The following is a 115130-nucleotide window of genomic DNA, read 5'->3' as shown; positions in this document are numbered from 1 at the left end:
TTTTTTTAAAAAGAAGATATTGGAAGTATGATGGAACAAGAGAATGTAAAACTGACCAGGCAGATTTGGAAGGAAAAAAAGCACAAATAGAAATTCTACAAATGTAAAATATAAAAATTGAAATGAAAGAGTAAATGGATAAGTTAAACAGCAAATTAAATACAGCTGGAGATAAAATTAGTGGGTTGGCTTAAGAGAGCTTCATTGTCAGAATGCAGCCTGGATGCACAGAGAGGGACAATATGACAGAAAAAAAAAGTCAAATATAAAAGACAGAGTAAAAAAGTCTGACATGTCTAATAATATGACTTCACAGATAGAAACTAGAGAAACTGGGAAATAAGCAGTGTTGGACGAGACAATGAATTTTCCAGTATTGACTCAGGAAGCCCAATAAATTCCAAGCATAATAAATAAAAGGAAGTCCACAACCAGAAATATTTTAGTCTAACTGTAAAATGCCAAAGAGAAAGAGATGTTAAGAGCAGGCAAAATTTTTTTAAAAAACAGTATCTACAGAAGAACCACAGATAGACAGCTAACTTCTCACTGGAACCCAAAAGACAGGACAATGTTATATTTGAAGTGTTGGAAAAAAAACAAAACAAACAAAAACCACACCCAAAATTATGTCAATCTAGAACTATGTACCCAGATAAATTATTTTCAAGAACATTAGCAAAATAAAGACATTTCCAGACAAAATAAAAGTAACGGTAAGAAGTAAGGTCTGGGGACTTCCCTGGTGGTCCAGTGGCTAAGACTCTGCGCTCCCACTGCAGGGGACCCAGGTTCAATCCCTAATCAGAGAGCTAGATCCCACATGCCGCAACTAAAAGATCCCACACGAGGCAACGAAGATCCCGCATGCTGCAACTAAGAGCCGGCGCAGCCAAATAAAAAAATAAATATTAGGGAAAAAAAAGTAAGGTCTGAAAGAATGGTGAAAAAAAAGAAGCAAGCATGCAGGTAAATCAAAAGTAATACTGAGCTTATAAAACAGTAAGAACGATGCCTAATTCATGGAATTGAAAATATCAAGGTAGGAGTCCCAGGTCTGGTAAAGATGAGTAAACACTCTCCACTCAATCTCTCCCCCACTGATTACAACTAGCACCCTGGACAGAATACATGAACCTACTACTGGAGGACCCTGAAAAAGTAAGAAATGGCAGACAGATTGGAGACGGAAATTAAAACTCATGGAAAGGTAATGGCAATGAGTTTATGGTTTGGTTTGGTTTGGTTTGGTTTGGTTTGGTTTGGTTTTCTCCCATGTCTCTCAGCCCATCTCAGATCATCCTGAATCCCAGAACTGCATCGCAGGCACAGGAAGAAAATGCTCCAACAAAATCCCTCCTTTTCTGATCAGAGGACTACTGTAGAGAGAGTAGGAGGAAAACTCTGGTTTTATTTGTAATACAACCCAACCCTGCCCTGAGGTAAGACCCAAAGAGGCACTCTCACTGCAGTAGTGACAACCCAGCCGCAGCAGCAGCCATGCCTACCCTGACAGAAACTAGGAGACAGAGAAAAAGTCCTTCTCCCTGACCACAGAAACTAGGAAAGGGAGCCCTTGTGGTTGAAAGAGCCTGGGAGGCACCCCCCTTGCTTTCCTCTCTCCCCTTCCTCTCACTGCATCCCCAAAAGGCAGATACAGTCACAGGAAGTGCATGCAAGAAGCAATGAGAACACTAATCCGAGCTTTCTATTTTTAAGAGGAGGAAGCTTGAAAGAGGGGTTCCATCAGCTGCATACAGAGCCCACATCCAAGATACACATACATGGAACTGATCCTAAAAACATACTAAAGGCTTTGAGAACTAAACTGAGATGTACATACCCACTCCATCCCAGGGAGGCCCATGGGCAGTGGAGGGCAGGGGGCGAAGCAGAGGAAGGAGGTGGGATGCACACACAGGACAGATCCAAACTCCGCAGCTGAGTTTTTGAAAATGGAAATGGCTTTGGAACCACAGCCCACAGAAGGCATGTTGGGACTTGTGCTCTGAAGTTAGCTCCACTCACTACCAAAACAGAGAAATCAACACTCTCCAAAAGATTTTAACAGGACCCAGCACCTCATAGAAGAATAGTTAAAATGTCCAGGATGTAATTCAAAATAGCTTGACATAGAAAGAAAGAGGAAAATCTCAACAACCCACAAGGCAAAAGAAACCAACCTCTGGGGCTTCCCTGGTGGTCCAGTGGGTAAGACTCCGTGCTCCCAATGCAGGGGGCCCTAGTTAGGTAACTAGATCCCACATGCATGCCGCAACTAAGAGTTTACATGCCACAACTAAGAAGCCTGCATGCCACAACTAAAAGTCTGTATGCTGCAGCTAAAAGATCCCACATGCCACAACTGAGACCCAGTGCAGCTAGGTCTCAGTTTTTGTTTTTTTAAACTGCTGAACGAAAAGCACTATCAACCCAGATTCTACATCCAGCAAAAACATCTTTTATTAATGAAGACAAAATAGATACTCTCAAATGAATGGACTCACAGCCAGCAAACTTGATCGAAAAGAGATGCTAAAGGAAGTTCTTCCCAGGGAAGAGAAATGGTACCACAGAGAAACTTGGAACTTCAGGGGTGCAGGATGAGCAACAGAAATGGCAATTATTCAGGTGAAGAGAAGAGGTTACTTTCTCCTCTTATTTCTTTCAAATATATGACTACGGAAAGCAAAAATTATAACATTATTGGTGGGATTTTAGGTGATTTTAGTTTTAATACATATGATAATTACAGCATAAAATGAAGGGTAAAGAGAACTCTACAGTTGAAAAGTTTCTTCATGTCACTTGAAGTGGTAAAATACTAATTTCAACTTGATTGAAAAATTAAGTGCATATATTATAATTCCTAGAGAAACCACAAAAAAAACTACACAAGTTTTCTTCAGTAAATGGTGCTGGGAGAGCTGGATATCTACATGCAAAAGAAAGACGTTTTTGTCTGGGGTAATGGAAAAGTTTTGTCAATAGATAGTGGTGATGGTTGTACAACATTGTTAAGTGTAGGTAATGCCACTAAAAAAAAAGCTAAAATGGAAAATTTCACATTGTGTATATATTACCACGTTTTAAAAATTAAAAATGTAGTATACCAAAACCATAGACTTATACACTTTGAGTGAACTCACACTACTATATATAAAATAGATAACTAATAAGGACCTACTGTATACCACAGGGAACTCTACTCAATGCTCTATAATGACCTATATGGGAATAGAATCCAAAAAAGAGTGGATATATGTACATGTATAACTGATTCACTTTGCGGTACACCTGAAACTAACACAACATTGTAAATCAACTACACTCTAATAAAAATTAAGAAAAAATAAAGACAGCAGGCATACTTGAATGACAAAAAAATTTTTTTTTACATAAGTAAAAAATAAATGAGTGAACTGCATGGCATGTGACTCATAGCTCAATGAGGCTGATTTTTTTAATGGGGCCAAAAAATCTTAGCTACACATACTGGGAAATGAAGAGACACACTCTTTAACTCTTGGATCAAAAGGAAATTAAAAGGGAAATAACATACCTCTTAGGAAGCAGTAAGAAGGGAAACACGTCATCAAAACCTTGGACACAGCGAGAGTGCATGCAGAAGAAAGTGTCCTGTCTTAAAGGCATCTGTGATTAAAGAAGAACGATGAAAAATGACATAAGTAAAGGAGAAGAATAAAATGTGAGGATGTGGCAGAGACTCAAGGTCTAGATCCCTTTCCTACCAGACACACAGAAGTGTTTTCATGTATGTACATGCTTTCATGTATTTTTAATGGATAATTTTTAACAGAATGCTAAAGAGTTGAAAAAAATATTGACAAATTGAAAAAGAGGTCTATTAAAACATGCAACACTATTTTAAGTTTAAAGATTTTATTTATACCAAAACCAGAATTTATTATAATTTTACCTTCCAGGCTTTAATGGAAGCAAACATCAACAAGACACTCAAACCCACTGAGTTTTTTTGGTTTTTTTCTAATATTATTATTTATTTATTTATTGGCTGTGTTGGGTCTTCGTTGCTGCACATGGGCCCTCTGTAGTTGCCGCGAGGCAAGGGTGGTTGCTACTTTTCATTGCGGTCTGCAGGCTCCTCATTGCGGTGGCTTCTCTTGCTGCAGCGTGCGGGCTTCAGTAGTTGTGGCACACAGGCTCAATAGTTGCGGTGCCTGGGCTTAGTTGCTCCGTAGCATTTGGGATCCTCCTGGGGCAGGGATTGAACCCATGTCCTCTGCATTGGCAGGCAGATTCTTAACCACTGTGTGACCTAGGAAGTCCCCACAATGAGATTTTTGGCATCCCCTGAAACCTTCAATCTGAGGTGAGTGCCTCACTTGCCTCACCCGAATCCTGTTCCACATTGAGACACGTGTCCTAGCCTCTCATACAGACAGGTGGGGGTCAGCCAACTGATTTCTGGCCAATACAGTGTGGAAGGAAGTGAAGTATGTAATCTCCACAGGAAGTGCTGTAAAACCTCTTGTGCAATCCTCCAAGCTCTGTCTCTAAGCAACCAGAGGAGGTGAAGCTGTGAGATAGAAGGAGTCCGTCCCTGAATCACCCATTGGAGGCGAGATGCCAAGGGAGCCTCTGACGAGGAACATCTGCACTGGGATGTTATAGGATCCAGGGCGGAACTTTCATTGGGCTCAACCACCAGCATCTTGGGCTGTTTGTTGCACAGTCGTACAAATTTACTTTACCCCCTGCACTTCAGGTCCAAGAATAAAGAAATACAGTTGCCATTTCTTTGGTTGGCTGTAGAACCCTTTCCTTCCAGTCCACATTTTCCAATCTACACTGTGGGTCTGCTCTCGCACAGCGGGGGGTTTCAGCAAAAAATAGGACAAAAATCTGCTGATCACATCTCCCTTTCTAACTAGCACACATTTGCCAACAGTGAATTCAGACTCGGGCATGAAGTGGGGCGGGTCCTGGCTGGAAACAGGTGGCTCTCTCCGATAAAGGCAGTTGGAAGAGAGCTGAAGAAAGGGATGTTCAGAGAGGAAGGGATGGGCAGGGTGTAGGAACACACTAATAGACAGGATGATAGCCCAGGGCCAGTTCAGCAAGTCAGCCCTTATACCTGCAGTCCTGGGGGGCGCCGCAGGGGCAGGGGAAGAGAATGTGTGAATGTGCGTGCCGTGTGTGAGGGCTGCTTCATTCCAGCAAGAGGGATCCTACCCTGGCCCCAGGCTCTAGAACGTCTTGAACATAAACACACAAGTGAAGGACTTCCCTGGTGGTCCAGTGCTCCCAATGCAGGGGGCCCGGGTTCGATCCCTGCTCAGGGAACTAGATTCTGCATACCGCAACTAAGGTTCCATGTGCCATGACTAAAGATCCCATGGGCCACAACTAAGACTCCACATGGCCAAATAAATAATTTTTTAAAAAAATAAACAAACACACGAGTGAATTCATAGAAGACACGTGAACATCTGGGTCGCCCAGAATCCAGCCCCCACTGCTGGCCCAGGCCAACCTGTGAGCTGTGAAGAGGGAACTCATGACTAACACTCTTCTCCCCACAGCTCGCCCATGTCCTGCCGCGAAGGGGACAGGTAACTAGAAGGAAATTGATTTTTGCATAACAAGTAATTGGCCTCCCAGTTGTGCTAAACACCCACTTCCCACCTTCTTCTTTTCATGCTCCAATTCATGCTTCCAGAGATGCTCACAGGCTAGCATAACAGTTGTACATGGCACTGAAGAACTTAAAACAATTGCTATTATATATCTGTATACATGTCTGGGTGTGAATATAGATACAGTATGAATATATATATATACAGTATATGCATATATTCTAGGGGTTTAACACATCATGCATGAAACAAGCTACCAAAGTTGCTTTTAAAAGTGACTAAAATCATGGCATAATTGATAACAATTTAGATCATGAAATAAAAACATATTGTAATATTTTCTATAACAGAAAAAGTAATAACTTCTGATATGTGACTGTACCGCACCACATGAACATGTTGTGTAAAATGCGTGACATTTCCAAATCTAAGTGTTCCTTTAAGAAAAGTATTGATGGGCTTCCCTGGTGGCACAGTTTAAGAATCCGCCTGCCAATGCAGGGGACACGGGTTCGATCCCTGAGCTGGGAAGATCCCACATACCTCAGAGCAACTAGGCCTGTGCGCCACAACAACTGAGCCTGCGCTCTAGAGCCTGCGAGCCACAACTACTGAGCCCACGTGCCACAACTACGGAAGCCTGAATGCCTAGAGCCCGTCTCCTCAACAAAAGAAGCCACTGCAATGAGAAACCCACACACCGCAACGAAGAGTAGCCCCTGCGTGACACAACTACAGAAAGCCTGTGTGCAGCAACAAAGACCCAACACAGCCAAAAAAATAAAATAAATAAATAACAAAATAAATCTTAAAAAACAAAAAAGAAATAGAAAAGTATTGATGATCCTAGTTGGGGCTGCCTCAACAGAGAGAAGTTTCTCTAAACAGAAATGAATAAAACAAAACTACCTTCAAACTACAATGGTTCAAGAAAGGTTGTCTAATTTGGCATTATTGTCAATAGAAAACAAAGTATGTGAAAATATCGATTGTAACAACATACTTAGTGATTTTACTGGGAAAAGGAAAAATACAAATTTCACAAAGTAAATAACGTAATAATTTAAGAATTCCGTATGTCTTTAAAAGTCTTGCAAATATCACCAGCCCACTAATAGAACCTCCAGGCTTGTGCAATAATAATTAAATACAGTTGTGTCTGTTTTGCTAACTTTCATTGGTATAAAGACATATTTCTCAGTTTTGTATTAAGAAGGTCTACTTCTCGAAGCGAGAGAGTAGCACAGACATATATATACTACCAACTGTAAAATAGATAGTCAGTGGGAAGTTGTTGTATAACAAAGGGAATCCAACTCGAGGATGGAAGATGCCTTAGAGGACTGAGGCGGGGAGGGTGGGGGGGGGACTTGAGGCGGGGGGAGTCAAGGAAGGGAGGGAATATGAGGATATGTGTATAAAAATGTAATAAATGGACCGCACTAATGCGAGATGTTAATAAAAGGGAGTTGAGGGGGTGTGTTGGAACTCTATATTTTCTGGATAATTTTTCTATAAACCTAAAACTGCTCTAAAAAGTAAAGTCTGTTAAAATTTAATTAGTTGATAGCACAGGGAACTATATTCAATATCCTGTGATAATGGAAAAGAATATTAAAAAAGAATGTATATGTATGTATAACATGTATATGTATAACTGAATCACTTTGCTGTACAGCAGAAATCAATACAATACTGCAAATCAACTATATTTCAATAAAATATTAGTTGAAATTAAAAAAAAAAAAAACAGATGATTGAACTTGCTGTACCCCCCCAAAAATAATAAATAAATAAATTAATTAAAAAAAAAAAAAAAAAAGAAGGTCTACTTCTCAGGGCAGAGATAGAACGCATCTCTCACTAAGCAGATTATGAGCAGATTCTTAAATATTTTGACATAAGGCATGTGAGCCTCCGACTGTGCTTGGCCCAGGGACCCACAACTGGTAGGAACAAGCCTACAGTCCACAAGGAAGATGACCAGCCCACAGTGAACCTGACCACACCCTGGGGGCCACGCCCACAAAGGGCCAGGAGACACCCCCTCCACAACCTCACTGTCCTCCCTCCCTCTGATCAGGATCCTGTGATTGTTCCCATTGTCTGAGAACAACGGGGCAACAGTCCATCAACCCCTGAGTAAGGGCAAGGGTGGCAAGTACGCCGGGTGGGTGCAAGAGGGAAAAGGGGAGACATCTGGTACATCGCTGCAGCCCTATCATCCGAGGCCCAACAGGGAGACTTTACCCTATTTGGCTACAGGAAGCACAGCTGAGTAATGCCTCGAGATTTGGTAACTTCTCCACCTTTAGAAACAAAATTCACCAATTTGTACTGAAGAACATTGCTTTCTGTTTGTACCTAATTAATTTTCTACAGAGATCACAGTTTAATAATGTCCTGTGACAGATTGGTCTGGGGACAAGCAATGCGGGTGTAGTCAGATATCATCCCCGGACTTCAGAGAAGCCTTTCTCTCCTCTGATCCTTGGTGTCGCCACCCTCACTCACTAGAGCCACTGATCCAGTTTTGTGAACCAGGAATGTAATGAAGCCTAATCGTAACACCAAAAAATAGACGTGGGAGGTAGAGATTGAAGCCACGCATCTACAAGCCAAGGAATGCTGAGGGCTGCAGGGAGCACCAGCAGCTGAAAGAGGCAGGGAAGCATCCTCCCCGGAGCCTCCAGAGGGCATATGACCCTGCTGATATCGTGATTGTGGATTCTGGCCTCCAGAATTGTGACAGAATAAATTTCTGTTGTCTTAAACCAAGAACAGATAAGTACCAGGGGCCAGTGACATGCAATGACATGAAGTTTTGTGGGCTGAGATGAACTGCATCCAGTGTTCAGAATCTTGTCAGAGATCCATTTGCCAATTCAGGCCTTGTAAGCAAATGCTCAGCTTTTCAGAGTGAGAGTTTACTGAAAATATATCATAAAGAAACGGGGGTGGGGGGGAGAGAAAGAAAAAGGAGGATTTATATATCAATCATAATTCATCATAAATTTGAATTCTGTGAAATGCACATAAATAAAATCATTCCGTGGCTTTTTATCCTAAATTTGCTGAGAAACCTGAGGATCGCTGGGGGGACCCCCATAGAAAGGCATGTGTTGGAGCTGATTGTTAAATTTGGGGGAATGTTGCAAGCCAGTTGTTAAACACAGCCATTATTAAACAATTAAATAATAGGTGTATAACAGTGTGCGTGTACTTAATGCCAGTGAACTGTACACTTAAATGGTTAAAATGCTAAATTTTATGTTATGTATATTTTACCACAATAAAAACATCTTAATCAAGAAAAATTAAATAATATAAACTTGCAATTAAATTATATTAAAAATGAGGGAAGCTCATCACTTCCTACTTACTTCACCACGTTTCACTACTATCTATGCTCTCAAGGTTATTGCATATTCACAAGGGAAGATAGAGTAGGAAGACTCTACAATGACACACACTGCACATTTCCTCCTGACTCACAATCAGTGATTTCACATCGGTAGTCGTATTATCTCCTCAGGCTGCCAGCGCAAAATACCACAGACAGGGTGGCTGAAAAACAGAAATGTATCTCTCACAGTTCTGGAGGGTGCAAAGCCCAAGATCCAGGTGCTGACATGGTAGGTTTCACTCTGAGGCCTCTTCCCCTTGCTTTCTAGGCGGCCGCCTTCTTGCCATGTGCTCACATGGCCTTTGAGCTCAGACACATGGAGGAGGCAGAGGGGGGTGCTCTGGGGTCACTTTTTTTTTTTTAATTTTTTTTTCTGGCCCTGCTGCGTGGCATGTGGGATCTTAGTTCCCCAAACAGGGATCAAACCCTTGCCTCCTGCAGGGGAAGCACAGAGCCCTAACCACTGGGATGCCAGGAAGACCTCTGACGAGGACATTAATCCTATTGGGCCAGGGCCCCCTCCTCATGGCCTCATTCAACCTTAGGTATTTCCTTAGGGGACCCATCTCCAAATACAGCCACATTGTGGGGGGGGAGGGGTTGGCATGGGGGGAGGGGTTAGGGCTTCAAAGTATGAATTTGGGGTGAGGGGGGAACATAAACATTCAGTCCATACAACAGTTAACTTGACGTTGTGGGAGTATTTACACATGGAAACTGGAAAAGCCTACAAACCAGGACCCCTTTCCTGGAGACTGTTGGGTGAACAATCACCAGCACGCTGCTCTGAGGGGAAGTGCAGACAACCATCTCCTGGCCCCATTCTTCTGAGCATCTTTTACTTCTCCTAGCCTGGGAGCTCAGCAAGGTCAGGGGTCAGCCTTTGCTCCCCAGCTCTCAGCCCTCTGCTCTCATCTCCTGGAAGCCAAATCAGCATTTGTAGGATTGATCAGGAGCTGAAATGCAACCTCATGGCATGAAAAGGAGGCTGACAAGTGAGGAAGTCTCAGTCCCAAAGATGAAGCTTGTGAATATGACAGAGGCAGGAACTACAGATGCAGGCTCTGGAGTCACCTGTGGGGTGGATGACTTCCTTTCCCTGAGCCTTGGGTTTCTCATCTGTACAGTGTGGGTAGTAACAGTACCTCCCTTGGAAGGTCCCAGTGAGGACAGGATGAGGCCACGCAGAGGACTCTGCACATGGCCTGGAAAACTGCAGGCATCATCACACTGATACCCAGACTTTAAAGATCTCTCCTTCTTCCATAAACATTCGGTCAGCACTGACTGCCCTGTACATTATGCCAGGTGACAAGGACCCAAAGCTCCATGAGCCAGTGTCCCAGTCAGTCTTCAAGCATCTCCCTGTGTAGCAGGAAGACAACACAGAAAAGGGAAGTGTTGGTTGTTAATGTGGCCAGAGGGCTGGTGACCTTTGTCACTGCATGAAGAAGTGGTTGGGACCATGGGCTCTGGGCTCAGATCCAAGGCCACAGCAGACATTTACATGCAATGTGACTTCAGTTGAATCTCATAATCTCACTTGGGACCTGAGTTTCTTCCTGCATAAAAATGAGGATCAAAATAGACCCTGCCTAGCCCCTGAAGTTGTTGGGACAGTTAAGAGCTATTTTAAAATATCACCCGGATTTGTTATAATCAGGTTTGGTAAGACACGTACACAAACGACTGTTATGAAGGAAGCAGTTTCTACTCACAGACCCATAAAAACAAGACTCCCAGCACTCCACGCAGGGTCATGCAGGGAGGCACCAGGGTCAGACAGGAGGCAAAGGGAGCGAGAGGGAAACGTGGGCAGGAGCCTTTCTTGCAGGTTCTGTGAGAAAGACAAGGCAAGGGAGAGCAGGCTGGTTTAGGATCGGCTGCAGGCCCTGGGGATTAGGAGCTCTCCCTAGTCGCCTGGTACCTGGCCTTGGAGTGAATACGGCAGAAGAACATGGGCCTCCTGGAGCATAAGAGTCAGATGGAGGCGGTGGTGGGGAGTGTGGGCTCTGGACTGGTTGGTTTGCATGTAACAGGCAAGCTCCTGGACATGTCCATTCTCTTCTAAGGACTGGCTGCCCTGGGAGGGACCGTCTCTCCCTGGTCAGTGAGGCCCCAGATGTCAGAGCATCCAATATATGGCAAATAAGAAAACATAGTCAACATGAGTACAAAGCACCCGGCACACAGGAAGTGGGAGATGTCATCCCCACCTGTTTCAACATCAGCTTTGTGGGGCCTGGTTCTCCCTCTACTTGCTTGACATGGTGAGTCTTCCCTTCCCAGCAGGACTCTAGTTCTGGAGGGCTCACTGCACACCTGCACCCAACCAGGGCAGGACAAGCCTTCTCTGGGCCCCTCCCCATCTGGAAAACAAGAGGAAGTAAACAGAGTGCTGATGTCAGCAGAGCCCCGCGGACAGTCCATGGGAAAGAGCGGAGACCAAGACCTTGCCCCTCGTCTCTCCTCCTTCCCTGTCCTTCAGAGAACCCCCTGTCATCGTTCTGTGCCTTGTGTGTCCTGCCTCGCCTGGGGGGCCACGCTCACATCCCTCCTGCCTTTGTTTCCCCAGACCCTGAGAAGTGGCCAGCTGAATGTAGCACAATGAATGACCCCTTAGAGGAGGGGCTGTGGGAGGAAGGGGAAGTGAGGGAGGTTAAAGGGTGTGGTTGGTGGGGGAGGGGCAATCTTGGGTAAACTCCGAGCTCACAAGGCAGGCAGACCTGAGTGTGGTCCAAATCCAGACCTGGAGGGAACTAGAGTTAAGTGAGGTGACCTCTCTGAGCCTCAGTGTCGTCCTCTGTCAGGTGGGAATCAAATTCCTTTATCTCACAGGATTGCTGTGAAAAGATAAGGTAGCACACAAGGCAGGTTCCCACAGTCAGTGTCCTTGCCCCAGGGCAGTGGTTCTCAAACTTCAGCAGGTGGGGCTGGGGCCTGAGAATTGGCATTTCCCTCAAGTCCCAGGTTGATGCTGCTGGTCAACTCTGTGATACCTGTGAGTGGTATGACTAGGTCACATGGTAGGGCTATGTTCAACTTTCTAAGGAACGGCCAGAGTAGTTGTACCGTTTCACATTCCCACCAGCTGAGTATGAGAGCTCTGGTTGCTCCGTGCCCTTGCCAAAGGTTAGCAGGGTCGGTCTATTAATTTTAGCCATTTAACAGATGTTTGATGGTATCTCATTGCAGTTTTCATTTGCATTTCCCTAATGACTGATGATGTCACACATCTTTTCATGTGCTTATTTGTTACCTATATATCTTCCTTGATGAAGTATCTCTTCACATCTTCAGCTCATGTTTTTAATTGGAATTTTGTTCTCTTATTAAACTTTGAGAGTTCATTGTATATTCTGGATACAGTCCGTTGTCAGTTACATGATTTGCAAATATTTTCTCCCTGTCTATATCTTGTCTTTCATTTCCTTGGTAGTGTTTTTTGAAGAACAGAAGTTGTTAATTTTGATGAACTCCAATTTTTCAATATTTTCTTTTATGGGTCATGCTTTTGGTGCTGAATCTAAGAAATCTTTGCCTAACCCAAGGTCACAAAGGCTTTTTCCTATGATTTTTTCTTGAGTTATATAATTTGAGGACTTATTTTTAGGCCTATGATTCATTTTGAGTTCATTTTTTAATATAGCACAAGTTCTGGGGGAGGGGTTTGTATGTAAATGTCAAATTGTTCTAGTACCATTTGTTTACAAGACTATCATTTCTTCACTGAATTGCCTTTGCATCTTTGTTGGAAATTAATTGATCATAAATGTGTGGGTCTATTTACGTACCCTCTGTTCTGTTCCATTGACCTATTTGTCTTCCTTGATGCCAATATATCTTGATTATAGTAGCTTTGTAATAATAAGTCTAGAAGTCAGGTAGTATAAATCCTCCCAATTTGTTCTTCAATTGCAAAGTTTTTTTGGCTGTTCTAGGTACTTAATTTTCTATAGGAATTTTAGAATTGGCTTGTCAATTTCTACAAAAAAAAAAAAAAAAAAAAAAAAACCCGAAAACCTACTGAGATTTTGACTGAGATTGTGTTAAATCTACATGGTATCTGGGGAGAACTGATGTATAACAGTATCGAGCCCTCTCATGTGTGAAATCTTCATTTATTTGTCTTCTTTAATTTCTCTCAGCAATACTTTGTAGTTTTCACTGTCCAGATTTTACACATTTTCTGTCGTATTTATTCCTAAATATTTTATATTGTTGATAATATTGTGTATAGCATCGTTTTCATTTCAATTTCCTATTCTTTGTTGTTAGTATATAGAAATAAAATTGATTTCTGTCTATTGATCTTGTACCCTGCAACCTTGCTTAACTCACTAATGGTTCTGGTAGCTTTTTTGTAGATTCCATTGGATCTTCTACATAAACAACCAAGTCATCTGTGAATAAAGACAGTTTTTACTTCTTCCTTTTCAATCTGGATGCCTTTTGTCTCAGTTATTATACCTTGCAGGATTTTAATTTATAGAGGTGATTGACGACTCCGAGAGATTAATGCCATGGAAAGAAGATTTTTATTACTTATATTTCCCAAGGGGAGGAGGTACACCACCCCTTATAGGTGGGAAAGCACCGGAGTCATTCAGGAGGCAGAAACAAGAATGAGGATAAAGACAACACGGTCTTTATTATGTTTTCTGCAGGAAAAACAATGCAGGACAAGAAAACGGTTTAGGATTGGGTAGTTTGAATAATTTTGGCGGGTGTTGGGCTATAGGTGCTGTCCTTAGTTGTCTGGCACCTTGCCCTTGGTTGATTTAGGGCAGGGGAAATATTGGGTTGCTGTGTGAGAGTTAGATAAAGGAGGTGGTTTAGAGTATGGGGCTGGGAGTGGATAGTTTGTATATAAAAGGCATGCTCCCAAGAAAGGCCTTTGCTATCTATCTCTAAGGATTAGCTAGACCTAGAAGGAGCAGTCACTCCCTGGTCCGTGAGGCCCCAGATGTCAGAGAATCAAGAATACAGAAAATAAGAAAACAGACTTAGTACAATTGGCCCTGTGGTGAATGCATGCCAAACAGATCAATACAGAATCTAAGAAAATATAGCTAGAGGAACTTCCTAGGTGGCGCAGTGGGTAAGAATCTGTCTGCCAATGCAAGGGACATGGGTTCGACCCCTGCCCCAGGAAGATACCACATGCTGCGGAGCAACTAAGCCTGTGCACCACAACTATTGAGCCTGCACTCTAGAGCCCGTGAGCCACAACTATTGAGCCCATGTGCCGCAACTACTGAAGCCCACGCGCCTAGAGCCTGTGCTCTGCAACAAGAGGCCACCACAATGAGAAGCCTGCGCACCACAACAAAGAGTAACCCCCGCTCGCCACAACTAGAGAAAGCCCGTGGGCAGCAACGAAGACCCAACACAGTCAATAAAGTAAATAAATTAATAATAATAATAATAATAATTTTAAAAAAAGAAAATACAGCTAGAAAAATTTTACTTCTCCTTCTTGCCTTCATGTATGGGCTAGAACCTTCCAGCCCAATGAATGGAGGTAGTTAGAACGCACATCTCTGCCTTATCCCTAATCTTGGGGGGTAAGCAGGAGCAGGGTGAGCTGCCATGGAAGGGGAAAAGGCTGGGGCAGTGACGGACATCGCCAATGTGGAAGAGAGGATGGACGCTTGGGAGGAAGTGGGGAAGGTCTAAGGCAGTGGTTCTCACCATGTGGTCCATGGCTCACAGCCCTCATCTGTCCCTGCTGCTGGTCACACAGCTTCTGACCTCTCCCGCATGGCCTCCCGCTGGGCTAAAGGGCTGCATTTAGGCTCTGCCCATCTTTGAATCACAGAACTCCAGGCCCCCCTCCTCCCACAAGCCTCCTCTGTGAGTAGAGCCACAGCACCAGGCTGATTCCCAGGCCCTCTCAGGCCTGTTGGGGGAAGGGAGGATGAACAACCCAGGAGATCACAAGCCATCCCTGAGCAGGAATCACACCTCACAGATCCTAGCCTCACGGGGACCAAGCTGGGTCCAAGGACCTGAACTTGACGTGAAATGTGCAACACGCATCTAAGGAGACCTTATGTGGAAGCAGTGGGGCCGAAGGGCACCTGGACAACAGGTGCTCTGTGAAAGTTCCCCAGAGGCTGTTTTGTAAAAGTTCTGTGCTGCCCGAAAGAATGGGCAGTGGTGCCCCTGGTGGGGTCCAGCCCCCTCCTCTGGAGGCCAGGTAAGGAAGAGAGATTCTAGGTTCCAAGCTAGTGGGCTGAGGCAGAAATGGAACCCAAGTGTCTCCCCAAACACAGGGAAGGTACCCTCCGAAGGCACTGCCAAGAAGCCAGTGGATCCCTTTTCCTCTCGTCTGCCCTCCTTTCCAGCTGTTACCAATTCAGCCCAAGCAGCTTGCACAGCCCAGAGGACTCCATGATACTAAGACTCTGTGCCTCAGTTTCCCCCTGGGTAAAACGGAGATAGGAATATATCCATCACAGAATGCTGTAAAACTGAAAAAGAGAAAATGTATGTTCAAGGTCTGACTCAGAAAGAGGGTTCCATGAAAATGCAGAAACACTCTTCTCGGGCCTGGGAGGAGGGGTAAGAAAAATAGATACAGAGAGAGGGTGGAGGCTGCTTGGCTGGCCATGGGAAAATTATGGAAAAAACTATTAGAATTGGGGAAAAACTGAGAAAAGGAGAAAGGAAATTGGTCTGCTCCTTTCCACCTCCAGAGAACTAAGGCCACTTCCTAATGAAATCATGTCTTGCCCCACCCTCTGTTTACCCAGTACCAATGCCAGCCTCAGCCTAGGGAGGGGGTGAGCAGAGCCGCCTGCCCAGGCAGCCCTGGGGGTCACCCCTGGGAGTCCCAGCCCCCAATCTCTCACCCCATCCACCACCAGTCACAGGCGGGCAGCGCCTCCAACAGAGACGGTCCCAGGGACTGTCACTAGGATGGCTCCTGACTGCTCTGACCTTCACCCCCTCTTGTCCAGGGAAGGCTCTGGTTGAGCCGGGACCTCACAGCTGTGGCTGGAACCCCCTGAGCAGTGTTATTAAATACAGCCTCCTGGGGGTCACCCCCCCCCAGCCCAGAGCTCTGCATCCAGAGGGCGAGGCCCAGAGACTCTGAGGTGCAGCCAGGAGGAAGCTTCCAGAGGAGCAGAAGGCTCTGTGGGCTCAGCAGGACTGGAGCTCAAGTCCTGGACCCACCACCTCAGAGTCCTGGACGTGCGGCAGGGCGTGTCTGAGACCCCGGTGTCCTCCCTGGAGAGTGTGAGGACAGAGGGCCCTGCAGATCCAGGCTTGCATCTGCGGGTGGGGGCGTGACCTCCTGAAGGCCCACCCTCTGGGTAGGTGGGAACCTGAGCCCACCCTCACCTCCTCACCTCAGGGAGGGTGTGAGACTGCACACCCAGAGCAGAGCAGGGCGGGAGGGGCCTGGTGGGCCTCAGTTCTGCCTGGGGACTGTGGGGGGCAGAGGGGGTGGGGGACTGCAGGGGAGCCCCTGCCTGGAGGGAGAGGGACCAAGAGCAGGCCGGGTGGCCCTGGTGCCCGGGCTGGGGGCTGAGGCTTGACCACCAGTGGCTCCCTCCTCCTCCTCTCTAAGGGGCTGTGGCTGGGCAGGGACTCAGGGCCGCCAACCTCTCCCCAAAAGAGCCTGAGCTGGTCCTGCTGCCGCCCCTTCCCCTGGGAGGAGAGAGACACTCAGAGAAACAGAGAAAAAGAGAGACACAGACACTGACTCCCAAGGAGACGCCGAAGGGGTGGCAGAGGCAGGGAGCTGAGAGAGAGAAGAGGGGCCCCAGCTGGCCCAGGTCGGGACCAGCCCCTCCGCATGCAGATGGGGGTGGGGAGCCCCGATCACAGCTCCCTGTACACTGACCACAGGGAGGCCCTTTTGCAATATGGGAAGCGAAGAAGCCAGACTGATAAAGGAAGTGCCTGTCACTGCAGGGTGGATGGGTCTGGGGAAGGCCCCCGCCCTCCTCAGTCCTCTGAAGGAGCCTGGTCCTCGCTCTCCTGCTGCTGAGACTCCCCCAGCAGCCCCTCCACGGGCCCCCCCTCCGGCCTTGAGGGCTCTGCTTGTCTTCTCCTCCCGGGACAAGGGCAAGGCCATGGGTCTGCCCCTGCTGCTGCCCCTGCTGCCCCTGCTGCTGCCGCCGGCGTCTCCGCAGCCTGGTGAGTGGCTGGGTCTGTCCTGCTCTGCCCCGGGCCCCAGGGAGCCCCTGGGGAGGGGCTGTGCCGGGTGTCTGTAGGAGGGTCCCCTGGGGAGGGGCTGTGGCGGGTGTCTGTAGGAGGGTCCCCTGGGGAGGGGCTGTGCCCGGTGTCTGTAGGAGGGTCCCCTGGGGTGGCTGGCCAGGCCTCCTACCCCCAAAAAACAAAGAGCTGGTCCCACAGTGCTGGGTCCCCCGACCCCTCACCCTCCGCCCTGCCCCAAGCCCGGAGAGGGGCTCTCCCAGGCCAGAGGGCCAGTCCTACCACCTATCACACATCCCCCCGTAGGTGAGGGTGCCCGATGGTCTGGGGTCACCTTCAAAGTCTCTCCCTCTCCCTCCCTTCCTCCTCTAGGTTACTGGGCAGAACCCAGTCCAAACTATGGCTATGGGATGAAACAGCCAAGCCACCTCTCAGCCCCCGAGGGTGGCTCCATCCACATCCCCTTCTCCTTCTATCATCCCTGGAAATTAGCCAAGAATCCCAATGTGAGAATATCCTGGAGATGGAAACAGTTCCATGGGGAGTTCATCTACAAAACAGCCCCGCGCTTCATCCATAAGGATTTCAAGGACCGGCTCTTCCTGAACTGGACAGAGGGTAGGAAGAATGGTTACCTCCAGATCTCAAACCTGCGGAGGGAGGATGAGTCCACATACTTCTGCCTGGTGAGGCTGAACACAGCGACAGGCAAAGAGGAAACGTGGCAGTCCATTGAGGGGACCAAACTCACCATCACCCACAGTAAGTCCAGCTGTCCTGCCTGCCTGAGGCTCTCGAAGGCCACCGGTGCCTTGTCCCCCAGGCCTGGCTCAGGCCCCTTCTTCCGGATTCTTCTCTCAAACTCCTCTCCCTGATCCCCTCCACTCCTCCCCAGGGCTCTGGCAACCCCTTTTCACCTTTATCTTCCCCAAACCTGGGCTGCCTCCCTTGCCCATCCTCCTCTGCCCTTCAGACCCAGCCCCTCCCCCATCCCCAGGCCTCAGGCAGCCCATTCCAGGCTCCCAGCTGTGCTCCCTTCCTGCTCCAAGCTGAGGCTCCACCCTGCCTCTGCCTCTGCCCCTGCCCTCGCCCATGTCCTCCAGGTGACCTGACATCTTTAGGATGTGGCTGCCTTCCCTTTGTCATGTGGCTATGTGTGGAGGCTCAGCTACCCCATATCTCTCTCCCCACAGCCATGAGCTCAGCCCGCACACACCGTAGGTACCAAGGGTGGCCCGAGGGGCCCTGTGTCCCCGTCACCTGTTTTCCCATCTCCCCCTCCTTTCTCCTGCTCTGCTCCCCAGAACATGGCCCTCAACGCTCCCACCCCCATCCCATCTCTTTCCTCTCTTTCCCATCTCCTCTTCCCCCGCCTCCATCCTCTTTGCCTCCTTGCCTCCCCACCCCCAACCTCTCTCTGTGTGGTTCTAGTCACCCTGTCCCCGTTGTCCACCCTGATCTTGCTCCTCTGTCCTGCTCATGACGAGACAGCAGCAGCAGCAGTAACCGCAGCTCCCACTGACTGGGCCCTGCATCCCTGCTGGACATCTTGGCAGCATCACCCCAGCTAACCTTCCCCATGACCCCAGTAACAGTCGGTCCTGCTGTCACCCTCCTGTTACAGGAAGGGAAACCGAGGCTCACACGGCAAACACCTGCCCAAAGTCATTCCTCGTACAGGTGGGGTTTGACCCCAGTTTAACCCCAGAGCCTCCCTTCTTTTTTTTTTTTTTTTTTTTAATTTTATTTATTTATTTATTATTTTTTGGGGGATACACCAAGTTCAATCAACTGTTTTTATACACATATCACCGGAGAGCCTCCCTTCTTAACCATGAGCTCCTTGGCCTCAGCTACTGGCCTGATCATCTTGTTGTTCTATTTTTCAACTAATAATGGACATGTAGCATCAACAGATCTCCCTCTGTCACTCAGTGGAGCTTTGGAACTTGAACCTCAGTGTATCTGTCTCCAGGGCAGAGGGGAGGGGTTCTCTCACAGGCACAGGCAATAACAGGGGGTGTTGTTTGTAGGTTATTTTTTTGAAAACTGAAAATTATCTAAGTTCATTTGCTTTTTATAATCACTTGAGCTGTCAGTTCTAAGCAGTGTCAGTGATGAATTTCTGCTCCTGGCTGGGATGGACACGCCCCATGTTTTCCCCCTGGAAAACCACTGCCCGTCTTGACCACTCTGCTGGTTTTAAAGCAAAGAGTGAATCACAACCTGAGTTAAGCAAGACAGCCTTGGTTTGATATTTCCTGACCCTCCTCCGTATTCCCTTAAATGGCCTTTCTTAAGGGACTTTGGCTCTCCTTAAATCCCTCTTCTCTCTTTCCTAATTCTTCCTTCTTTTTCTCATTTCTCTGTTTCAGTCACATTTACTATGAGTTTTTTCATCAATAAATTAATTTTTTCAATTAATTCAATTAATTGGATGGTCATGCTCATTACTTTTTAAAAGACACAGGAAAGTAATAAAAAGAAATGTTTTTAATCCAAGTGACGTACCACCATGCAAACACATCACGCCAAAGGAACAGCTGTAGCAAACATAACTCATAAGTTTGAGATTGGCTTATTAATTTTTTTTACAAACAGTTCTTTTATTTTTTGTAGCCAAATCTGATTATATTCTCATTTGTAGTTTTTCTCTTTTATTTCTAAGCCCCAAACTGCACATCTCACTAGGGGTGAAAATGTTTCTTTCCTAACTTTTGTAAGATTTGCATACTTTTCACAATAAAACTCTTCAACATAGTGAGAATTTATTTTCATATATGGTATGAGATAAAGAACTAAGTTGATCTTTATACCAAGAAACAAATCAGTTGTCCTTACTTCATTTACTGAATATTTTTTCTTTTTTCCATTGACTCATAGGCCTAGCTTTTAAGTTCTTCAGTAGAATAGCATCCATTCCTGGTCTGTCTATTCTGTTTCACTAGCCTGAATTTTCTTATATCAATACCACACTGTTTTAGTTAATATAACTTTATCATGTTTCAATGACTGTTAAGACTTTTTCCATCACAACCACATGACTTCTTCCTCAAAAACTTTATTATTATTGCCTGCCTATTCTTCAACATAAATGTTAGAATAAGTTTGCCAAGTTCCTAGAAAAACACTTATGTTGATTTTTTAAATCAGAATTGCATTAAACCTATAAAGCAATTGACAGAAACTGAAATCAGTATAATGCACAGTCTTCTCACTGAAGGACGGGTCCTATTTTATATCCCTCAGGAAACCTTTGTAGTGTTCTTCCAAAGATCATGTAAGTGTCTCACAAGACTTTTTCATATTCTTTATTTTTATAATTAATGTGCAATATTTTAAAGAATGTGTACTTGCTATAATTTTCATTCTAAAAGTAATGCATAAATTCTAGCCAAGATGCTGGGTTATATGCATGTTTACCTCCACTCCCTCCCAAAATCTACTAAAATGGCAGCAAAGGGAATTTTTTAAGACAAAAACCCACAAGGAAGAAATATTTGCAAGCTAGGTGAACAAAAACAAAATGTGGGACGCTGGAAACAGAAAGACTAATTTAACTAGTTCAGGAGACCAGAAGAGTTAAACCTTAAGGCAGCAGTGCAGACACGCAGAAGGAAGGCGATTTACACTGCAAACCCCCTTAAAGGGTCAGGAATGGCAACTCCTAGTACATTACCTATGAAACTGGGCATGGAAGGTGGTCTGAAAACTAGAGGACTAGCTGAAATGTATTTAAGAAGCAGAAAAATCCCCGTCCCCCCACCACCCCCCACTCCAGCAAAAGAGTAGAGATTTGCTTTCTAGAAACGATAATCCACAAGGAGTCTGGAGGGAGAACCCCGGAGCATAGCTGGGGACAAGGGTTCAGTTCTTAAAGCTGGAGACTTGGTGAACTGATGAGACCTTAAATACCTTGACCCCTGTAGAGGTCTCCCAGGATGCAGGCAGCCAGGCTGGTACCTTACCCATCCACCAAGGACAGAAAAATATCAAGAGACTCTTCTCCGGGATATCTATCTGATGTGCCTGAAAAGATCTAGAAAGCTAACAGATCACTCTACAGCCCACTAACTGGCACACAATATCTGCTATAACACACAAACAGCTTCCTGCATGCTGGCAGCCAAGGGGTCAATGTGACTGGGGTCTCAGCCTTGCACCAGATCCCCTGCACTGAGGGCTCTGCCCTCACCTCAGCTGTGCCCAGGATGCCTGAGGCTAGAGATGCTGTTTTAAAAATGATTGAACTAAACATTTAAGGGACGCTTCTCCCATGGAATGCAGAGAGCAGAACAATTCGGGGGGTGGGGGAAGGGAACCTGGAAGAATCCAAAACAATGGAAGGAGATTAAAATTTTCAAATAACTACCATCCTCAGAAAGTTAAGGAATTTCAGGTATATAACACAAAAGGGTGCTTTACAAAAGAGCTTTCGAAACAAAAAAAAAGAGGTCCTAGAAATTAGAGGTATACTAGCGAAGATGGGAAACTCAATAAATGATGGAAAGATGAAGTTTGTGGAAATATCTCAGAAGGTAGGATAAAATTCAAAGATTTGGATATTGTAGTGGATTGAACAGCGGCCCCCCTAAAGAGTCATGTCTGCATCCCAATCCCCAGAACCTGTGAGTAATACCTTATATGTTTGCAGCTGTGATTTGGTTGAGGAATTTGAGATGAGGAGGTTATCTGGGATTATCTGGGTGGGCTCTCAATACTAATAAAAGCGTCCTTATAAGAGAGGGGCAGTGGGGATTTGACACAGACGGAAGAGAAGGCAGTGTGACCACAGAGGCAGAGACTGCAGTGAAGCAGCCACCAGAAGCTGGAAGAAGGAAGGAACAGATTCTCCCCCAGAGCCTCCTAAGTGAGTGCGGCCTGGCTGACACCTTGATTTCTGACTTCTGGCCTCCAGAACTGTAAGAGAGTAAACTCCTGCTGTTTAGAGTCACCCAGTTTGTGGCAATGTCATAGCAGCCATAGGAACATGATATAGAAATTATAAGGAAGGATAAGAAATATTGAGTATTGGTCCAAGAGTTCCAACCCCTGAATAACAGGAGTTTTAAAGACAGAGAAAAAAAAAGGCCATGGGGAAGAAAACATCAACAAAATCACTCTAGACATTTTTCAGAATGAAAGAACCCTGCAAAATGGGTAAAAAGACCAACCCTGGGGCACTGCAACATGAAATTTCAAAACACCGGGGATAAAGGAAGATCCAACACATTTCCAAGGAGGAAAGAAACTGGCTGCGTAAAGAGATTCAGGAATCAGATTGGTTTGGCTATCTCAACAGCAACAGAAGAAGCTGGAAGACAATGGTTGAATGTCGTGAAATTCCAAGGGAAAATTATTTTGTTTATTTATTTAACAAATGAAATAACAAATACTGATTGAGTGCCTGCTGTATGTCAGGTCCTAACCTGGGCACTGGGATAAAGCAGTTAAGACAAAACAAAAATGTGTTTAACATTGGAACTTACACTTGAGTGTGGAAAGAATACCACAAAAAAAGCAAACAAATTAATTCTGTCTGTGTGTCAGGTGGTGGTGAAAAGAGAAAAGGGGGGAAAAAGGAAGCAGAATCTGTGGACAGAGGTGCTGGGGTGCTGCTTTATGCAGACGGGACCGGGAAGGCTGCTGGGACATTAGTCAGAGTCCCAGCAGGAGGCAGCTGCTCAAACAAGGTAACTGAGGAGAGTTTTGAGGAAGGTACAGGGTAGCGAAACCAGCCAGGGACAGTGAGACACCTGAGACCAGCCACAGGCCTAAGAAGCAGGGGAGGAAGTGGGTGCTGGGACCCAGAGAGGAGCTGTGGCCTCTGGCGAGAGAGAGTCCACATGCCCGTGATGGTTAGATTTGTACCTACTGGACTGGGCTAAGGGACACCCGATAGCTGCTAAGACATTATTTCTGAGTGTGCCTGTGAAAGTGTGTCTGGAAGAGATTAGCAGTGAGTGGGCACCACCCAATCCCTTGATGGCCTGAGTGGAACAAAAAAGTAGAGGAAGGACAAACTTGCTCCCCACTTGAGCTGGGACATCCATGTCCTCCTGTCCCCAGACATCAGAACTCTTGGTTCTCAGGCTTTTGGAATCAGACTGGGTCTTACAACACTGACCCCGTAGTTCTCAGGCCTTTGGGTTTGGACTGAAATGACACCACCAGCTTTCTGCATCTTGCCCCTTGCTGATGGCACATCATGGGATTTCTCAGCCACCATAATTAAGAGCCAATCCCTCATATGAAAACTCTCTCTATATATATAGCCTATTGGTTCTTGTTTCTCTGGGGAATCCTGACTGAGGCAATGCCCATCAGGGAGGGATCCAAGGGCTATGCCCTGACTCACTCCCCTCTCTCCCTGCACCTCCTGCTGGTGACTCCCACTGGCCACTGAATAGGAACCAGTGGGCAAGAGAGCCCACAGCTGGAGTCCACCAAGACCAGCCTCCAAAGGCACCAAGTAGGGTGGAGAAGAGCTGGGGAGGGATCTGGAGGAGCCAGCATAAAAATCCAGCCTAGGCACAGATGTGCAGGAAGTGAGGGAGAGGTCTGGAGAAGAAGGTTCCGGTCAAGGGGGAGCAGCAAGGGCACAGGCCGTGAGGTGGGACAAGTGTGCTTGCAGCAGAGGAAGAGGCTGAGGGTGGCAGGAGGGGAGGGCAGAGCAGGCAGGTCCTGTGTGGCTTTGAAAGTCAAGGAGAGAGCTCTGCCTCCAAGAGCGATGGGAGCAAGTGAGGGCTTCCTGCAGAGCAGCCCTGTGACCAGATTTACATTGTAAATGTGTCCCTCTGGCTGTCGTGTGGAGAATAAGACTACACAGATGACCAAGGTCAAAGAGGGGAGACCAGAGAGATACGGTGCGGCTTGATTAGGGTGACGGCCATGGTGGGTGAGAAGTTGCCAGATGCTGGTTATATTCTGAAGACAGGGCAGACAGGATTTGCACATGATGGGAGAAGAGAAAGAAAGAAGCAAGGATGACTCTAAGGCCTTTGGCCTGAGCATCCTGAAAGATGAGGTTTCATTTACTGAGTGGGGAAATTGGGAGAGGGACAGGTTTGGGAAGAAATGAAGAGCTCTGTTTTGAACATCCTAAACTTGAGATGTTACCAGACAAACAAGAGGAGGTGTGACGAGGCAGTGAGATATGTGAGTCTGTGTGCAGGGGCAGGGTTAGCTGGATGTGTAAGTAGAGGAGTTTTCTTCTCATGGCTTTTGGTTAATCCCATAGGGCGGGATGAGATTATCTGGGAAGTGAGGGTAGAGAGAGGAGGTCCCAGGACTGAACCTTGATGGTTAGTGGGAAGACAAGGAGGAATCAATAAAGAAAACTGAGACGGAGCTGCTGGTGAGGCAGGAGAAGAACCAAGAGAGGCGGTGTCCCAGCTGCCACGTGAAGAAACCCTTTCATGAATGTCAAACGCTGAGACGTTGAGTAAGATGAAGAAAAGGAGCTAAAAGAGATCTAAATCCTCGATTTCAATAGTAGGATGTGATCAGATACTATCGAAAACAACAAAATCAAGGAACAGTATTAAACGCCTGTGATATAGAAGTATGAGATTAGGGACTTCCCTGATGGTCCAGTGGTTGGGAATCTGTCTTGCAATGCAGGGGATGCTGGTCCCATCCCTGTTTGGGGAACTGGGATCCCACATGCCACAGGGCAACTAAACCCGTGAGCCACAACTACCAAGCATGTGGGCCAAAACTAGAGAGCCTGCATGCCACAGCTAAGACCCAATGCAGGCAAAAACTAAATAAATAAATAAATATTTTTAAAAAGAAGAAGAAAAAAAAAGAAATAGGAGGTTAATGCAAAAGAAATCACTACAGGGGCTAAAATTAGTCTCCTCTGAGGAGAGTGAGGAGGCTTATGCAGGGGGTGCTGTTTTTATAACCTGTAGGGAATTTGTTGATTTTTTTACATTATGTGTTCATACAATTTATGTGAAAGTAAATGTTAAATTTAAACAATAACAAAGGTACTGGTAATACTTGCACAATATAAAATGATCAAATGTAGAAAAGAGTCAAATGAAAAACACATTCCTCTCTCCACTTTACTGCTAACCCAGTACCTCTTTCCACAGAAATGTCCTCTCTACAGATATAGATATAGATACAGATATATAGATATAGAACACAACAGAATCAAAATGCATATTATTCTGCTCTTCAAATTGCTATTTTTACTTCATGGACCTCAAGTATCTTTCCATTTTTACGCCTTTCTTTTTAAATGCCTGCATGGTCTCCCACTACAGCAATGGATCATAACTTACTTAATGAGTGTCCTATTTAAAGACATTGAGGTTGTTGTCACACCACAAACAAAGCTGCAGAGAGCATCCTTAAACACAGGCCTTTGAATACTGGGGACAGCATTTCCATAGAATAAATTCCTAGCACACAAATCACTGGGTCAGAGGGCATGCGTGAAAATTTTACATTTTGATAGATATTCCCAAATGCATTCCCAAAGATTGTGCCAACCCATTGTGCCAAAACTGAGTATTTTCCTTCACTCAGATCAGTAAATATAAACAGCCTCTTGTTCTTTTAATCTGCATTTCTAAAAATTATGAATGCAGGTTAGCATCAGGGTTATGTTAATTTATGAAATGAATTAGAACTGCATCATCTTCCATATTTCTTTCTGTTCTGGAATCTTTATCTGGGAATTATCTGTTCCTTACATTTTTATAAGAATTTGTCTATATAACCTCCTGAGCTTGAAATCTTTTATTTCAAAGGTAGTTCTCTAATAGTATTCTCAATTACTTCTTTGTCTACCTATTAGTTCAAGTTTACTATTTCTTAAATTCATTCCTTTAAAATTAGTTTGCCTAAGGTAATCATCCATTTCACAGATGTTTTTAGGTTTATCAACCTGTAATTTGCACACACTCACTTAGTGATTTCAACAGACTCTTTGTCATTGTTAGGTTTGCAAGGGTCTTGTCTGTTTTCTTGTTTGTTTCTTCCCTGAATATCCACTTGCTGTATTTATTATTCTCTCTGGTGTTCTGTTTCCTAAAAATCTCATTCCTACATAGGTTTTCATTACTTTAAAACTATGAGTTTCCTTAGAGCTGGCTACTCTTCATTTGGGTACGTTTTCTTTGCAAATGTAATATTTCACTCATCTAAATTTTTTAATATAATTAAAGTGTTTAATAACATGAATTTAACTTTGAGTGTAGCTTTAGTTTGGTTTTATTTTCAGTAGGCTTTACTATCATTTTTAATCTGGCATGTTAGTATATATTTTTTCTTTGATTAAGTAATATTTAAATTTTTTAATTCTCAATTGAGTCATATTTACACTTTTATTATTAATTTCTAATGAAAGTGGGCAATGAATTTGGTCCACATTTACTGAAGATTTTATTGGAATTGGGTTTTTTTTTCCTATGATGACTATTTGGTAAATTTTTCTAATAGTCCACTAAAAGAAGGTTCAGTCTGTTTACAGAACTTAAATATGAATTTAACCTTAAAAACAAATTCCAATATACATTAGGTGTTTTACGGATGTTTTTCCCTTATTAAAACTTTCATGTACAAGGACAATTACTGTTTGATTTCACCTATACGAGGTCCCTAGAGTTGTCAAATTCAGAGACAGAAAGTAATTAATGGCTGCCCCAGGCCTGGGGGACGGGGGAAGGGTGCCTGAGGGTTTAATGGGAACAACTCAGGAAGGTAACAAGTTTGATGGTGGTGAGAGTTGCACAATAATGTAAATGTACTTAATGCCATTGATCTGTACACTTAATTACGGTTAAACAGCAAATTTTATGGTATGTGTCTTTTACCACAATAAAAAAAAATTTTTAATCCTGTGATTCAGGTATTTCTATTTGTAGGTGATGAAATGAGGTTCTGAGATCACAGCACTGATAGGGGGTAGAGTCAGAATTTAAAGGGAGTGATGAGGGTTCAGAGCTTCCAGCGTCTCCCCTTGTTACTCGCCTCCCTGTGGGAGAACTTCAGAGACTTGCTCCCCACCCCCCACATTCCCCAAACTGGGGAACAAGATGTGACAGCTTCACCCAGACACCCAGTCCTTTAGCAGGGAATCTGCATATTTCTCATGTCTTCTCAGCTACCAAGACAACCACCCTGAACCCCACCAACACCGCTGCCACTACTGTTGCCAGCAACACAGCCACTGCCACAGCCGTCTTCCCAGAGGACATAAGGCTCCCAAGTAAGGAAGCTGTGGTCAGGGTGGCAGTGCCCAGCGCTGTGCTCAAAATCATAATTTTGGTGCTGACTGTGTATCTCAGGTGGAAGAGAAGCAAAGGTAAGTGGTCCGGAACCCCCAACCTCTCCCCAAGATTCCCAGCTGGGTGTTTCTCAGAACCTTCCTGCATCAGAATGACCATGGGTGCTCAGTAAAAATACAGATCCCTGCTGGGCCTGAGGTCTGGGCTTGGGAATCTGCATTTTTAATGGTCTCCTCAGGTGGTATTTGTGTGTCATCAAGTTTGGGACCCACTGTTCCAGAACAATCCAATCCCTCTCCACAAATCTGATCATTTCCAGTTCTTGTCTCTTGACGTAATCATTTCTCATCAGTCCTTACCTTTTGTTTATGGGGAGGGAGGGTCTGCTCTGGGAAATGTAAGGAGAAAGCAGAAGGGACAGGAAGGTGGCTCCACTCAACAAGCACTGGTTAGACACTCACTTTCCAGGGCCTGGCTTGTAACTGGAGATGCAAAAGTGAATAAAGCATAGGCCCTGCTTTCAAGGAACTGGTGGGGGGGCGGGGGGGTGGGGACAGTTGCCTCAAAAGCTGTCAAAGATTGGGAGGAAGACGAGGCAATCAAGGCAGACTTCCCAGAGGAAGTGACACCTGCAGAAACTCTGAAAGAATGAAAAAGAACTAGCTAGGTGGTGAGAGTGGTGTAGAGGTCACTGTCCTTCCAGGGGAAGGAAACCATTCTGGGAACTGTAAGTAGCTCAGGGCTGTGGAGGAGGCAGGAGATGAGAGAAGAAGACCTTCACACCCCAGAGCCTCTGATCTGAGAGGCAACGTGAAGCAGCAAAGTGACAGCCTCAGCTTGGCCTTGCAGATATGCAGTCTGTGGCAGAGGGGCGAGGCTGGGGTCAGTCTATTGCCATGGCAGCATGGATGGAGGGAGAGGGCCAGATCCTGGAAAAGTTTAAGAGGGGAAACCAGCAGGAATTGGTGATTGGATTGGTAGAGGGATGAGGGAGCAGGAATAAGTCCCATGTTTCCAACTTGGGTGAGTGAGACCACGGTGAGAACAAGTAAATTAGAGGGCACAGGAGGTCAAGGACCATGAGTGGGAGAGAAGGGTGATTCTTGAGTTTGGGATAGTTTATATTTGTGTGGCATCTGCGTAGAGATGTCCATCAGAAATTTAGATGTATGCATTTACAACTGAAAGAGGGGACAGGGCTAGAGGCATTAATTATTTATGCCACAATGCCCTCCAAAATTGATCTGAAAGTCTGTTAAGAAAATGTGCAACAAGAGATTAGCTCTATCTGGTTAATTAAAGCACAGAGGGCAGCCAAGTCTTGCTTCATACTGAAGCTGGGTAAACTCTGAAACAATGATACTGTTGCCTCAACTTCCTTATCAGTAAAATCAGTATAATAATAGTACTTTCTCAGAGGTTTATATAACAATTAAACATAAGGCATTTAAAATAGATCCTAGCTACAAGATTAACATGCAGAAATTGGTTGTGTTTCTTTACACTAATAATGAAATATCAGTAAGAGGATGTAAACAAACAATCTCTTTTAAAATCACCTCCAAAAAATAAAATAAAATACACAGGACTTCCCTGGTGGTCCAGTGGTTAAGACTCCGGGCTCCCAATGCAGGGGGCAGGGAGTTGATCCCTGGTCAAGGAACTAAGATCCCACATGCTGCGTGGCACGGCCAGAAATAAATAAATAAAATAAAATAAAATAGTTAGGAATAAACCTCACAATGGAGATGAAAGACATATGCCAAGGACTACAAAATTTTAATAAAGGAAACTGAAGATGACTCAAAGAAATGGAAAAATATCCAACGCTCTTGTATTGGAAGGATTACTGTTGTTAAAATGGCCATAATACCCAAAGCAATCTACAGATTTAATGTGATCCCTATCAAATTCACCATGAAATTTTTCACAGAACAAGAACAAATAATCCTAAAGTTTATGTGGAACTATAAAAGACTCAGAATTGCCAAAGCAATCCTGAGGAAAAAGAACAAAGCAGGAGGCATAACCCTCCAGACTTCAGACAATACTTCAAAGCTACAGTAATCAAAACAGCATGGTATTGGCACAAAAACAGACATAGGGATCAATGGAACAGACTAGAGAACCAAGAAATAAACCCAGATGCCTATGGACAATTAATGTTTGACAAAGGAGGCAATAATATAAAATGGGAAAAAGACAGTCTCTTCAGCAACTGGTGTTGGGAAAGTTGGAGAGCCACATGTAAATCAATGAAGTTAGAACACAGCCTCACACCATACACAAAAATAAACTCAAAATGGCTTAAAGACTTAAATATAAGATAAGATATCATAAAACTACTAGAAGAGACATAGGCAAAACATTCTCTGATAGAAATTGTACCAATGTTTTCTTAGGCCAGTCTCCCAAGGCAATAGAAATAAAAGCAAAAATAAACACATGGGACTTAATCAAACTTAGAAGCTTTTGCACAGCAAAGGAAACCATCGACAAAATGAAAAGACAAGCTACGGAATGGGAGAAAATATCTGCAAATGATGCAAGCAACAAAGGCTTATTTTCCAAAATATGCAAACAGCTCAATAACAAAAAAACAAACAACCCAATCAAAAAAATGAGCAGGAGACCTAAACAGACATTTCTCCAAAGAAGACATACAGGTGGCCAATAGGCACATGAAAATATGCTCAGCATTGCTAATCATTAGAGAAATGCAAATCAAAACTACAATGAGGTACCACCTCACACCAGTCAGAATGGCCATCATTAAAAAGTCTCAGGCTTCCCTGGTGGCACAGTGGTTAAGAATCGATCTGCCAATGCAGGGGACACGAGTTCAAGCCCTGGTCCAGGAAGATCCCACATGCCGCGGAGCAACTAAGCCTGTGTGCCACAACCACTGAACCTGCGCTCTAGAGCCCTCGAGCCACAGCTATTGAGCTCATGTGCCACAACTACTGAAGCCCACACACCTAGAGCCCATGCTCCTCAACAAGAGATGCCGCCGCAGTGAGAAGCTCACACACCACAATGAAGAGTAGCCCCCACTCTCCACAACTAGAGAAATCCCGTGCACAGCCAATAAATAAATAAATAAAATAAAAATAAATTTAAAGAAGAGGAAAAAAGGTCTATAAATAATAAATGCTGGAAAGGGTGTGGAGAAAAGGGAATGCCCTTACACTGTTGGTGGGGATGTAAATTGGTGCAGCCGCTGTGGAGAACACTATGGAGATTCCTCTAAAAGCTAAAAACAATGTTGCCATATGATCCAGCACTCCCACTCCTGAGCATATACCCAGAAAAAACTATAATTTGAAAAGATGCATGCACCCCTATGTTCATACCAGCACTATTTACAGTAGCCAAGACATGGAAACAACCTAAATGTCCACTGACAGATGAATGGATAAAGAAGATGTGGTACATACACACGAGTGTGGGTCAAAAATTATCCGCACTTCGGTTATACTAAAACTTCTGTAAATTCTACAGCCAGAGTGTGGATAATTTTTGACTCACCCTCATTCAATGAAATATTACTCAGCCATTAAAAAGAATGAAATAATGCCATTTGCAGCAATATGGATGGAACTAGAGATTATCATACTAAGTGAAAGTAAGTCAGAAAGAGAAAGACAAATGCCATATGATATCACTTATATGTGGAATCTAAAATGTGGCACAGATGAATATATCTATGAAACACAAAAAGACTCACAGACACAGAACAGATTTATGGTTGCCAAGGGGAAGGGGGTTGAGGAGGGAAGGATTGGAAGTTTGGGATTAGCAGATGCAAACTATTATACATAGGATAGATAAACAACAAGGTCCTACTGTAGAGCACAGGGAAGTATATTCAACATCCTGTGATAAACCATAATGGAAAAGAATATGCAAAGAATATATGTGTGTGTGTGTGAGTAACTTTGCTGTACAGCAGAAATTAACACAACATTGTAAATCAACTATACTTCAATTAAAAAAAAACACCTAGGAACAGCAACCAAAAAAGAGAAAAAATTTAAAAATTAAAAAAAATAAAATAGATCCTGGCACAGAGTAAGTACTATATGAAATGAACATAGCATGTATAATGATTAAGTTACAAAAATTCAAATGATGCAACACTGGCATATGCTAAACATATAACACATAACAGATAAAGCAATGGAAGAAAAAAGAAAAACCCAGATACAGGTAGGATGAAAACAGACCTAAATATATGTGGGAATTTAGTAGGTTAAGAGGAAGCATTTCTAATCAATTGGAAAGGATGAGTAAGAAAAGACATGGTGCTGGAACAACGGAGTAGCATCTGAGAAAAATAACATTATCTCCTTACCTCATAATCTGCACTAAAATTAATCCTATGGAGATCAAAGATCCAAATAAGGAAAGAAAAAAAAACTAGTACTAGAAGAAAGCATGTGAGACTATTTATAACCGTGGAGTGAGGAGGACCACCCTAAGTATGGCATAAAACCCAAAGCCATGAATAAAAATATTGACAAATGCATACAAATTGTTTTTTTAGATCTGTGGAGCAGCCACAGTGGTTGTGTCCTGAGAATGAGGATAACGGTGGGAGGTGAAGAGAAAATGTGACAGTCACTGAGGACATGCAAGATGATATTTGAGGATCAGCTCAGATGAGAAGTCATAAATCTATACAAGCATCACTGCACCTGTTATGTTTTCCCCCAGAGGGATTCAACCAGGCAGGTTTAGAAACCTCTAGGAACTGTTGGTTACACATTGTGTTCAGGTGCCAGCACCAGAGAACAGAAGTAACAGTGGGTTAAATAACACAGAGGGTTTTCTTTTTTCCTCATCGAAAAGGATCTGGAGGCAGACTACAGGGGCCACTGTCCTTAGGCACTCAGGCGTCTACCTTCTGCTCACTATCCTGGATACTGGTTTCTACCCAAAGGCTGCCTCATGGTCCAAGATGGCTGCTGGAACTCCAGGCATTATTTGTGAATCTAAACAGGAAACAGGATGTAGGAGGAAAGGACAAAAAGACTATGACCCAGGACTTCCTAGGTGGCACAGTGGTTAAGAATCTGCCTGCCAATGCAGGGGACACAGGTTTGATCCCTGCGCCAGGAAGATCCCACATGCTGCGGAGCAACTAAGCCCGTGCGCCACAACTGTTGAGCCTGTGCTCTAGAGCCCGTGAGCCACAACTATTGAGCCCATGTGCCGCAGCTACTGAAGCCCACGTGCCTAGAGCCCGTGCTCTGCAACAAGAGAAGCCACCACAATGAGGAGCCTGTGCACTGCAATGAAGAGCAGCCCCTGCTCTCTGCAACTAGAGAAAGCCCGTGTGCAGCAACGAAGACCCAACACAGCCAATAAAAATAAATAAATAAATAAATAAATAAATCCAATAAATAAATTTATCAAAAAAAAAAAAAAAAGACTATGACCCAGCGGTCTGTCCTCCTTTTAAAGATCCTTCATGAAAGTCCTACCCACAACTTACCCTTATGCCTTATTGGCTAGAATATGGTCATATATTCCACAACTGTCTGCAGGCAGGCGCACTGCCACTCCAAATAAAATCAAGGTTCTGTGAATGGATATGGGGTACACAAACAGCATTCCCTGCCTTAGGACACATCCAGGCTTGGAGATGTGTCAGCAAGTGTGGCAGAGGGACAGGGGAACCCAGGAGTCAAGGAGCCAGTGAGAGGGCACAGATGGAGAGTAGAGGGCTCAGCAGGGAGCTCGGATAACCTGAAAGAAAGTGGATCATCTCTAAAAAACGAGCTACTACAACCTGCAGGGACAAGACTGAGGTGCCCCGGGATGGATCCCTCCATCTTCTCCGGGGCAGACGTCACAATGGCACTGGGCCAAGGGGAGGAAGGGGGAGGCACTGCCTGGAACTTAATAAACTTTAATCTCTTGAGCAGAAAAGGAAAAAAAAAAGAAAGTGGATCATCAAGGGACGAGAGTTCAGTGAGGTCACGCACAGGTACAGAGGGCTGATGACTAAAGAGACCCGAAAGGAAAGACAGCTGAAGCCTAAAAATGATACTAGCACGAATTCCCTGGTAGTCCAGTGGTTAGGACTCCAAGCTTTCACTGCCAAGGGGGTGGGTTCGATCCTTGTTGGGGGAACTAAGATCACACAAGCCAAGTGGCAAGTCCGGGGGAAAAAAAAGATACGAGCATTTACTATGTCAGAGTTCTCAGTTCAAGTGATTTTTAAAAAGCTCAGGGTGTGGCTGAGTGGAGCAGAGGTCACTGGAGTTGGAGGAAGTGGGCAGGTCCAGTGTGTTCAGAGGGTGACAGGGCACAGGGTGCAGGGAAGAGCTGCTCTCCTGATGGGTGTTGAGGACAAGGCAGGACAGGTGTGGACAGCCTCAGGCTGCCAGCTGGGGCCCGGCTCTAAGTCCCAGGTCCCTCCCAGGCAGGTTTCAGCCAAGCTGTGTTGCTGCTCTAGTCTCTCCAAGGCTGGATTCACAGTGAGACAGGGCAGAGAAGGCAGGGAGGAGACAGGCCTCTGTGGATGTGGACGGCACACTGACACACTGTTGGTCCCCCTACAGGTCTGCAGACTAAAGCCAGAACCCCAGCTAGGTGAGCGCTTCTCCTCAAAGGGGGATGTGGGGGGGGGCTGGTTTTGGAAACAGGAAGTTTCCTTCTGAGAACAGCCGCTCCCCTCCTGGACTCTCTGTCCACATTCTCCCAAGTCCCCTAAGAGGCCAGGCTCTTCACGTCCTGAGGCTCCAGCTCCTTAAAAAATTGGCAGCAGTGCACCAGCAGCACTTTGATTCTTTCCAAGAACATCTCCCTTTGTGTTTCTCTGGCTCCCCCTTTCCTCCTTCAATCCCGTTTCTAAGCTTTTCCTCTGTTCATCCTGGTTTCTCTCCACCTTGAACATCATCCTTCCTGAACACACCGACCTCCTCCACATTCTGTCCCCTTTCTTGCTCCTCATCCAATCTGTCCTTTTTCCCCTGTGATGCTGGGCCTCCTGCTGCTCTGCCCTCTCTCTTTTCTCAGAGCAACTTCCCTCCAGGCTCCCAGCCTGGCTCCCTCTCCTCTGGCCCCAGCTCCTCTTCTTTTCCTGAGCTCGCTCCCTCCTCACCGCCCACCTCTTTCCTTTCTCCATCCTTTCCTTCCACTTCCAGGCTTTTCCTTCTCACAGCCCCTCCCTCCTCTCTCCCCCTCCTGACTCTTGACGGCTGCCCTCCTTGGACCACCCCCCCCCCCCCCCCCGCCACTGCCATGGCGTCTCCTCTGGGACCAAGGTCTGAGCACTGCCCAGGGGATCTGAGATTAGCTTCCTGGTTCTTGTGCTCCAGTTTTAACCCAGGCGCTGCAGCAGAGCGGACAGGAGTTCCCCCTCCTGCTTCTCCTCCCTGTGCCCCCACAGTAAAGGCACTTCTCTAGAACAATCCACCTCAGTCAGCACTCAAGGACCGGGCTACACTGCAAATGACCCCTCAACCCCATTCAGGCAGCCTCCTTCTGAGAGCCTCAAACCTCTGCCTTCATCTTCCAAGTGTGGCCAGGCAGGTCACAGAGCCTCCACCAAGAGAATCAGCCCATGCAGGTGTAACTCTTTTCTGCCCAGCCTCTGACACATGGCCCCCCTCCTGTTCCCACGCAGGGGATCCTTCCAAAACCCAGAGGAGAAATACGAGAACTCTTGGAATAAAGGTAAGTCCTGCCGCCATCATCCCTGCTCTCCACCTGGGCCTTCCTTCTTCCCCACACACACCCTCCCCACACATGTGCCCTCAGCATCCTCCTCTCTCCCCTGCCTCACCCACCCTCCCCCGAGACCCTGGTCCTGACCTAGAGATGACCTCACTACTGGGGCCCCTGCACACTTCTCTACTCTGGCTGCCAGACCACCTGACCCCAGCACATCCTGATTTTTTTCTAGGACAACATACAGAACCTGAGCAGGACCATAAAAATAGCAGCTCAGCTTAGGGCCTGAAAGGATTAAAGGGAAGTTTGGAGAAGGTGGGGTGGAAGAACAGAGGGATGTGGTTGGCGGGGCATCAGCTGTGGGTTCACAGCTCTGAGATGGGACAGCTCCCCCTCTGCTGTCTAAGCCCCTCCCCTTTCCATTCTCCCCCAGGATGATGGCATCTTCTATGCCTCCCTCGCCCTCTCCAGCTTGACCTCACCAGCAGCGCCTCCTTGCCCCCCTCCCAACAGGAACACCCAGGAAGAGACCCTATACTCTGTCTTAAAGGCCTAAGAAGTGGGACTGAGTGAGGACCTCCTTAGAGTCAGCTGTGCACAGGGTTCTCAGTTTCCCACAATCATCCCAACCAGACACAGACGACTCAGAAGCCAGAAGGTGCTGAGGGCACCAAGGACCTGAGAGAGACACAGCCACCTGATCCAGTTCCCTCTTCAACTTCCTAGCCCTTGACCACAAAAATAGAAGTACCTGTACAATTTGCCTGAATGCATCAGAGGAGAAAGCTGATGTCACCTTCGACTTCTGTCCTTTTGTCCAAAAGTTAACCATAATACACAGCTCACACCAAGATCCCTCCCCTAGTACTTTGTTCAGTAACTGCCTCAGGCCAGGGACCAATAAATCCCCAAAGGCTGGTAGCCAGTCCAGAACCGAAGGTCTGTCCCCTAATGTAACCCTTCTCCTCTCCTTAGGATAATAACTGGCACGTATTGTATCAGTGCTTCACATGCATGACCTCATTTCAGCATCATCAACCACCCTATATGGCACTGGAGGTACCACTTGAGGCAGGATAACAAGACCCGGAATGGTTACAGTGCTTTTCCCAAGACCGTGTTGCTAGTAAGTGGCTGAGGCAGGATTTGAACCCAGACCTGCCCTTCTTGATGTCCTTCTCCCAGGACTCAGGTGTCATCACCTTCCCAGATCCGTATACCGACAGGGCTCCCACCAGAAAGCACGATGTGCCGCAGTGACACAGAGGAGGAGAGAAAGAAGCCAAAAGAAAATATGTGGTTGAGGGACTTCCTAGGTGGCACAGTGGTCAAGAATCTGCCTGCCAATGCAGGAGACACAGGTTCGATCCCTGCTCCAGGAAGATAGCACATGCCGTGGAGCAACTAAGCCCGTGTGCCACAACTACTGAGCCTGTGCTCTGGAGCCCATGAGCCACAACTATTGAGCCCGTGTGTTGCAACTCCTGAAGCCCACACTCCTAGAGCCGGTGCTCAACAATAAGAGAAGCCACTGCAACGAGGAGCCCGTGCACCACAATGAGCCCCTGCTCTCCTCAACTAGAGAAAGCCCCTGTGTAGCAATGAAGACTCAATGCAGCCAATAAATAAATAAATAAATTTATTACAAAAAAAAAAAAAGGAAAACGTTGTTGAGATGAACCAAACCAACTAAACCAGTAACCTCGTTTGTTACCATAAGCTGTACAACTCTGACTTTAGCTAACTAACCTCACAGCCAGTGAACAACGCCATCAATAGACTACTTCATCCAACAAATGTAGAATACACATTTTTCCCAAGCTCACATAGAACATTCACCAAAATAGACCATGTTCTGGGCCACAAAAGCCACCCAAACAAATTTAAAAGGATAAAAATCACACAATGTCTGCTCTCAGACCACAATGGAGATAAACTAGAAGTCAATAACAGAAAGATAACTGAAAAATCCCAAATACATGTAGATTAAACAACATACTTATAAATACACATAAAAAATAAAATCAATACACAGATCAAAGAAGAAATCTCCAGATAAATTTTAAGATATTTTGGATTAAATGAAAATGAAAATACAATTGGTCAAAATTGTAGGATAAAGCAAAAACAGTGCTTAGAAGGAAGCTTATGGCATTAAATATGTTTATTAAAAAAGAAGAAAGATCTAAAATCAATAATCTAAGATTCAATCTTAGGAAATTAGAAAAAGAAGTAATTTAAGGGACTTCCCTGGTAGTCTAGCAGTTAAGACTCTGAGTTCCCAATGCAGGGGGCATGGGTTTGATCCCTGATCTGGCAACTAGATCCCAGATGCCGCAACTAAGACCTGGTGCAGCTAAATATATAAATAAATAATTTAATCCAAAGTAAACAGAAGAATAGTAAGAATTAGAGCAGAAATGAATAAAATCAAAAATAGGAAACCAATAGAGAAAATAAACAAACCAAAAGATCAGTAAAATTGGCAATACTCTAGCCAGGCTACTAAGCAAAAAAAAAAAGAAGAAGAAAGAATGCAATGAGAACCTACTGTATAGCACAGGGAACTCTACTCAGTGCTCTGTGGTGACCTAAATGGGAGGGAAATCCAAAAAAGAGGAGATATATGTATACATATAGTTGATTCATTTTGCTGTATAGAAACTAACACAATATTGTAAAGCAACTATGCTCCAATAAAATTAATTAAAAAAAGGAAATGCAAATTACTAAAAATTACTAATATCAGAAATAAAAGAGGGGATATGATTACAGATCCCATGGACGTTAAAAGGATAGTAAAGCAAATGTGTGAACAACTCTATCCCCGCAAATTTTTTTTGGGCCACACTTCACAGCATGTGGGATCTTAGTTCCCCGACCAGGGATCGAACACGCACTCCCTGCATTGGAAATGTGGAGTCTTACACACTAGACTGCCAGGGAAGTCCCACAGATTTGTTAACCTAGATGAAATGGACCAATTCCTTGAAATATACAATCTGCCAAAACTCCAACAAGAAAAAAACAATCTATATAGGCCCGTATCTATTAAAGAAATTGAATCAATTAGTAATCTTTCAAAACAGAAAACACCAAGCCCAGATGGGTCCACTGGTGAAATCTACCAAACATTTAAGGAAGAAATTATGTCAGCTTTCTACAATCTTCTTCAGAGGACAGAAGCACAGAGAATATTTCCTAACTCATTCTATGAGGCCAGCATTACCTAAATACCAAAACAGACAAAGATATTACAAGAAAACTACAGACCAATATCACTCATAAACAAAGATGTAAAATTCTTCAACCAAATATTAACAAATTAAATCCAACACATATTAAAAAGAATTATACACAAGTGGAAGTTATCCAAGGCTTGCAAGGCTGGCTCAACTGCTGAAAATCAGTTAATGTAATCCACCACCTTAAGAGGCTATAAAGAAAAAATTACATGATTATATCAATAGATGCAGAAGAACAGGGGTCCCCAACCTTGGGATCTAATGCCTGATGATCTGAGGTGGAGCTGATGTAATATAAAGTACACAGTAAATGTAATGCACTTGAATCATCCCAAAACCATCCCCTCAACTCCCAGTCTGTGGAAAAACTGTCTTCCACGAAACTGGTCCCTGGTGCCAAAAAGGTTTGGAACCTCTGCAGAAGTAGCATTTGATCAAATCTCTACATATTTATGATTCAAAAACAAACAAACCTCTCAGTAAACTAGGAATAGAGTGGAACTTTCTCAATTTGATAAAGAATATCTACAAAAAACCAGAAGCTAACATCATACTTAATGGAGAGAAACTTGAACCTTTTCCACTAAAATCAGGTACAAGGCAAGGATGTCCCCTCTCACTACTCTCTTCCAACACTGGACTGGAAGTCCTTGATAATGAACATGGCAAGAAAAGGAAATAAAAGGTACACAGATTGGGAAGGATGACATAAAACTGTCTTTGTTTGCAGATGACATGATTATCTATGTAGAAAATCTGAAAGATTTGATAAAACAAACAAAAAATCCTAGAACTAATAAATGATTATAGCAAGTTTACACGATATACGTTTAATATAAAAGTCAATTGCTTTCCTATATACCAACAATGAAAAAGCAGAATTTGGAAAAAACAAAACAAAAATTATATCACTGACATTAGCAACCCCCAAAATGAAATACTTAGGTATAAATCTAACAAAATAGATACAAGATCTTTTTGAGAAAAATTACAAAACTCTGATGAATGAAATTAAAGAAATGAATAAATGGAGAAATATTTCATGTTCACGGATAGGAAGAATCAATGTTGTCAATATGTCAGTTCTTCCCAACTTGTCCTGCAGATTCAGTGCAATCCCAGTCAAAATCCAAAGAAGTTATTTTATGGACCTTGACACTTATTCTAAAGTTTATATGGAGAAGCAAAAGACCCAGAATAACAAACATAATATTGAAGGAGAAGAACAAAGTTGGAGGACTGACCCTAGCCATCTTCAGGATTTATAGTAATGGGACTTCCCTCATGGTCCAGTGGTTGAGACTCCACGCTTCCAAGGCAGGGGGCATGAGCTCAATTCCTGGTTGGGAACGAAGATCCCACATGCTATGCAGCGCAGCCAAAAAATAAAAATCCAATTTAAAAAATGGGCCAAATACCTGAACTGACACCTCACCAAAGAAGATATATAGATGGCAAATAAGTATATGAAATGATATTTCATATCATATGTCATCAAGGAAATGCAAATTAAAACAACACTTGATACCACTACACATCTATTAGAATGGTCAAAATTCATAACACTGACAGCACCAGATGCTGGCAAGGATGTGAAGCAACAGGAACTTGGTCTCACATTGCTGGTGGGAATGCAAAATAGTACAGCCACTTGGGAAGACAGTTTGGCAGGTCTTACAAATCTAAACACACTCTTATCCTCAGATCCAGTTATTGAGCTCCTTGGTATTTACCCAAAGGAGTTGAAAACTTAAGGCAACACAAAAACTTGCACACTGATATTTATAGCAGTTTTATTTATAATTGGCAAAACTTGGAAGTAAACAAGAGGTCTTTCAGAAGGTAAATGGGTAAATAAGCTGTGGTACATCCAGACAAAGGAATAGTATTCAGCAGTTAAAAAAAAAAGTTATCAAGCCATGAAAAGAGATGAGAGAACTGCAAAGGTGTATTGCTAAGTGAAGGAAGCCCATCTGAGGCTGCTGTATACTGTTGATTCCAACTATATGACATTCTGGAAAAGGCAAAAACTATCAAGATGATAAAAAGATCAGAGGTTGCTGGGGGCAGGGGGTCGTGGTGGGCAGAGATGAATAAGGAGAGCACAGAGGATTATTAGGGCAGTTCAAATACTCTATATGATGTTATAATGACAGGTATGGATCATAACCTATTTGTCCAAACCCACAGAATGCACAATACTAAGGCTGACCCTTAGGGTAAACTATATAGTTCACCCTTGGTGAAAAAAAGTACCATCCTGGTGAGCGACGTTGTTAAAGAGCGAGGCTATGCATGTGTGGGTGCAGGGGGTATACGGGGAATCTCTGTACTTCTCTCTCAATATTATTGTCAACCTAACACTGCTGTAAAAAAATAGTCTTTAAAGAAACTATCATAGAAATTTATTTTTTTTAAGAGCTTAGCTTTTGTACTTCCTTTACTTTTTTTTTTTTTTTTTTTTGGCCTGCATTGGGTCTTTGTTGCTTCACAAGTGCTTTTTCTCTAGCTGTGGAGAGCAGGGGCTACTCTTTGCCGAGGTACTCGGGCTTCAAGTGCGGTGGCTTCTCTTGCTGAGGAGCATGGGCTCTAGGCGCGTGAGCTCAGTACTTGCAGCACCCAGGCTTAGTTGCTCCCCGGCATGTGGGATCTTCCTGGACCAGGGATCAAAAACGTGTCCCCTACATTGGCAGGCAGATTCCTAACCACTGCACCACCAGGGAAGTCCAGAAATTTAAATGGTGAGTAATATTTGATGATATAAAATTATTTTAAAAGACAAGTAAGGGAATTCCCTGGTAGTCCAGTGGTCAGGATTCCATGCTTCCACTGCAGGGGGCATGGATGGAGGAGCTAAGATCCTGAAGGCGGCCAAAAAAAAAAAAAGATTGGTAAAACATTTAAGTCTGATAACTGGTATTGTGGTTTTTTTTTTAAGACAAGTGTGTACTGAAGTATACACTACATATGCTAAGTACACTAAATACACTAAGTGCAGTGTATATGTAAGTACATACAGTGTATGTGTACTGAAATGCTTCTAGATAAAATCTATAATATTATATGTTTCCGGATAAAACAATCTGCTGTCTGGGAATTGCTTTAAAATATTATGGAGGGAGGATAAACTAGGAGTTTGGGATTAACATATACATACTTCTATGTATAAAATAGATAACCAGCAAGGACCTACTGTATAGCACAGGGAATTATACTCAATATTTTGTAATAACCTATAAAAGATGGGACTTCCCTGGTGGCGCAGTGGCTAAGAATCGCCTCCCAATGCAGGGGACACGTGTTCGATCCCTGGGCCGGGAAGATCCCACATGCCGCGGAGCAACTAAGCCTGTGTGCCACAACTACAGAGCCCACATGCTGCAACTACTGCAGCCTGCGAGCCTAGAGCCCATGCTCCACAACAAGAGAAGCTACCGCACTGAGAAGCCTGTGCACCGCAATGAAGAGTAGCCCCTGCTCGCCACAACTAGAAAAATCCTGCAAGCAGCAACTAAGACCTAACACAGCCACAAAAAAAATAATAAAATAAAATAAAATAATAACCTATAAGGGAAAAGAATCTGAAAAAGAATATATATACGAGGGTAAGTCAAAAATTATCTGCACTCTGGCTGTAGAATTTACAGAAGTTTTAATATAACTGGAATGCAGATAATTTTTGACTTACCCTTGTGTGTGTGTGTGTGTATAAAACAATCACTTTGCTATACACTTTAACACAATATTGTAAATCAACTATACTTCAATTAAAATTTTTAAAAAAATAGTAAATAAAATCATATAGGGAAGAGGGAAGGGAAGAGGGTAGAGTATAAATGAAATGAGATTGGTCATGGGTTGATAATTACTGAAACTGGTTGATGGTGGCTCATTACATTATTCTTGCTTCTTTTATGTATTATGAAACTTTCCATAATAAAATGTGTTGAAAAGAACCCAGTTATGTTTAGTTTACAAGAGACCCACATGAAGCATAAGAATATGGAAAGGCTTGAGTAAGAGAAAGAAATATGCGAGGCAAATTATAGTCAAAGAAATCTGGCTTAACTACAGTAATATAAGAAAAAAAATCAACTTTAAAACAAAGGGAATCTCTAAGAATCATGGGGACCATTGTGTAAGAGTAAAAATTAATTCACTGAGGATGTATTAAAATTCTAAACAAGAACGCATTTAATAAAACAGCATCCACATTTAAAAAGCAAATTTAAAAAGTTGTTAGAACTACAGGGAAATTTTTACAAGTCCACTACCATAGTGGTTATTTTCCATATCCTTGTCTTAATTAATAATTAAACTGGCCCCCAAATCCACATAAATACAGAAGATATGAGCAGCACAAACTATTTCTCTAATGTAAGAGCAAGCTTGCTTATTGAGATAATCCTAACCTAGTTGAGACTTAACCTTTCTTAGACATTGCTACATTTGGTTTATTACTATTTTGTCTAGAATTTGTACATCTAGGGAATTCCCTGGCTGTCCAGTGGTTATGACTCGGTGTTTTCACTGCCACGGGCCTGGGTTCGATCCCTGGTCAAGGAACTAAGATCCCGCAAGCCACACCATGTGGCAAGGTTGAAATTTTTAATAAGTAAATAAATAAATAAAACACTCCAAAAAAAAATTTTTGTACATCTATGTCCATAGGTAAAGTTGGCCTGTAATTTTCCTTTCTCGCTGTATCCCTGTAAGATTTTACCAGGGTGATGCTAGCCTTATAATAGGAACTGAGGAGTTCCCTCCTTTTTTTCTTCTCTCTGGAAGATGTTTGCAGGATTGGAATTATTTTTTTCCTAAATTTCAGAGAGCACTTACTGGTGAAGTCAACTGAGCCTGCAGGTTTCTCTGCGAGAAAATATTTGACTACTGGTTCATTTTTTTAAATGATTATAATAATGAGGTTCTCTAGCTCCTTGTGACAGTTTTGACATAGCTGTCTAGAAGTACGTCTATTCTGTTTAAATACTGAAACGTATTGCCAAAGATAACTTTTCATATCTGCACCAGCTCTAATTATGTCTCCTTTTTCGTTTCTGATATCAGCCCACTCATGCTTTCTCTCTCTCTTCCTTAATAAACCTTGTTAGAAGTTCGTTGAGTCTTTTCTCTTTTTTTAATATTTATTTATTTGGCTGCATCAGGTCTTAGTTGTGGGATCTTTCATTGTGGCTCTCGAGCTCTAGAATGCCAGGGCTTAGTTGCCCCTGGCATGTGGGATCTTAATTAGTTTCTTCCCCCACCAGGGATCGAATCTGCATCCCCTGCATTGGAAGGTGGATTATTAACCACTGGACCACCAGGGAAGTTCCCTGAGTCTTTTCAAAGAGTCAGAATTTGGCTTTTTCTATCCTTTCTGCTTTGTTTTCTATGAAATTGCTCATTTTATCTTTATTATTGACTTCTTTCTACTTTGTTCAGATTTTTCTAGCTTTTTTAAATAGATATATAGCTCAGTCCATGTCAACCTTTTTTTCTTTTCAAACAGAAGCATTAAGGCTATAAAATTTCCTACATCTTGCTCTAATTGCATTCCCCAAGTATCTATGTGGTCGGAATGTTATGTCCATTTTTATTTATTCTTTGATCCATACATTTTTAGAATTGTTTCTTCATTTCCCTAAATGACTTTTTCTTATTTATCTTTTCATTATTGTTTTCTGCAGGGGAGGTGGAGGTATTTGAAAGCAAGAAGGCCATTCTTGTAAGAAGGCAGAGGTGATATCATTGTTATTTTTTTCCTTTTATTTGAAGACATAAATTTTTCCTTCATAAAGAACAGCTTGCTACCTTCAAATAAATATGGTGGTAACTCAGACACGAGGCTGGTGAGTGACAGCCTGGTACAGGCAGGACAGGACTCCTGGGTCCTACATTGATGACTGGAAATCTCCTTCCCATTAGAAAGTGAGGAAAACACAAACCACTGATAGATTCTTCTTTCACTACCCACAGATCCTCTATTTTGAGATGTCCTGGTCTGAGAGCAACATCCCTCACCCCGGGGACCCTGCTCTGCCTCTTAATCTGCCTTCAAGTTCTCAGAATCTCCCTCCATCTTGGACTTTCTCCTCCAGGAGCTCTCAGACCTGACCCATCTTCTGTACTAGCCTCCAACCCTGGGAGGTAGGGAGGGATTTTTGGCCTCCATGAGCCCCCAGACCTCCACCCACCACCTAAGAGGTCCTGCCTAGGCCATTTGAGATCTGGGAGGCTACCTGGAAGCATCCTTGTGACCAAAGACCACCAAGAGGACAGACCCATGACCCACAGTGGGGATCTGTTTTGGGTGCTGCCCTGAAGACCAGGGTCCCTGGGGATGTCCAGGATCTGGAAATGGCACATACCTGCTAGCCTTCTCCCTGCTCTGGTGCAAATGCATCTGGTCGACTCCAACAAAGTAGCTGGGTTTTTTGGAGAATATGAAGAAAGCAAAGGACCACAGTAGATTTCACAGGGTATTTCCATGGAATTTGAAAACAAGTTAAATAGAAAACAACCAAACTGATACACAAGAGGAGAGAAAGAACAGAGCATACAAGAGTTGTTGTTCAACATCCAAGGTCTAACATACGGGTAACTAACTGGAATTTCAGAAGCAGAGATAGCAAAAAAGAATGCAGAAGAAATATTTGAAGAGGCTGTAGTGGTAACTCTAGGAACTTGAGGACCCAGAGGCCATAATTCAACAGGAGAGAAACAAAGCTGGGTCCATTTGTTATCTGCTTACTCTGCAATTCCCCTTGCATGTTTTCTGCATATCTCTGTTACTATGTAGCCTTTGTAACTCTGAAGCTGCCCCAGAGGCCATGAAAGAAGAGTATCCAATCAAGTCACATGCTACCTTCCGTGTTACCTTATTTGGGGGACAAAGAAAGCCTAATGTATAGAAAGTTAACAAAAAAGTATAAGAGATTGCCCTGCTTTGTTTAGGGCTCAGCCTCTGGATACAAATCCACTGGGCCTATGCCAGCATAAATAAATGCTGCTTCCTGCATATAGCCTCGGTGTCTTGCTTCACTCTGTAAAATCCTACAAGACAATGTCTAAAATTTTCCAAAAACAATTAAAAAAACATCAACCTACAGATCCAAGAAGGTCAGAAAATTCCAAGAACACACACACACAAACACACACACACACACACCCCTAAACACATCACATTTAAACCAATGAAAACCGAAGAAAAAATTCAAGGCAGTCAAAGGGAAAATATGAGATCTCACACAAAGAGGAACAAGGATAAGAATTACAACAGGCTTCAGGTCATAAATTAGAGGAGAATAAAATGACATCTTTGAAGTACTTTTTATTTCTTTTATAGTATTTTCCAGAATACTATACCCAGTAAAAGTAACTTTCAAAAATGGTGACAGGACTTCCCTGGTGGTGCAGTGGTTAAGAATCTTCCTGCCAATGCAGGGGACATGGATTCAATCCCTGGGCTGGTAAGGTCCCACATGCTGCGAAGCAACTAAGCCTGTGCACCACAACTACTGAGCTTGTGCTCTAGAGCCCTCGAGCCACAACTACTGAGCCCTCATGCTACAACTATTGAAGCCTGCATGCCTAGAGCCTGTTCTCCGCAACAAGAGAAGCCGCTGCAATGAGAAGCTCATGCTCCACAACGAAGAGTAGCCCCTGCTCGCCACAACTAGAGAAAGCCCACACAGAGCAATAAAGACCCAAGGTAACCAATAAATTAATTAATTAAAAATTAAAATTAAAAAACAGTGACAAATGACTTTTCTGACAAACCAATGCTGGTGAGGATGACTGAGCCACACACAGCAACAAAGACCCAATGTAGCCAAAAAAAAAAGAAATTAATATACCAAATATTCTTCAAATACAACAAGCCCAGTATAAACAAAGTGGTACATCCTTACAATGGAATACTATTCAGCAATAAAAAGGAACAAATTACTTTTACATTTAACAATATGGATGAATCTTAAATACATTATGCTAAGTGAGAGAAGCCAAACTCAGAAGGCTACGTACTCTATGATGTACTTTTATATGACATTCTGGAAAAGGCTAAGCTATTTTAAAAGGAAACATTAATGCTTGCCAGGGGCAGGTGACTACAAAGGATAATGAGAGAAGTTTTTAGGGTCATGAAAACATTTTATATCTTGATTGCATTTGTGGTTATGCAACTACATATCTGTCAAAATGTATAGCTATGGACTTTCTAGGTGGCACAGTGGTTAAGAATCCACCTGCCAATGTAGGGGACATGGGTTTGAGCCCTGCTCTGGGAAGATTCCACATGCCACGGAGCAACTAAGCTCGTGCGCCACAACTATTGAGCCTGTGCCCTAGAGCCCGTGAGCCACAACCATTGAAGCCCATGCGCCTAAAGCCTGTGCTCCACAACAAGAGAAGCCACTGCAGTGAGGAACCCGTGCACCACAATGAAGAGTAGCCCCCCTCTCCGCAACTAGAGAAAGCCTGTGTGCAGCAACGAGGACCCAACGCAGCCAACAAAGTAAATAAATTAAAAAAAAAAAAAAGTATAGTTATGACACAAAAAAGTAAATTTTGCTGTATGTAAATTATACCTCAATAAATCCAAATTTTTTAAATGACAAAAATAATTTTAATATCTTTAAATGCATTGATAATCTGTCAAATTTTAAAGGACTTCTCAGAGGGCAAAATCTAAATGAAACTGGGAATTCAGAGAGTAATACACTGAAGACTGCTTTCCCCTTGAGGGCATTTGCCAAGCTCAAGAAACTTGAGATTTGGTGCTCAGGAAGCCAAGAGCAGGATACAAACCCCAAGGTCTTTGACAATGTGGTGAGTCTAATAGGAAATTGCCCACTTGACATAAAGTCAGGATCTCAAAGTACTACACCCTCATATCGTGTGCACAGGAGTCCACCACCCCACACTCAAGCAGAGAATTTCAAAGAATTTGACTGTCTTGGACCTTGGTCCAGAGCGGAGAGAGAAAACTCTTTCTGGAGAATTTATACCCACAAGCCAGCCCTCAGGTAGATGTGCAGCCCAAATTCACAGAACCAGAGTGGTCTGAAAAATCTCAAGCTGTGTTAATTTAACACACTCTAGGAAGTTATTAGCCTAGATTTTTGGCAGAAGCAAAAATTTTCTTTGGAGAAGCCCACTATAGGGTGGGATTTGTCTATGCCAATTTGGTAACCTCTAAATTCAATACCAAATTAATAGAAAATTCAATACCAGGTTAATGAGCAAAGGATCTTATTTCGGTCACATTTAAATTAACCATAAGGTGTTGCTATTTTTTTTTAAGGTTTTGCTATTAATAGGGGTAACTAACACAGAGCCAAACATGCTTATGACTTAGATCCATTATCTGTTCCTTACATTCTCTGTGGCCTTCCAACCAGCTTTCCCATTTGTTACTTTTTGGCCATCTTTCCAATTTCTTCTTCTTTTTCTTTTTAATATTTATTTATTGACTGTATTGGGTCTTCGTTGCTGCACACGGGTTTTCTCTAGCTGCGGTGAGTGGGGGCTGTTCTTCGTTGTGTTGCGTAGACTTCTCACTGTGGTGGCCTCTCCCGTTGCGGAGCACAGGCTCTAGGTTCACGGGCTTCAGCAATTGTGGCACATAGGCTCAACAGTTGTGGCTTGCAGGCTCAATAGTTATGACTTGTGGGCTCTAGAGCGAAGGCTCAGTAGTTGTGGTTGCATGGGTCTAGTTGCTCCGTGGCATGTGGGATCCTCCTGGACCGGGGATCAAACCCATGTCCCCTGCACTGGCAGGCAGATTCTTAACCACTGCACCACCAGGGAAGTCCCCCAATTTTTTCTTTTAGTTTTTTGCTCTTGTTGGCAACTTTGACTTGAATTTGTCATTCCAATATCTAATGTTAAATTAACTGCTTTTAAAATTCTTTTTCCCCAGCTTTATTGAGGTATATTTGACTAATAAAAATTGTATATATTTATATAGCGTGATTTTTTAAGGGGTACAACACAATGGTTTAATGTATGTATACACTGTGAAATGATTACCACAATCAACCTAATTAACACATTCATCACCTCACAGTCACCTTTTCTTGTGTGTGTTGCAAGAACACCTAAGATCTACTCACTTAGCAAACTTCAAGTATACAATACAGTGTTGACTATAATCACCATGCTGTACATTAGGTCCTCAGAACTTACTTATAACTGAACGTTTAAACCCTTTGACCAACATCTCCTCATTTCTCCACTTTGCAGCCCTTGGCAACCACCATTTTACTCTCTGGTTCTATGAATTCAACTTTTTAGATTCCACATACAAGTGAGATCATACAGTACTTGCCTTTCTGTGTCTGGCTTATTTCCCTTAGAAAATGTGAAAGAAAGAAAGAAAGAGAGAGAGAGAGAGAGAGAGGGAGGGAGGGAGGGAGGAAGAAAGAAAGAAAGAGAAAGAAAGGAAGGAAGGAACGAAGGGAGAGAGAGAGAGAAAGAAAGAAAGGAAGAAAGAAAGGAAGGTGGGAAGGAGGGAGGGAGGGAAGGAAGGTGGGAAGGAGGGAGGGAGGGAAGGAAGGAAGGAAGGAAGGAAGAAAGAAAATGTCCTCCAGGTTCACCCACGCTGCCAAAATGGCAGGATTTTCTATTTTAGGGCTGAATAATATTCCTCTGTGTGTGTGTGTACACATGTGTACCTCACATTTTCTTTATCCGTTCATGCATTAATGAACACAGGTTGTCTGCATATCTTGGCTATTGTGGATAATGCTACAGGGAACATGGGAGCACAGATATCTCTTTGACATACTGAGTTCATTTCATCTGGAAACCCAGAAGTGGGATTAGGATCATATTATAATTCTATTTTTAATTTTTTGAGGAACCTCCATACTGTTTTCTATAACGACTGTAATGATTTACATTCCCACTAACAGTCAATACACACAGGTTCCCTTTTCTCTACAATCTTGCCATCACCTGTTATCTCCTATCTTTTCGATAACAGCCATCCTAACAGGTGTGAAGTGGTATCTCATTGTGGATCTGACTTGTATTTCTCTGAGGATTAGTGATGCTGAGCACATTTTCATATACCTGTTGGCCAGCTGTACATCTTCTTTGGAAAAATGTCTATCCATGTCCTTTGCCAATATTTAAATTGGGTTGCTTCTTTGCTGTTGAGTTTTATGAATTCCTTATATATTTTAGATATTAACCAATTATCAGATATATAGTTTGCAAATATTTTCTCCCATTCTGTCAGTTACCTTCTCATTTAGTTTCCTTTGCTGTGAAGAAGCTTTTTAGTTTGAGGCAGTCCCACTTGTTTTTGCTTTATTGCCTTTGCTTTTGGTGTCATATACAAAAAATCACAACCAAGATCAATGTCAAAGAGCTTTTTCCCTATGTTTTCTTCTAGGAGTCTACTGCTTCTGGTTTTACACTTAAGTCTTCAATCTGCTCCAAGTTAATTTTTGTATATGATATAAGGGTCTAATTTTATTCTTTTGCATGTGGATATCTAGTTTTCCCCAACACTAGATGGTAATTCACAAAACTGAATACTACACATGTGAAAATGAATGAATTACAGCTACCCACAGTAAATGAACAATTCTCTGCATAAGAATATTGAGTGAAAAAAGCAAATGTAGAATATTTACAATATGATTTTATTTATATAAAGTTTAAAAACATACAAAAACAATCCACGTGTGTAAATGCAAATCTATATGGTTAAGCCTACCAAAAAAAATCAACTAAATGATAAACACTCCTTTCAAAGTTGTGGTTTCCTCTGAGGGGCCAGGAAAGGGATGGGATTAGAGAAAAACATAAAGGAGACTTCAAAGTAATGACAATGTATATATTTTTCTTAAACTGGGGAGTGAGGACACACGTGTTTGTTGCATTACTGTTCTTTGTACCTTTTATTAGAGATGTTCTTCTAACTACTTAATTTTTACCCAAGAAAACCCTTTTCTAGACTATTAAGGTGTATGAGGAGAAAGAGGAGCCCCGAGAGGAGACTGAGGATTGGGCAGTGAGGTAAGTGGGAAACAGTGCTGTGCGGTCCAGGAAGCCAAAGGGGCATGCAAGTTTCAAGAAGTAACGTCAAGTGCTGCTGGTGGTCAAGTAAAACGAGCACTAAGTGTCCTCTGGATTTGGCAATTACAACGTTCATGAGCAGCACTGCCCAGAGCCCTTTCAGTGGAGAGGTCAGGGTAGGAGCCAGTCTGAACAGGGCAATAAATAGAAGGTGATGAAGAGGAATCAGCAAGGATATAAAGAAAATGTCTGGTGGGGGTGGAGAGGGATCACCCCTCTTCTGGAGGTGAGCCCAGGTGCAGACGCAGAGTTTTTTGGTAAGCTGGCTTGAAGCAGAGGTAGCAAGGACAATGGTCTTTGCTTTCTCTGTTAAATAAGTGCTGCCCCCTTCTGGAAGTGAGGAGGGAATGATGTGGTGTGATTGACAGCTGCTTTGGGGAATGGGAGAAGGCATCAAGGATTGCATTTAAGAAAACACAGGAATTCCCTGGCTATCCAATGGTTAGGACTTGGCAATTTCACTGTCAGGGCCCGGGTTTGATCCCTGGTCCGGGAACTAAGATCCCACAAGACAGGAGGTGCAGCCAAAGGGGGAAAGAAAAGAATGTATACAACAAAACAGAAACAGACTCACAGATAGAGAACAAAGTAGCAGTTATCAGTGTGGGAAGGAAGGGGGAAGGGGCAAAACAGGGGTAGGGGGTTTAAGAGATACAAACTACTATGTATAAAATAAATAAGCAACAAGGATGTATTGTACAGCACAGAGAAATACAGCCATTTGTAATAACTTTAAATGGAGTATAATCTATAAAAATATTGAATCACTGTGGTGTATACCTGAAACTAATAATTATAAATCAACTATACTTCAATTAAAAAAATCAAAAAATAAAAATACAACGTAGGATAACCACCACTCCCCCCCAAAAAAAGAAGGGGAATTTTAGCATCACCAACTCGTGCACTAACCCACTGTGGTATGCTGCAACAGAAAAAAATGGCCACAAATTCTTTGCAGCTCCTTGTATCAAGATGGAGAGACTATTTCCTTATCCCTGAATCTAGGCTGGGCTTACCACATGCTTTGGTCAACAGAATGTAAGTGATATTGTGCAATTTCTGAGCTTAGACTTCAAGTGGCCTTGCAGCTTTTGCTCTCAAGAGGCACAGTGGGGAGAGGATATTTCCAGAAATAATGACCAACAGCAGGCATTACCTAATGCTAAGTGAGTGATATAGAGAATGCATTGCTAGAGTTTAAAATAAGGTTGGCCAATTCAGGGGAGGTTTTCTGTAGGAGATGAGAGAGCTGAGCCTGGGTGTTTGAGATGGTGGAGAAGAGTGAGAGGAAGGGGGTGGGGGGGAGAGGGATCAAAGGCCTGCAGGAGAGGAGGATGTGGGTGTCTGGAAGGCAGCAGGCAGTCAGCCAAACCGGAGCAGAGAGTTGTTCTCGGAGAGAACTGGGTTATTCTGCAGCCAATGTCTGCCAATGATTTGTGAGTAGAGGAAGCTAATCACACAGGTCCAGTTTTCCTAAGTGTCGTCACAAAAAAGAAGTTTGAAAGAAACAACCACTCTGGGCCCAACCTCCTAATATCTTAAGCACTTTTTCCCTCTGTTGTCAGCCCTCTCCCCGCAACATCCTCATCACCTGTCTCTAAGGAATCATTTCCACTAGTGTCTGCATCCATTCAAGACTCATCTTGTAAATGACTGAAAACAGAGGCAGAATGGCTTAGGCAGGAAAGGAGGTGACCGATGAGTTAAGCCGTGGACCTGGCTTCCAGTGCTCACACCTGTCATCTAGGCTGTCTCTCTTCACTGCCCACTTCCGCCTTCTACCGTTCAGCCTCATTCTCAGTCCCTCTTTGGTGGCCCCAGCAGCAGCGGGCTCTTCCAACAAGGGCGCAAGATGACCCATCCTCCCAAATCAGTCTTGTAGGAAAAAAGAAGACTTTTTTCTCCTAGCTCCAGCAAAACCCCTAAGATTACTAAGACTGGACTAGCACCCATCCTGGAGACAATCAGCGTGGCCAAAAAGATGTGTTGTTCTGGGTGACCAGCCTTGAGTCAAGGGCAGGATACCTATGTTCTAGAAAATAAGTCAAGACTGGAACCTTATCTGTACAACTTGAGAGTGTACAGCTCTAAATAACCCGTCCCCTCCTCTCTCGTCCTCCACGCAGCCCTGCAGCCAGTGGGGATCCACATGCCACATATTAGACGAGTCCTCTGATGGCTGTGGACACCACCCGGGGCATAGTGCTGCACTGGCGCGTACAGCTGGCCCCTGCATTCCCTCCACACACCAGTGGCCTCATTATAATTGGTGGCCCATGAAGCGGGTGGCCTGGCTGGGGACCTCCACACCGTGGTGGTGCTGAGCCTGGGCACCCACTTCACCTCCTTCCCTCCATCCATCTTCGTGCAACGACTACCAAGGATCCAGGCCACTGTGGCTGCGCTGGTGGCCCAGGAGCCCGCACGCTGCTGGCCATCAAACTGGCCAACACAAGCTACAAGTCCGTGTACAGCAGCAACTGGTTCACCCTCTAGATGAACCGGTTCCTCTGAGCTGCCTTTGCTGACCACGTGGCCTTTGTGGACGTCTGGGAAATGACCTCCAGCCTGGCCCTGACCGACAGCATCCGCCCAGGAAGGTGCATTGTCCACGACAAGGTGGACTTCTTTCCTTCCTCTGCCCCTCTGAAGTGCTTCTGCCCTGTGGACAGAAGGGCTGTGTGGACGGAGGGCCCAGGCACTGGGACACAGTTGTGAAGAGAACCACAGCCACAACAGGACTTCTGGGATAAGGGCGGGTGCCATCAAGCTCTCTCACCTGGAAGACCACAATGCTTCTGATCTAGTCCACCCTGTTCTATTGTTGCACCACTCCAACCCCTTCTCCACTCAGAACAAGAGAGATTATTTTAAAACATGAGGCCAGGTCAACAGCCTGGTCTTCTGTATCACTGTAAAGCCAAAACCAAAGCCAAAGCCTTTTATCTCAGTACAAATCCAACCCCCTCACCAGGGTCACCAAGGCCCTGCAAGATGGCGCTGCCTAATTCTGCAGTCTCATTTACTGCCGCTCCTCCCTGGCACTCTGCAACCCAACCCCAAGGTCTCCCTGCTGCTCAAGTAGGTCAAGCCTGCCCCAGGGCCTTCATACCTGCTGCTCCAGCACCTGGAATGCCCCTCTCCCAGACCGCACCCCCCCCACCACCACCGAGAGGCTGGCTTTTTCTCATTCAGTTCTCTCATCAAACGTCACCTCAGAGGCTTTTCCTGACCACTCTCCCACCCCAGCACTCTATCACCTTCTCACCCTGCTTTTTCTTCATATCACTAACTAGAACCTGTAATTATTAGGTTTCCTACTATTATTATTTACCTGTCTCCTTGAGTTTGTCTGGCTTGCTCACTGCTGTATCCCCGTGACCTAGAGCTGTGCTTGCGACACTGCAGGTGTGCTAACAAGCATTCACTAACTAAAATGACATCTCTCTGCCCTGCACCTTCTCTCAGCAACCTGCCTCCTCTGAGAAACAAACAGCCGATGTTTCACCAAGGTGTCCCCATGTTGCAGGTGCTGGGTTATATCTGCATGATAATCACTAGGAATGCTTCAGGTTTACATTAGGGCAGTATGACTTTTTTTTCTTTTTTAATTGGAGTATAATTGAAGGGCAGTATGATTTTCAATGCAGTTTTCACTTTTATTTTGGAACTCTCCCAAGAACATTCTCCCATTTTACTAATGAAGCCCAAGATGTGGCGCACAGCTGAGCCAAGTCCTTGGTCCTAGTGGTATTGGTGACAGCAGTGACCAAAGCACTCTGTCCTCGCTGTAGAACTGGCCTCCTGGGAAGGCTGGAAGTGACTACCCAGGAGTCCTCTCTAACACGTTCTCTCATGTCCTAGACGCCAGTTCCTTGTCTGGGGGGTTGGGGCCTGGGGTCCCTGAAAGGAATCAAGTCAAGGCTGGGTTTTATCGATGCACCATGGGCTCCTTGTCGCCGATCATGAGTTCTGGTCGGCTGTTCCCCAGACCCTCTGTCTCTGGCGCCAAGGCTTCCCTGATCACCCTAAAGGGGGCTCCGTGACCAGGCACGACCACGTCGGCAGTGCCTAGGACCCTCTTCCGGCTGTGCTTCTGGGCCACCGGGTCTTCGCTCAGCGCCTGCCACGAGTCCTCGTCCTTCTCGCGTTCAAACACATCGCCCACTATCATGACGGTACCCAGGGCCGTGCCAGCCACCACCACGCTCACGTCTCGCTGGCCACCATGGCCCGGCGTGGCCCACACCTCGAGTCCCGGCCCCAATCGCAGTGGCTGCTCCTCACCCAGCCCGTGGGGGAGGTAGAGGCCCCCGGGGAGGCAGAAGTCGTGCGAGACCAACAGGGCCGCCCCGGGAAACAGCCCCAAGTTCCCGATGTGGTCCGAGTGTCCGTGGGTCCCCACCACTAGAGTCACGTCTCCCGGGGCCACGCCCTGCCCCGCCAGGGCCCCCAGGAGCGCCTCTCGAGCCCAGGGGCCCGCGGTGTCCACGAGGATGGGGCCACGGGCCGCCTCTTCCAGGGCGGTCTTCGCCTCGTGGCCCTCGGGCGGGGGCTCTCGGTGGCTGGAGGCCGGGCCCCAGGCCTGGGGCAGGACAAGGGTCACAGAGCCGTCGGCGCGCACGGCGTCGCCGACCCCCTCGGGCTCCGCGAAGCCCTGCAGCAAAACCACCACAGAGTAGCGGTCGCCGGGCACCAGCAGAGGAGGCTCCCCGCGCAGCGGCTCGGTGCGCACTAGCCCGCTCATGGCCGGAGACGGACGCGCTGGGGAAAGGAAGTGGGGCTGTGGGCGACTGTCCGCTCCCTTCGGGTTCCCACTCTCCCGGCCTCCGCCGAGTAGTTCCTTCCAAATCTCAGTTCCTTGCCACCCCGCTCACACCCTTAAGTTGGCATCGCCCAACTGAACTTCGGCGAAACTCCGCCCGTCCCTCAGCGTCTCGCGTGTGAGGTCCTCAACCGCCATTCTCCGGGAAGATCCTTGTTATTTCCTTCACTCTAACCGGAGCCTCTCTCTACCTTGGACCTAGTTTTAGCGCCTCTCTTAAGTCTTGCCTCATTCCGAGGGAAGAGGAGACACCGGCAAAACGAGAGGAAGTTTGTCCTCTGCGAGCACCCGTAACCCAAATATGGCGGCCCTAGCGGCGCCGCTCAGGGAATTGAATTCCGGCGCGTTTTAAGGCATGCGCAGACGGGGGCTGCTCACACCCAAGCCTGAAAACGATCTCAGTCCGCTGATCCCTGTCAGCCTCCTTGGGCTGCAAAATTGCAAAGCACCTTTGGCTTCTCAGAGGACGGCAGCCAATGGCTCTATTTACTGAGCGCTGCCGTACTGGCCAGCTATGATGTGTGCGCGGCAGTTGTTTGAAATTTGGGGCCCAGCTGATATTAAAAAAAAAAGTTTACTAGCGTTATAGAAAATTTGGCACCTTTGATATTACATGGTGGTCCCTCGGTGAAATTAATATGAAGTAGACCAAGTGTCTACCCCACCTAACATCAGTATTGCCCCATCCCCATCCAGTGTCCCCTTCCCATTCACAGATTGTTGGCATATAGCCTCCTAGACGCCAGCAGCTATATGGGTCATAGAGAATGTCCGTCTGGCTTCTTTGTTACAAGAGTCTAAAAAGAGGCCCTCGAGGGGCAAAGTGACTTTGCCAAAGTCCACTGCTCCTGTGCCATGCTCACCTCTGGGTCCGGCGGGGAGTAGTGGAGATATTTAAATATCTCAATAATGTCACCACACACACCTGACAAGGGGCTAAATGGCAGACAGAGGACTCATCTGTTGAGGCCGGGCTTCCACCTACTGCTCCCACCTTTCTCCCCATGGCCATGCCATGCTGCACCACCAGGATCCTGCCTGAGACCACATGGGAGAGAGGAGCTACAAGCTCTAGGGTGGGGTCACTCACACATACACACACTCTTAAAGCTGTGGGGCAGGGAGAGCTCAAACTTCAGAGGGCTCTTCTCCATGACCCCTGTCCCTCCTGGGGGCTCAAAGGCAAGGGTCACAGATCCTCTGGGTCATGCTTGGGGTGGCCTGGCATGTTAGTTATCTCCTCCTTCTCCTCCTCTTCCTCCTGATCTTGCTCCTCCTCCTCTCCTGCCTTCTCTTGACCATCTACAATCTTCTCCTTTCCAGTCCAAGTTTCCTGTAGACATGCTAGATTGGATGAAAGAAAACAATTTATATATTGGTTCTGGGGGGAGGGGAGGTTGTGGCCTGGCAAGAAATGGACCAGCCCCCAGGCTTACCAGTTTCAGTAGCTGAGAGCACATGACCTTCACAGAGAAAATGCTGTAGGGGCTGCTCCTGATGGTGGAAATACCAGTCTCCCACGACATCTTCAAACTCCTCCAGCATTGTCTCACACTGGTCAAGTGGAAGGGTCAAAAGGATAGCTGCTCTGCTGGCCTTTGCAGACACTCCTCTCTACTCTTTACTCCCTGTCTCCCCACCCCATTTTGGAGAGGCAAGGAGCCAGGAGGTTAAACTTGACTTATTAGATGTGGGCTCCTCATTCATTCAATAGACATTTACCAGCACCTACTCTGCCAAGTAAATTATTAAACTCCAAGTCTCAGTTCCTTGCCTTTAAAACGGTAAGTGGTAATAGTACCTACCACATCAGGTTGTTGTGAGGGTAAAATGAAGCAGCAGCTAGAAAGTAAGTGGCCCCAAATTGGGCACAAAGTAGGTGCTCAGTAAGTGGCAGTAGGTATTATTAGCCTCCATTATTACTTCTTGATATGCTCCTGGGCCCACTTCAGTCAATGGCAGAGGCCCTCCTCTGCTCAAAGATGGACCTCCCTAGGATCTAGCTCCCCTCTCAGGTTCCCTTCTCACCTCCCTGGGCAGTGCAGTATCCTATCCTACCTGCTTCTTGAGGAACGTGACCTCCACGCTGGGCTCATCCCACAGCTCCAGAGGGATCCCCAGATCCACCTTCACCCCCTTCTGCACCAGGCCTTTCAGCGTTGCCATGGTCTGACTCTGCCCCTGAGAGATGGGAATTTGAGATCAGCCCAGCCCACTGCCCCACCTCCTCCCCTTTTTGCCTTATCAGCTTTGTCAACTACTGGAGACTCCAGTGAGTTCCAAAGGGATGAGATGAGGGAGTCTGCGATGGGGAGGGGACACTCCAGGGCTGGGGGGAGATGGGCAGACATTGTGAGGATCTCTGGGGATACAGGTTGTAGTTTCTGAAAGGTGGGATCCTGCCCTGGAGAAGAGTCTAACCTTGGCGTATCTCAGTGAGCCCTTGTGCTCAGCATGAACACTGTAATCCAGGATCCGCTCACATAAATTCTCCAAAGCCTCTTCCAGCCTTGTCTCTCTGTGGGAAGAGGGGAAACAAAGACTCCCTGGATGCCATGGGTGTTCCCAGGGCTCCTTCGAGGATTGGAAGGTGGAGGAACATCTAGAAGGACTCACGAAACGCTGTAAGGAACGTGTCTCTTCCTCTTGCCTGTGTCCAGCACCTGCCCCAGCTCCAGCACCTCTCGAGATCGGCCAGTGCGACTCAGCTCTTCCTGTAGCTCCAGGCTCAGCAGTTTACACACTAGATGTCCAAGGGGACATGAAAGACAAACAAACATACCAGCAACTCTTTCTGAAGATGAGCAAAAGCAGCAGAGCACAGTGGTTATAGGCGCAGGTCCTGAAGCCAGCCTGGCAAGGCTGGAATCCTGACTCAGCCACTTAGTAGTCGGGTAACGATCCTGCTGTGCCTTGGTTTCTTCACCTCTAAAATGAAGATAATAGCACCTCCTTCACAGGGGTGTGGTGAGGATTCAGTCAATCTATGTAAAGCCCCTAGAATAGTGCCTGGGACGTGTTGAGCACTGCAAAAGTGTTTGCTGTTTTCCACAGTTATTTACTGAGCTCTTTCTGGATGCACAATAGCAATACTGAGAGCTATAAGACCCATGATCCCTATCCGCAGCACACTGCCGATGTCTCTGGGGACAGATAAAAAGATGATGACGATATTGTGTAATGGACCCTACACTCGGGGTTAAGACCAAGAAACAATCTCACTAGGAAATGCAAAATTCATTAAATGGTCATTCACTGACTTCCTACTAGCCCATGATTTCCCTAAGAATGACCATTGCGTCTCTTCCACCACCGTCTTCCCAACACCAGTGGGTCCCAAGAAAAGGAGTGGTCTATACATAAGTGCCAAACAAAATGAACACAGGGACAAGTAACAAAAGTGTCTCAAATATGCCTATGGCACTATGCTAGGACCAAGGAGACACAGGTACTCTCCTTCCCTCCAATGCAGTGGGAGGTGACAGATAAGGAAGGAGGCTTCCAAAGGAGGTGACATTTAAACTGGGTCTTGAAGAACCAAATACAGAAGGGCAAGGATCATTCCAGGCAAAGGGAAAAAACAATATCAAAGGCAGAGAGGTGCGAGAGGATGAGGCAGGCTCAGTGACCACTGAGAAGTTCAATATGGCTGAAGCATGGCTGCTTTGGGGATGGGAGGTGGGGTATGGAAATACAAGAAAGATGGAAGCCAGACAACAAACACTTGGATGCTACACTAAAAACGTTGGCTGCATTCTCATCACAGCAGGAGGCCTGAAGAGGTGTTAAAGCAAGGATGACACAGTTGAGTCTGTGTTTAGAAAAACTGACAGGTGTAGGGAGTTAAGAGTGGGGACACAAATGAAAGGAGAGGAGAGATTAGGACCAAGCCATGAGGAACATTGTTTTTGATACTGAAATGCAGTGTGGAGTGAGGCGAAGGGGAAAAGAATCCCAGAAGAAATTAAAGCCAGGAAGGCAACAAACTAGGGAACCAGGGCACTCGAGGACTCAGCTGTGAAGTGCTCCCTCCCAGCTGGGCCCCACAGGTGATGCAGCCACAGAAGATGCTGCTGGCTGTAAAATCCATGCATTGCACACCCTCTGCAAAGCCTTACAATTATGGTGAACCTCTCCCAGTTGTGTGGCCTCCTCTTTCTTTTATGAGCTTCAAAGTCTGGTTTACTCATTCCCAAACCCCCTCAGGAGGGTGCCGGGCCTATAGTTTTGAAGCGTCTCTGCCTGGGTGGAGCAGAGGATGTCCACAAGGTAATGAGCCTGACACCCCACTCCTGCCAGCTCTTCAGATTTAGGTCTGGTGGCATGGAGGAACACACACACACACACACACACACACACACACACACACACACACACACACACACACACACACACACACACACACACACACACACACACACACACACACACACACACACACACACACACACACACACACACACACACACACACACACACACACACACACACACACACGATGCTCAGTAGAGTGGGCGGTCCTGGGCCCATAGTCTCTGAACTACAATTCCCACAAACCATTGGGGGCTCAAACCAGCAAGAAAAAGCGGGCTCCCTCTGGACGTCTCATGGGAATTGTAGTGCCATAGTTTTGGGGTAGCGCTACGCGTTCCCTCCCTCACCCCATTCGAATTCCACCAGGCTCCATCAGAACCTCCCTCAGGTCCTCAAGGAGGTCGAGTGACCCACCCTATCATGTCCATTTAATCTGGCCCGGACGAAGGAGGTGGGGCACAGGGATGCGAATAGGGGCTACTCCCTTTAGATACCTTCGCATTTGCTGGGCAAGCGTTCTGTGTCATCGTCCTCTTCCTTCGGCGTCCCAGCCCAAACACTGTACACAGTCAAAACGAAAAGCAACATTCCCAACCGCACAGGCCCCATGACTAAGTGTCGTCCACAAACAGCCACCCCTTGCCTTCAAACCAACTTCGGGCAGGCAGCGGGCCCTTTAAATCCCGAGGCGGTCGGCTGCAACTTTAATCCAGCCTGGCGCGGGAGGCGCACGCGCAGTGCCGGCCCGAAAGAGGGCGGGGCCTCGCTGCACTCCGGGCTTCCCCGCCTGGTTTTGTGGCGCCTCCCGAAGGTCCTGGCCGCCGAATAGTGAAGGAATAAACTGAAGTAATTACAGCAAGAGGGTGTCTCCTTACGCGTAGCAGAGAGACAGCATTTTTATATTATTTCAGGCCGTGAGCCTATGGGGCTTATTCCAGCTCGGGGAAGGGGCAGTGCCCTGCTCTCGGTCTCTGCCAGGACCTGCTCCCGGAGGGGGCGGGGCCAACATGGCGCCGAGCGCCGGGTGAGCGGCGCTTTGGCGGCGGTGAGAGGCTTTTTCTGCGCTGGGGGCTCGGCTGGCGGGGGTGGGTCTGAGTGGTACCCGGGACTAGACCCTTTGAAGGGTCCGTGTGGGGACCCGGAGGAGGACGGTTGGTTGTATGTCCGTGCGCATGGGGACTCTGTGTTTGCATTGAAGGGATGTTGGGGGGATGAGGTGGGATCTCCTTTCGCGCAGCACCCATTGCCTGGGGACCTTCGATCCGCTTCCCTGCTGGGGAAAGTGCTCCACGGATCTAGGTCAAGTTAATCTCCTGTGAAGCCTTCTTGCAGACTCCACTGACCTGAGGTTTCCTGAGGCCGTGGCGTCTTTTATGAACCTTTACTTGGCAGAGGGTATCGCGGGGTATTGAAGGATTTGTAGGAGTTCGCCAGGGAACTGGGACAAGACCGCCTCCTGTATTCCCGGCTCCAGGCACAAAGTATGTGTTGAATAAATGTGTTCCCTTCAGATAAGACTTATAAAAGCGGGGGAGGAGACCTGGGATGGTTTGAGAAGAACTGACTTGTTTTTCACCCCCATCTTCCTGCCCCTCCATCAGGCCCACACCCGTCCCCCCACCTACACCTCGCAGGCAGCTCTAAACACTTTTGCCATTAATCTTCCTAATGCCAGCTTCAAGCGAGCCGCTTTCCTTTTGGCCACAAAGTAGATTCCAAGCTTGGGCCGATATCTTGTTCATCTGATAGTAGTGGTTTAGTGAGCACCTAATGTCTAAGCCTTACAACGCATTCACTTATTCAAGAGATATTTATCAAGTATCTAGTGTGTCTCAGGCACCAGTCTGGGGTCTCAAAATACATCAGTGAACATAACAAAGGTCTCTGTGCACATAGCTTGGGAAGGGGAGATGTGGTGGTAATAATAAGAAGTAACACAATATGTATTAGCAGATGTTAAATTCCATGGGAATTTTTAAAAAAAACAGAGTGGGGGTGGGGTGCAGTATTAAACAGGGTGACGGAAATAGGCAACCAAGGAACATCTGAGGAAGAGCATTCCAGGCGAAGGCCGTAAAGCAAAAGCATGCCTGGCAGGTTTGAATTGTGAGGAGGACAGTGGGGCTGAATCAACATGGAAGAAGAGGGAAAGGAGGTCAGAGATGTGATGGGGAGAGAGCAAATCACAAAGGACCTTGTAGGCTGTAGTAAGGATTTCATATTTACTCTGTGGCACATTGGGAGCCAGTCCAGGGTTTTTGAGCAGAGAAATGACCCAATCTGATTTCTATTTTGACAGAATCACTCTGGCTGCTGGGTTGGGAATAGATGCGGGGAGCAAGGATGGAAGCAGGAAGACCTTGTTCAGGAGGCTGTTGAGGTTCCCCACGGGGTAGATGATGGTGAGCTGGCCACACAGTAGGAGTGGAGGATCAGGTTGGATCACCTTGTGAGAGCTCACATAATGAGCGCCTGATGAATGACGTTGCTATGAAGATGGGGAAAGCCAAGGCTGGAGCAGGTGGGAAGGGGGACATCAGGAATTCGGTTTAGAAGAGATTTTAAGTAGCCAGTTTGATATACAAATCTGGAGTTAAGAAGAAAGCTCTGGGCTGGGGATATATAAATTTGCCATCATCAGCCTATAAGCAATACTGAAAGCTGTGAGAATGGTTGAGGTCACCAAGGGAATAAATATAGCTCATAGCTGTACAAAGATGAAGCCCAGGGCACTCCAGCATCAAGCAGATGAGAAGAGGAAGAACCGGCAGAGGAAACATAGAGTGGCCAGTGAAGTAGGAGGAAAACCATGAGAAGGTGGGGTAGCAGTGGTGTAAAGACTGCTTCCAGAAGGTAGCAGGCAACTATGCCCTGTGCAACTAAGAGGTAGAGCAAGATGGGGGAGGAGAGGGGACTTTGGATTTGACAATATAGAGTCACAATGACCTTGATGAGTGGTTTGAGGGACCTAGTGGAATCAAAAGCCTGACGAGTAGGTTCAAGAGGAAAGGAGAGGAGAGGAGTTAGAAACAGATAAGACTTCCAGGGAGTTTTGTTGCAAAGAACAAAAAAATAAATAAAAAAAACCCAACAAACCCATAGTATTGCTAGGAGAGAAAGTGGAATAAAGAAAAGATTTTTTAAATTTTTAATTATGAAATGCAAATAACGTAAAACTTACCATGTTAACCATTTTAAAGTGTACACTTCAGTGGCGTTAAGTACATTCACATCTATCACCACCATCCATTTCCAGAACGCCTTTCATGTTGTAAAACAGAAACTCTGTACCTATTAAACAATAACTCCCCCTCTCCCCTCCCCTGCTTCTGGCACCCACCATTCCACTTTCTGTCTCTATGAATTTGACTCTAAGAACCTCATATAATTGAACCATACAGTATTATTCTTATTTCACTTAGCACAATGTTCTCAAGGTTTATTCATGTTGTGGCATGTATCAGAATTTCCCTTTTAAGGCTGAAAAATATTCCATGGTATGGATGGACCACTGTTTTGGTTTTTGAAGATGGGAGAGATAACTGCATTTTGTAGGCTGATGGGAAAGATCTGGTATGTTGAGGAATTGACAATGCCAGGAGATGGGGAGAATGCTGGAGCGATGGGGAGGGGCATGACCACAGTCTCTACAGTAACAGATGGGAAGGCAGAGCGTGTGGGTGCCAGTGGTGCTCACCAGGTAGAAGTGGTGGTAGAGCCTGGGGAGGTCTCTTGTGATGGCGGAAAATCAGGGAGAAGAGGTGTCAGATGAGACAGAGGGAAGCTGAGCGCACTGAGATGTATGACCATCAGGCAGCATTAAGGGCCCACTTGAAGTTCGTAGCCCTGAACTTAAAGTGCCACTTGGTCAGGATGGTTGTATATTTTCTCATCATGTTCAATTGTACGGGCACATAGGCTCGGACAGAGAGAGTTGCATTTAACCAATATTGTATTTTTGTCAAGCGTGAATAGTGATGCAAGAGGGGGAAAGAGACATGAAGGTAGTCAAGTTAACCACCTTAGGGGAAAAGCCACTTTCCACATTTTACAGGGAAGAAACTCAGAGCTGGGAGAATTTAAGCAGCTTGCCCAGGTGACACAGCTAGGTAGTGCTGGGACTGGGATCTCAGCTGAGAGTTGAGATCATCCCACTGTACCTCACGTGAACGGCGCCTGGCAAAGAATCAGAGCTCAATAAATTGCGTCGAATTGGGTCCAAGTGCTACCTCCTCCTGTTCAGCTGGTGCTGCTCCATGGGGATGGACAGAAGATGCCCCCCGAGTCCCTTCCCCCGCTCACCTCTCCACTGTGCTCCCTTTGTTGTGGCCTCTCCTGACTGGACAGCCCCTCTTCTTGGGGCCTCACTCTCACATTTCCTCTCACCCCCCTGCCAGGGTCTCCATCTCTCCGCCCTGGGGCATCTTCCTTCTGGGGAGGGGAGGAGGGGTTCCAGAATGGCTGAGGAGAAGAAGCTGAAGCTGAGCAACACCGTGCTGCCCTCGGAGTCCATGAAGGTGGTGGCCGAGTCCATGGGCATCGCTCAGATTCAGGAGGAGACCTGCCAGCTGCTGACAGATGAGGTCAGCTACCGCATCAAGGAGATTGCACAGGTACTCTGGCCTCACTGCACTGTATGGAGGACACTGCCCAGGCTGCCTTCCTCCCCAGGGTCTCTGGCTGACGTCTGTCCTCCCACCCCTAGGATGCCTTGAAGTTCATGCACATGGGGAAGCGGCAGAAGCTCACCACCAGTGACATTGACTATGCACTGAAGCTGAAGAACGTCGAGGTGATGGGGAAGTGCAGGACTGAGGGGGCAGGGTGCAGAGACCTCCCAGACGCTGCATTTGCCCCAGCCATGCCCGCCTGCTCGGGCTCCCTTCTCACCCCTGTGTCTCTCTCCCTCCTGTTGTAGCCACTGTATGGCTTCCATGCTCAGGAGTTCATTCCCTTCCGTTTCGCCTCTGGTGGTGGCCGGGAGCTTTACTTCTATGAAGAGAAGGAGGTTGATCTGAGTGACATCATCAATACACCTCTGCCCCGGGTGCCCCTGGACGTCTGCCTCAAAGGTTGGGGGGAGGGGACGGGGAGGAGGGGGAAGGACCGTTGTGTATGGGTGTGAGGAAGCGAAGCGCACAAGTGAAGGAGTCCTCAGTGTGAGGACCCTGGTGGGGAACAGAAAGGAAAGCTCACATCCCTTAGTGTGGAGTGACTTCCTGTGCACACCCAGCGGTTCACCTTGACACCTTCCTTCCTCTCAGCTCACTGGTTGAGCATTGAAGGCTGCCAGCCAGCTATTCCAGAGAATCCACCCCCAGGTAATCTCAGTTCTCAAGAACTTCCCAGTGCCCACCCCTCTCCCTCCTCCCATTCCACCTCCTGCTGTGACTGCTTTTCCCACCAGCTCCCAAAGAGCAGCAGAAGGCTGAGGCCACAGAGCCCCTGAAGTCAGCCAAGCCAGGTCAGGAGGAAGATGGCCCCTTGAAAGGCAAAGGTCAAGGGGCCACTCCAGCTGATGGCAAAGGTCAGTACTGCCAGGCCAGACCTCCTCCCCCAGAGCCAGATGGTTATTTGTGAAGTGGGTGAGGTCAGCGCAAAGGGCCAGACCTCAGGCCAGGAGCCCCAGAAAGGATCAAGAGGGCCAAGGGAAGCTGGGTCTCCCTGGGTGGGGAGGTGAGGGTTGAGGTTTGTCTGGTGCTGAGGCCTCCTCTGGAGCTTTCTTTTCTAAACCTGTCTTCCCAATTCACACAGGGAAAGAGAAGAAGGCGCCACCCCTGCTGGAGGGGGCCCCTCTGCGCCTGAAGCCCCGAAGCATCCACGAGCTGTCTGTGGAGCAGCAGCTGTACTACAAGGAGATCACAGAAGCCTGTGTGGGCTCATGTGAGGCCAAGAGAGCGGTGAGGCCCCACCGCCCTGTCCTGCCTTTACCCCTTGCAGAACCCCCGCCCCCCCCACCATGTCGGCCCCCGCTTCACCCGCTCCCCTCCCCCCACAGGAGGCTCTGCAGAGCATCGCCACAGACCCAGGGCTCTACCAGATGCTGCCGCGCTTCAGCACCTTCATCTCAGAGGGGGTGAGAGGATGCAGAAGGGCAGGACCTAAGATGAGGCTCTGGGGGTGAGGAGGCGGCAGAGGAAGCTCTTCGGAGGGGTCCTGCTGCCCCATCACGTCTCTCCCCCCCCCACCAGGTGCGCGTGAACGTGGTGCAGAACAACCTGGCCCTGCTCATCTACCTGATGCGCATGGTGAAGGCGCTGATGGACAACCCTACTCTGTATCTAGAGAAATATGTGAGTGGACCTGCCTGCCTGCCTACCTCTCATCCCAGACTCTGGGGACTCTGCCGCCACCCAAAGGAGACCACTTGTCACAGTTAGCTGACTCGAGGCTTCTCCCTTAGGTGCACGAGTTGATCCCAGCTGTGATGACCTGCATCGTGAGCAGACAGCTGTGCCTGCGGCCAGATGTGGACAATCACTGGGCGCTCCGGGACTTTGCCGCCCGCCTGGTGGCCCAGATCTGCAAGCATTTCAGCACAACCACTAACAACATCCAGTCCCGAATCACCAAGACCTTCACCAAGGTGAGCCGTTTCCCATCACTACCCCGGGTAGTCACCAGAGCAATGAGAGCTTCGCCCAGACCAGTGTGGCTGCAGGAGATGACACTGAAGACAAGGGCAACCGGGCAGGGGCATGGGGACTGGGACTTGAGCCACCTCTGTAGTGTCTTTTGTCTTTTGTTTGTTTTCCTAATTGTGTGATTCCATTTACTCAAAACCAAGAAAAACTAATCCTTGTTGGTAGAGGTCAGAATATCAACTACTATGGGGAGGGTGGGGGGTGGGGTGGTCGGGAAGGAGCTGTCCTGTCTGAATGATTTACAAGGAAAGTGTGTATATGAGAGACTTGGGTCCTTATCAGGCAGTTTTCATGCCCCTTTATTTGGGTTTATTTTCTGTCTCCTTACAGAGCTGGGTGGATGAGAAGACCCCGTGGACAACACGCTACGGCTCTATCGCAGGCCTGGCAGAGCTGGGACACGACGTTAGGCCCTGGGGGAAGCCCTGGGGGAGGGGAGGGATCGTGAGGTCAGATCGGGCAACAGCCCTCTGGCCTGGGAGACCCTGTGGTGACCCCAGGGCCCTGGCTTCTCCCCTTCTCCAACAGGTGATTAAAACACTGATTCTGCCGCGGCTGCAGCAGGAGGGGGAGCGGATCCGCGGGGTCCTGGATGGCCCTGTGCTGAGCAACATCGACCGCATCGGTGCTGACCACGTGCAGAGCCTCCTCCTGGTGACAAAGCCCTGGCCTCCCCCGCTTCATCCCACTTATCCCCCCTCCACCACCAACACACACACAAGGACAATGTTTAGCAAGCATGTAGCGTCTTCCATTCACTTATCCCATCTTTGCCTCTTATATTCAGAGCACACCTCAGACTCCAGTATTCTGCAGATGGAAAGACTGAGGCACTACAGGGTTAAGTAAGAAATAAGAGTTTTAACTCTCAGCCTGGGACTTCGAGCCTGCACTGCCCCTGATGCTTCTGCATCACTCTGCCCCGTCCTGTGCAAAGCACATGCCCTGTGGACCGGCTGGCCCTTAGATATCACCACTGTAATTACTCAGCAAGTTCTCCACTCACACCAGCTGGTGCCCAAGTTCTCTGTGAAGAAAAACCACAGCATTCCTTACACACTGATGACCCAGCACAGCCTGGCCTCCAGCAGGAACACACTGAAACAACGGGTGACCTCCTTGTTCACCCCTTCCCCATCACGATTCTCAGAGCTCCAGCCTCCCTCTACCTGGCTGTTCTTTGCCTTCTCTCTGCAGAAACACTGTGCCCCTGTTCTGGCAAAGCTGCGCCCACCACCTGACAATCAGGATGCCTATCGGGCAGAATTTGGGTCCCTCGGGCCCCTCCTCTGCTCCCATGTGGTCAAGGCCCGGGCCCAGGCTGCTCTGCAGGCTCAGCAGGTCAACAGGACCACTCTGACCATCACTCAGGTCAGTACAGGGTTGGGAGAGGATGGGTGAGCAAGTGGAGAGGGAGGGTGAGGTGAAATAAAGGAAAACGCGGGGGTGGTTCCCATCTAGGCAGGCCTCACAGACACCACGTGCTTGTGCGCGAGCTCACACACTGTCTTTTGTAAAACACAGGGCCCCGAGTCAGCCATCTTAGGGGGCATCTAGGCCCCCTTAGTGATGATGCCCCAACCCCAGTGAGACCCGCTGAGGAAGAGCAAAAGGAGCCCTTCTTTTTATAGTTGCTGTTTTTTGTAGACAGTGACACTTTCTTCCTGCTTCTTCCTACAGCCCCGGCCCACGCTGACCCTCTCACAGGCCCCCCAGCCTGGCCCTCGGACCCCTGGGTTGCTGAAGGTCCCCGGCTCCATCACACTGCCCGTCCAGACACTGGTGTCTGCACGAGCTGCTGCCCCGCCTCAGCCTTCCCCTCCCCCAACCAAGTTCATTGTCATGTCATCGTCTTCCAGTGCCTCATCCACCCAACAGGTACGTGGAGCCATGCGGGACCAGGGATGGTGGGGACTGTGTCACCATGTCACTAATTATTTGGTTGGAACAAGGGAAGTAACCCCCAGCCTGGGTGTGGGGAGAGTGCAAGGCAAGCAGCATGCCTTTCTTCCCACCCAGGTCCTGTCCCTCAGCACCTCGGCCCCTGGCTCAGGCTCCACCACTACCTCTCCTGTCACCACCACCGTCCCCAGCGTGCAGCCCATCGTCAAGCTGGTCTCCACTGCCACAACCGCGCCCCCTAGCACTGCCCCTTCCGGTCCTGGCAGTGTCCAGAAGTACATAGTGGTCTCTCTTCCCCCCGCGGGGGAGGGCAAAGGAGGACCCACCTCCCATCCTTCTCCAGCCCCTGCCCCACCCTCAGCCCCCTCCCCACTTGGGGGCAGTGCCCTCTGCGGGGGAAAACCAGAAGCTGGGGAGAGTCCCCCTCCTGCACCAGGGACTCCAAAGGCTAATGGCTCACAGCCCCCGGGATCTGGCTCCCCTCCACCTGCGCCTTGATGCTGTCACATGTCTGCCGACCTTCTCTTCCCTGTATATCTGCCCCCTTCTCTCTCTCTCTCTTACACACACACACACACACACACACACACACACGCTGGGTGGAAGAAAGTAATAGTCAGCTTCCCCCACGTCACCTTCTCTTTAGATATTGTACAGCCAGTTCCTCAGAATAAAAGTTTGATTTTTAGGTTGTGATCCACCTCAATCCTTCCTGGGTCAGATCCCACGGGAGGGTTGAACCCTTGGAGCGTGGAGCCCCCTGGTCTCTAGGACTCAGGACTCTTTCAGCCAGATTCAAAGCCACAGGCCAGGATGCCGGGAGAGAAAATATCGTCCTTCTCCTGAGGCACAGACCACCGCTTTTGCTGCCCAGGTCCTCACTTGGGAGCCTCAGATCCGAATGACGTAGGCATCGCTGTGGCTTAGATGTCGCACCCACTTGTGGGGGTTGGTGTTGCTGCAGGGTCTGAACGCCAGCCTGAGGAAGCGAACCTGGAGGCCGGAGCACGTGTACCGGGGAAGTTCAAAGGAGAGGCTGGCAGGGCCCAGCCCCAGAGGAGGAGCCGAGGTGGAGGGGCCTTGGCCAGGAGGCCCAGGGAGGCCTGGGACATCCATCTGTGAGAGGCAGAGGCAGGGGGAAGGTGCTGAAGGCCCTGAGAAGAAGGAGAGCAGGGGAGCCAACGGGCCAGGAGGCTGACCACATTGACCGACCAACTGCATTAGGAGGCATGGGCCAGGGCTGAACGTGGAGGTGGGAGGAGAGGACCTTCAAGAATCAGCAGCTGATACCTGGAAAAGGCCTGAGAGCTGAGAGCCTCCTTGCACCCTAGGCAGGTCCCAGCGAAGGGCTCCCTCCCCCAGCTCTGCCTTCTGCTCTGGGCTGCTCAGCTCCTGAGACAGGCTGGAGTCGGGAGAGGAAAGGTGAGGAAAGGTGCTGGGGTCAGCCCCTGCCACCCCACAGCTCCCACTCTCCTCCCCCGGTGCCGTTGTCCAGAGAAGCTGGTCAGACAACCTGCAGGCCCAGAGTGCACACATGCTCACCTGACCACCCCCCGTGGCAGGGGAAGGTGCAACCTGACGTTGAGAGCCTGGCTACAGGGAAGAAAGGGACAGGGTCAGCCCCAGGAAGGTCGTGACTTGTCTCGTCTTCATTACTGTCACAACTGAAGTTCCACACGAGTGCCATGCCCTGCCCCCTTCCCAAACTCTAGAGCCTCTAAACTGGATTCTGAGGCTGGTGGCCACACCTGAAGGTGGAAACAGCAGGTATCTTGGCATTGTCTCCTACCTTATGTAGCTGCGCTAGGCTTAGCTACCCCCACTCACCTCTTTGAGGGCAGGTCACATCGTAACTTCAGATACACCTGGAGCCTGGATGAGAGGGTACAACATTGTTAACTCAGGCCCTATCCTACTGGCATCTCACCATCCCCCACGCAGGGCCCCCATGTGTGATTGTGTGGGTTTTGCCTCAAGAAGGAGAGAGAAGGGCTGAAATCCACCCAACTCCATCAGCCGTTACATTCAAGGAGCTGGGTCCACTCGTGGGGGAGGGACCTCTTCTAACTCAGAGCCAGTACCGCCCCCCCACCCCACCCCTCCGTAGTCAGTCTTGGAAATTACACACACACACACACACACACACACACACACACACACACACACACACACGTTGGCTTGGGCTCCAGAGAATTTCTAGAACAGGGAAATGGTCTCACCTGCCTGAGCCACGGTCCCACTGCACAGAAGGAAAGAGCCGGAAGGGGAGCGGGGAGGGGAGGTCATCTGAGAGTTGGTACCTCATCACAGTCAGCTGAGACCAGAGAGGAACGGAGATGAGTTTGGCCTCCTCACACTTGAACTGCCTCCCTTCCCCTTGGTAGATGCAACATGCTAGGCCAGCCTGATCCTGACCTCACCCTGAGGTGGCTGCAGGCAGAGGATTCGATGAGATTCAAACTCATCCAGATGTACCGAGCTGTGAAATGAGACCTCGTCCACCCGAATTCCTGGTCCATAACCTGGAAAGAAAGATCCTTCTCCTAACCTGCATTTTGGGAATGGATAGGACTCTGTCTTTAACCTCCCTCCATGAAGCCTTTGACAGTGACCTCTACCTAGGAGAGAAAGACCCACTTTCTCCTCACCTCTTAGTTCTGACTTCCCCACACAAAACTCTTCTGTCAAGCCAATGCGCATCTCTGTCAGAGGAAAGAACGTCAGAAGAAACCACCAAATACCACTATACACGCCACCAAGGAACCTGTCCCAAACCCCACCCTGGTCCAGCCTGCAGGCTGCTCACCGGAGCCACTGGGCAGAAAGCTCTTAAGTCGTATCTCTCCCTGCACGTCCACCTTCAGCAGCGAGCCCTGAGAGTGGCAGGAGGTCAGTGCCCAGACGTGACCTCCCCAACGCGTTTCCCAAATGCCACCTATCCTCAGCCGCAAGGCTGGGGGCCCAAACTTACATTAGAGGCTATCAGGACAGACAATCTCTCGACCACATCCAAAAACACTTCATTCTTTTGGCTCTATGGGAAGAGAGGAATTTGGTGGTTGGAGATTGATTGGCCTGTGTTCTAACGTGGAAAGGCAGAAAGGACAAGACAGTGGAGACTGGGTCCCTGAGGTGGGGACATAGGGTAAAGAAAAGGATTACCCATGTCGAGGGGAGGTGGAAAGATATGCTGGGATCTTGGACTCTGGGGGCTCAGAGAAAAATGAGAGGATCTGAACCCATCAATCCCTCCTTCGGGACTTCCCTGGTGGTGCAGTGGTTAAGAATCTGCCTCCCAATGCAGGGGACATGGGTTTGACCCCTGGTCTGGAAAGATACCACATGGCACAGAGCAACTAAGCCCACGCACCACAACTATCAAGCCTGCGCTCTAGAGCCCGTGAGCCACAACTACTGAGCCCAAATGCTTACAGCCTGTGTTCCACAACAAGAGAAGCCACCACAGGGAGAAGCCTGCACACCACAACAAAGAGTAGCCCCCACTCGCCACAAGTAGAGCCATCGCTCAGCAACGAAGACCCAACGCAGCCAATCAATAAATCAATTAAAAAAAAATCCCTCCCTCACCTGGTCAGAGCGGCTGGACAGGACAGGGCGGCTGGCTGCACTGCTGGGGGCCACTTTGCTCTGTTGCGTCTCAGCCCCAAACTGGAAAGCATCCAAAGCAATCAATCTTCACATCTGACACTTCCCAATAACCCTCCTCAATCTTGGCCGCCTCTGCCCCTGGACTGACCAAACCAACGCTGCTGAGGTCAAAGAGGCTGAAGGGTTTGCTGACCACTGCCTCCGTCTGGATGAAGTTCCTCAGCATCTCTGTGGATGTGGTCTGTACGTAGCCGTAGTCCTAGGAGCAAAGGAAGGACAGTCTTTGGGTGGTCAGTGGGGGTAACGGGTTTTAATGAATGGGCTCAGCCTCCCAACCTTGAGGTGCATCTTCAGGGAACTGAGGACAGGGAGGGGCATACTTGGACCTCACCAGCACTTCATCCAGGAGTTCGTAGACCAGAGCCACATTGCGGGAGATGGTCCCCTCACCCAGGGAGCCACAGTAATCACCCAGGAGCGTGGCTAGCCTGCGGGAACAGAACAGAGTGTGCATCCCCTCCTCCTTTCTGACCCCCATGCCCGGGCGCCCAGCCCTGCCCTCCTCACCGGGACAGCAGCTCTAGGAGGCTGAATGGAGAAATGTTTTCTGAAGTCGTGGCCACCAAATAGAGGCCGCTGTGTCTGATGTGAATAAAATGACGATCATCATGATGCTGAGGCAGAGGCGGGGAAAAAAGCGTTAGGAAGAGAGAGTTGTGATTCTTGGCCCATGAAACCTGGGCTGGTATCCTGATTCCCCTACTTACTAGCGGCGTGACTTTGGGCCACACACGAACCCCCCCCCAGGGCCCAGCTTCCTAAAGTGTAAATGGAGTTAATAATAGTACCTACTGCAGAGTGACTGAGGATTGAGACGTGTGAGGAGCTGTGCCTGGTGCCTTGTGAGTGTTCAATAAACTTCCATTATTTGGAGGAACGCACCCCCCAACTGGAAGCTCTCGGGGAAACAGACGTGGGAGGAGGCGCCCCCCCTCCGACCCCCCCACCCCGCCAGTGGTTACCATGACAACCGGAGACTCGTCTCCGGACAGTCCTGTCAGCTTCCGGTAGAAGAGCTCGGCCACATCCCGGCCGCCGCTGTCTCCGCGGACTGACCGGGTGGAAGGACAGCTAAGGAGCTGGTGATACTGTCTGGCTCGGGGGCACTGGTTCCACCCAGCCCCTCCCCCCCGCCCCGCTGGCCAAGGATACAGTCTTTGTAGATGAGCGGGTCCCCCTTGGAGGATAGAATGAAGAACTGGGAAATCATGGCCGTTCTGGAGAGTAGACCAGGAAACTGCGAAAGTTGGGCCTGCCCCGCCCTGCGGCCCCGGAACAAAAGGACGCGAGTGGGCTGGCCCTTTAAGAGCGATTCTCCTCCGACCGCGGGAAACCCGGCGCCAGCCCAGCCTCGCCCAGCCTTTCCCTCCTGACACCCGCACCGCTTCCCCGTCACTCAGCCCGGATTCGCCCGTTGATTGGTCGAGGCTGGGGCCCGCGGCGAGTGGGAGGGGCGGAGGGCCTCCTCTCCGATTGGCCCACACGTAGCGGCGCTGGTCACGTGGGAGGCGACGTTTCGCGCCAATTTCGGTTGGTCGGCCGCAGTCCGCCGCGCGGACGTTTTTTGCTGCCGGGGGAGTGAGAGCTCCGAGCCCGCCAACTGCTGCCGGACAGCCCTCGGCAGCAATGGCACTTAAGGACTACGCGCTCGAGAAAGGTGAGGGTCTGCGAGTGTAGGAGGGGCATCCTGCGCGGGAAACTTCCTGGCCAACACCTGTGGGTGTGGGCTGGGGTCCCGGGGGGGCCGGGTTCGGCGTGCGAGGCCGGAGGCAGGGTCGGGAGGGGGTGGGGTGGAGGCACACGGTGCCTGAGGCGCGCACGGGGCGCCGAGGTCGGGGAGAAGCTGGTACCCGTGTCCGGGAGAGGAGTGAGGGTCGTGGGGGGGGCGGACACCCCGGCTGGATGTTCCAGAGGAAAGGGTCGCGCCTAGGAGAGATCAGGATCTCAGGGGACCCGGCCAGAGGCTCAGGGATAGGCTCCCTCGGGCGCGCTTCCCTCCGCCCTCCTAGGCCCTCGGAGCGCCCGAGGGGCGGGCGGGCCCGGGCCGCTGCGCGCCGGGATTGGCCACGTCAAGGCCCACCTCCAGGCGGAAGTGAAGGCGGACGGAAGTTGCGCGATGCCGCGGAGGGAGTGTCGTGTGTAAACAGTGTCCTTCCGCGCGGTGGCCCCGGAGAGAGATACTGAGAGTGGGGGCGTGCCTGGAATTGAGGGGCTTATCGGGACGCCTAGGGAAGAAGTGGCGGGGTGTGACGGGGTGGCCCTTGGCGAGCCGGCCAATCGCCGGACGGGCTCCCGCCCTGGGCGGAGGAATCCCGGGCGGTGAGGCGGCAGCCTCTGGGCCCATGTGCTTCTTTGTTTACTAAGAGCGGAAGCAGTGGCGGGAGAGGGGGTGGGGCGGAGGACGGGCCTGGTGGCGGAGATCCCAGTGAGAGCAACGGTTCCCGGGACCGAAAGAAAAGGGGACTGAGAAACGTAGAAGAAAAGCTGAGGATTTTGAGACCTGAGTGGGTTGCCGGGTGTGGGAGGCCCTTAGGAAAGGATACGGAGGTTTCTAACTAAGAAAGCGGAATTCCCCTGGGGCTAGACTGTTGGGTAATACTCTAAACTGCCCCGGGCCACTTATTCTTCCCTAGGTCAAAACTGACTTGTTAAGAGGAGTTCTGCCTTGTTTGGGGAGAATTAGGTAGGCTTATTTGAATGTTAGTTTAATTAGTTTGTTCACAGATCTCATTTTAAGTGGCAGTAAGTTTCTTAGATTTCTATCAGAGGGATTTGCAGTAAGGTATCCGAAGAAAGATTGATCCTCACGATTTTACACTTTCCTTGTAGACAAGGTGAAGAAGTTCCTACAAGAGTTTTACCAGGATGATGAATTTGGCAAGAAGCAGTTCAAGTATGGGAACCAGTTGGTAAGTCTAAGGTCAGGTGGAGGAAATGGGGCGATGATTTGAGGAGCTATAAGAGGTGGGTGGCCTGGTTTATTTTAGCAAATACAATTTTTTGTAAGTGATGTGTTTAGCACTATACCTGATACTTGTGTATTACTACATTCACAATAATTAAGGTATTTGTATGGGTTGCGGGGCTGAGAGGTGAGTCTTGTTCTGTCTCACACTGTTCTTTCTCCCATGTGGAGCCTGGAACCTGTGTGCTGAGCTCACAGTGACGGATTTTTGCTTGTGAACACTGGCAAGGTAAACTTGACCCCGTGGCCATCTCTTCCCCACCCCAGGTTCGATTGGCTCATCGAGAGCAAGTGGCAGTGTACGTAGATCTAGATGATGTAGCCGAGGATGACCCTGAGCTGGTGGATTCAATTTGCGAGAACACCAAGCGCTATGCTAGGCTCTTCGCTGATGCTGTACAAGAGCTGCTGCCTCAGTACAAGGAGAGGGAGGTGAGAAAAATGCAGGGCACGGAACTAAGGTTTCTTTCGAGAAGTGTCTTGGGTACTAATGCATTCCACGCTGACAGAAAGGAGGCAGTGATTTCTGCCTGGCACTCTTTATGCCCTCTTTTCCCCATTCTGACATTTTTACTATCTCTATTCTTTTTCCCTTAGGTGGTAAACAAAGATGTCTTGGATGTTTACATTGAGCACCGGCTGATGATGGAGCAGCGGAGCCGGGACCCGGGGGCAGCCCGGAGCCCCCAGAACCAGTACCCTCCTGAGCTCATGCGCAGATTGTGAGTGGTCTCGGTGGGTAAGGGTGTGGGGGTTTGATCCCCAGAACCTTGCTGATGACTGTTTTCTCCCTTAGTGAGCTGTATTTTCAAGGCCCCAGCAGTAACAAGCCTCGTGTGATCCGGGAAGTACGGGCTGACTCTGTGGGGAAATTGGTAACAGTCCGTGGAATTGTCACTCGCGTCTCTGAAGTCAAACCCAGAATGGTGGTGGCCACTTACACTTGTGACCAGTGTGGGGCAGAGACCTACCAGCCGGTATGTATGGAGCAACGAACAGGAATGCGTTTAACTCTTAGTGGTTTCTGTAAGAATTAATTTTGTCTGCTGATATCCGTCTACTGTTTTCTTTGTTTATTGTAAAACGTGTCTGCGTGTTCACCTTTCATTCTTTTCTCTAGTATTGAGTGGTTTTTCCATCCATGCTATGTTTTTTTGTGTCTGTTGATACCCACCAAGAATAGTTTAAAACGTTCTCAAAAGTTCCATGGTGTCTGCAGCAAAGAGCACTGTAATTAAGGCACTGCCTCTAAGGGGCTCATTTCCTTATGATTTCCTTTGTTGCTTCATGTTTTACATTCTAGATCCAGTCTCCCACTTTCATGCCTCTGATCATGTGCCCGAGCCAGGAGTGCCAGACCAACCGCTCAGGAGGGCGGCTGTATCTACAGACACGTGGCTCCAAGTTCATCAAATTCCAAGAGATGAAGATGCAAGAACATGTGAGTTGGGTGTATGTGGTCCAGTGTCCAGGGAAGGTAGAGCTTCGGAGCCCATTGGATTCTTGTAGTCACTGACAGGGTAGAAGGAAGAAAGTAGAACAAAAGAGGAGCTGAGGCAGAGAAGTCACCAAGAGCAGCAGGGAGGTTTAACTGGAACTTTCTGACTGAGTTGGGAAGAGGTACAGGAGAGCTCAGCTTCCCTCCTTTTGGCTTGTGTGAGGCTGAGCAGGCTAGGAAGTGAAAGAGTGGTGTGTCTTGGGAGGGGAGGTTAGTCCTTGGAGGCCTCATGTACCCTTCTCCCCCAGAGTGACCAAGTTCCCGTGGGAAATATCCCTCGCAGCATCACGGTGCTGGTAGAAGGGGAGAACACAAGGATTGCCCAGCCCGGGGATCACGTCAGTGTCACCGGTATCTTCTTACCAATTCTGAGCACTGGGTTCAGACAGATGGTCCAGGTAAGAAAGGGAGTTTAAAATGAAAAGATGGTGTTCCCTTTTCCTCTTCATTCCTTTATTCTTAACAACCCCACAGAGAAAAATGTCAGTAGCAAAACAAAACGAGAGGTTTGGTCAGGAACTCCTGAGGGAATCACGTGGATGGGCAAGTTAAAGAACTTCTTTCATACCCTGGCATCTTCCTGTCCAAGGGTTTACTCTCGGAAACTTACCTGGAAGCCCATCGGATTGTGAAGATGAGTAAGAGTGAGGATGATGAGTCTGGGGCTGGAGAGCTGAGCAGGGAGGAGCTGAGGCAAATTGCAGGTGAGGGGTCAGGGGAAAGACTGGGAATGTGAGTTTCTTCCTAGCACTTTTCTCCCCCAGAAAATACTCTCAGTCTTCCCTTTCCCACAGAGGAGGATTTCTATGAAAAGCTGGCAGCCTCAATTGCCCCAGAGATATATGGACACGAAGATGTGAAGAAGGCATTGCTGCTCCTGCTGGTGGGAGGGGTGGACCAGTCTCCTCGAGGCATGAAAATCAGGGGTGAGTGGAAGCATTCAGGAAGAAAGGGTGGATGAACAGGACCAGTGTCCCATGGGCCACAGAATAAAAGGGCCAGCGTCTTGGCTTCATGGGCACAGGGCGGGATTAGAAGAAATGGTGCTGATTGAACTTGGTGTACCCCCCCCCCCCCCCCAAATAATAAATAAATAAATTTAAAAAAAAAAAGAAGAAGAAATGGTGCTGGGCATGGTGGGGGCAGACCTCAAACTTGGATAGCGTGCATTGAAGGAATAGTCACTCAGGCTTCCTTCTCTTCCTTCAGGCAACATCAACATCTGCTTGATGGGGGATCCTGGTGTGGCCAAGTCTCAGCTCCTGTCTTATATTGACCGCCTGGCCCCCCGCAGTGAGTAATCAGACCCTGGGAGAGGCAGACTGAGGACAGGAGTTGGGACCACCGTGCTTCCGTGTTTGTTCTCTTCTGGAGGGTTGGGGAGTGGAGGTGTGTGTGCTCAGCGCCACCACCCACAGATCTGCAGCCGCCTCAGGAAGGCCTGGCTGGGTCAGTAGAGCAGTGCAGTACAGGCCACACCTCACTGGCCCTGTTTCTTCTGTCCTTTGCCCCGTTTTTGCTCCCTTGTTCTCTTCCCTCTTCCTAAACATGCCTCTTTATTTCCTCTTCCTGACTCTTTTGTTCAGGCCAGTACACGACAGGCCGCGGCTCCTCCGGAGTGGGGCTCACAGCAGCTGTGCTGAGAGACTCTGTGAGTGGAGAGCTGACCTTGGAGGGTGGCGCCCTCGTGCTGGCTGACCAGGGCGTGTGCTGCATTGATGAGTTTGACAAGATGGCGGAGGCGGACCGCACGGCCATCCATGAGGTCATGGAGCAGCAAACCATCTCCATTGCCAAGGCGGGCATTCTCACAACGCTCAACGCCCGCTGCTCCATCCTGGCTGCCGCCAACCCCGCCTATGGACGCTACAACCCTCGCCGCAGCTTGGAGCAGAACATACAGCTTCCTGCTGCGCTGCTCTCCCGATTTGACCTCCTCTGGCTGATCCAGGACCGGCCCGACCGAGACAATGACCTGAGGTGAATGCAGCCTGGCACTCCAGGAGACACCCCTCAGTAACAGTCTCTGGGGAGGGAGGAGAAATTGGAAAGCCCCTCACTGTCTGCTCATGGAAACTCCAAAACCTTCCACTTGTTCCGCCGGAGCCGGTCCACAGTTCTTAGAGTGGGTCAGGGTTGAAATGCTGATGATCCTTTAATGGGAAAGTTTGTCCCTGCTGGGCTCTGTGGTGGGGAGTAAGGGCAACATGTAGAGTTGGGGTGTGGCATGTAGCACCAAAAAGACAGGGTTCCCAACTTGCCTCCCCTCTTCCCAGGTTGGCCCAGCACATCACCTATGTGCACCAGCACAGCCGGCAGCCCCCCGCCCAGTTTGAACCTTTGGACATGAAGCTTATGAGGTAGGTGAGTGCATGAGGACTGGTGTGCTTCCCCAGGCGCCACGGCTGGCAGTGTCTTGGCTTGCACGTGCGTCTCTTAAAAAGCTTTCACTCCTCCTACCATATGTCCTGGGTCTGAGAATAGTGAGAGTCTTGGTACCCCCAGCCTGGCCACAGGAGACCATAGCCTAGAACCTGCCTTTCATACCACATACCCCACCTGCCCGACTCAGGGCTGAGACAGGTTCAGGTTTTTGGCAAAGCAGGATTCTGCTGCATGGATACTTAATAGCACTGTTTTCTCCACGGAGTCTGTCCAAGGCCTCCCAGGGATTCCTCAAGTTTTTCTTCCCTTTTACCTATTCTCTTGAAGTTAACAAAACTGTCTCTTAAGACAGGTGGATTTGTCATATTCGTGCAAAGGCCATTTTCCTAAAAAGTTGGGGATAACTTGAAATGCTGTGTTTGGAGAAATCCATCAGTGTTTAAGCAAGCAAATAATCATCTAATAATTTTTTTTCTACTTAACAAGAAATCCTTCTTCCCCATAAGTTTTCCTAAATAGAAAACTCATACTGCAGGAAAAAACGTGCTCTGTGCACTTCTCTCTCCTGTTTTCCCGCAGACGTTACATAGCTATGTGCCGTGAGAAGCAGCCCACGGTGCCAGAGTCTCTGGCCGACTACATCACAGCAGCGTACGTGGAGATGAGGCGAGAGGCTTGGGCTAGCAAGGATGCCACCTATACTTCAGCCCGGACTCTGCTGGCTATCCTGCGACTGTCCACTGCTCTGGTGAGTGCCAGTCTGTCCTGGAGGATGGCCTGCTTGGGCTCTCCTGGGCAGCCTGCCTTAGCGTGGCCTCTCTTGCTGCCTCCTCCCTCCAACTTAGGCCCTGCTGGGGCTAAAGTGCTGACAGTGCAGATAGTGTCCTCTCTGTGCTACCGCACTGTGGGTACTTGCTGCTCCAGCAGGGCACTCCCAGCGTTCACGGAGGGAAAGGCCTTCTCCCTGCTTTTCACACCTCACTGAGGGGGGTGGGTGGGTTAACTTCACTTCCTATGTCCTAGATCCTGTGCTAGGAACCTTCATTTCTGTCCTCACATCTTGGACCTTAGTCCTAGGGGCTCCAAAGTGCTGTTCGTGCAGGTAGTGTGATTACCTGACCTACTGCTGAGCTAGCACTTCCCGAGCCCCAGGGACACTACTCTCTGCCAGTCGCCTTCTTGGCTGAGCTCCCCAAGCTCCATCTGTCATGGTGGGGAGCCCAGTGGAGTTCAGAAGGGTCTGGTCTCCCTCACAGGACAGCTGAACACCGGGACTGGCCAGTGTTGAGAGGCGGAGACTTGGGCAATTGCTGGACGCTGCCCTGGGCATTGCACTTGTCTCGGTCTGACAGTGCCGGCCCCACACTGCGGATGCTTGGCGGGTGGGGAGGGGGCCTCTACTCCTTTGTGAGTAGGAACACATGGGTTGCCCAATCTTAAAGGGTGGAGCAGGGTGGGGGGGGTCCCTGACTTTGTTCCATCTCCCTCCTCCCGTTCCCATCTCTCCCTACCTTCCCCTTAGGCACGTCTGCGAATGGTGGACACCGTGGAGAAGGAGGATGTGAATGAAGCCATACGGCTAATGGAGATGTCCAAGGACTCACTTCTGGGTGACAAGGGGCAAACAGCCAGGTGAGTGGGTTAGTGAAGGATGCCAGGAGTCACCTTGATCTCCTTGAGCAGAAAACTTATCCTGTGGCTTGTGCATCCCCACGTCTGTGATGCTGGCCTCAGAATTCTAACGCTGACCACTGCTGTTCTGTTGAGACTGGGTGTTGCTGTTGTACCCTGACCTTACACACCCATGCTTGTTTCCTTCAGGACCCAGAGACCAGCAGATGTTATATTTGCCACTGTCCGTGAGTTGGTCTCAGAGGGCCGAAGTGTCCGGTTTTCCGAGGCGGAGCAGCGCTGCGTATCCCGTGGCTTCACACCTGCGCAGTTCCAGGCAGCCCTGGATGAGTATGAGGAGCTAAACGTGTGGCAGGTCAATACTGCCCGGACACGGATCACTTTCGTGTGATCCAGTTGCTTGACACTAGGATCTACCTTGCCTACCATCCTAATCCCCCTTCCTTTAAAGGTCTAATGATGCCTTGAGGGGAAAGGAGGATCCCCTTTTTCCCAGGCTGCACTTGTTTTACTCATTCTTTTTGCTAATAAAGTGTTTGTAGATTTGCTGCCTTCTGTTAAAATAGGATATTTTGAGTTTTCTAGATTCCTGTCTTCTCCTTTTACGCTTGCCTTATTCCAGCCACGAGGGGAGTTCCTGTTCTCCCTGCTGAGCACTGTTGCAGAGACTGCACTGGGTCTCCAGTTTTTAGTCTCAAAAAAAGTATGGACACTAGTACCTTTGCCTCCTGGGGTTTAGGCACATATCTCCCTGTAGGTAAACAGTGCTGCCGTAGCTGAGGAATACCTCCCCCTCAGCCATCCACAGTGCCCACAGCATCGAGGCTTTAAGATCCAAGTGTGTGGTGCCTAACAGAGGACAGAGCCACTAGAAGGGGTATCGAGGGGCTGCTCCCCTTTTATTAGCGACAGGTTTCTCTAAAGGGAGTGTAGCACCTCTCCCCTGACAGCTGTCCGACCCTGTGCATCAGCCCTTCAAGTACCCTCAGAAGAAGAGCCCCCGCATCCTCCTGCCAATGCCTTGTCGGTCATAGAGGACGTTGAACTTGTTCACGAACTGGTTCATGGTGTTGCACGTCTTGGTGATGGTGCCAAGGTAGGCCATGAGCCCCACGTCGTTGCATTGCTGCAAGGGAACAGAAAACCAGTTCCCTAGGGGCTCTGGGTCCCCCACTGCGTGCAGAGAACAGCCGGGGTTCTGCGTCCCGCATGCAAAAATGGCAGTGTGAGCCCCACCTCCCCATCCTGGGCTTTACACTCACATCGTAAAAGTCTGTCTTGAACTTGTCTGTGCTGAGCACTGGGAGGCAATGACACAGAGCATAGGCCTCCCGTAGAATCTCATGATTAAAGGGGACCTCTCCTAAAGGCACAAGAGGCTGTATTAATGTGGATGCCGTTGCTTCCCCAGGAGGAAGAGGAAAAGTGGTTCAAGTGCCAGGGAGACACCTGTCCTACCTGCTTCAGAGGCCTTGACGTACTCCAAGATGAGCTTGACGCGGCTGTGCAGCATCTTGATAGCGCTGTGCTGTGCGATCAGGTGTTCAGCCACTGCAGGGGGACAGGGACAGGCCAAGGTGGAGAAGGTGTGTGGCCACACCTTCCACCCCTACTCTAAGGAAGCCCCTCCAGCCTCCCTTACCAGTGGAGTTCTCTCCACTGCCTGTTGCTGTCATTCGGGCCACGTGGTCCACACCAATGCGTTCAGCTTCCTCTGTGGCCAGAGTGTAGGTCAGCTCAGCAAACAACATTGTGGCCTGTGGGGCACATAGGGAGAGTCAAAAGCAGGAAAAGCCAGGAGCAGGATCTGAGGTTTGAAGGCTAGGGAATTACCTACCTCGCCATTGATTATATCTATGACAGACTCAAAAACACTGACAGGAAGCTGTAAAGAAGAGACGGGAGAACAGCTCTTACTCACATCAAACACACCTGAACCTACATACTAAGTGCCAAAAAGTGGGCTTGGCCCTTTCACATTTTCTCTCATCTAATCCTCCCAAGGACCTAGTGAAGTAGGAATTATCCCCATTTTACACATGGGGGAAATGCAGCTTAGAGGTTAAATGACTAACTCAAAATCTCACACCAGGTAAATTGCAAAAAGGAGACTCAATTTAAAAGAGATGTCATACAGTTAAAGACAGCAGGGGATGAGAATGAAAGATGGGCATAGCGATGGACGAGCAGGACAAAGTGGGTACGGGGTCAGTTTTACTCACATCTGTGTGCTTGGTCATAGGGTTCAACTTAAGAAACAGAGGGCTCTCAATTATTTCGCACACCTGGAAGGGGGAGGACGCACAGGAGGGTCAGGGCCCATCTTTCTTCTTCCCCTCATCCTCTAGTCTCCACCCCAGCATGCACACCTATGAGCGTGTATACCTGCTTATGGACGTGGATGTCGGAGGGGTCAGGCGGCCCCCCTGTGGTATACCAACCCAGAAACTCCAGCTCCTTGAATACCTGTTTAACTGGAGAGGAAGGGGCCAGAGCACACAGTATTTCTTTAAACCACCCTTCCTTAATTTGAAGCTCCTGGTGTATTTTTAACCAGCTCCTCCCCTCCCCATCCTGGCTCAATTTAGAATACTAAATCTCTTCCATCTCTCACTCTTTACTTTCTTTGTGGGGAATAACTGAATGTGCTCTTTTTCTAAGATCTCTTCAGCTACTCTTCACTTTTCCTCCATTCTGATCCTGTTTTCCTGCTTTTTTTCCCCAACCCTCTCCATCTTATCCATTCCCCCCCCCACTCCCACTCCTCCCCCCCCCCCCGTCTATTCCCCTCTCACACTGCTCCTCCTTGGTGTAATAATATTCCTTGTCAATGATAATCTTTTCCTCCACGGTGTGGGACAGCAGCTCAAAGGAGTTCATCACCTCGATATTTCGGCCCTCCTGCTTCCCGATCAGAGCCCCAATCACTGGAGGAGAAAAGGACCCACAAGAGGTGAGGGTATGGAATCCCGAACTTCCCCAATCATTATAGCTTGACGGTCTGAGGTCAGTGTGAACCAAATACTAGGGAAATGGTGATTTGCGGAGGAGGAATTGGCTTCGGTAAAGGAAGGGGAAAAGACCACCATTTGGGGGATGCGACCACGGAGAGGAGGCTGCAGAATTACGCCGAACACTCACCCTGCATAGGCCGCCCCTCCTGCGAGCGCATGCGAATCCAATGGTCTGAGATGTTGAGAATGACGAGGGGATGAAGAGCGACTGAAACGCTGCCAGTCACTCCGGAGGCCATCACACTGGGGACGACTAAGGGAGGAGGAAGACGGGGTGAGAGTCCGGGCCCCACGATCCTCCAGGGAGACGGGAGTGGAAGACAGCAGAGTTGGGCCATACATCCCTCCCGCAAGTTAACCCAGGGAGCTCGCTGCTGACCCGCCCTCCCGACTTCTCCCGGGAGTCCAGGAAGGCCTTGACGCGCCCCCAAGGAAGTCTCCAGAAGCCGTTCCCGCGCGCCCCGTTACCTGCTGCATCCACCTCCATCCCGCTGCTCCCTCCGGTCCCGTTCGCCGCCGTCGCCGCCATGTCCCCCGCGCCCGCCAGCGTCCGCCCCGCCCCCTACCTCTCGGCTTCCGTAGGCAGGGGCGCATGCGCAGTATTGCCGTCGCGCGCGCCCGCCCCGACCCTGGGCTGAGCCCACTGTTCCTGCCTGGCTTCGGTGGGGCATCGCGGGCGGCCCCGCGGCGGGGAGAGCCGGCAGATTTTCGTAGACCCTCTCGCCTGCAGCCGACCTTAAACAAATTACCTAACCCCACCCTGATCGTCTTCGTCAGTAAAACTGGGATTAGGCTGCCTAGTTCCTAAGGCTGTTGCAGAATGAATGAAACGTCCTGTTGCTGCCCTCAGAATAAAACCCAGACCACTAACCACGACCTGCAAGGCCCTGCAAGATCAGGCCCCTGCCTGCCAGCCGGCCCTGGCCTCTGCTTTTCTGCCTCTCGGTCCCCATGCTTTCAGCCACACTGGCCCTCACGTCTGTTCCTTTCACACGCCTCACTCACCCCCACTTAAGGGCCATCTGTCACCTTCATCACTGTAACCCCGGTGATCAAAACTGTACCTGACACCTGGGCACCTAAATGATTTTTTGAGTGAATGCTTTGCGGTGGAGCCTGATACAGAGTTCAGGAATTCCCTAGGCTTCCTTTTGCCCAGGCTGTACTCAGTCTACCAGCCAGGCTGACCCATCTACACAGCCTATCTTTCCTCTTTTGAGTGAATGCTTTGCGGTGGAGCCTGATACAGAGTTCAGGAATTCCCTAGGCTTCCTTTTGCCCAGGCTGTACTCAGTCTACCAGCCAGGCTGACCCATCTACACAGCCTATCTTTCCTCTTTCTGCACTACCTAGGGCACTAGGAACACCTCCAGCATTTTCTAACCCCTTCCAACCTCCCTCTACCCTCCATCTCCATCAGTCTTTCCAAACTCACCTCTGGCAAACCTGGCCCACTCCAGCCGCCTCCCCACCCCTGCATCCAAGCAAGTCGTGTACACTGCCTTTACCTCATCTTGTTGCCTCTATAATTTCCCTGGCTCTTTTAGTGTGTGTCTGCACTGAACCCAAAGTGTTAGCTCTTAGAGAACAGGTAGAGACCTGTATCTTGACCCTGTGCAGCCTACCCGTGCTCAGAACCAGCAGGTCCCAGGAGATGTTTTCTGGTGGTAATGGTGACTTCTGTGAATTAAGCAATCTCTCCTAAATGGAGCCTGGATGAAGGGAAATTAAAGGGCCAGCAGCCCTCAAAGGAAGGGGCCTGAGAAATCCTACAGGGAGAGAGGGCTTTTGGCCAAAGGGAAGTTAGAAAAAGAATTTCTCTCATTCTAATCCCCAATGAGTGAAAAACCTCCCACTCAACTGAGAGGGTTATGGAAGAACCTCACTTCTCTATATATGCCTCACTTCTCTCAGGAAAAATGAGGTCAGAAATATGTATATCTTTTAAATAATAGGCAGCTTCTGAAGACTATAATGCTTCTCAGCTAGATTGAAGACCAAAAAAAAGGATTCTGGTGTTAAAGTTGCTAGTTTGCATTGCTGTTTCAATCATTACAGAATCTCTTCGTCTTTTTGTTGTTTCAAATGCTTTTAAGACATTGTTCAGATAACTATACAATTCATAAAACAGTGGTTATGGTGAAATTTAAAGATGACTTTGAATCAGTTGTTTATACATGCTTTGGAAGTAAGCTCAACTGAGCATTTCTTTAAAGTGCACTGTATTTTTAAAAACTACCATCAAAACCTCAGGTTGTACTTGTGATAAGAGGAAGGACAAGAAACAATGCATGGAGAGTGGGCTTTATCTATGAAGGGCTTGAGAATATGCCACCCCCAAATCTGCCACTATGGCGTAAGGATTGTTTTGACCTGAAGGCAATTAAGAAGAAGCAAACTCAGGAAGAGCTCTCTGCCCTCCACCATCTGCCTAAAAGTTGGGACATAAATATCTCTTTGAGAAGATTGCCTCCCTCCCCCCACCCCAATACAAGGAGGAAGAGAAACATCCACTACCACGAAAAAGAAAGTCAGCACGAGATGGGTCTACACAAAAGAACTTTACTAACAGAATCCTCATCTTCTGTTAGTTTTCCATGTATTTACTTTCCTACAATTTACTGCTCCTAGAAGCCAATCCCCTTTCCCTTTCCCTTGTCACTCCTCCACAAATTTATTGCCCTTTGTGAAAATGATGTATAAACTCCCAGGTCTAAATCCTTCTCTGGACTTCACTTCTTTTTTATGAAGGTTTTCATGCATGTAATATTAAAATATTAACATCAAATAAAATTTTTATGTCTTTTCTCCTGTGGAAAAAACAAACAAACAAAACAAAAAACCTCAGGTTGAAATGGTGGTGTTAAACCAGCTGTCCCGCTGTTCTTTTTTTCCCCTTCCAACAAAACTAAACATAAGGCATCACTTTGTTGTTTTGTTAACTTTTCCTTCCATAGAGTGGAGGTGACTGGACTGGTGGGGAATAGAGCAGGGGGTCTGCTCAGAGAGCCTGCAAAGGAGGCACAGATGTGAAAGCTGCTATGAGAGTACCTCTTTTATTATTATTATTTTGGCCACTCCACGCAGCTTGTGGGATCTTAGTTCTCTGACTAGGGATTGAACTCGGGCCCTCAGCAGTGAAAGCGCAGAGTCCTAACCACTGCAGCACCAGAGAATTCCTGAGAGTACATCTTAAAAGTTCTCATCACAAGAAAAACTATGAATGGTGATGGAAGTCACATCCCAGTAACCATGGCTTCTCCTTTTCTCCAATTAGCCCCTATTTCCAGACCTTTTGTTCAGAAGGGTTAGGTGTGAGTGATGAGGCATTTTTACAAACCTTATGAAGACCCCTTACTCCCTCCACTTTGGCACATGTATTCAGTTCCTATTGCTGCTGAAATAAATTACCACAGATTTCGTGGCTTAAAACATCACACATTTATTGTCTTACAGTTCTGGGGGTCAGAAGTCTGAAGTAGTTTCCACTGATCTGAAACCACAGTGTCTGCAGGGCCATGTTCCTTTTAAGGGAGAATCCCTTTTGATGTCTTTTCCAGCTTCTAAAACTGCATTCCTTACATTTCTTGGTTCATGGCCTCTTCCTCATCTTCAAATCTAGTATTTTAGCAGTGTCTTCAAATCTCTTTGTCCTTCTGCTCTCATTATCACATTGCCTTTTGTAGCCAAATCTCTACCTTCCTCTCATAAGAACACTTGGGATTACATTTAGTGCCCACTGCGATAATCCAGGATAATCTCCCCATCTGAAGATTCTTAATCATATCTGCAAAATCCCTTTTGCCATTTCGCAGGTTCTAAGGATTAGGACCCAGAAATCTTGGGGGCCATTGTTCAGTCTGCCACAGCAAGTGTGAGACACTCTAGGGGAGCTGGAGACAGCAGTGTCCTCAATTACGTGATCCAGAACCACATCAATCCAACAAGAGACTCCTGATGGTTGGGCCAGAATTAAGCTGGAATCCCCTAGGCTTCCTTTTGGCCAGGCTGTACTCAGAGAGTCTACCAGCCAGGCTGACCTGGAGTAGCCACTAGAGGAAAGAAAAGGAATGTCATACCAACAAGTGGTCAGGGCAGAATCCTTGGTTTTCAAAATAAGTCTAGAGAGCTCCCCATCCTGATCATTACCCAAGAGATGGCAGACCGAGAGGGGACAGCCATATTCAGCGACCAGGCTGCCTTACTAAGATGTGTGGACCAGAAGGTGAGGGAAGTAGAGCTGATTTGAAAGTGGCCATTCCAGGGCTTGGTACTCAGACGCTGTGGGTGGTAGGTAGTGTGGAATATCCATGCAACACCTTGACTATTGGCCCATATTGAGTGGCTTTTGTAACAAAAGGTGCACCAATGTCAGACTGTAGAGGGTCTGCAAAGCCTAAAACATGAGACAAGGGCCATAATGATGTGGCCTGAGTCAGTCAACTGGACTGGAACAGGGACACCAGCACCAAGAGAGCCCCTAGTGGGTGTCAAAGTTTCCATGGAGTCAGTTTACCAGGAGAAGGAGGGAGCTTCTGGGCGGTGCAGGCTTGATCAACAACTTGGTGCCAGGGGGTCTCATCAGAGACCAGGTCCCCACCGTGGGCATCCACACAAATGATCCAACTGTCAGGTAGAACCAAGGTGTGATTCCGCAGTTCATTGCCCCACAGCAGCGGCCACCCAATGCACCCATCAGATTTCACCTTGGCTAAGCCGTCAGTGAACCAAGGATGGGTATTTAGTGGAATCTGCAACACTTGAGGGCCCCACCAAACCACAAGTTTGCTTCAGGTGGTTTCTCCTAAGGCAGTAGCTGCCACTTTTTCATGTAAAATCCCTCAAGGGCCAGGCTGACTGCGCCTTAAAATACACCGTTTCTATTTGACTCGCGAGGCCTTTTAGACTCCTCTCATCTGGTTAACTGTCAGGTTCGATTTGACTCACCCCAAAATGGGGGTATCAGGCTGGAGAGTTACAAAGCCTCCTGGGTCTGGAGTTCTTCAGTGGCAGAGGTACCCGGTGGCTGTGTCAGCAGGTGGCACTGTTGCAGTGAGAGGGGCCTCTGAGAGCACAGGCAGCAATCCCATTTGTAAGTAAAGCTGTGATGTCCCCTCCTTGCTTCACAGTCTTGGTTTCTGTTGGACCATTGGAGGTGGAAAGAAGACAAGTTGGGGAGTGATCTCCATGTCACCCTCTACATACAGCAGTCCCTGAGTGGGAAAATCCCCTCTCACACTTACCCCTCTTCCCCTACAGGAACAAGGACCAAGAAATCTAACACATTTGCCAAGGGCTACAACAACCACCAGCAGGAGACCCGGCAACCCTCCAGCTGAGGCTGCGGGGCAGGGGGGGAAGCTAGCCTGAAGGGCATGGTGGAGGCAGCAGAGGGGAAACTGAACCTTCAGCCTTCTCCTTCCTGGGCCTCGAACTCCAGCGTCAGCACCCACAATTCACTACTGTCCCCTCCCTTGCGTGGAGGGTTGGTACCTCCTGGCCTCCTGTAAATGCCCCAGCCCAGGGGCACTTTTCTTTCTGCATGCATGCATGTTGCTGTATTTCAACCCACGGTTCTTAGGACCTTGCCCACCCTGTGCCCAGCACTCTGCCCTTAAAACTAGCAACCAGGTACTGCAGTCGGGTTATGAGCCCAGCCCAGTGGACACTCAGGCCACTGGCTTAGGCAGCACTGACATAAGCCAGTGGCCTGAAAGGTGACCTGTCCAGACACCCTTGTCTGGCACAGAGCGGTGATGACTCACAAGGCCACCATGACTGCCCCCTTCAAACCCACACTGATGAAAACAAGTGGACTTGTTTTTGGGCTGGGGCTGCAAAGGCCACCTGGGTCAGTTGTGGCAGTGCCCCATGTGGTGGGAAGAGAGGAGAAGCTGGCCAGCTGCAGCTCACAGAATCCTGCCCCAGGTGCCAACCTCGAGTACATTCCTGTATCCCGCAATGGGCTTGTCATCTCCAGGCAGGCCACATCTCCTGGGCATTTCCTGTCCCCCAGAACTACCCCCTCCCCCCCCCCCACACACAAACCACTCAGCTCTTTATCCAGGAGGATGAACCAAGACAGGATAAGGCCTGGAGGTGACCAGAATTTAATCTAGAAATAAATCGTCATTAATTTTCTAATTGATTAAGGTTCTGCAGGAGTAACTAAGATAAATTTGCCCACATGCCTCTCCCTTAGGAGTTACAATCCAGAAAAAGAGAGTGCCTAGTATTCAGATGTTGCAGGAACTAGTAGACTCTGAGCAGACCCCAAAGCACTTGTGGGTCAAAAAATTATTCTCTCTTCTAGTCCTCTGGGTCCCTCATCCTGGGCATTTAATCAGTTGCCAAGTGCTCTTGGTTTTACCTTGATGAAATCTCCCACACCAGCATCGTTTCCCTGTTTCCGATGACGACGACGTTACCCTAAAACCAGCCTGCTGCCCATCTGAGTGCTGAGGAGTCTCTGCACACCTGTAACCCATCCCAGGCACCCAGGCTGGGGCCCCTAGTCGGCAGCCCCATTTTCTGCAACCCTGACCCCTCCACTCTCACCCTGCCTCCTGCTTACCAGGAAATCGAGGTTCTCTGGTATGACTTACTTCAACTTCCTGATCTCTAACAATCCTAGAGGGTATACATCTCTCTCCATCTCCTCACCTGCAGTTTTAGATGATGAATCTTACCTGGAGTTTCACCAGAACAGCTTGCAGGAGCCAGTCCCGATTCAAGGGCTACAGGCAGGCCTGCTGGAACAAGCAGCGGCGGCGAAGATAAATGGATGGGTCTCAGCCCAGTGGCGGCCACTGGGAGATGCGCTGCCAGGCACAGGTGCAAGATGCCCGCCCTCCACCCACAGGAAGCAGGCAGACTCTGGGCTGCACAGATAGCCGTTCATGGCATGTGCCACCCAGGATGTCCGGCTATTTATCCAAAATTGAAAACTTCATTTGCAAAAGACCCATATGAATTTTTGCCACAGGTGAAAATAACTGACAAGCGAGCTGACCTCCCAACTGAGGCTTCCTGGATATAAAAGTGCATCATCTCCCTTCCTCCAGCCTTCAGTACAGACAAGAAAGTCTGGCTGAGCCTCTGCGTCTCTAAACGTAGCCAGGGGTCCTGTACGCATGCGCAGGAGTAAGCCTAGGGGGCTCGCAGAGAGGATAATGGAACCGACCCAGGGAGGAGGAAGCCGGGTCAGATCGCTTAGGGAGTGGCTGCTTCCCTCGCCGTCCCAGCTCTGAGATGGATCCTGCCTTCGGATTCTGCGAGCTGTCCGGGGCCCTTCATCACCCTCCTTCCCCTACTTTGCACGAGTTAGTCTGGAGAGGCTAAGTTACACACGCCACGAAGCACCATATTGGGACTGCAGCGCTAACTGCAATCTCTCCCCGAGGCCAGGAACTTCCAGTTACCGAGCAGGAAGCGTTTACCGCTGGGAGGCCCCAGAGCTGCTGTTGCTCTGAGCTGCGCCTTGTCGAGTGGTGATCCAAAGGGATCAGCCCAGCAGTTCTGACCAAAAGACAAGGATTAAGGGGCCTCCCTTATTTCAGGGATGCAGAGAATGCCATCCCGGTGCAGAATCTTAGGGCACTTGGTGAAAGGTGAAAGAACTACAGAATCATGCATCCATTTCCAATAACCTCTAAAAGCTAACTGGGGTGCCCTCTAATCGTTTGGGGTCCAGGTGGATCCCCTAAGAATGCTCACACGCACAGAACTGGAATAGAAGTACATCCAGACGTCCTGTCTGTCCCTCTCCAGAGCTTCAAGCCTGCTGGCTCCCACTGTCCAGGATGCCCGAGTACTTAGATGCCTGTCTTTTTTTTTTTTAAAGAAGCAGCATTTTATTAATTAATTAATTAATTTATTTATTTATTGTCCCACACAGCCTGTGGAATCTTAGTTCCCAGACCAGGGATGGAATCTGGGTCCTGGAAGTGAAAGTGCCAAGTCCTAACCACTAGACCACCAGGAAGTCCCTACTTTTGTTTTTTTAGATATAAATGTTGAGAAATACTGATCACATAAATGAGTTGAGTGGTGAAAGGAATATAGTTATAGCCATGTCAATTTTATCTGCCAAAATCACACTGTGATCTATCACCAGAAATGGCCGTGTCCTCCTCTGATATTTTTGGAGGGAAATAACAGGAAATCACTTGACTCACAAAAGATTTGCCCACCTACTCAATGTTGGCAGCAAGATTCACAATGAATCCTTTTGTTTGGTACTCTAGAAGTTTTGACACACTGGGAGCAATGCACCACTGTAAGATTTGGGGGTGAGAAGCCTATCTTCTGCCAGGTGGGGAAGGCGACCGAGAAAGAGGGTGCCCTGGCCACAGGGATGTTTTCCAGGAGAGCAGTTTTAAAGGTGAACAGATAGAAAATAAGGATCTGGGGGCGAACATGGCTCTGCGAGCAGCAAGGATCGTGCTGGCCTCAGTGTGCAGCCTGCGCGCCATCTCTGTGGCCACTACGCCCTGGGTGCTGCAGCAGCCCCTGCTCTGCTGTCCGTGTGTAAATTCACAGACACACGTGAATGGCCAACAGCAGAAAACGGTGTTGGAACCGTGGCAATCAGCAATTTTGCACAGAAAGCTTTGGGAGATGCTGTTTAGTCTGCCTGGACAAAATTGAACAAACAAGAGGAATTTGGTGCTTTGGAAAGTGTGAAAGCTTCTAGTGAACTCTATTCTCCTCTATCAGGAGAAGTAACAGAAATTAATGAAGCTCTAGCAGAAAATCCAGGACTTGTCAGCAAATCTTGTTATGAAGATGGTTGGCTGATCAAGATGACACTCAGTAACCCTTCAGAACTAAATGAACCAATGAGTGAAGAAGCATATGAGAAATACATAAAATCTGGGGCTTCCTTGGTGGCGCAGTGGTTAAGAATCCACCTGCCAGTGCAGGGGATACAGGTTCAATCCCTGGGCTGCTGTGTGGAGCAAGTACGCCTGTGCGCCACAACTACTGAGCCTGCACTCTGGAGCCTGAAAGCCACAACTACTGAGCCCACGTGCTACAACTACTGAAGCCCGAGCGCCTAGAGCCCGTGCTCCGCAGCAAGAGAAGCCCAAGCACCTCAACAAGGAGTAGCCCCTGCTCATCGCAAGAGAAAGTCCATGCACAGCAACGAAGACCCAACGCAGACAATACATAAAATCTATTGAGGAGTGAAAATGGAACTCCTAAATAAACTAGTTTGAAACAACTTTTAAAAAAAAAGAAAAGAAGGATCTGGGAATTGATTCTCTCAGAACTGGCTGTCTCCTCCCACTCTTTGGGAAGATTTGTGTGTTCTCTACCCTCCCCTTTCCCGAAGCCCCCTCCCCCAGGTCCTCATATCCTTGTCTGAAAATGGCTGCAGTATGACATGAGACCCACATATGGCCACCAGTACCCTTCCTTTTATAGACTTCTGATAAGTCTTACTATTTTAAAAATGAAATTAATATTTTTATCGCTTCATCAAGGACATACTTAAATGAAACTGGATTTTTTAAAAAAACTTTGGACATTGGGACTTCCCTGGTGGCGCAGTTGTTAAGACTCTGAGCTCCCACTGCAGGAGGCCCAGGTTCAATCCCTGGTCTGAGAACTAGATCCCATGTGCATGCCACAGCTAAGTGTATGCAGGCCACAGCTAAGACCCAGCAAAACCAAATAAACAAATAAAATAAATATTTTTTTAAAAACTATGAATGCATGGCAACAAAGTATATAATAGCTCAATTCTGTGTCACTACCTGAATTTATGCTAAGGTGTTGGCAGTTTCACCCACCATCATTTTTGTAACATCAATGCAAATGTCAACACAGTGAAAAAGACAAAAAAAATATCTTATGAAAATAGTTTTGACCCCCCTGGACCCCTTGGTCTCAGGGACCCACACAGATCCACAGAACATACTTTGCAAACTGCTCAAAATTAGATATTTCAAAGATAAGATGATATTACAAACAATATACCAGAAGATTCTAGATTTTAGATGAAACAGATAAATTTGTAGAAAAAATTAACTTACCAAATCTGATTCAAGACGAAATAAAGGAAAAAAAAAAAGAAAGGGACTTCCCTGGTGGTGCAGTGGTTAGGAGTCCGCCTGCCAATACAGGGGACACAGATTCGAGCCTTGGTCCGGGAAGATCCCACATGCTGAGGAGCAACTAAGTCCTCGAGCCACAACTACTGAGGCCCATAAGCCTAGAGCCCCTGCTCTGCAACAAGAGAAGCCACCGCACTGAGAAGGCCAAGTGCCACAACGAAGTGTAGCCCCCACTCGCTGCAACTAGAGAAAGCCCTCGCACAGCAACAAAGACCCAATGCAGCCAATTAATTAATTAATTAATTTTTAGAAAAAGAAATAAAAATATGAAAAATTCTAAGCCAAATTCTAGGCTTCAGAGATGTATTCTTGTGGAATTCTCTTCTGAGATATGGAACAAAATAGACAAATTTTGTTCTAATCTGTTTGAAAAGTCATAGCTGCATCTTTAGGACAAACTGACTGTTTCATCACTTTTGCATCTGGCATCACTTCTTAATGGTCATTTCGTTGGCCCTGGATCACAAGAGGGGGCTGGGTGGGGGCGGGTGGGGGCGGGTGGGGGCCCCGGGGTCCAGCCAGGTCAGGAGCCTCCTACTTGGAGCCGATGGTGCCTCAGCGGATGTGCCTACCAAGGCTTACATTTTTTACTCTATTTTTTTCTCTTTCTTTTATTTATTTATTTATTTATTTTGATGTGGACCATTTTTAAAGTCTTTATTGAATTTCAATATTGCTTCTGTTTTACGTTTTTGGTTTTTGGCCCCAGGCATGTGGGATCTTAGCTCCCAGACCAGGGACCAAACCCACACCCCCTGCATTGGAAGGGAAAGTCTTAATCACTGGACTGCCAGGGAAATCCCTTCCCTTTCTTTTAGATAAAAGCTATACGGAAGTTTAAATGTTTTCTTCCCCACCTTGATGGACTGCTGTGGGCCTCCCCTCTGTGACTCATGGCATTTCTAAGTCCACAGACTCAAGAAAAATCATTAATAGCAGGGCTTCTGAGAACTTGCTGGGAATGAACCAGGCGGCTGCAAATTGACTTCTAAGCCTCAGAGTAATAAGAGCTGATAGCATTGATGGAGCTGGGAATCTAAGGGGTCTAGAAGGACTGGAGATGGGTCACACACCCACAGCTCTCAGGCCACCCTCAAGTTTTGTTACCTGTGAATTGTTCTTGTACCTTTGCCCTGGCTGCTGCCTCTACAGAGAACACTCTCTCTTCCCCTCACCCGCCTGTATCACTGCAGGAAAGTCTTTTCACCTCTGGACAGGGTCCTGCTCTTCATCACCTTTTCTTAGCACTTACCATATCTTCCTGGAATTAGTTAGATTACTGTCTGTCCTTAAAGCCAAGTCCCCAGAGAGTAAGGTCTGTTGCATTGCAGAGCTGAATGGGTGCGCTATAAATGCTGGAGGCAGTAAAAATTGAGATCAACTGCCAGGCACGGCCGTAAGTGGAATCAGGAGATCACAAGATTTCATTTTGTATATCACCTGAAGGACTTGATTCTGACAGTTTCAGGATTCCTCCTGTGAGGGCACAAAAGTGAGTGAACGTGAGTGAACCACGAAGCCTCGCTTCTCATTCCCTTCAGCGTGTTTCACGTGTTTCACACCTTCTTCACACTGATGGGGCTTCACCAGTTCTCTTTGCATCTGGATGGATCTGCATTGGTAACTTCCCCAAATCTTTTCTGCTTGTTTCCCTTGTACAGGTTTTGCCTTCACGTGAACTCTCTTCTTTAGACTTTAGTAATTTCAAGGAGGCATTTTTACATGAAACAAACACAAACCTTGCTTTGTTTGGAAGCACATACTCGGTTTAGTTGGAAACTGCAAGTAAGGGTGAATGTTCTACATTCAATGCTTCCAGCGTCCTCCTGTTTGCTGCGGGTCAGCTTGGGACTCCGATCTCTCTGACACTGTCCGATCTGCTTGGCCCTCGGCGGCCTCGGGGGAGGCCACGTGGGAGTGCAGCGGGGATCCATACTGTCCCCTACGCCCCGCCTTCGGCTCCTCGACGAGCATGCGCCCTGAGGCCCAGGTGCGCGGCGCACCGCCAGGCCTGGCCAGCAGGGGGCGCGGCGGGCGGGGGCGGCAGGCCCGGAGTGTCGCGTGGGTGATGGGGCCCTGTGCCCAATCAGCAAACCACCGAGAGGCGAAGACCTCCCATTTTCCTAGACGGAACAAGTGGACGTGGGGGGGGGCACCCGGGGAGATTAGGGAGGGGGGGATGAATAGAACCTACCCGGAAGCGAAACGGAGGGAACTTCCGTTCTTTGTTCTGTCCCCGGTGTGTGGGTCTGTGACAGGGTCCAACGGGGCCTGGTCAGTGTCCGGCACCCCAAGTCTCCCGTCCCTGCCCCCAGGGTGAATCCGGACGCTCCCGGGGCTCGCGGTGAGACGAAGGCAGTGGTCGCAGGGGAAGGGGTGGTGTCCGTGTCGCTGCGGCCCGCGGGGTCCCCAGGCCCGCCCGGAGCAGGGCGCCGGGACGCGCCGGCCCCGACTCCGCTTCCCCGGGGACCCCACCCCCCAGCGGGCCCTGCGTCGGGGGAGGAAAAGGGCTGCGGTTCTGGTTCTGTGACAGCGCCCGGCTCAAGCACTTCAAAGCTCTGGTACGGCTGGAGAGGCGTCCCTCTCTTTAAAACAGCTGACTATAGCGACCCTAACTTGGTCGTCCCCCGAGACGCTTTCATTTGATGTTAACACAGTTATCCGTGCCCGCGGCAGGGGCGGGGGTCCACTTTTTACTTCCCTGGGTCTGAGGACCAGAGAATGAGGAGTTCTACGAAGTGTGCGCAGTTAGAACTATTCAGATTCCAGAATAATCCCTCTGGCGCCCAGTAAATCGAGTGTTTTTCGGAGAGGTACAAACTGTGTCCCATTTCCAGTTGTGTTAGATCCCTGATTTGATTCGCTTTTCAAGTGGGATTGAACACAGACCGGTGTGTCCATTTTGAAGGGCATGTGTAAACTCCGGGAGAGGATAAGCAGGATGCTGAACCTGAAATCTGTGGGATAAAGGAACTAAAGGTATTTATCCCCAAGAAGTTTGTGGAGAGTGGGCATCATTTGGTTTCAGGTGTTTGGTGGAGAGCAGTGTGGAAGAAGATTCTATCATTGAAGCTCCACAGGGCACTAAGCCTCTGAGAGGTGAAGGTCTAAGGGGTAGATTTTCAGTTTACCATCTGAAGATCTAATGGCCAAGCTGTGCAGCAATGGGACAGACTCCCTGTTGTAGCAGCTGAGAGCATCTAGCAAGTTAGCTACCAGAACCTTAGGAACTTGAGACGGTGTTTCTTGCCCTGGGTAGAAGGTTGGCCTGGAGAATCTTGACTCCATTTCAGCTCTATGGGTGCAACACAAATACCAGTGTGGTCTTAGTATTTATTAGCACACATCCTCTCTCTCTTTTCCTCGTATCGCTAAATATCTAGATTAGAAGTGAAGCGTACATAAATATTTTAAATTCCTTTTTCTTTTTTTTCCTTAGCCCCACAGCGCTGGCATCAGCTAAAGTCAGAATTCCCAGGAACTTGAACAGAGGCTGCCAAGTTCCCAATAATTGCTACTCCGGCCTTTTAGAGACCAACTCTAAGAGAAAGAAGGGAAGACTCCAGCAGGTAAAGCTTTCCATGACTTGTTCTCACTGCCAGGTCCTCTTTCACAGTCCCCAGGAGCACTCCAGGGAGGGGGGGTTGGCAGTGGAGCAGGGGAAGGGCCCTGCTGGGACCTGAAGCTCTGGGGGCACAATGGAGGTTTTTCTTTTTGTGAGAAACATTGTTTGCTGATCCAGACACTGGGGACTTGTTCTCAACAATATGCCTTTGAGCTCCAGCTTTGGTTAACCCAGCTGTGAGGAGGGAGCATTGCTTTTTTCTCTGGAGTCAGAGCCTCTGACTTTCCTTTCTAAGGAGCGTTTAGACTGAGAGCGGATTTGTTGGGGCAGGGGGGTCAGCTTATAACCAGTCCTGGTGAAAGTAAAGTTGGTTGATAGGAGGAAAAAGATGGCTGGCTCTGAGAAGGAGTTAAAGGGCCCTGCCAAGAGGGTGATGGTGGCCAGAGGGTGTGTCACCTTGATTGTCGGTGGGACTGTTTCATGCCCCATTCATTCTTTTCACTGTGTAGTGGCATTGGTGATGGGCCTTCTACATCCCCTTGCTGCCCAAAGACTGGAGTTCTCTGAACTCTGAGTGGCTCTCAGGGCCCCTTCCCTTTTTATGCCTAATGTGAGTGCAGCAGTCTGTAATAACGAAGCAAATACCTTTGCATTCCTGATTGCTTTACTCTTTCCAGTAGTGCCTTGTGATGTAACTGGCACTCCACAAATGTTATATAAGCAGATAAATAAAGAGAGGGAGTCAGACAAGATGCAGGAGTTTTTCCCTATGTTCTTGCCTCAGTGTAAGGGTGCTCTGGTGGCTGCTGCACCTGTTCTCGGTCTTTGGTTCTTGCCACAGCATTCAGTTGTGAAGGACAAACTTGTGCTTGGGATCTAAACCTAGGTCATAATGTTACATCTTATTCACTAGAGCCACAGAGAACAGCAGCCAAGGAGTAGGGACTTTAGTAGGGATAAAGACAGTAATAAATAATCTTATGCTTTTTAAAAAGCACTGGTTCTTGCTTCAGGGACTTACATTCTGATCCAAGGAAATCTGTTATGAGAGAAGGGAGATAAAAAGAAGGCTGGCTGCTACCTTCTCGGGGGGAGGAAACCAGTAACTGGGACTAGTCTCTCAGAACCCACCCCTGTGACAAGATGACACAAGGACCACAAAAAGGGCCCAAATCCCTCAATAATATCCCACCTTTGACTGAGACTGGAAGCAGAAAACTGTCTTAGGAAGAAACGAGAGGAAGAATTTGGGGTGGGGGGGGGGGCTGTGCTGCAGAATCTCATTTTCCCGACCAGAGATTGAACCCAGGCCACAGCAGTGACAGCATTGAGTCCTAACCACTAGACCACCAGGGAATTCCCGAATTTTTCTTAATTTAATAGATCTGAGTTATTTGCCCAGGGTTTTTAAAATGAGACAGAGAACTTATGGAAACTTTCTGTGATCTCTGTTATTTAGGTGCTATTTCATGGCCCCTTTGCCTCTAAGGATAGCACCTACATTTACTGTAACAGCTAGAAACCTACCACAGGAAGTTTTCTTTCTTTTTTTTCTCCCCTACTAATTCTAATTCTGATGTTTATGAGGGTTTTTTTTTTTAAATATGTATACATTAGTTTTATCCGTGATTCCAAGTATTCTTAAAAGTTGATATACTTAAGTTTTACAATCTATGTGTAACCCTTTTTTTTAACTTTACTCTGATATTTTTCATTTGAGTAGTTGCTTCATATTTCATTCTGCTAATGGTATCACTTGGCACCCGTGTCCCCCATTTGTTGTTGTTAGAAATACCACTCAGTGTTGGGGGTGGGGGGACCTAAGGTGGGATGTCATCCAGGAACTTCGGCCTTTGACCTAAAGGACTAATCCCAGTTGCTGCATGTCCTCTTGCTGTTCTGGTACTAACTGAAATGCTAGTTCCCCTCTTTCTGTATTCAAGAGGATTTTTAAAAATTATCTTTGAACCTTGAACTTTTGCTTCTACAGTGCTTCCTCATTCTCATTCAAAACCTGCTTCCTGCTGACTCTGCAAATAGGATACAGAGACCTGAGCTTCTAGCCCGACCCATGGAAACTCAGGCTGATCAAGTATCTCAGGAACCTCAGGCCCTGCTTGAGAGTGGTAAGGAATCAGGGTTCCCTCATCCTTTTATTCAGCCATTCAGCAATCACCTGTTGAAATCCCTCATTCACCAAGTGCTGGGCTAACTGCTGGAATCCAGACTCGACAGGACATAGTCCTTGCCTTTCACTAGCTCCCAGCCTAGTGGGGAAAGGCTGACTGAAGTCATTAGTTAAGTACAGCTTGATAGGTTTTATAGCTGAGACACTTGTAAGGGCTGTGAGTTCCTCGTGCAGCATTAAGAAAGCTGTGACAGTCACCAAATTCCACTTTCCAGGTGCTTTGTAACAGCCAACTTCGTAGCCCTGGTTTGTGCTCTTTTGGAGCATGTGCTTAGGGGAGCTCTGGGGAATTATTTTGCAGGTCACAGGCAAGAGGGTAGAAAGGATAGGAAAGCACAAAAAGTATCTGTATTTTGCTTTCATAGACTGCGCCACTGACTTTGGAGCCAGTTTGGGTGTTATTCCCATGCTTAGTAGTAAAAAGCATTTAAAGACATTTTTGTCTGCGTCATTCTACAGAATCTAGTATCTAGGGGTTTAGAGTCTCTAAGAGACCAATATATTAACTTAAGGATCACAGGAAAAGATACATGATCAAGCACAGAAAGAGGAAATATTTGCAGTGTGTAGATTTGATCTTTGGATAGAGAAGAAAGAAAAGAGTTGTGGGAATAATGTCTTCAGTCAGGGTTAGGGGTGAAGCTAGTTTTCCTCTGGTGAAGAAGTTTGTCCAAGAGTTTGAGATGTGGAGAATGATGGAAGGGACATGAACAGGACAGCTTGTTTTCTGGCAGGCTTGGGAGGATGGACGAGAATACACTAATCACTGACAGTAGTTCCGGGCAGATGTCATGGAGGGTAGAGTGAGTGGAGAGAAAGGAGGGGACCTGGGGCAGACCGGAGAGCCTGGGCCAGCAGAGCTTTGGGCATCTCTCCTCACGCAGGAAGGCCCACACCGAGCGTGCCAGCCATAAGCACCTTTCATAGCTGCAGAAGGAGTGAAGTTAGAAATGTTAGAGGTGGTGGGTCCTTGGTTGTCCCAGGACCCGTGAGTTTTCTGTAGGTCGAGAGGCTCAAGTGCAGATTGACTGACTCATGGACTGTTTGATTGTCCTCAGCTCTTCCTTCCTCAAAAGTTCCTGCATTTTCCAACAAGGACAGTCTGGGGGATGAGATGTTGGCAGCCGCACTCCTAAAGGCCAAGGCCCAGGTGAGCTGTGCTTTTCTTTGTCCTTCCTCTTTCCCTTCCCATTTTGCGGAAGTTTTTTTTATGTAGCAATATCCCATTCAGTGCCCTAAACTGTGATTCCCTGCGTCAGGACCGTGGGCCTTTCCTACTGGACAGTGGAACTGCACTTTGTCTCAGACTCTCACCTCTCTTCCTCCACCCTGACCTTTCCCACTTCCCAAACATGCATTATTTAACCCTGTCCCGAATTAGCTTTTGGCTCTGCCAGTCCCATCCCTCAGCCTGAAATTGCATGTGAGAACGTGTCGTTTCAGGAGTTGGTGACCTTTGAGGACGTGGCCGTGTACTTCATCCGGAAGGAGTGGAAGCGTTTGGAACCTGCTCAGAGGGACCTCTATAGGGATGTGATGCTGGAGAATTATGGGAACGTGTTCTCGCTGGGTAAGGAGTGATGCTTCCTCAGTAAAACTTCCTTGGCATTTCTCTGCTTCCTTGTTTGCTAGTAATAGTTGAGTCACTGAAAATCATTACCTAAGGACTGACTTAGTCTCAGAAAATTCTAACAGTAGTAGTAACTCCCATTTGTACAGTAACTTGCAGTTCATAAAGTGTTCATAGATAGTCTCTCATTTAATCCTCAAAGTGATGCAGCTGTTGAGGTAGCTGGAATTAATCTCATTTTATAAGTGAGGAAAGAGAGGCCAGAGATCTTAAATGCTTTGCATACTGTCATACAGCTAGTGACTGGTAGGATTTGAGCCCTGGCCTCTTAACTCTATACTTCTTTTTAAATCCGGTATTTTGGGGGACTTCCCTGGTGGTTCAATGGGTAAGACTCCGAGCTCCCGTTGCAGGGGACCTGGGTTCAATCCCTGGTTAGGGAACTAGATCCCACGTGCCACAACTAAGACCCAGTGCAGCCAAAATAAATAATAAATAAATAAATCTGGTACTTTTTTCCATGTTATTCTTAGGACTTAACATATAACCCAGAGATTTTCCCAAAAGATTAGCATATTGGGATCCCTAAATATATGAGGTGCTGCTCCATGCTCAAGTGAACATTGTGGAACTCTGTCTAGCTCCTCTCCTTCTCTGTCGGACTTCCCTCTAGGGATCTGTTGCTTTGTGGATGGACCTAGTATACCTGCTCCTCTTGTAGAAATTTGAACTTGTGTTAGGGAGCAGTTAGCTTCTTAACTTTTAGTCTGTGGACTATTCATTCCTTTACCCCCACCTGCTTTCAGTGAGGACATACTCCTGGGCAAGGCCAGGGGCTCTTCCCAGCTCCCATCTGAGACCTCCCCATGCATTTCCTCTCTGTCCCCTGCAGATCCTGGGTCTGGGATTGAGCTCTGGGGCCGTTTGGTATGAACAGGATAAACCTTGTCCCATGTCTTTCCCCGTGAGCAGGATTCCCATTTCTGAATTTTGACATGATCTCTGGGCTGGAGTGAGAGGAAGAGCTGAGGGTCCTGGGTTTGAAGGGAACTGAGAACAGAGAGGTCTTGAGAGGTGCCTGTTCACATGAGGGAGAAATAGCTCTTTCCGTCCCTAGCACTCACTGCCCTGCCTTTACCCCTTAAAATATTGACAGACTAACAATGCTAACAGCCTAGACCCTTTACACTTGTCCTTTATGCCTGAAGTTCCCTTAGAAACCCAGAGCAGTGAAAATAGCGCAGGCAAACATGGAAACTGTGACATTGTCTCATGTCTTAGCATAGCTTTCTGGGCCTGGAACCCAGAGATGGACTGACCTGTCTCTTGCCTGTTTCCATGGACTTGGTATAGGTGATACAACCACAAACGCGAGTGTGCTTTGCCCCTGGGGCTATAGGGCTTCATCCTGTCACTCTGCACTCATCACCTTCCCACTTCTCTCCACAGCATCTGTGATTACTGTCTTGTACCTGCTCCCCCTTCATCCTCTAACTGTTCTGTCGTCACCATCTCCTAGTTTATCTGACCTCTAGGACTTTGTCGCTTCATTAAACCATATTCCTGTCTCTCTGTTTTGAGCTCCCTGACTCTGCCTGATCCAGGTTTGTCTACATTTCTGGCTCTTTTCTCGATTTTCCTTCCCGCCTTTCTCCTTCCCTCTTTTCTTGGCCCAGTTCTCTTATTCTGCCTTAGCTGCATGCAGCCTGGGTGGGCCTCTCTGCACACAGATTCGAGGCCTGTGCTTTTAGCCTGTGAGCATTATGTGATTATCCTGTCCCTGGTGTTGACTCTTTCATCCACAAAGAACAAGTGACGTTTGTGTTTTATATTGTGCCAGATGGTGAGACCAGAACTGAGCACGATCCAGAAATTTCTGAAGATACAGGATCACATGGGGTGCTGTTGGGAAGATTCCAGAAGGATATTTCTCAGGGTCTTAAGTTTGAAGAAGCTTTTGAACAAGAAGTCAGCCTAAAGAGGCAGCTGGGGAGCTCCTCTGGAAAGAGACTGAATAGGAAGATACAGGATTTGGGTCAAGTGGCCGTTGAGGAAAAGCGAACCCCCATGGGAGGGAGAAGTGAGAAATACAGCAGTCTGGGGAACAGCTTCACTGTGGGTTCCAGCCTTATCTCCCAGCAGAGACTTCCTGTGGGGGACAGACCCCACAAGTGTGATGAATGTAGCAAGAGCTTTAATCGAACTTCAGACCTTATTCAGCATCAGAGGATCCATACCGGGGAGAAGCCCTATGAATGTAGTGAGTGTGGGAAGGCCTTCAGCCAGAGCTCACATCTCATTCAGCATCAGAGGATCCACACTGGGGAGAAGCCTTACGAATGTAGTGACTGTGGGAAGACCTTCAGCTGCAGTTCTGCTCTCATCCTCCACCGGAGGATCCACACCGGAGAGAAACCCTATGAATGTAACGAGTGCGGGAAAACCTTTAGCTGGAGCTCCACCCTCACTCACCACCAGAGAATCCACACTGGTGAGAAACCGTATGCTTGTAATGAGTGTGGGAAGGCCTTCAGCAGGAGCTCCACCCTCATTCATCACCAGAGAATCCACACTGGAGAGAAGCCCTATGAATGTAATGAGTGTGGGAAGGCCTTCAGCCAGAGCTCACACCTCTATCAGCACCAGAGGATCCACACTGGAGAGAAGCCCTATGAATGTATGGAATGTGGAGGGAAGTTTACCTATAGCTCAGGCCTTATTCAGCATCAAAGAATCCACACAGGGGAGAACCCCTATGAATGTAGTGAGTGTGGGAAAGCCTTTAGGTACAGCTCAGCTCTTGTTCGCCACCAGAGAATTCACACTGGAGAGAAGCCTTTGAATGTAATGGGAGTGAGCAAAAGTTCTCTCCGAGTTACTGCTGAATTAAATATCAGAGAGTCTACGTGAAGGACAGCCACACACCTGTTTTCCTCACTTCCTCTGAGTCTCAAGAGTTCCTGCCTTACTATCTTAAGTATGAACAACTTAGGATATGTCCCTTCCGACTCCAACCTTTCACCTTAGAGAATGGGGCATTTGGGGCAAATCGTCCTGGCACAGTGATTAGCAACCTAGTCAGTTTCCCAGGGAATGATACCAGCCTTGAAAAATTAGGGTGCAAGCAACAGATTAAGTGCTGGGAGTAGAGGGGAGCTCTGGGACCAGTCTCCTTCCATTTGGGAAGGGAGTTTGCACTAGACCATTTTTCTCACACCAGAGGAGCCTTTCTTTCCACGATGGGGATGGAAGCACAGTAGGAATAAAATTCCAAGGATTCCTCTAGTTGGGGTCAGCAAAGCACAGAAGAAAGTGGAAAGAATGTTCTGGGTTGTGTTTTTGCTAGGAAGGGGAAATGGAGGCTGTATTTTAAAGCCACTGCTTCTAATCTAGCTTTAAATTTTGATAAGGAATGTGCTATTTTGTTTCATAACTTCCTTAATTATGGAAATCTGGTGCTGGGGAATTTATTTTGTTGGGCATGGGGGAGGACCCTAAGAGAGGTTTTCCATAGTGACTGTATCCTTCAGGGCTGTTGGAGCAGCAAGACCAAGTTTCCAAAGAGCAGTCTGATAATTTTGGTGGAGAACCCACACTTCCCTTTTTTGACAGTAAGTCTGACATGAGGGAAAGGATCAAAGGCATTTAGCACTGGGCTCTCTTTCCTCCCCTCCTCTCTCCCTCTTCCTCGTGCTACTCCTGTGATGGAAAGTGATTTAATCTGACCCCCCTAGCTGTTAAGGATGCTTTTAGGAGCTCGCTCAGCCAGCTTGCCCTGCCCTCTGATATCTGTGACCTATGACATTGGCCCCAGCCCAGCCTCTCCCGACCCCACCTCTGACTTCAACAGCCAAGTGTGAATGCTGAGAGCATAGTCCAGAGGAGGAAGCTTGGGCCTGAGCCTGGCAGCAGGGTCCCTTGCTGGGGTAGGATGGAGCGCCCCAAGTTTTCCCAGCAGAAGGGATGACCTTTCATTATATTTTCCCAATCCTGCTCATCCTGTAGCATAAATGAAATGCACTATTAAACAGAATAGTTTTTCAGAAGGACAGATGGAGTGTTTGTGCAGGGGCCAGATTTATTTCAGTTTAAACAAGAAACAGTGACTATAAATAGAATCTTTAAAAATTAATCTTTAAAACTTTACAGACAACCGTTTCCCTTCTAGTCTTGAACCTGTAACCTCTCTCCCTCGACTCCATCCTTTCCTCTGCACACTGCACACTGCCACAGACTATCTTGTCTACACAGCCACTTACACGTCCATGCCCACCTTTAGGATTTGATGTGTGGCATGTCCTTCTGTGTGGTATGACACTTAACACCAGCAACCAAAACCAGAAAAGCGTTCCTGAGTATGGGGTCCTTGACAAGCGCCTACCTGGATGTTGGGTAACAACGGGCATATTGAGGGCCTTCCCTGGCGGTCCAGTGGTTGGGACTCGGCATTCTTACTGCTTGGACCCTGGGTTCCATCCCTGGTCGGGGAACTAAAATCCCACAAACCTTGTGGCATGGCCATAACCACACCACACCACACCACAACAGGCATATTGAGATTTCTTGGTTTGGCTCTTGGTGGGAGGTTACAGTCGTGGAGAGGCTGCAATGCAAGTCTGATGGAAAAGATGAGCAATGTCTGGAACTCTGGCCTCTGAAAAATTCTGGATCATATATTGTGATTGACTACCTAATATGTTTTTAATCTCTTAAAACTACCATGAAACTCATCATTTTTGGCTCTTCTTTGACACCCACCACCAACTTGAGATTGACTTTGTTTCTCCAAGTGTAGACCGTGAACTCTTATGGCAGGGTCACTAGGCTGCTTGTTGGTAATGCAGGTGTTTGAGCCCCAAGTCAGACCTATAAAGTATAATCCCTGAGGCTAGAGCCTAAACATTTACACTGAAAAGAAACAGTGATGAAATGGAGAAAATTTCTAGGAGATAAACTTGAGCCAGGCCTTATAAGACCTGTGTGGTAAAGTAGAGGAGGTCCCAGGCAGGACAGTTTGGGGCGGGCCTGTGCCTGGCTACTCATGTGCAGGCTCAGTTATGAAGTTCCAGGAAAGACCCCTGAACAGGCAGAACTGCTGGGTGATGGGCTGTCACTGCACGGGAGGGCTCAGCCCCTTCTGACCCCACCCCTAGAAGACTTCATGACTGTCACTCCTCAGAGCATCTCAGGGGGACCTGAGACTAAGGGCCATTGCATAAAAAATGTTTTTAAAAAATATATCTTTGTAACAGCTATGACATCTGATTCACTTGATTCTCCTGTGTTTCCTCTTAGCTCCTAACTGAGCATTCCTTACTGTTCAGTCATGGTATCAATGGTCTCTATGCCGTTATCCTTGGAACCCATTTACTCCCATTGCCTCAGCTGTTAACCTCTATTAAATTAAGTTTTAAATCTGCACATGGGGTACTGATCTCTCCCAAGCTTCAGTCTCGGGTCTGTAGCAGACTGTGGGGCATTTACACTTGGGCCTCTTAAAAGTTTCAAATTATTTGCTTCAAATACATTTTTCCCCCATAAACTGCCCCAGGTTTTCTGTAAAGCTCTCCTGGTCAAAACTTATGAGTTTTCTTTAATTATTCTCATCTTCCTACATCTGACCAGTGTCAGGTCCTGGGCACGTTGCGTAAGCAGGGGGCGGAAAGACAGATTGTTGTCAGAGGGGAAGGTTTCAGAGTTGAGGTCATGGAGAAGTGGGATTTCCCAGGTGAAGGTAGTAATAGCAGTGGACTCCTGGCCGTTTCCCAAGTGGTGTTCTTATATTAAATATCATTTAATCCTCACAACAGCCTGTGTGTGAGGCAGGTGTTAGTAGTAACCCTGTCTACAGAAGAGAAAACAACTAAATTTGCCCAGGGCATAGCCTGCCTGGATGCCTTGGATGTGAGGTGAGGAGGCCCTGTGAAGAGTAAACCTCATCCAGGCAATTGCCTTGACCTGTCAATTATAAGTCTACCATCTTCCTAGTTCCTCTTCTGTGTTTCCATTGCCGCAAACCCTAGAGTTCAGGTCCTTATGACTTCTCTGGATTATATAAACAGTCTCCTAATGGGTTAGTATATTTATTTTCTCTCCAGTTAATCTCCCCAAAGTGCTATACCCATCTTGTCATTCCTTTACCAAAAAGTTTCAGTGTCTTCCTTCTTAAAATTCAACCTCCTTAGCCATATAGTCAAGACTTTCCTTCAGCTGGTGTCTACATATCTCTACAGCCTTCTCCCTTACTGCTCTTCACACATCTGAAAACCAGATGAGTAGTAGCTAGATTTTATTCAGAACTATTATAGGGGAAAAGATACCTCAGTGTAGAACCAGGCTCAGTTTGGAATACCACATGGCCACATGGGAATTTATAGCTAAGGAGCGGGGGGTGGGGGGTGGGGTGGGGGAGTGGAGGTGTCAGTGGATGGAATTCTAAGGGGAAGCATTAGGGGTAAGAAATTTTGGCTAAACTTGACTTAGCAGGATTCTTACTGAAGATACACTCCGGTGGTCAGACATTGCCCTGGGGTGATGGTGCAGGATGAGGTATCTGACTAGATATTGGTGGGGGTCAGACGTGAAGGATGGGGGACTTGCGAAACTGACTTAGCAGGACTCTTGCTGGAACTAGAGTTTACAACAAAGTGCACAGAGGCACCTAAGAAAAGGTTTGGGAGCCTATGGTTTGCTCAAGCAAAGAATCTTTGTCACATCAAATGGCAAGATGATAAGGCCCCAAACATACCCTACACCCTTCCAGCGAGGGTCCCCAGGTCCTGCCCCAGCTCCTCACCTCCAGCCAATGGAAATCAGAGTCCAAGAGGACCTCGAGATGGTCTTCAACCTCCGCTCAGTGCAGACACTTTCAACAGTAGTATCCCCAGCGGACGGCTCTCCGGCCTCTTTGGTGGTGTCTTCAGGGATGGGAGGCTCCTTGCCCTGGGCAAAAGCAGGTGATTCCACTGTTAAGCTTTCTGATTGCTGGCAATTAAGTTGCGCAGCGTGCTGCCTCCTTATAAGCTTCTGCCTTCTACTGTTAGCTTTGCGTTCTCTCCTGTGGAGTGATTCCCAAGGACATTATCAGTCCTAGCAAAAGCAATTTCATTCATGATGCCTCCCACCCATCCCATGTCACACCTGTCCTTTGAGCTCCAACTGAAATAATTCTGAGAGAGGATATTATGTGTTATGTTTCCAAGTAAAGGAAAAAGCTGGTTTTACCTGAACACTGCAGTTGACAGAAAAAACTGCAGTGAACCACGAGCTGGTGGCAGAGAAGAACATTTGTTTTTTAATTTATTTATTGGCTGCGTTGAGTCTTTGTTGCTGCTCACAGGCTTTCTCTAGTTGTGGAGAGCTGGAGCTACTCTTTGTTGCGGTGTGCAGGCTTCTCGTTGCGGTGGCTTGTCTTGTTGCAGAGCACAGGCTCTAAGCATGAGGGCTCAATAGTTGTGGCTCGGGGACTCTAGAGCGCAGGCTCAGTACTGCACAGGCTTAGCTGCTCTGTGGCATGTGGGATCTTCCCGGACCCGTGATGGAACCCATGTCCCCTGCATTGGCAGGCAGATTCTTAACCCCTGCACCACCAGGGAAGTCCCTGGAGAAGAAAATCTTAACAAACTGTTCCTTTTTAATTAAAAGATTGTTTTTAAAAGCTCCCCAAGGACATTTCCTTTTTTTCTTTTTCATACATTGTTTATAGAGTTTAAAGTTTTTTTCCTTTTCAAAAAATAAAAGAAAACCAGTCAGGCACATCATTTTGAATATATCAATAATGAAGAACTGAAGATTTCTTAAATGAATCAAACTTCCATGGACTACTTTCTACATACACAGATAGATATGGTCGCCAGAGTGGTTTCTCAGGAATGACAGAGGACTCTTTTTTCTTTTCTTTTTTTTTAGCTCTTTATTGGAGTGTAATTGCTTTACAATGTTGTGCCAGTTTCTGTTGTACAACAAAGTGAATCAGCTGTATTTATACATATATCCCCATTATCCCCTCCCTCCTGTAACTCTTTCCCACCCTCTGTATCCCACCCCTCTAAGTCATCACTAATCATCGAGTTGATCTCCCTGTGTTATGCAGCAGCTTCCCACTAGCTATTTTACATTTGGTAGTGTATATATGTCAGTGCTACTCTCTCACTTTGTCCCAGCTTCCCCTTCCCCCACCCCCGCCTCCCTCACCGCGCTGTGTCCTCAAGTGCATTCTCTGCGTCTTTATTCTTGCCCTGCCACAGGGTTCATAAGTACCATTTTTTTAGATTCCATATATATGCGTTAGCATACGGTATTTGCTTTTCTCTTTCTGGCTTATTTCACTCTGAATGACAGACTCTAGGTCCATCCACCTCACTACAAATAACTCAAATTCATTCCTTTTTATGGCTGAGTAATATTCCAGTGTATATATGTGCCACATCTTCCTTATCCATTCATTTGTTGATGGGCATTTAGGTTGCTTCCATGTCCTGGCTACTGTAAATAGTGCTGCAGTGAACATTGTGGTACATGTATCTTTCTGGATTATGGTTTTCTCTGGGTATATGCCCAGTAGTGGGATTGCTGGGTCACATGGTAATTCTGTTTTCAGTTTTTTAAGGAACCTCTATACTGTTTTCTATAGTAGCTGTACCAGTTTCCATTCCCATCAACAGTGTGGGAGCATTCCATTTTCTTCATACCCGCTCCAGCATTTATTGTTTCTAGATTTTTTTGATGATGGCCATGACAGAGGACTCTTAGTGCCTTCCTCCACCAGCAGTTTCCCTTGTGTATCCCCTACTTTACTTGCTGACGGCATTGACTTCCCAGTCAGCAGAGCCCCAGACCCAGGCCTTGTTCTACGACTGCACTGCTGCTCTCCATCCCCTCTACCTCCACGTCTCTAGCGCATTCCGCATGGCCCGTTCCTGGGACTTCTGCATTGGCCTCGACCTTCTCTAACTTGTTTCCGGACTTTGGCACCAGCCTTACAGTAGGTCTCTTCGCTCCCAAAGTCTCCTCTAACCCATTCATGAGTCATCTCTCCTAAATGCTAACTAGCTGACAGCACGTCCAAGCCTTCCAGAGGCCCCTTCTCAGCCCCCAGGTTGGAGTCCACATTCTTCATCATGTCACAGGGTTTTTCATTTCCTGGCCCTGCCTACTTCTGCATCCCTCCTCCTAGCACCCCTCTCACCATGGCGCCCACGCTTCTGCCCTCCCACACACGTTCCACTGGAGCAGTGCTCGACTGCAGTGACAGCCCCTGTGCCTTTGCACATGCTAATGTCCTTCCCCCCTCACCCACCTAACAAGCTCCTATTCATCTTTGAAAACCTCCTCACATGTATGCTTCACTTTGCCTGTGGTGTCTTTCCAGGACGTGGTAGATGGCACCTTCCGCCCCCACCAAGTTCCTTTCCTGGAGCTGCCTCTGCATCTTGTACCCACATGCATTACTGTGTTCCTCTCCCCCCTCCTCCATCTTTTCCTGTTTGTTCATACCTCTGACTCCCTCACTACGGTGGCGGGGGGGGGGGGGGTTCCTACATTTTCACAATTTTCTACTACAAAAAAGTATGGCATTCATAATCAGAAAAAAATATACTGAGAAAAAGTAGTAAGAAGTAACAGCCATGGAGCACTTACTATGTGTCCGGCGTTGTTCTACGTGCCTTATCTGGTAACTCATTTAATCCCTGTAGGCATCCTGTGAGGAGGGTACTATTACTGCACCCATTTTTGTTCCCTTTTCTTCAGGAAAGACTGAAGGAGAAGAGGGAGGGGAGTTCTCCAGGCACAGTAAATGGTGCCGTGAGACTCAAGAGGCTTTGGAGCCCAAAGCCTGGCTTGCCCTCCCTCATCACAGTCTCCCCAGACCTCCTCTCACTGATCCTTGAAACCCTTTGCCAGCAGCTCAGTGAGTGTCAGGGGGGCCACGGAGATGAACCCACCCATGGTCCCTGCACTAAGGCGGTGCCAGCCTAATGGGAGCCAGTGAGACCCCAGGAGAGGTCGGTAACCATCATGACAGCTGCTCTTTACTGACTGCTCATCTAGGCGCCAGCAGGGACTGTCTTCAGCACAGTCCGTATTATCTTCACACAATCATACGTGCCGTTAGTCCTACTAACATCCCCCGTTTTACAGAAACTGAGACACACAGTTAGTAAGCAGTGGAGCAGGGGTTCAAACCCAGGTAGTCCGGCTCCGGAGCTTGGGCTCTTAATTATATCACGGTGCTGTGTCTTTACACATGAAACGGGGAGTCAAAGGAATCTAGCCTGTGTTCCAGTGGGGAGGGGTGAGGCACATGGTGGTCACAAAAGGCTTCATTGAGGAAAGGACATTAAAGCTGAACTGAGAACACGGGTCAGTAAATACAACTGTTCCTCTTTTATTCACAAGGGTGTGGCTTCTCTTTCCCTCAAGATTCCATCATGTTCCCCTGGATACCGCCCCAGACTGTCTCGACATGACAGTTACCACCACCTTCATGTCCACGTAATTTCTGTGCTGTGTGTCATCCTGCGCGGTATGATACCTAAGGCCGGGGGCAGGTCTAGCAGGCATCATCTGGACAAAACTGTCAAGAACCATGAAATACGACTGCCACGCCCCCGCCCCGCCCCCCCCCCCCCCCAACCTGTCTGCTTCATCACAGTGTGGATGCCAGATGAAAAGTTTCAGTGAAAAGATTACACCATCTCTTCTGTAGGAAGAAGCTGATGCAATCATAAAGAGTAGCAAGTGACCAAAAAATTGCTTCTAAAGCTACTTAGATTACCTGTCTTGTACCCTGAATTAAACAGAATTTCTTAGTAATAGCTGTCTGCTCTAATCACACCATGGAAACACTGAGCCTCAGCTGCTGCACATGATTCCCTGGGGCAGCCTCGCCCCATTTTCTTCATGTCTCACACCTGTGTGTGAACCGCCATGCTGCCCTGTCACAGATTTCTGTCACCACCCTACCTTTGCTGGTCCTGTTCCCTGTTTGCAATGTCCTTCCCTTCTTTCCCTGGTTGCTAAAATCCTAGTATGTTCATATCAGGGGAAAAGCATTCCAAGGAGAAGGAACAGAAGCTGCAAAGGACTCTTGGAGAGGACCATGTTTGCCACATTCCAGGAACAGCAAGGTGCACTGCGATCTAGGAAGGGTTGCATTCTGAAAGTCTTATCATCAGATGGGAGGGGGTTTCCTCACACAGAATGCTTGATCCTTAATACAGTTGAAACTGATGGAAAATTTCCCTACAGTTATTACACGCAAGGGTTTAACTGCTGGTGTGAATCTTTTCATGTCTCTTCACATCTGACTCCCCGGTGCATCTTCTCCTACTAAGCAGCGGCCTGTGTGGGCGTCCACGGGTCTCCTCAGCATGACCTCCACTGGTCCACCAAGGCTGGCCCCTGGGCAAAGGCTCTGTATTTGTCTGTTTGCTTGAGTTTGCGTTTGTTTTTAAAAAATAATGACTTTGTTAAGATATAATTCATACACCGTACAATGCATTCACTTAAAGTGTATGATCCAGTGGTTTTTAGTATCTAGAGTTGTGTAACCAACCATCACAATTTGAGAACATTTCATCACCCTAAAAAGAAACCCTGTACCCTTTAGCATCACTCCCCACTTCCCTCCAACTCCCCCAGCCCTAGACAACTACCAGTCTCCTTTCTGTCTCCATGGATTTGCCTATTCTGGACACTTCACATACTTGAAATCATAATCATACAATATGTGGCCTTTTGAATCTAGCTTCTTTTGCTCAGTACGATTCTTGTCAAGTTTCATCTATGTATGTTGTAATATGAATCTGTACTTCATCCTTTTTTATGGCTAAATAGTATTCCATTGTATGCACACACCACATTTTTTTTATCCTTTCATCCATTGATGGAAACATTTGGGTTTTTTCTTTTTGGCTATTATGAATAATGTTGCTTTGAACATCTGTGTACAAGTTTCTGTGTAGATATGTGTCTTCATTTCTCCTGGGTATATATCTAGGGTAGGAATTTCTCAGTCACACACTCTATTTAAACTTCTCAGGAAATGCCAGACTACCTTCCAAAGGGGTCATCCCATTTTACATTCTCACCAGCAACATATAAGTTTCTGATTTCTCTGCATCCTCAATACTTGATATCATCTTTTTTTATCATAGCCATCCTAGTGGTTCTGGGGTGGTCCCATTGTGGCTTTGATTTGTATTTCCCTCATTGCTAACTACAATGAGCACATTTCCATGTGCTTGTCCATTTGTGTATCTTTTTTGGAGAAATGTCTATTTAGATCCTTTGCCTATCTTTTAATTGGTTCTCTTTTTATTACTCAGTTGTAAAGTATATTCAATATAAAAGTGCCTTATCACATATAGATGATTTGCAAAAACATTCTACCATTCTGTGGGTTGTCCTTTCACTTTCTTGACGGCATCCTTTGAAGCCCTTTGATGATGTCCAGTTTCTCTATTTTTCCTTTGGTTCCTTACACTTTTGGTATCTGTATCAGGTTAGACACAGAGGTGGCAGCATTGCTGCTCACACATCCTGGGGGTAGGACTGCCAGATAAGATGCCCAGTTCATCTGAATTTCAGATGAACACTGTATAAATTTTTTGGTATAAGAAGTATGTCCTAGGACTTCCCTAGTGGTCCACTGGGTAAGACTCTGCTCCCCCAATCCAGGGTGCCAGGGTTCGATCCCTGGTTGGCGAACTGGATCCTGCATGCATGCCACAACTAAGACCTGGTGCAGCCAAAATAAATAAATAATAAATAAATAAATAATAAATAAATAAATAAAGCCTTTAGAGAGAGCATGGCATTGATAACACCTTGATTTTAAAAATAAAAAGTATATGTTCCAAATATACTGCTTACCTGGAATCCAAATGTGCTTTTACTTCCTAAATCTGGCAGCTCTAGCCAGGGGTCCAGTGTACATGTGTATCTATTTGTGTACAAAAGTGTATCTGTGTGTGTCTGTGTGTGACATATGGAGCAACGCTCACAAGCATCTTCAGACCAAGCCAGACTCACAGCCCCCTAGACAGTGCCCTTCCCAGCTCACCAGGGGTCCTGAGCCACTCTCTTGGAGCCAAGCAGGAACTGGCATCCTAACCATGGGAGGTGGGCACTGGGACTGAGCAGAGCTCAGGTATACCAGCTGCCCCCATCTGTTACCAGATGTCTCTGAAGGTCCTCACAACTGAGCACTGGTGGCCTACACAAGAACCAGCGCAATAATGCTTCTGTTACTGGCTTTTCCTCCTCTCTCTCTCCTTGTTTCCTCACTCCTGCTTCCTCTAGTCCCCTCCCTAAATAAACTATCTGCCCCCATGCCCTTGTCCTGGGCTGTTTTAGAGGAAATCCAAACTATGACAGTTGGTACTGGAAGTGCCCTAAAAATGGAGCCCTCAGGATGGGATCCTGGAACAGGTCACTTGCTGGTCAGATGGAGAAGAAAAGGAGCCTGGTGATGAAGCAATCGAGATAGCCCCTGGTGTTCTACCCCATGGCAGTTACTAACAGTTCTCACTAGTTCTGGCAAGAGATGAGGCGCAGCTACAAGAGGAAGCATCAGCTTATGCAATAGTTCTGTAACTTGAACATTACAGGGATAGCGGCAGTTATGTCTCTCTGTCTCAAGCTTGGAAGAAAGAAAATGATAGACTCGGGTCAGCCAACTAGCAGTTCAGGACCTGTAGTGACAGCCCGCAGTCCTCCACGGCAGTGTTTAAGGAGAACCATACCCCCTGCAGTAAGAGCAGACTGGCCTGAACATCAGGTGCAGGATTTAACTGTAAGGGCGGCAGAGCCGCAAAGGTGGCTAAACAAAAAGCCTCTCCAAGTCACTGATGCCAAAATTCCAGGCCCTGATCGGGAAAGATCAGGATCCTGATATGAGACGTATGAGTAGGTGTGCCTGAGCCCTGTGGCCTAAGAAGAGCAACTCCTTTCCCCCTTGATGTAGGAGGAGCCTCTTTTTGCCTGGAGACCATGCAAAGATCTCACCTGAGGCAGGTGCCTCTCAAGATAATGCTCATTCTCCTCAAAATCTGTCCCCACCTTCCTCAATACAGATTGCAACACTGTGATTTATAACAAACATGACTGTAGGCCTTCAGGTGACCCGAGCAGGGCCAGAAGTCACAAGGTGTGTAAGCAGGAGGCTCACACACCCACGTCCCCTACCTTTGCTGAACTGATGCCTCTCCCTTGGCTCACACCTGTGGATTCTTTCCCCTTTGACTTGGTGAAAGAAACAAGTAGGGTTTCCGTTTTGAGGGTTCAGCTCAATATTTTGGTGTGTAAACCAAAAAATGTGATTCACATGGCCTTGCTCAGGAGTGGCCCTAAAGGCCAGAGTGAGGGGAACCTG

At 47.5% G+C, this 115130-nt stretch overlaps 8 protein-coding genes across 23 annotated transcripts; 4 read left to right on the top strand and 4 right to left on the bottom strand.

Annotated features, from left to right (window-relative positions):
- Positions 1 to 17114: 17114 nt before the first annotated feature.
- LOC130860988 (paired immunoglobulin-like type 2 receptor alpha) lies at positions 17115 to 36759 on the top strand. The gene is made up of 7 exons (XM_057749498.1): positions 17115 to 17178; positions 17569 to 17958; positions 27317 to 27517; positions 34010 to 34040; positions 35077 to 35126; positions 35356 to 35399; positions 35557 to 36759. The coding sequence occupies exons 1-7, from the start codon at positions 17115 to 17117 to the stop codon at positions 35677 to 35679; spliced, it is 903 nt and encodes a 300-aa protein (XP_057605481.1). The 3' UTR covers positions 35680 to 36759.
- A 17341-nt stretch (positions 36760 to 54100) lies between these two features.
- MBLAC1 (metallo-beta-lactamase domain containing 1) lies at positions 54101 to 55688 on the bottom strand. Its single transcript, XM_057747702.1, has one exon. It carries the CDS (start codon positions 55206 to 55208, stop codon positions 54393 to 54395), a length of 816 nt encoding a protein of 271 aa, XP_057603685.1. The 5' UTR covers positions 55209 to 55688; the 3' UTR covers positions 54101 to 54392.
- A 153-nt stretch (positions 55689 to 55841) lies between these two features.
- CNPY4 (canopy FGF signaling regulator 4) lies at positions 55842 to 60324 on the bottom strand. Its single transcript, XM_057747703.1, has 6 exons — positions 60095 to 60324; positions 57903 to 58029; positions 57708 to 57804; positions 57345 to 57467; positions 56723 to 56840; positions 55842 to 56630 (listed from the first exon to the last, which is right to left on the bottom strand). The coding sequence occupies exons 1-6, from the start codon at positions 60207 to 60209 to the stop codon at positions 56476 to 56478; spliced, it is 735 nt and encodes a 244-aa protein (XP_057603686.1). The 5' UTR covers positions 60210 to 60324; the 3' UTR covers positions 55842 to 56475.
- A 55-nt stretch (positions 60325 to 60379) lies between these two features.
- Positions 60380 to 68834, top strand: TAF6 (TATA-box binding protein associated factor 6). Of its 3 annotated transcripts, none has more exons than XM_057747688.1 (15): positions 60380 to 60624; positions 63998 to 64213; positions 64306 to 64392; positions 64519 to 64672; positions 64865 to 64921; positions 65008 to 65127; positions 65355 to 65500; positions 65599 to 65676; positions 65792 to 65893; positions 66004 to 66186; positions 66575 to 66649; positions 66773 to 66898; positions 67442 to 67615; positions 67925 to 68122; positions 68264 to 68834. In XM_057747688.1, the coding sequence occupies exons 1-15, from the start codon at positions 60523 to 60525 to the stop codon at positions 68642 to 68644; spliced, it is 2199 nt and encodes a 732-aa protein (XP_057603671.1). In that variant the 5' UTR covers positions 60380 to 60522; the 3' UTR covers positions 68645 to 68834. The 3 variants fall into 3 exon arrangements, with proteins under 3 accessions (XP_057603671.1, XP_057603670.1, XP_057603672.1); XM_057747687.1 differs by having other exon boundaries at positions 60380 to 60645; XM_057747689.1 differs by lacking the exon at positions 60380 to 60624 and adding an exon at positions 61114 to 62002.
- On the bottom strand, positions 64208 to 73339 carry AP4M1 (adaptor related protein complex 4 subunit mu 1). Of its 9 annotated transcripts, none has more exons than XM_057747694.1 (15): positions 72968 to 73333; positions 72778 to 72866; positions 72323 to 72429; positions 72147 to 72243; positions 71904 to 72014; positions 71735 to 71815; positions 71118 to 71180; positions 70953 to 71019; positions 70795 to 70848; positions 70562 to 70668; positions 70366 to 70460; positions 69974 to 70018; positions 69689 to 69739; positions 69437 to 69548; positions 68770 to 69300 (listed from the first exon to the last, which is right to left on the bottom strand). In XM_057747694.1, exons 1-15 carry the CDS (start codon positions 73023 to 73025, stop codon positions 69070 to 69072), a joined length of 1368 nt encoding a protein of 455 aa, XP_057603677.1. In that variant the 5' UTR covers positions 73026 to 73333; the 3' UTR covers positions 68770 to 69069. The 9 variants fall into 9 exon arrangements, with proteins under 9 accessions (XP_057603680.1, XP_057603682.1, XP_057603677.1 ...); XM_057747695.1 differs by having other exon boundaries at positions 68770 to 69262; positions 72968 to 73328; XM_057747697.1 differs by lacking the exon at positions 68770 to 69300 and adding an exon at positions 64208 to 64592 and having other exon boundaries at positions 70562 to 70848; positions 72968 to 73338.
- On the top strand, positions 73322 to 80858 carry MCM7 (minichromosome maintenance complex component 7). Of its 2 annotated transcripts, none has more exons than XM_057747690.1 (15): positions 73322 to 73472; positions 74645 to 74724; positions 75048 to 75212; positions 75378 to 75502; positions 75577 to 75757; positions 76084 to 76221; positions 76527 to 76676; positions 76868 to 76982; positions 77073 to 77204; positions 77488 to 77571; positions 77865 to 78258; positions 78555 to 78638; positions 79243 to 79411; positions 80186 to 80295; positions 80485 to 80858. In XM_057747690.1, exons 1-15 carry the CDS (start codon positions 73442 to 73444, stop codon positions 80684 to 80686), a joined length of 2160 nt encoding a protein of 719 aa, XP_057603673.1. In that variant the 5' UTR covers positions 73322 to 73441; the 3' UTR covers positions 80687 to 80858. The 2 variants fall into 2 exon arrangements, with proteins under 2 accessions (XP_057603673.1, XP_057603674.1); XM_057747691.1 differs by lacking the exon at positions 73322 to 73472 and adding an exon at positions 73978 to 74134.
- Positions 80859 to 81164: 306 nt separating this feature from the next.
- Positions 81165 to 83882, bottom strand: COPS6 (COP9 signalosome subunit 6). Its single transcript, XM_057695406.1, has 10 exons — positions 83778 to 83882; positions 83437 to 83562; positions 83091 to 83222; positions 82681 to 82769; positions 82518 to 82580; positions 82133 to 82180; positions 81938 to 82052; positions 81754 to 81846; positions 81558 to 81658; positions 81165 to 81421 (listed from the first exon to the last, which is right to left on the bottom strand). The coding sequence occupies exons 1-10, from the start codon at positions 83836 to 83838 to the stop codon at positions 81281 to 81283; spliced, it is 969 nt and encodes a 322-aa protein (XP_057551389.1). The 5' UTR covers positions 83839 to 83882; the 3' UTR covers positions 81165 to 81280.
- An 11754-nt stretch (positions 83883 to 95636) lies between these two features.
- Positions 95637 to 107132, top strand: ZNF3 (zinc finger protein 3). 5 transcript variants are annotated; one of them, XM_057695642.1, is made up of 7 exons: positions 95637 to 95774; positions 96303 to 96409; positions 96870 to 96999; positions 98986 to 99121; positions 100242 to 100333; positions 100627 to 100753; positions 102594 to 107132. In XM_057695642.1, the coding sequence occupies exons 4-7, from the start codon at positions 99067 to 99069 to the stop codon at positions 103661 to 103663; spliced, it is 1344 nt and encodes a 447-aa protein (XP_057551625.1). In that variant the 5' UTR covers positions 95637 to 95774; positions 96303 to 96409; positions 96870 to 96999; positions 98986 to 99066; the 3' UTR covers positions 103664 to 107132. The 5 variants fall into 5 exon arrangements, with proteins under 5 accessions (XP_057551625.1, XP_057551628.1, XP_057551624.1 ...); XM_057695641.1 differs by having other exon boundaries at positions 95658 to 95774; positions 96268 to 96409; XM_057695643.1 differs by having other exon boundaries at positions 95659 to 95774; positions 96339 to 96409.
- Positions 107133 to 115130: the final 7998 nt, after the last annotated feature.

Source organism: Hippopotamus amphibius, chromosome 9, assembly GCF_030028045.1.
Source record: "Hippopotamus amphibius kiboko isolate mHipAmp2 chromosome 9, mHipAmp2.hap2, whole genome shotgun sequence".
NCBI lineage: Eukaryota > Metazoa > Chordata > Mammalia > Artiodactyla > Hippopotamidae > Hippopotamus > Hippopotamus amphibius.
This window is presented reverse-complemented; position numbering and strand designations above follow the sequence as displayed.

Bases quoted from the DNA above. Each gene is read 5' to 3' on its own strand.
- LOC130860988 (XM_057749498.1), top strand. From the start codon at position 17,115: ATGGGTCTGCCCCTGCTGCTGCCCCTGCTGCCCCTGCTGCTGCCGCCG. The intron at 17,179-17,568 runs GTGAGTGGCTGG...TTCCTCCTCTAG, and splicing joins GCCGGCGTCTCCGCAGCCTG to GTTACTGGGCAGAACCCAGT. The intron at 34,041-35,076 runs GTGAGCGCTTCT...GTTCCCACGCAG, and splicing joins AAAGCCAGAACCCCAGCTAG to GGGATCCTTCCAAAACCCAG.
- MBLAC1 (XM_057747702.1), bottom strand. From the start codon at position 55,208: ATGAGCGGGCTAGTGCGCACCGAGCCGCTGCGCGGGGAGCCTCCTCTG.
- CNPY4 (XM_057747703.1), bottom strand. From the start codon at position 60,209: ATGGGGCCTGTGCGGTTGGGAATGTTGCTTTTCGTTTTGACTGTGTAC. The intron at 57,805-57,902 runs GTGAGTCCTTCT...CTCTTCCCACAG, and splicing joins CACGTTCCTTACAGCGTTTC to AGAGACAAGGCTGGAAGAGG. The intron at 56,631-56,722 runs GTAAGCCTGGGG...CATCCAATCTAG, and splicing joins GCTCTCAGCTACTGAAACTG to CATGTCTACAGGAAACTTGG.
- TAF6 (XM_057747687.1), top strand. From the start codon at position 60,523: ATGGGGCTTATTCCAGCTCGGGGAAGGGGCAGTGCCCTGCTCTCGGTC. The intron at 64,214-64,305 runs GTACTCTGGCCT...TCCCACCCCTAG, and splicing joins GCATCAAGGAGATTGCACAG to GATGCCTTGAAGTTCATGCA. The intron at 66,650-66,772 runs GTTAGGCCCTGG...CTTCTCCAACAG, and splicing joins TGGCAGAGCTGGGACACGAC to GTGATTAAAACACTGATTCT.
- AP4M1 (XM_057747692.1), bottom strand. From the start codon at position 73,025: ATGATTTCCCAGTTCTTCATTCTATCCTCCAAGGGGGACCCGCTCATC. The intron at 71,816-71,903 runs GTCAGTCCAGGG...GATGCTTTCCAG, and splicing joins ACCTCAGCAGCGTTGGTTTG to TTTGGGGCTGAGACGCAACA. The intron at 70,849-70,952 runs GTGAGCAGCCTG...TTCCTCTGACAG, and splicing joins CTTTCTGCCCAGTGGCTCCG to AGATGCGCATTGGCTTGACA.
- MCM7 (XM_057747690.1), top strand. From the start codon at position 73,442: ATGGCACTTAAGGACTACGCGCTCGAGAAAG. The intron at 73,473-74,644 runs GTGAGGGTCTGC...CTTTCCTTGTAG, and splicing joins GGACTACGCGCTCGAGAAAG to ACAAGGTGAAGAAGTTCCTA. The intron at 76,983-77,072 runs GTGAGGGGTCAG...CCTTTCCCACAG, and splicing joins GGAGCTGAGGCAAATTGCAG to AGGAGGATTTCTATGAAAAG.
- COPS6 (XM_057695406.1), bottom strand. From the start codon at position 83,838: ATGGCGGCGACGGCGGCGAACGGGACCGGAGGGAGCAGCGGGATGGAG. The intron at 82,181-82,517 runs GTGAGTAAAACT...TCTTCTTTACAG, and splicing joins CTATGACCAAGCACACAGAT to CTTCCTGTCAGTGTTTTTGA. The intron at 82,053-82,132 runs GTAGGTAATTCC...TGTGCCCCACAG, and splicing joins TAGATATAATCAATGGCGAG to GCCACAATGTTGTTTGCTGA.
- ZNF3 (XM_057695642.1), top strand. From the start codon at position 99,067: ATGGAAACTCAGGCTGATCAAGTATCTCAGGAACCTCAGGCCCTGCTT. The intron at 99,122-100,241 runs GTAAGGAATCAG...GATTGTCCTCAG, and splicing joins TCAGGCCCTGCTTGAGAGTG to CTCTTCCTTCCTCAAAAGTT. The intron at 100,334-100,626 runs GTGAGCTGTGCT...GTGTCGTTTCAG, and splicing joins TCCTAAAGGCCAAGGCCCAG to GAGTTGGTGACCTTTGAGGA.